This window comes from Salmo salar, chromosome ssa21 (assembly GCF_905237065.1).
Source record: "Salmo salar chromosome ssa21, Ssal_v3.1, whole genome shotgun sequence".
Lineage (NCBI taxonomy): Eukaryota > Metazoa > Chordata > Actinopteri > Salmoniformes > Salmonidae > Salmo > Salmo salar.
In genome coordinates, this window is record NC_059462.1 from 57,777,041 (window position 1) to 57,921,219 (window position 144,179).

Genomic DNA, 144,179 nt, shown 5'->3' on the forward strand with positions numbered 1-144,179 from the left:
GTCTCCACCTTTGTGTATTGGGGTGATCAGTCCTTGGTTCCAAATATTGGGGAAGATGCCAGAGCTAAGGATGATGTTAAAGAGTTTTAGTTTAGCCAATTGGAATTTGTTGTCTGTATATTTGATCATTTCATTGAGGATACCATCAACCCCACAGGCCTTTTTGGGTTGGAGGGTTTGTATTTTGTCCTGTAGTTAATTCAATGTAATTGGAGAATCCAGTGGGTTCTGGTGGTCTTTAATAGTTGATTCTAAGATTTGTATTTGATCGTGTATACAGTACCAGTCAAAAGTTTGGACACACCTACTCATTCCAGGGTTTTTCTTTATTTTTACTATTTTATACATTGTAGAAAAGTAGTGAAGACATCAACACTATGAAATAACACATATGGAATCATGTAGTAACCAAAAAAAGTGTTAAACAAATTAAAATATATTTTATATTTGAGATTCTTCCAAGTAGCCACCCTTTGCCTTGTTGACAGCTTTCTTCACTCTTGGCATTCTCTCAACCAGCTTCACCTGGAATGCTTTTCACACAGTCTTGAAGGAGTTCCCACATATGCTGAGCACTTGTTGGCTGCAATTCCTTCACTCTATGGTCCAACTCATCCCAAACCATCTCAATTGGGTTGAGGTCGGGTGATTGTGGAGGCCAGGTCATCTGATGCAGCACTCCATCACTCTCCTTCTTGGTCAAATAGCCCTTACACTGCCTGGAGGTGTGTTGGGTTATTGTCCTGTTGAAAAACAAATGATAGTCCCACTAAGCGCAAACCAGATGGGATGGCGTATCTGCAGAATGCTGTGGGAGCCATGCTGGTTTATTGTGCCTTGAATTCAAAATAAATCACTGGCAGTGTCACCAGCAAAGCACCCCCACACCATCACACCTCCTCCTCCATGCTTCACGGTGGGAACCTCACATGCGGAGATCATCTGTTCACCTACTCCGCGTCTCACAAAGACACGGTGGTTGGAACCAAAAATCTCAAATTTGGACTCATCAGACAAAGGACATATTTCCACCGGTCTAATGTCCATTGCTTGTGTTTCTTGGTCCAATCAAGTCTCTTCTTATTATTGGTGTCCTTTAATAGTGGTTTCTTTGCAGCAATTTGACCATGAAGGTCTGATTCACACAGTCTCCTCTGAACAGTTGATGTTGAGATGCGTCTGTTACTTGAACTCTGTGAAGCATTTATTTAAACTGCAATCTGAGGTGCAGTTAACTCTAATGAACTTATCCTCTGCTCCAGAGGTAACTCTGGGTCTTCCTTTCCTGTGGCGGTCCTCATGAGAGCCAGTTTCATCATAGCGCTTGAAGAAACTTTCAAAGAAATGTCAAAGTTCTTGAAATGTTCCGTATTGACTGACCTTCATGTCTTAAAGTAATGATGGACTGTCATTTCTTTTTGCTTATTTGAGCTGTTCTTGCCATAATATGGACTTAGTCTTTTACCAAATAGGACTATCTTCTGTATACCACCCCTACCTTGTCACAACACAACTGATTGGCTCAGAAATTCCACAAATTAACTTTTCACAAGGCACACCTGTTAATTGAAATGCATTCCAGGTGATTACCTCATGAAGCTGGTTGAGAGAATGCCAAGAGTGTGCAAAGCTGTCATCAAGGCAAAGGGCGACTACTTTGAAGAATCTCAAATCTAAAATATATTTTGATTTGTTTAACACTTCTTTGGTTACTACATGATTCCATATGTGTTATTTCAAAGCTTTGATGTCTTCACTCATATTCTACAATGTAGAAAATAGTAAAAATAATAAAGAAAAACCCTGGAATGAGTAGGTGTGTCCAAACTTTTGACTGGTACTGTACCTCTTAGGTCGCAGGATGGGGCTTGGGCAGGTGTAATAGTGGGGGTTGGGCCGGTTGCTCTGCTCACAGCCTGGGCATATGTCCTGCTGTCATGTTGAGGTCCTTGCTGCAGGGACGGGGGGGCATGGGGTGGGCAGAAGGGGGATATGTCTGATATGGGGGGGGGGGGGGGGGGGGCTATATAGGGTGTGGCCAGGGTTTTCTTGGGGTGGTCTTAGCTGGCTGGTGATCAAATTCAAATCCAATTTATTTATAAAGCCCTTCTTACATCAGCTGATGTCACAAAGTGCCCCCCAAACAGCAAGCAATGCAGGTGTAGAAGCACGGTGGCTAGGAAAAACTCCCTAGAAAGGCAGGAACCTAGGAAGAAACATAGAGAGGAACCAGGCTCTGAGGGGTGGCCAGTCCTCTTCTGGCTGTGCCGGGTGGAGATTATAACAGAACATGGCCAAGATGTTCAAATGGTCATAGAGACCAGCAGGGCCAGATAATCAATTGTCAAGTCAATTGCTCTCTTGCTCCTGTGTGAGGTGCTGGGGCTGTGGTTGAGGGTGATGTCCTTCAGGGTCCAGGCAAAAGTTGGGATTGCTGCCTTGAAGAGGTGGACCTGTTTGTAAAGGCTGTTCAAGTCCAGGGCGTAGTGGTGGGCCAGGTAGACATTAGGTTTTGAGGCACAGTCTCGCAAAATGCTTGCATTCACCCCCGCTGTATGGTGGTGGCAGCGTGAAAGTCTTTGACTGGTGGCTCTCTGACTGCTTGGAGAGTTCTTTATAGTTCAGTGTTAAAGCGCCACCTATTGTTCAATAGGACAAAATACAGTTGTAATTCTTCTGGGGAAGTTCACGTCCGGTCCTGGAGGGTAGAAACACATCTGTTTTTTTTGTTTCTACCTGGTGTCCCGTCTGCTCTCCCTAGGTTTGAGTCCCTGATTAGATTGAGAGGATGGAAACCCGAAAGTGTTTTGACCCCCCCCCCTCCAGGACGGACATTGAACAGCCCTGTTCCGGGGTCTCCACAGGGTTACACAAGTCTGGGAACGTGCAATACATTTCCTGGTTTTCCTAGAAATCCTTATTCCCTCCTTATTCCAGAAAACCGCCAACCAGGATTTCAGAAGGAAAAAAAAACTGGGAATTTATGGAAGAAACCCAGAATTTTGCAACCCTAGGTCTACAACACTCATGTGGATATTATGCAGATGTAACCGATGTGAAATGGCTAGTTAGTTAGTGGTGGTGCGCGCTAATAGCGTTTCAATCGGTGACGTCACTCGCTCTGAGACCTTGAAGTAGTTGTTCTCCTTTGCTCTGCAAAGGGCCGCGGCTTTTCTAGCGCGATGGGTAACGATGCTTCGTGGGGTGTCAGTTGTTGATGTGTGCAGAGGGTCCCTGGTTTGAGCCCAGGTTGGGGCGAAGAGAGGGACAGAAGCTATACTGTTACACAGAAAGTAGTAGGCCTAATTGTGAAGTGAGACCTTCGTGGTGTGACTGCCATCTCCATCCAGATGGGAGGGCTGAGTATGAGGGAGAGGCTGTATGAATGTTTCTGTTTATCTTTTATTATACTGGAAAGTGTCATTTAACCATATTTCATATATTTACAGTTTTATTCTTTCATCACTACGCCCTGATCCGTTATTCTTCAGTATTTTCAAATCAAATGTATTTATATAGCTCTTCTTACATCAGCTGATATCTCAAAGTGCTGTACAGAAACCCAGCCTAAAACCCCCAAACAGCAAGCAATGCAGGTGTAGAAGCACGGTGGCTAGGAAGAACTCCCTAGAAAGGCCAAAACCTAGGAAGAAACCTAGAGAGGAACCAGGCTATGAGGGTTGGCCAGTCCTCTTCTGGCTGTGACGGGTGTCGATTATAACAGAACATGGCCAAGATGTTCAAATGTTCATAAATGACCAGCATGGTCAAATAATAATAATAGTTGTCGAGGGTGCAACAAGTCAGCACCTCAGGAGTAAATGTCAGTTGGCTTTTCATAGGTGATCATTCAGAGTATCTCTACCGCTCCTGCTGTCTCTAGAGAGTTGAAGACAGCAGGTCTGGGACAGGTAGCACGTCCGGTGAACAGGTCAGGGTTCCATAGCCGCAGGAAGAACAGTTGAAGCTGGAGCAGCAGCACGGCCAGGTGGACTGGGGTGGACTGTGGCAAGGTTCAGCATGAAGGAGAGTAATTGATATCATTTTGTTGTACTATCATTTTGTTCCCTCGATCTCTGATCACAGGTGATGAGCTGTACCTGTAACTGAGGGGTGGAGCTCCAGGTATCCTGGGTTTCACAGGTGATGAGCTGTACCGGTACCTGAGGGGTGGAGCTCCAGGTATCCTGGGTTTCACAGGTGATGAGCTGTACCTGTACCTGAGGGTTGGAGCTCCAGGTATCCTGGGTTTCACAGGTGATGAGCTGTACCTGTACCTGAGGGGTGGAGCTCCAGGTATCCTGGGTTTCACAGGTGATGAGCTGTACCTGTACCTGAGGGGTGGAGCTCCAGGTATCCTGGGTTTCACAGGTGATGAGCTGTACCTGAGGGGTGGAGCTCCAGGTCTCCTGGGTTTCTGGGAGAAGGTCTTCTTATTACCATCTGTTCTATTTCCAGCCCGAGGGCCATGTAAAAACCAATATTAAATATCATTTTACTTTAGCCATGATACAATGCGGTTGTGAGTTTCATGCAATGCAGCCCAGGCAACGGTCTGCCTGTGGCACTAAATCGATCAATTGACTTCTTATTTCATGAAAACTAGAGATCTATCTATCTAAAAGATGCAATATGTCACTTTTTGGGCGACCTCCACCAAATTCACATAGAAATGTGTGTTGTAGATCTGTCCTTCTCATTGAAAGCAAGTCTAAGAAGCGGTAGATCTGTTCTATGTTTGCAATTTCTATGCTCCCCGTTCTTCGTTTTTGGTCTTTTGTACACCAGCTTCAAACTGTTGAAGAAAAAAAAAATATGTATGGTTATGGGAAAATATATTTCACAGAGGTTTAGATGGTACAATGATTCTCTACACTATACATGTTTGTTTTGTCACAAACTGAAATTAGGTGAATGATTACAATTTTAGCAACCAGGAAATTGTGGAGAGGTTTTCTGCATGGTGCATCTTTAACTACATTTTACATTTACGTCATTTAGCAGACGCTCTTATCCAGAGCGACTTACAAATTGGTGCATTCACCTTATGATATCCAGTGGAACAACCACTTTACAATAGTACATCTATAGCAAATAACTAATTCACATCTTTAAAACAGATATGTAATATAATCAGGATGGAGCCTCATATCTGGATTAAAAAAAAAAATCAGGCCTTGTACATGTGTCCTCAAGCCTAAGGAAAGTCCTTTCATACCCAGAACATAAAGCATGTTGATTTGATGCAGGGCCATAGTCTCTCTGGGCCATAATACTGTTCCTGAACAGGCTGTTTTGTTCACAGGCCATGTTAACCACAATAGTGATTGTTACCTTTACCCTGATTCTCACTTTACACAAGAGTCTCTGTCCTGTTAGCCTTGACAACAGCATCAGATGGGATGTGAGGTAGAGTCACTGTGTTAGAGTTAGGGAGAATAGGAGCAATCTCTCAAATGTAATAAAGTGAGACTATAGAGCTTAAACAATAGTGTATAACAAACGTAGGGCATTATTATTATATAAGTTACTGTTAAATCAATGTATGAAAAATATCTGTGAAATGTAATTATATACAAAACATTTTTTTTTTAAAATCCTAATCCATCTGAATTTGAATGAATATTTTCATCGTAAAGTGAGTAGGAAGAATGATTTATAACGTGGTAAAGCATGTAACCGGGGCAGGAGACGGGTCGGACTTTAGGACCCAGCAGAGAGGTAAAGCAGTGTGAACATCACATGACAGTGATTTTGGGAGCGGGGACGACTCATGTTGTCTGCTTCTCTGCTGATAAAGCAAGTAGGCTAAACCAGGCAAATGGCAAGTTTAGATTGGATTTAAATCCACACAGGAAACCATGGATACGAAGACTGTTTTCTCTCTAATCTACTTTGCCTGTTTAGCCGTGAATAGAACTGTGGTAAGTTTGATTCTGTATCTATTATTTCCTATTAAATACGACTTCCCCTGTCTGTCTACCAGGTGAATTTACCAGCTGACTCTGGATCAGACCGATCGCCGCTCATATTTGCAACTTGTTTATTTTCCTTTACGGTATAATATAGTAAATACATACATTATATTGACATGATATTGTTATTATCAAGTATAAAGTTACATGGATAAAATCGGACCTCTGAAATGAAAATGGATAGCTCTCCGTTCAGAAAATTATATTTAAACTAAACCCTCTAACGCTTGAAAAGAAAAAGTGACGCTCCACTAAACCCGTAATAATAATAATAATAATAATTTAAACAAAGTGGATAACTTCCTACCATTTACCATCACTTCTTCGGATAGACCTGAGACTTAAATATGCAGTTGTAGAAAGTGTTCTTCGTCCTGTATGCATTATGTCAATGCAGATGGTTTTGGGTTCACAGACCACCGTGGACAAGAGTAAGGGGTGGAAAGATCTCATTTATAGTAAAAACATTGCATGAATAGATCATCTTATTTGCATGTCAGAGAAAAAAAAATGCCTTTTAGAAATATTTCATGCAATTCTACGTTATTTTACATTTTACATAAAGCACCATTCTGCACTAACTGTCATTTTTATTCAGACAATTGGAACAACACAAATAAATAGGGATAATATTTTTATTTATTTATTTTATTTCACCTTTATTTAACCAGGTAGGCAAGTTGAGAACAAGTTCTCATTTACAATTGCGACCTGACCAAGATTTTAAAACTATTTAAAAATATATACAAAAATAAGACTCATAAATATCAAAAAGAAGTAACAGACTAATGGAAACAAATGTGTGTTGATTTGGCACTCGAGCATCAATACATTACCCATCACCCCCAACACTGTCAACCAAGAGTCCAGACTGGTTTTAGATTATTCTGAACCATTTCACACAAACCAGAAACTATATATTCAAAGTATTATGAATGAATGAATGAATTAATTAATTTATATTTCACCTTTATTTAACCAGGTAGGCTAGTTGAGAACAGGTTCTCATTTACAACTGAGACCTGGCCAAGATAAAGCAAAGCAGTGCGACACAAACAACAACACAGAGTTACACATGGAGTAAAACAAACATACAGTCAATAACACAATAGAAAAATGTATATACAGTGTGTGTAAGTGGAGTAAGATTAGGGAGGTAAGGCAATAAATAGGTCATAGAGGAGAAATAATTACAATTTAGCATTAACACTGGAGTGATAGATGTGCAGATGATGATGTGCAAGTAGAGATACTGGAGTGAAAAAAAAGTAAATAAAAACAATATGGGGATGAGGTTGGTAGATTGGATGGGCTGTTTACAGGTGCAGCGATCAGTGAGCTGCTCTGACAGCTGGTGCTTAAAGTTAGAGAGGGAGATATGAGTCTCCAGCTTCAGTGATTTTTGCAATTCATTCCAGTCATTGGCAGCAGAGAACTGGAAGGAAAGGCGGCCAAAGGAGGAATTGGCTTTGGGGGTGACCAGTGAGATATACCTGCTGGAGCGCGTGCTACGGGTGGGTGTTGTTATGGTGACCAGTGAGCTGAGATAAGGGGGGACTCGCTGACGCTCCCAGCGGGTAAAACACTGGTGTCTGGGCTTGATGTTCCCAGCAGGTAATAATACACTGGTGTCTGGGCTTGATGCTCCCAGCGGGTAATAATACACTGGTGTCTGGGCTTGATGCTCCCAGCAGGTAATAATACACTGGTGTCTGGGCTTGATGTTCCCGGCAGGTAATACACTGGTGTCTGGGCTTGATGCTCCCAGCAGGTAATAATACACTGGTGTCTGGGCTTGATGTTCCCAGCAGGTAATAATACACTGGTGTCTGGGCTTGATGTTCCCAGCAGGTAATAATACACTGGTGTCTGGGCTTGATGCTCCCAGCAGGTAATAATACACTGGTGTCTGGGCTTGATGTTCCCAGCAGGTAATACACTGGTGTCTGGGCTTGATGCTCCCAGCAGGTAATAATACACTGGTGTCTGGGCTTGATGTTCCCAGCAGGTAATAATACACTGGTGTCTGGGCTTGATGTTCCCAGCAGGTAATAATACACTGGTGTCTGGGCTTGATGTTCCCAGCGGGTAATAATACACTGGTGTCTGGGCTTGATGCTCCCAGCAGGTAATAATACACTGGTGTCTGGGCTTGATGTTCCCAGCAGGTAATAATACACTGGTGTCTGGGCTTGATGCTCCCAGCAGGTAATAATACACTGGTGTCTGGGCTTGATGCTCCCAGCAGGTAATAATACACTGGTGTCTGGGCTTGATGTTCCCGGCAGGTAATAATACACTGGTGTCTGGGCTTGATGTTCCCAGCAGGTAATAATACACTGGTGTCTGGGCTTGATGTTCCCAGCAGGTAATAATACACTGGTGTCTGGGCTTGATGTTCCCGGCAGGTAATAATACACTGGTGTCTGGGCTTGATGTTCCCAGCAGGTAATACACTGGTGTCTGGGCTTGAGCGGGTAATAATACACTGGTGTCTGGGCTTGATGTTCCCAGCGGGTAATACACTGGTGTCTGGGCTTGATGTTCCCAGCAGGTAATACACTGGTGTCTGGGATTGATGTTCCCAGCAGGTAATAATACACTGGTGTCTGGGCTTGATGTTCCCGGCAGGTAATACACTGGTGTCTGGGCTTGATGCTCCCAGCAGGTAATAATACACTGGTGTCTGGGCTTGATGTTCCCAGCAGGTAATAATACACTGGTGTCTGGGCTTGATGTTCCCGGCAGGTAATAATACACTGGTGTCTGGGCTTGATGTTCCCAGCAGGTAATACACTGGTGTCTGGGCTTGAGCGGGTAATAATACACTGGTGTCTGGGCTTGATGTTCCCAGCGGGTAATAATACACTGGTGTCTGGGATTGATGTTCCCGGCAGGTAATAATACACTGGTGTCTGGGCTTGATGTTCCCAGCAGGTAATAATACACTGGTGTCTGGGCTTGATGCTCCCAGCAGGTAATAATACACTGGTGTCTGGGCTTGATGTTCCCAGCAGGTAATAATACACTGGTGTCTGGGCTTGACGCTCCCAGCAGGTAATACACTGGTGTCTGGGCTTGATGTTCCCAGCAGGTAATAATACACTGGTGTCTGGGCTTGATGTTCCCAGCGGGTAATACACTGGTGTCTGGGCTTGATGTTCCCAGCAGGTAATAATACACTGGTGTCTGGGCTTGATGCTCCCAGCAGGTAATAATACACTGGTGTCTGGGCTTGATGCTCCCGGCAGGTAATAATACACTGGTGTCTGGGCTTGATGCTCCCAGCGGGTAAAACACTGGTGTCCCTCTAAATAAAACATTCTCCATTCAGGCTGCAAAGGCTTCAATTTCCTCCTTAACTCGATTTAATGACGGAAAAGGAGGGGAAAAAAAACCCTGGGGAAAATATGCGACACCATTTTCAGCCATAATGACTAGGAATGTAACTTCTTGATGTTGTGCTCTGTGTTCAGCCAGGGGTACACAACAGACTGCTGCAAGCTGATTGGCTGAACCCGATACGCAACTTCCTGGACTACCATTCCGAGGCATTAGCAACTCTAACATGTTGGTGGAAAATGAAGCTGAGCTTGACCAATATGTTTTTTTTTTATGAAAGTGTAACGTCTTGTCTGTAGTGTGGCGGAAAGAAGCGCAGGAAGCAGCGAACACTGTGTGGTAATTTTAATGGAACCACCCGTACAAAATAAAAGGTCTCCCAACAACAGGGAAAAATACAATGGACAAACACAGTCGAACAAACGCAGTCGACACACAGAAAAACAATCCCGCACAATAGGGTGCGGGCCAGCTGAACTAAATAGTCCTCTTAATTGCCTAACTCAGGGCAGGTGAGAAAACATAAAAAAAAAGGGAAAAAACAAAAAGGGAATCGGTGGCAGCTAATAGGCCGGTGACGACGACCGCCGAGCGCCACCCGAGCAGGAGGGGGCGCCACCGTCGGTAGGAATCGTGACAGAAAGTCAAAATGTAATTCTCCCCCCCAAAAAAAAGTTCCGAGATCCAAAAGACACTGCAAAGTAGGAATGATCCGGATACCCAGGCTTTGATAGGAACATATTATTGTCATGACAAATCAGTAGACATGCAGGTCTAACAGCTTTCTGACAGAGGTCCTGGCTTTCTCACAGCTTTCCATATATTATTACTGATATCAAATATAACTTGAAATGTTCTAATGCCAGAACCTTGATAAGACGAGCATATTGTTCATAAAACTATATATATATTATATATATATTATATATATATATATATATATATATATATAATGACTTCTGTCTGTCTTTTTTCTTACAGGTTTCCGGGGCCCGTTCCTTCTCCGTAGACTACAAGAACGACTGTTTCCAGAAAGACGGGAAACCTTTCCAGTATGTCTCTGGTAGTATTCACTACTCGCGTATCCCTCATTACTACTGGAAAGACAGACTGCTCAAGATGTACATGGCTGGACTCAACGCCGTACAGATGTAAGTTCAACAGGAGACGTGATGGGGGGGGGGGAGAGAGAGAGAGGAGATTATTGTTATATAATTAAATGTATCGCTTGATGATTTCCCCAATACAACAGTAGTAGTAGTAGTAGTGTTGTACCTGTATCCATGGTTACCCAATACAACAGTAGTAGTAGTGTTGTAGCTGTATCCATGGTTACCCAATACAACAGTAGTAGTAGTGTTGTACCTGTATCCATGGTTACCCAATACAACAGTAGTAGTAGTAGTGTTGTACCTGATGAGGTCAGTGGTCTGAGCGTCTTGACGAGGTCACTGGTCTGAGCGTCTTGACGAGGTCACTGGTCTGAGCGTCTTGACGAGGTCAGTGGTCTGCGCGTCTTGACGAGGTCAGTGGTCTGAGCGTCTTGACGAGGTCAGTGGTCTGAGCGTCTTGACGAGGTCACTGGTCTGAGCGTCTTGACGAGGTCAGTGGTCTGCGCGTCTTGACGAGGTCAGTGGTCTGAGCGTCTTGACAAGGTCAGTGGTCTGAGCGTCTTGACGAGGTCAGAAGAAGCACATTAAGGTCCTGGAGTGGCCTAGCCAGTCTCCAGACCTTAATCCCATAGAAAATCTGTGGAGGGAGCTGAAGGTTCGAGTTGCCAAACGTCAGCCTCGAAACCTTAATGACTTGGAGAAGATCTGCAAAGAGGAGTGGGACAAAATCACTCCTGAGATGTGTGCAAACCTGGTGGCCAACTACAAGAAACGTCTGACCTCTGTGATTGCCAACAAGGGTTTTGCCACCAAGTACTAAGTCATGTTTTGCAGAGGGGTCAAATACTTATTTCCCTCATTAAAATGCAAATCAATTTATAACATTTTTGACATGCGTTTTTCTGGATTTTTTGTTGTTGTTATTCTGTCTCACTGTTCAAATAAACCTACCATTAAAATTATAGACTGATCATACCTTTGTCAGTGGGCAAACATACAAAATCAGCAGGGGATCAAATACTTTTTTCCCTCACTGTACCAGTATTCTTAACCTACCAGTAGTCTTCACCTACCAGTAGTCTTCACCTACCAGTAACCTCAGTAGTCTTCACCTACCAGTAGTCTTCCCCTACCAGTAGTCTCAGTAGTCTTCCCCTACCAGTAGTCTCAGTAGTCTTCACCTACCAGTATCAAATCAAATCAAATTTATTTTTATATAGCCCTTCGTACATCAGCTGATATTCTCAAAGTGCTGTACAGAAACCCAGCCTAAAACCCCAAACAGCAAGCAAAGCATGTGAAAGAAGCACGGTGGCTAGGAAAAACTCCCTAGGAAAAACTCCCTAGAAAGGCCAAAAACCTAGGAAGAAACCTAGAGAGGAACCAGGCTATGAGGGGTGGCCAGTCCTCTTCTGGCTGTGCAGGGTGGATATTATAACAGAACATGGTCAAAATGTTAAAATGTTAAAATGTTCATAAATGACCAGCATGGTCAAATAATAATAATCATAGTAGTTGTCGAGGGTGCAACAAGCACGTCCGGTGAACAGGTCAGGGTTCCATAGCCGCAGGCAGAACAGTTGAAACTGGAGCAGCAGCACGGCCAGGTGGACTGGGGACAGCAAGGAGGCGTCATACCAGGTAGTCCTGAGGCATGGTCCTAGGGCTCAGGTCCTCCGAGAGAAAGACAGAAAGAGAGAAAGAGAGAATTAGAGAGAGCATATTTAAATACACACAGGACACCGGATAAGACAAGAGAAATACTCCAGATGTAACAGACTGACCCTAGCCCCCGACACATAAACTACTGCAGCATAAATACTGGAGGCTGAGACAGGAGGGATCAGAAGACACTGTGGCCCCATCCGATGATACCCCAGACAGGGCCAAACAGGCAGGATATAACCCCACCCACTTTGCCAAAGCACAGCCCCCACACCACTAGAGGGATGTCTCCAACCACCAACTTACCGTCCTAAGACAAGGCCGAGTATAGCCCACAACGATCTCCGCCATGGCACAACCCAAGGGGGGGGGGCCAACCCAGACAGGAAGACCACGTCAGTGACTCAACCCACTCAAGTGACGCACCCCTCCCATGGACGGCATGGAAGAACACCAGTAGGCCAGTGACTCAGCCTCTGTAAAAGGGTTAGAGGCAGAGAATCCCAGTGGAAAGAGGGGAACCGGCAAGGCAGAGACAGCAAGGGCGGTTCGTTGCTCCAGCCTTTCCGTTCACCTTCACACTCCTGGGCCAGACTATACTTAATCATAGGACCTACTGAAGAGATAAGTCTTCAGTAAAGACTTAAAGGTTGAGACTGAGTCTGCGTCTCTCACATTGGTAGGCAGACCATTCCATAAAAATGGAGCTCTATAGGAGAAAGCCCTACCTCCAGCCGTTTGCTTAGAAATTCTAGGGACAATTAGGAGGCCTGCGTCTTGTGACCGTAGCGTACGTGTAGGTATGTACGGCAGGACCAAATCGGAAAGATAGGTAGGAGCAAGCCCATGTAATGCTTTGTAGGTTAGCAGTAAAACCTTGAAATCAGCCCTTGCCTTAACAGGAAGCCAGTGTAGGGAGGCTAACACTGGAGTAATATGATCAAATTTTTTGGTTCTAGTCAGGATTCTAGCAGCCGTATTTAGCACTAACTGAAGTTTATTTAGTGCTTTATCCGGGTAGCCGGAAAGTAGAGCATTGCAGTAGTCCAGCCTAGAAGTAACAAAAGCATGGATTAATTTTTCTGCGTCATTTTTGGACAGAAAATTTCTGATTTTTGCAATGTTACGTAGATGGAAAAAAAGCTGTCCTTGAAACAGTCTTGATATGTTCTTCAAAAGAGAGATCAGGGTCCAGAGTAACGCCGAGGTCCTTCACAGTTTTATTTGAGACGACTGTACAACCATCCAGATTAATTGTCAGATTCAACAGAAGATCTCTTTGTTTCTTGGGACCTAGAACAAGCATCTCTGTTTTGTCCGAGTTTAAAAGTAGAAAGTTTGCAGCCATCCACTTCTTTATGTCTGAAACACAGGCTTCTAGCGAGGGCAATTTTGGGGCTTCACCATGTTTCATTGAAATGTACAGCTGTGTGTCGTCTGCATAGCAGTGAAATTTAACATTATGTTTTCGAATGACATCCCCAAGAGGTAAAATATATAGTGAAAACAATAGTAGGCCTTAGCCCCATTCAGAGACAAACTAAGTAACCTGAAATGGGTTTCCAATCTCTCCAAAAGAATGTGGTGATCGATGGTATCAAAAGCGGCACTAAGATCTAGGAGCACGAGGACAGATGCAGAGCCTCGGTCTGACGTCATTAAAAGGTCATTTACCACCTTCACAAGTGCAGTCTCAGTGCTATGATGGGGTCTAAAACCAGACTGAAGCGTTTCGTATACATTGTTTGTCTTCAGGAAGGCAGTCAGTTGCTGTGCAACAGCTTTTTCTAAAATTTTGGAGAGGAATGGAAGATTCGATATAGGCCGATAGTTTTTTATAATTTCTGGATCAAGATTCGGCTTTTTCAAGAGAGGCTTTATTACTGCCACTTTTAGTGAGCTTGGTACACATCCGGTGGATAGAGAGCCGTTTATTATGTTCAACATAGGAGGGCCAAGCACAGGAAGCAGCTCTTTCAGTAGTTTAGTTGGAATAGGGTCCAGTATGCAGCTTGAGGGTTTGGAGGCCATGATTATTTTCATCATTGCGTCAAGAGATATAGTACTAAAACACTTTAGTATCTCCCTTGATCCTAGGTCCTGGCAGAGTTGTGCAGACTCAGGACAATGGAGCTTTGGAGGAATACCCAGATTTAAAGAGGAGTCTGTAATTTGCTTTCTAATGATCATGATCTTTTCCTCAAAGAAGTTCATAAATTTATTACTGCTGAAGTGAAAGCCATCCTCCATTTGCGAAGGCTGCTTTTTAGTTAGCTTTGCGACAGTATCAAAAAGAAATTTCGGATTGTTCTTATTTTCCTCAGTTAAGTTGGAAAAATAGGATGATCGAGCAGCAGTAAGGGCTCTTCGATACTGCACGGTACTGTCTTTCCAAGCTAGTCGGAAGACTTCCAGTTTGGTGTGGCGCCATTTCCGTTCCAATTTTCTGGAAGCTTGCTTCAGAGCTCGTGTATTTTCTGTATACCAGGGAGCTAGTTTCTTATGACAGATGTTTTTAGTTTTTAGGGGTGCAACTGCATCTAGGGTATTGCGCAAGGTTAAATTGAGTTCCTCGGTTAGGTGGTTAACTGATTTTTGTCCTCTGACGTCCTTGGGTAGGCAGAGGCAGTCTGGAAGGGCATCAAGGAATCTTTGGGTTGTCTGAGAATTTATAGCACGACTTTTAATGCTCCTTGGTTGGGGTCTGAGCAGATTATTTGTTGCAATTGCAAACGTAATAAAATGGTGGTCCGATAGTCCAGGATTATGAGGAAAAACATTTAGATCCACAACATTTATTCCATGGGACAAAACTAGGTCCAGAGTATGACTGTGGCAGTGAGTAGGTCCAGAGACATGTTGGACAAAACCCACTGAGTCGATGATGGCTCCGAAAGCCTTTTGGAGTGGGTCTGTGGACTTTTCCATGTGAATGTTAAAGTCACCAAAAATTAGAATATTATCTGCTATGACTACAAGATCCGATAGGAATTCAGGGAACTCAGTGAGGAACACTGCATATGGCCCAGGAGGCCTATAAACAGTAGCTATAAAAAGTGAGTGAGTAGGCTGCATAGATTTCATGACTAGAAGCTCAAAAGACGAAAACGTCATTGTTGTTTTTTTTTTGTAAATTGAAATTTGCTATCGTAAATGTTAGCAACACCTCCGCCTTTGCCGGATGCACGGGGGTATGGTCACTAATGTAACCTGGGGGTGAGGCCTCATTTAACACAGTAAATTCATCAGGCTTAAGCCATGTTTCAGTCAGGCCAATCACATCAAGATTATTATCAGTGATTAGTTCATTGACTATAACTGCCTTGGAAGTGAGGGATCTAACATTAAGTAACCCAATTTTGAGATGTGAGGTATCACAATCTCTTTCAATAATGGCAGGAATGGAGGAGGTCTTTATACTAGTGAGATTGCTAAAGCGAACACCGCCATTTTTAATTTTGCCCAACCTAGATCGAGGCACAGACACGGTCTCAATGGGGAAAGCTGAGCTGACTACACTGACTGTGCTAGTGGCAGACTCCACTAAGCTGGCAGGCTGGCTAACAGCCTGCTGCCTGGCCTGCACCCTATTTCATTGTGGAGCTAGAGGAGTTAGAGCCCTGTCTATGTTCGTAGATAAGATGAGAGCACCCCTCCAGCTAGGATGGAGTCCGTCACTCCTCAACAGGCCAGGCTTGGTCCTGTTTGTGGGTGAGTCCCAGAAAGAGGGCCAATTATCTACAAATTCTATCTTTTGGGAGGGGCAGAAAACAGTTTTCAACCAGCGATTGAGTTGTGAGACTCTGCTGTAGAGCTCATCACTCCCCCTAACTGGGAGGGGGCCAGAGACAATTAATCGATGCCGACACATCTTTCTAGCTGATTTACACGCTGAAGCTATGTTGCGCTTGGTGACCTCTGACTGTTTCATCCTAACATCGTTGGTGCCGACGTGGATAACAATATCTCTATACTCTCTACACTCGCCAGTTTTAGCTTTAGCCAGCACCGTCTTTAGATTAGCCTTAACGTCGGTAGCCCTGCCCCCTGGTAAACAGTGTATGATCGCTGGATGATTAGTTTTAAGTCTAATACTGCGGGTAATGGAGTCGCCAATGACTAGGGTTTTCAATTTGTCAGAGCTAATGGTGGGAGCCGTCGGCGTCTCAGACCCCGCAACGGGAGGAGTAGAGACCAGAGAAGTCTCGGCCTCCGACTCCGACTCGCTTAATGGGGAGAACCGGTTGAAAGTTTCTGTCGGCTGAATAAGCGACACCGGTTGAGCATTCCTACAGCGTTTCCCTCCAGAAGCCATGAGAAAGATGTCCGGCTGCGGGGACCGTGCGAGGGGGTTTATACTAACGTTACTATCTGTACTTACTGGTGGCACAGACGCTGTTTCATCCTTTCCTACACTGAAATTACCCTTGCCTAACGATCGCGTCTGAAGCTGGGCTTGCAGCACAGCTATCCTTGCCGTAAGGCGATCGTTCTCCTGTATATTATAAGTACAACGACTGCAATTAGAAGGCATCATGTTAATGTTACTTAGCTTCGGCTGTTTGAAGTCCTGACGAACCATGTCCAGATAAAACCTCCGGGGTGAAAAAGTTGAATGAAAAAAAGTTGAGTGAGGGAAAAAGTAAAAATATACGGTAATGAAAAAGTAAAAAACCGTCAGGTATCAAAGTAAGATCGGCAACAAAAACGCACAGCAGCGTAAACAAGTCTGCAAGTTGTGACCGGAAACAGGAAACAGTACACACACAGTAGTCTCAGTAGTCTGCCCCTACCAGTAGTCTTCACCTACCAGTACTCTCAGTAGTCTTCATCTACCAGTAGTCTTCACCTACCAGTAACCTTCACCTACCAGTAGTCTCCACCTACCAGTAGTCTTCACCTACCAATAGTCACAGTAGTCTTCACCTACCAGTAGTCTCCACCTACCAGTAGTCTTCACCTACCAATAGTCACAGTAGTCTCCACCTACCAGTAGCCTTCACCTACCAATAGTCACAGTACTCTTCACCTACCAGTAGTCTTCACCTACCAATAGTCACAGTAGTCTTCACCTACCAGTAGTCTTCACCTACCAGTAGTCTTCACCTACCAGTAGTCTTCACCTACCAGTAGTCTTCACCTACCAGTAGTCTTCACCTACCAGTAGTCTCAGTAATCTTTACCTACCAGTACTTTTTCGCACATTTATTAAAAATAAACTGAAATCACATTTACATTACATAAGTATTCAGACCCTTTACTCAATCAAATCAAATGTATTTATAAAGCCCTTTTTACATCAGCCGATGTCACAAAGTGCTGTACAGAAACCCAGCCTAAAACCCCCAAACAGCAAGCAATGCAGACGTAGAAGCACGGTGGCTAGGAAAAACTCCCTAGAAAGGCCAGCACCTAGGAAGAAACCTAGAGAGGAACCAGGCTCTGAGGGTTGGCCAGTCCTCTTCTGGCTGTGCCGGGTGGAGATTATAACAGAACATGGCCAAGATGTTCAAATGTTCATAAATGACCAGCAGGGTCAAATAATAATAATCACAGTAGTTGTAGAGGGTGCAACAGGTCAGCACCTCAGGAGTAAATGTCAGTTGGCTTTTCATAGCCGATCATTCAGAGTTTAGAGACAGCAGGTGCGGTAGAGAGAGAGTCGAAAACAGCAGGTCTGGGACAGGTAGAACGTCCGGTGAACAGGTCAGGGTTCCATAGCCGCAGGCAGAACAGTTGAAACTGGAGCAGAAGCACGGCCAGGTGGACTGGGGTGGACTGGGGACAGCAAGGAGTCATCAGGCCAGGTAGTCCTGAGGCATGGTCAAAGCACAGCCCCCAAACCACTAGAGGGATATCTTCAAACCACCAACTTACTATCCTGAGACAAGGCCGAGTATAGCCCACGAAGATCTCACCCATGGCACGAACCCGAGGGGGACGCCAACCCGGACAAGAAGATCACATCAGTGACTCAACCCACTCAAGTGACTCTCACCTTCTAGGGACGGCACTACTTTGTTGAAGCATCTTTGGCAGTGATTACAGCCTCAAGTCTTCTTGGGTATGACGCTTCAAGCTTGGCACACCTGTATTTGGGGAGTTTCTCCCATTCTTCTCTGCAGATCCTTTCAAGCTCTGTCAGGTTGGATGGGGAGTGTCGCTGCACAGCTATTTTCAGGTCTCTCCAGAGATGTTAGATTGGATTCAAGTCCGGGCTCTGGCTGGGCCTCTCAAGGACATTCAGAGACTTGTCCTGAAGCCACTCCTGCGTTGTCTTGGCTGTGTGCTTAGGGTCGTTGTCCTGTTGGAAGGTGAACCTTTGCCTCAGTCCGAGGTCCTGAGCGCTCTGGCGCAGGTTTTCATCAAGGATCTCAATGTACTTTGCTCCGTTCATCTTTGCCTCGATCCTGACTAGTCTCCCAGTCCCTGCCGCTGAAAAACATCCCCACAGCATGATGCTGCCACCAGCATGCTTCACCGTAGGGATGGTGCCAGGTTTCCTCCAGATGTGACGATTGGTATTCAGGCCAAAGAGTTCAATCTTGGTTTCATCAGACCAGAGAATCTTGTTTCTCATGGTCTGAGAGTCTTTAGGTGGCTTTCGGCAAACTCCAAGCACGCTGTCATGTGCCTTTTACTGAGGAGGGGCTTCCGTCTGGCCACTCTACCATAAAGGCCTGATTGGTGGTGTGCTGCAGAGATGGTTGTCCTTCTGGAAGGTTCTCCCATCTCCACAGTGGAACTTTGGAGCTCTGTCAGAGTGACCATCAGGTTCTTGGTCACCTCCCTGACCAAGGCCCTTCTCCTCCGATTGCTCAGTTTGGCCGGGCGGCCAGCTCTATGAAGAGTCTTGGTGGTTCCAAACAACTTCCATTTAAGAATGATGGAGGCCACTGTGTTCTTGGGGACCTTCAATGCTGCAAAAATGTTTTGGTACCCTTCCCCAGATCTGTTCCTCGACACAATTCTGTCTTGGAGCTCTACGGACAATTCCTTCGACCTCATGGCTTGGTTTTTGCTCTGACATGTACTGTCAACTGTGGGACCTTGTATAGACAGGTGTGTGCCTTTCCAAATAATGTCCAATCAATTGAATTTACCACAGGTGGACTCCAATCAAATTGTAGAAACATCTCAAGGATCATCAATGGAAACAGGAAGCACCTGAGCTCAATTTAGAGTCTCATAGCAAAGGGTCTGAATACTTATGTAAATAAGGTATTTCTGATTTTTTATTCATTAGCAAAACATCTCTAGAAGCCTGTTTTCACTTAGTCACTATGGGGTTTTGTTGAGGAAAAAAGTCTAACGAAACAAAATGTGGAAAAAGTGGTCTGAATACTTTCCAATTGCGCTGTTATCCTCTATGGGCTAGGTGGGTCAACATCCACCGTGAGTTATTACTGCTTTAACACAACTACCTATTTTAATCCTCCAAGGACTTCTACTACAACCTCTTTAACCTCTATGGGCTAGGTGGGACGCTTGCGTCCCACCTACGTAACAGCCACTTGCAGCCTGTGGCGCGATTTTCAAAACCTTAAAAATCCTATTACTTCAATTTCTCAAACATATGACTATTTTACAGCTATTTAAAGACAAGACTCTCGTTAATCTAACCACACTGTCCGATTTCAAAAAGGCTTTACAACGAAAGCAAAACATTAGATTATGTCAGCAGAGTATCAAGCCAGAAATAATCAGACACCCATTTTTCAAGCCAGCATATAATGTCACCAAAACCCAGAAGACAGCTAAATGCAGCACTCACCTTTGATGATCTTCATCAGATGACAACCCTAGGACATTATGTTATACAATACATGCATGTTTTGTTCAATCAAGTTCATATTTATATCAAAAACCAGCTTTTTACATTAGCATGTGACGTTCAGAACTAGCATATCCCCCGCAAACTTCCGGGGAATTCGCTAACATTTTACTAAATTACTCACGATAAATGTTCACAAAAAGCATAACAATTATTTTAAGAATTATAGATACAGACCTCCTCTATGCACTCGATATGTCCGATTTTAAAATAGCTTTTTGGTGAAAGCACATTTTGCAATATTCTAAGTACATAGCCCAGGCATCACGGGCTCGCTATTTAGACACCCGGCAAGTTTAGCACTCACCATAATCATATTTACTATTATAAAAGTTTGATTACCTTTTGTTGTCTTCGTCAGAATGCACACCCAGGACTGCTACTTCAATAACAAATGTTGGTTTGGTCCAAAATAATCCATCGTTATATCCGAATAGCGGCGTTTTGTTCGTGCGTTCCAGACACTATCCGAAATTGCATGGCGCAATTCGTGACAATAAAATTCTAAATATTCCATTACCGTACTTCGAAGCATGTCAACCGCTGTTTAAAATCAATTTTTACGACATTTTTCTCGTAGAAAAGCGATAATATTCCGACAGGGAATCTCCTTTTCGGCAAACAGAGGAAAAAATCCCAAAGGCGGGGGCGGTCGGGTCACGAGCATAAGCCCAGTGTCCCTTGATCGGCCACTTGAGAAAGGCGATAATGTGTTTCAGCCTGGGGCTGGAATGACGACATTCTGTTTTTTCCCGGGCTCTGAGCGCCTATGGACGACGTGGGAAGTGTCACGTTAGAGCAGAGATCCTTAGTAAATGATAGAGATGGAAAAGAAGTTCAAGAAATGGTCAGACAGGCCACTTCCTGTAAAGGAATCTCTCAGGTTTTGACCTGCCATTTGAGTTCTGTTATACTCACAGACACCATTCAAACAGTTTTAGAAAATTTAGGGTGTTTTCTATCCATATGTAATAAGTATATGCATATTCTAGTTACTGGGTAGGAGTGGTAACCAGATTAAATCGGGTATGTTTTTTATCCAGCCGTGTCAATACTGCCCCCTAGCCCTAACAGGTTCACCAGTACTCTAGTCAGTTATGTCACCAGTACTCTTCTCCCTCTTGCCAGTTATGTCACCAGTACTCTTGCCAGTTATGTCACCAGTACTCTAGTCAGTTATGTCACCAGTACTCTAGTCAGTTATGTCACCAGTACTCTTCTCCCTGTTGTCAGTTATGTCACCAGTTCCCTAGCCAGTTATGTCACCAGTACTCTAGTCAGTTATGTCACCAGTACTCTTGTCAGTTATGTCACCAGTACTCTTGCCAGTTATGTCACCAGTACTCTTGCCAGTTATGTCACCAGTACTCTTGCCAGTTATGTCACCAGTACTCTAGTCAGTTATGTCGTCAGTTATGTCACCAGTACTCTTCTCCCTCTTGCCAGTTATGTCACCAGTACTCTTGTCAGTTATGTCACCAGTACTCTAGTCAGTTATGTCACCAGTACTCTAGTCAGTTATGTCACCAGTTATGTCACCAGTACTCTAGTCAGTTATGTCACCAGTACTCTTCTCCCTCTTGCCAGTTATGTCACCAGTACTCTAGTCAGTTATGTCACCAGTACTCTAGTCAGTTATGTCACCAGTACTCTTGTCAGTTATGTCACCAGTACTCTTGTCAGTTATGTCACCAGTACTCTTCTCCCTCTTGCCAGTTATGTCACCAGTACTCTTGCCAGTTATGTCACCAGTACTCTAGTCAGTTATGTCACCAGTACTCCAGTCAGTTATGTCACCAGTACTCTAGTCAGTTATGTCACCAGTACTCTTGTCAGTTATGTCACCAGTACTCTTGTCAGTTATGTCACCAGTACTCCAGTCAGTTATGTCACCAGTACTCTAGTCAGTTATGTCACCAGTACTCTTGCCAGTTATGTCACCAGTACTCTTCTCCCTCTTGCCAGTTATGTCACCAGTACTCTTCTCCCTCTAGTCAGTTATGTCACCAGTACTCTAGTCAGTTATGTCACCAGTACTCTTGTCAGTTATGTCACCAGTACTCTTGTCAGTTATGTCACCAGTACTCCAGTCAGTTATGTCACCAGTACTCTTCTCCCTCTTGCCAGTTATGTTCCCTGGAACTTCCATGAGGAAAAGCGGGGTGTTTACAACTTCTCTGGGGATCGAGACCTGGAGAACTTCCTGGATCTGGCCAATCAGACTGGCCTCCTGGTGATCCTCCGCCCTGGACCCTACATCTGTGCAGAGTGGGAGATGGTAAGCACTACAATACATAGAGGTATAAGACAGGTCATAGTAATGAATGGAATCAAAGTGCTGAATTCATTCCGTTCCAGCCTTTACTATGAGCCTAAGTGCTGAATTCATTCCGTTCCAGCCTTTACTACAGCCTTTATTTAACTAGGCAAGTCAGTTAAGAGCAAATTCTTATTTTCAATGACGGCCTAGGAACAGTGGGGTTAACTGCCTTGTTCAGAGGCAGAACGACAGATTTTGTACCTTGTCAGCTCGGGGATTCGATCTTGCAACCTTTCGGTTGCTAGTCCAACGCTCTAACCACTAGGCTCTACCTGCCGCCCCACATTTAACCTCTCTGGGCCCAGCCAGAAATAATCAGACACCCATTTTTCAAGCTAGCATATAATGTCACATAAACCCAAACCACAGCTAAATGCAGCACTAACCTTTGATGATCTTCATCAGATGACAATCCTAGGACATTATGTTATACAATACATGCATGTTTTGTTCAATCAAGTTCATATTTATATCAAAAAACAGCTTTTTACATTAGCATGTGACGTTCAGAACTAGCATACCCCCCGCAAACTTCCGGTGAATTTACTAAATTACTCACGATAAACGTTCACAAAAAACATAACAATTATTTTAAGAATTATAGATACAGAACTCCTTTATGCACTCGCTATGTCCGATTTTAAAATAGCTTTTCGGTGAAAGCACATTTTGCAATATTCTGAGTAGATAGCCCGGCATCACAGGGCTAGCTATTTAGACACCCACCAAGTTTGGCCCTCACCAAAGTCAGATTTACTATAAGAAAAATGTTATTACCTTTGCTGTTCTTCGTCAGAATGCACTCCCAGGACTTCTACTTCAATAACAAATGTTGGTTTGGTTCAAAATAATCCATAGTTATGTTCAAATATCCTCTGTTTTGTTCGTGCGTTCAAGACACTATCCGAAAGGGTAAATAAGGGTGACGCGCCCGACGCGTTTCGTGACAAATTGTTTTTTAAATATTCCATTACCGTACTTCGAAGCATGTCAACCGCTGTTTAAAATCAATTTTTATGCCATTTTTCTCGTAAAAAAGCGATAATATTCCGACAGGGAAACCGTGTTTTAGTTCAAAGACAGAGAAAATAAAAACATGGGGTCGCCTCGTGCACGCGCCTCAGTCTCATTGTCCTCTGATAGACCACTTACCAAAGGCGCTAATGTTTTTCAGCCAGGGGCTGCAAAGACATCATTCAGCTTTTTCCCGGGTTCTGAGAGCCTATGGGAGCCGTAGGAAGTGTCACGTTACAGCAAAGATCCTAAGTTTTCAATAAAGAGAGTCAAGAAGCCCAAGGAATGGTCAGACAGGCCACTTCCTGCATGGAATCTTCTCAGGTTTTGGCCTGCCATATGAGTTCTGTTATACTCACAGACACCATTCAAACAGTTTTAGAAACTTTAGGGTATTTTCTATCCAAAGCCAATAATTATATGCATATTCTAGTTTCTGGGCAGTAGTAATAACCAGATTAAATCGGGTACGTTTTTTATCCGGCCGTGTAAATACTGCCCCCTATCCCTAACAGGCTTTAAAGGGTCACCATTACATTTTACATTTGGTCATTTAAGGAGAAGCTCCTGTCCAGAGACAGTCCCCCACTGCTTCCTTCACTATTGAGCTATGTTTCCTTGACCTGCACTTTGTTATAAGACTGTCTCTGGTCAAAGTCAGGCCGTTCAGCTGACAGCAACACATTGGAAACTCACTACATCACATGGTGTGAGGCTGTAGTCCACTGGAAGTCCTATTCTCACCTGGAGGACCGTAGAAAGAGAGGGATGGTAGTTCTATTCTCACCTGGAGGAATGTAGAAAGAGAGGGATGGTAGTTCTATTCTCACCTGGAGGAACGTAGAAAGAGAGGGATGGTAGTTCTATTCTCACCTGGAGGAACGTAGAAAGAGAGGGATGGTAGTTCTATTCTCACCTGGAGGAATGTAGAAAGAGAGGGATGGTAGTTCTATTCTCACCTGGAGGAACGTAGAAAGAGAGGGATGGTAGTTCTATTCTCACCTGGAGGAACGTAGAAAGAGAGGGATGGTAGTTCTATTCTCACCTGGAGGAACGTAGAAAGAGAGGGATGGTAGTTCTAGACGAGAGAGAGAGGATGGTAGTTCTCACCTGGAGGAACGTAGAAAGAGAGGGATGGTAGTTCTATTCTCACCTGGAGGAACGTAGAAAGAGAGGGATGGTAGTTCTCACCTGGAGGAACGTAGAAAGAGAGGGATGGTAGTTCTCACCTGGAGGAACGTAGAAAGAGAGGGATGGTAGTTCTATTCTCACCTGGAGGAACGTAGAAAGAGAGGGATGGTAGTTCTCACCTGGAGGAACGTAGAAAGAGAGGGATGGTAGTTCTCACCGGGAGGAATGTAGAAAGAGAGGGATGGTAGTTCTCACCTGGAGGAACGTAGAAAGAGAGGGATGGTAGTTCTCACCTGGGGGACCGTAGAAAGAGAGGGATGGTAGTTCTATTCTCACCGGGAGGAACGTAGAAAGAGAGGGATGGTAGTTCTCACCTGGAGGAACGTAGAAAGAGAGGGATGGTAGTTCTCACCTGGGGGAACGTAGAAAGAGAGGGATGGTAGTCATTCTCACCGGGAGGAACGTAGAAAGAGAGGGATGGTAGTTCTCACCTGGAGGAACGTAGAAAGAGAGGGATGGTAGTTCTCACCTGGAGGAACGTAGAAAGAGAGGGATGGTAGTTCTCACCTGGGGGAATGTAGAAAGAGAGGGATGGTAGTTCTCACCGGGAGGAATGTAGAAAGAGAGGGATGGTAGTTCTCACCTGGAGGAACGTAGAAAGAGAGGGATGGTAGTTCTCACCTGGGGGAATGTAGAAAGAGAGGGATGGTAGTTCTCACCGGGAGGAACGTAGAAAGAGAGGGATGGTAGATTCTCACCTGGAGGAACGTGGAAAGAGAGGGATGGTAGTTCTCACCGGGGGGAATGTAGAAAGAGAGGGATGGTAGTTCTCACCGGGAGGAACGTAGAAAGAGAGGGATGGTAGTTCTATTCTCACCTGGAGGAACGTAGAAAGAGAGGGATGGTAGTTCTATTCTCACCTGGAGGAACGTGGAAAGAGAGGGATGGTAGTTCTATTCTCACCGGGAGGAACGTAGAAAGAGAGGGATGGTAGTTCTCACCGGGAGGAACGTAGAAAGAGAGGGATGGTAGTTCTATTCTCACCGGGAGGAACGTAGAAAGAGAGGGATGGTAGTTCTCACCGGGAGGAATGTAGAAAGAGAGGGATGGTAGTTCTATTCTCACCGGGAGGAACGTAGAAAGAGAGGGATGGTAGTTCTCACCTGGAGGAACGTAGAAAGAGAGGGATGGTAGTTCTATTCTCACCTGGAGGAACGTAGAAAGAGAGGGATGGTAGTTTATTCTCACCGGGAGGAATGTAGAAAGAGAGGGATGGTAGTTCTCACCTGGAGGAACGTAGAAAGAGAGGGATGGTAGTTCTCACCGGGAGGAATGTAGAAAGAGAGGGATGGTAGTTCTCACCTGGAGGAACGTAGAAAGAGAGGGATGGTAGTTCTCACCTGGAGGAACGTAGAAAGAGAGGGATGGTAGTTCTCACCTGGAGGAACGTAGAAAGAGAGGGATGGTAGTTCTCACCTGGAGGAATGTAGAAAGAGAGGGATGGTAGTTCTCACCTGGAGGAACGTAGAAAGAGAGGGATGGTAGTTCTCACCGGGAGGAATGTAGAAAGAGAGGGATGGTAGTTCTCACCTGGAGGAACGTAGAAAGAGAGGGATGGTAGTTCTCACCGGGAGGAACGTAGAAAGAGAGGGATGGTAGTTCTCACCTGGAGGAACGTAGAAAGAGAGGGATGGTAGTTCTCACCTGGAGGAATGTAGAAAGAGAGGGAAAGGAGTCAGAAAGGGGAGGGGTGTTTTGGTGTCATGCACCACCGAGTAACAGATGTTGTTTTGACTCTCCTCTTCCGCTCTCTCTCTCTCTCTCTCTCTCTCTCTCACAATGTGTCAGCTGACAGAAATATCTGAGTCGTGCTTACAGAAGTTCATGGCGTTTCTCTCTCTTTCAGGGCGGTTTACCAGCTTGGTTGCTCCAGAAACCAAACATTGTACTTCGCTCAGCAGATACAGGTATCATAAACCGTACTGCCTGTACCATCCCTGTACACATATCAGTAATTCAGTGTTTCTGGCTTGGTTGGCTCCTTGTGTTTAATCAGTGACTAGTGTCTTGCTTTTGTTCCAGACTACTTGGAGGCAGTGAGCACCTGGATGGCGGTGCTGCTACCAAAGATGAGGAGATGGCTGTATCCAAATGGAGGCAACATTATCACTGTGCAGGTACAGTTGAAGTCGGGAAGTTTACATACACCTCAGCCAAATACATTTAAAAACTCTGTTTTTTCCACAATTCATGACATTTGATCCTAGTAACAATTTCCTGTTTTAGGTCAGTTAGGATCACCACTTTATTTTAAGAATGTGAAGTGTCAGAATAACAGTAGAGAGAATGATTTATTTCAGCTTTTATTTCTTTCATCACATTCCCAGTGGGTCAGAAGTTTACATACACTCAATTAGTATTTGGTAGCATTGCCATTAAAATTGTTTAACTTGGGTCAAACGTTTCAGGTAGCCTTCCACAAGCTTCCCACAATAAGTTGGGTGAATTTTGGCCCATTCCTCCTGACAGAGCTGGTGTAACTGAGTCAGGTTTGTAGGCCTCCTTGCTCGTACACTTTTTCCAGTTCTGCCCCCAAATTTTCTATGGGATTGAGGTCAGGGCTTTGTGATGGCCACTCCAATACCTTGACTTTGTTGTCCTTAAGTCATTTTGCCACAACTTTGGAAGTATGCTTGGGGTCATTGTCCATTTGGAAGACCCATTTGCAACCAAGCTTTAACTTCCTGACTGATGTCTTGAGATGTTGCTTCAATATATACACATAATTTTCCTGCCTCATGATGCCATCTATTTTGTGAAGTGCACCAGTCCCTCCTGCAGCAAAACACCCCCAAAACATGATGCTGCCACCCCCGTGCTTCACGGTTGGGATGGTGTTCTTCGGCTTGCAAGCCTCCCCCTTTTTCCTCTAAACATAACGATTGTCATTATGGCCAAACAGTTCTATTTTTGTTTCATCAGACCAGAGGACATTTCTCCAAAAAGTACGATCTTTGTCCCCATGTGCAGTTGAAAAACGTAGTCTGGCTTTTTTATGGCGGTTTTGGAGCAGTGGCTTCTTCCTTGCTGAGCGGCCTTTCAGGTTATGTCGATTTTGGACTCGTTTTTACTGTGGATGTACAGTGGGGGGGAAAAGTATTTGATCCCCTGCTGATTTTGTACGTTTGCCCACTGACAAAGAAATGACCAGTCTATAATTTTAATGGTAGGTTTATTTGAACAGTGAGAGACAGAATAACAACAAAAAAATCCAGAAAAATGCATGTCAAAAATGTTATAAAATGATTTGCATTTTAATGAGGGAAATAAGTATTTGACCCCCTCTGCAAAACATGACTTAGTACTTGGTGGCAAAACCCTTGTTGGCAATCAGAGGTCAGACGTTTCTTGTAGTTGGCCACCAGGTTTGCACACATCTCAGGAGAGATTTTGTCCCACTCCTCTTTGCAGATCTTCTCCAAGTCATTATGGTTTCGAGGCTGACGTTTGGCAACTCGAACCTTCAGCTCCCTCCACAGATTTTCTATGGGATTAAGGTCTGGAGACTGGCTAGGCCACTCCAGGACCTTAATGTGCTTCTTCTTGAGCCACTCCTTTGTTGCCTTGGCCGTGTGTTTTGGGTCATTGTCATGCTGGAATACCCATCCACGACCCATTTTCAATGCCCTGGCTGAGGGAAGGAGGTTCTCACCCAAGATTTGACGGTACATGGCCCCGTCAAATGATGCGGTGAAGTTGTCCTGTCCCCTTAGCAGAAAAACACCCCCAAAGCATAATGTTTCCACCTCCATGTTTGACGGTGGAGATGGTGTTCTTGGGGTCATAGGCAGCATTCCTCCTCCTCCAAACACGGCGAGTTGAGTTGATGCCAAAGAGCTCCATTTTGGTCTCATCTGACCACAACACTTTCACCAGTTGTCCTCTGAATCATTCAGATGTTCATTGGCAAACTTCAGACAGGCATGTATATGTATTCTTGAGCAGGGGGACCTTGCGGGCGCTGCAGGATTTCAGTCCTTCACGGCGTAGTGTGTTACCAATTGTTTTCTTGGTGACTATGGTCCCAGCTGCCTTGAGATCATTGACAAGATCCTCCCGTGTCGTTCTGGGCTGATTCCTCACCGTTCTCATGATCATTGCAGCTCCACGAGGTGAGACCTTGCATGGAGCCCCAGGCCGAGGGAGATTGACAGTTCTTTTGTGTTTCTTCCATTTGCGAATAATCGCACCAAATGTTGTCACCTTCTCACCAAGCTGCTTGGCGATGGTCTTGTAGCCCATTCCAGCCTTGTGTAGGTCTACAATCTTGTCCCTGACATCCTTGGAGAGCTCTTTGGTCTTGGCCATGGTGGAGAGTTTGGAATCTGATTGATTGATTGCTTCTGTGGACAGGTGTCTTTTTAACAGGTAACAAGCTGCGGTTAGGAGCACTCCCTTTAAGAGTGTGCTCCTAATCTCAGCTCGTTACCTGTATAGAAGACACCTGGGAGCCAGAAATCTTTCTGATTGAGAGGGGGTCAAATACTTATTTCCCTCATTAAAATGCAAATCATTTTATAACATTTTTGACATGCGTTTTTCTGGATATTTTTGTTGTTCAAATAAACCTACCATTAAAATTATAGACTGATCATTTCTTTGTCAGTGGGCAAACGTACAAAATCAGCAGGGGATCAAATACTTTTTTCCCCCACTGTAGATACTTTTGTACCTGTTTCCTCCAGCATCTCCACAAGGTCCTTTGTCCTTTGCTGTTGTTCTGGGATTGATTTGCACTTTTCGCACCAAAGAACGTTCATCTCTAGGAGACAGAACGCGTCTCCTTCCTGAGCGGTATGACGGCTGCGTGGTCCCATGGTGTTTATACTTGCACACTATTGTTTGTACAGATGAACGTGGTACCTTCAGGTGTTTGGAAATTGCTCCCAAGGATGAACCAGACTTGTGGAGGTCTACATTTTTTTCCTGAGGTCTTGGCTGATTTCTTTTGATTCTCCCATGATGTCAAGCAAAGAGGCACTGAGTTTGGAGGTAGGCCTTGAAATACATCCACAGGTACACCTCCAATTGACCCAAATTATGTTCATTAGCCTATCAGAAGCTTCTAAAGCCATGACATCATTTTCTGGATTTTTCCAAGCTGTTTAAAGGCACAGTCAACTTAGTGTATGTAAACTTTTGACCCACTGGAATTGTGATACAGTGAATTAATCTGTCTGTAAACAATTGTTGGAAAAATTGACTTGTGTCATGCACAAAGTAGATGTCCTAATCGACTTGCCAAAACTATAGTTTGTTAACAAGACATTTGTGGAGTGGTTGAAAAACCGAGGTTCAATCTCAAACGGAAGTGTATGTAAACTTCTGACTTCAACTGTCGAGTCCTTATGCTGAGGAATGACTCGTTGACTTCCTTCCTGTGACTCCGCCAGGTAGAGAATGAGTATGGGAGCTACTATACCTGTGACTATAACTACATGCGGCACCTGCGGACCCTCTTCCAGTTCTTCCTGGGGGACAACACTGTTCTCTTCACGACCGACGGGAACACGGACCGGGAAATGACCTGTGGGACCCTGGAGGGAATGTACGCCACTATAGACTTTGGGACAGGTAGGGAGTCGAAGAAATGGAGCAGAGAGGTTTTGGAACATAGTTGCCAGAATATCGTTTTTTTTTAAAAGCCACCTTCTTCTTTTGTTCTCCACTCAGACGTCAACATATCCCAAGCTTTTAGTCGGCAGAGGAGATTTGAACCAAGAGGCCCTCTGGTGAGAAGTCGCTTCTTACAACAACTTCATATATTAGATGATGATGTAGTACCATGACCAGACTAAACTATTAGATGATGATGATGATGATGATGATGATGTAGTACCGTGACCAGACTAAACTATTAGATGATGATGATGATGATGATGTAGTACCGTGACCAGACTAAACTATTAGATGATGATGATGGAGGGAAGATGATGATGATGTAGTACCGTGACCAGACTAAACTATTAGATGATGATGATGATGATGTAGTACCATGACCAGACTAAACTATTAGAGTGATGATGATGATGTAGTACCGTGACCAGACTAGACTATTAGATGATGATGATGTAGTACCATGACCAGACTAAACTATTAGATGATGATGATGATGATGATGATGATGTAGTACCGTGACCAGACTAAACTATTAGATGATGATGATGATGATGTAGTACCGTGACCAGACTAAACTATTAGATGATGATGATGATGATGTAGTACCATGACCAGACTAAACTATTAGATGATGATCATGATGTAGTACCATGACCAGACTAAACTATTAGATGATGATGATGATGATGATGTAGTACCATGACCAGACTAAACTATTAGATGATGATGATGATGTAGTACCATGACCAGACTAAACTATTAGATGATGATGATGATGTAGTACCGTGACCAGACTAAACTATTAGATGATGATGATGATGATGATGTAGTACCATGACCAGACTAAACTATTAGGATGATGATGATGATGATGATGATGTAGTACCATGACCAGACTAAACTATTAGATGATGATGATGATGATGTAGTACCATGACCAGACTAAACTATTAGATGATGATGATGATGATGATGTAGTACCATGACCAGACTAAACTATTAGATGATGATGATGATGATGTAGTACCGTGACCAGACTAAACTATTAGATGATGATGATGTAGTACCATGACCAGACTAAACTATTAGATGATGATGATGATGATGTAGTACCATGACCAGACTAAACTATTAGATGATGATGATGTAGTACTGTGACCAGACTAAACTATTAGATGATGATGATGATGTAGTACCATGACCAGACTAAACTATTAGATGATGATGATGATGATGATGATGTAGTACTGTGACCAGACTAAACTATTAGATGATGATGATGATGTAGTACCATGACCAGACTAAACTATTAGATGATGATGATGATGATGATGATGATGATGTAGTACCATGACCAGACTAAACTATTAGATGATGATGATGATGATGTAGTATCATGACCAGACTAAACTATTAGATGATGATCATGATGTAGTACCATGACCAGACTAAACTATTAGATGATGATGATGATGATGATGATGATGTAGTACCATGACCAGACTAAACTATTAGATGATGATCATGATGTAGTATCATGACCAGACTAAACTATTAGATGATGATGATGATGATGATGATGATGTAGTACCGTGACCAGACTAAACTATTAGATGATGATGATGTAGTACCATGACCAGACTAAACTATTAGATGATGATGATGATGATGTAGTACCATGACCAGACTAAACTATTAGATGATGATGATGATGATGATGATGATGTAGTACCATGACCAGACTAAACTATTAGATGATGATGATGATGATGTAGTACCATGACCAGACTAAACTATTAGATGATGATGATGATGATGTAGTACCGTGACCAGACTAAACTATTAGATGATGATGATGTAGTACCATGACCAGACTAAACTATTAGATGATGATGATGATGATGATGTAGTACCGTGACCAGACTAAACTATTAGATGATGATGATGATGATGTAGTACCATGACCAGACTAAACTATTAGATGATGATGATGATGATGATGATGTAGTACCATGACCAGACTAAACTATTAGATGATGATCATGATGTAGTACCATGACCAGACTAAACTATTAGATGATGATGATGATGATGATGTAGTACCATGACCAGACTAAACTATTAGATGATGATGATGATGTAGTACCATGACCAGACTAAACTATTAGATGATGATGATGATGATGTAGTACCGTGACCAGACTAAACTATTAGATGATGATGATGATGATGATGTAGTACCATGACCAGACTAAACTATTAGATGATGATAATGATGATGATGTAGTACCATGACCAGACTAAACTATTAGATGATGATGATGATGTAGTACCATGACCAGACTAAACTATTAGATGATGATGATGATGATGATGATGATGTAGTACCGTGACCAGACTAAACTATTAGATGATGATGATGATGATGTAGTACCATGACCAGACTAAACTATTAGATGATGATGATGATGTAGTACCGTGACCAGACTAAACTATTAGATGATGATGATGATGATGATGATGATGATGTAGTACCATGACCAGACTAAACTATTAGATGATGATGATGATGATGATGTAGTACCGTGACCAGACTAAACTATTAGATGATGATGATGATGATGATGTAGTACCATGACCAGACTAAACTATTAGATGATGATGATGATGATGATGTAGTACCATGACCAGACTAAACTATTAGATGATGATGATGATGATGTAGTACCATGACCAGACTAAACTATTAGATGATGATGATGATGATGTAGTACCATGACCAGACTAAACTATTAGATGATGATGATGATGATGTAGTACCGTGACCAGACTAAACTATTATGATGATGATGATGATGATGATGTAGTACCATGACCAGACTAAACTATTAGATGATGATGATGATGTAGTACCGTGACCAGACTAAACTATTAGATGATGATGATGATGATGTAGTACCGTGACCAGACTAAACTATTAGATGATGATGATGATGTAGTACCATGACCAGACTAAACTATTAGATGATGATGATGATGATGATGATGTAGTACCATGACCAGACTAAACTATTAGATGATGATGATGTAGTACCGTGACCAGACTAAACTATTAGATGATGATGATGATGATGATGTAGTACCGTGACCAGACTAAACTATTAGATGATGATGATGATGATGATGTAGTACCATGACCAGACTAAACTATTAGATGATGATGATGATGATGTAGTACCGTGACCAGACTAAACTATTAGATGATGATGATGTAGTACCATGACCAGACTAAACTATTAGATGATGATGATGATGATGTAGTACCATGACCAGACTAAACTATTAGATGATGATGATGTAGTACTGTGACCAGACTAAACTATTAGATGATGATGATGATGTAGTACCATGACCAGACTAAACTATTAGATGATGATGATGATGATGATGATGATGATGATGTAGTACCATGACCAGACTAAACTATTAGATGATGATGATGTAGTACTGTGACCAGACTAAACTATTAGATGATGATGATGATGTAGTACCATGACCAGACTAAACTATTAGATGATGATGATGATGATGATGATGTAGTACCATGACCAGACTAAACTATTAGATGATGATGATGATGATGTAGTACCATGACCAGACTAAACTATTAGATGATGATCATGATGTAGTACCATGACCAGACTAAACTATTAGATGATGATGATGATGATGATGATGATGTAGTACCATGACCAGACTAAACTATTAGATGATGATGATGATGATGATGATGTAGTACTGTGACCAGACTAAACTATTAGATGATGATGATGTAGTACCATGACCAGACTAAACTATTAGATGATGATGATGATGATGTAGTACCGTGACCAGACTAAACTATTAGATGATGATGATGTAGTACCATGACCAGACTAAACTATTAGATGATGATGATGATGATGATGTAGTACCGTGACCAGACTAAACTATTAGATGATGATGATGATGATGTAGTACCGTGACCAGACTAAACTATTAGATGATGATGATGATGTAGTACCATGACCAGACTAAACTATTAGATGATGATGATGATGATGTAGTACCATGACCAGACTAAACTATTAGATGATGATGATGATGATGATGATGTAGTACCGTGACCAGACTAAACTATTAGATGATGATGATGATGATGATGATGATGATGTAGTACCGTGACCAGACTAAACTATTAGATGATGATGATGATGATGATGTAGTACCATGACCAGACTAAACTATTAGATGATGATGATGATGATGTAGTACCATGACCAGACTAAACTATTAGATGATGAAGATGATGATGATGTAGTACCATGACCAGACTAAACTATTAGATGATGATGATGATGATGATGTAGTACCATGACCAGACTAAACTATTAGATGATGATGATGATGATGATGATGATGATGTAGTACCGTGACCAGACTAAACTATTAGATGATGATGATGATGTAGTACCATGACCAGACTAAACTATTAGATGATGATCATGATGTAGTACCATGACCAGACTAAACTATTAGATGATGATGATGATGATGATGATGATGTAGTACCATGACCAGACTAAACTATTAGATGATGATCATGATGTAGTATCATGACCAGACTAAACTATTAGATGATGATGATGATGATGATGATGTAGTACCGTGACCAGACTAAACTATTAGATGATGATGATGTAGTACCATGACCAGACTAAACTATTAGATGATGATGATGATGATGTAGTACCATGACCAGACTAAACTATTAGATGATGATGATGATGATGATGATGATGTAGTACCATGACCAGACTAAACTATTAGATGATGATGATGATGATGATGTAGTACCATGACCAGACTAAACTATTAGATGATGATGATGATGATGTAGTACCGTGACCAGACTAAACTATTAGATGATGATGATGTAGTACCATGACCAGACTAAACTATTAGATGATGATGATGATGATGTAGTACCGTGACCAGACTAAACTATTAGATGATGATGATGATGATGTAGTACCATGACCAGACTAAACTATTAGATGATGATGATGATGATGATGATGTAGTACCATGACCAGACTAAACTATTAGATGATGATGATGATGTAGTACCATGACCAGACTAAACTATTAGATGATGATGATGATGATGATGTAGTACCATGACCAGACTAAACTATTAGATGATGATGATGATGTAGTACCATGACCAGACTAAACTATTAGATGATGATGATGATGATGTAGTACCGTGACCAGACTAAACTATTAGATGATGATGATGATGATGATGTAGTACCATGACCAGACTAAACTATTAGATGATGATGATGATGATGATGTAGTACCATGACCAGACTAAACTATTAGATGATGATGATGATGATGTAGTACCATGACCAGACTAAACTATTAGATGATGATGATGATGATGATGATGATGTAGTACCGTGACCAGACTAAACTATTAGATGATGATGATGATGTAGTACCATGACCAGACTAAACTATTAGATGATGATGATGATGTAGTACCGTGACCAGACTAAACTATTAGATGATGATGATGATGATGATGTAGTACCATGACCAGACTAAACTATTAGATGATGATGATGATGATGATGTAGTACCATGACCAGACTAAACTATTAGATGATGATGATGATGATGTAGTACCATGACCAGACTAAACTATTAGATGATGATGATGATGATGTAGTACCATGACCAGACTAAACTATTAGATGATGATGATGATGATGTAGTACCGTGACCAGACTAAACTATTAGATGATGATGATGATGATGATGATGTAGTACCATGACCAGACTAAACTATTAGATGATGATGATGATGTAGTACCGTGACCAGACTAAACTATTAGATGATGATGATGATGATGTAGTACCGTGACCAGACTAAACTATTAGATGATGATGATGATGTAGTACCATGACCAGACTAAACTATTAGATGATGATGATGATGATGATGATGATGATGATGATGATGTAGTACCATGACCAGACTAAACTATTAGATGATGATGATGTAGTACCGTGACCAGACTAAACTATTAGATGATGATGATGATGATGTAGTACCGTGACCAGACTAAACTATTAGATGATGATGATGATGATGATGATGATGTAGTACCGTGACCAGACTAAACTATTAGATGATGATGATGATGATGATGTAGTACCGTGACCAGACTAAACTATTAGATGATGATGATGATGATGTAGTATCATGACCAGACTAAACTATTAGATGATGATGATGATGATGATGTAGTACCATGACCAGACTAAACTATTAGATGATGATGATGATGTAGTACCATGACCAGACTAAACTATTAGTGATGATGATGATGATGATGATGATGTAGTACCGTGACCAGACTAAACTATTAGAGATGATGATGATGATGATGTAGTACCATGACCAGACTAAACTATTAGATGATGATGATGATGATGTAGTACCATGACCAGACTAAACTATTAGATGATGATGATGATGATGTAGTACCGTGACCAGACTAAACTATTAGATGATGATGATGATGATGATGTAGTACCGTGACCAGACTAAACTATTAGATGATGATGATGATGATGTAGTACCGTGACCAGGCTAAACTGTTAGATGATGGTGATGATGTAGTACCATGACCAGACTAAACTATTAGATGATGATGATGATGATGTAGTACCATGACCAGACTAAACTATTAGATGATGATGATGATGTAGTACCATGACCAGACTAAACTATTAGATGATGATGATGATGTAGTACCGTGACCAGACTAAACTATTAGATGATGATGATGATGATGTAGTACCGTGACCAGACTAAACTATTAGCTGATGATGATGATGTAGTACCATGACCAGACTAAACTATTAGATGATGATGATGATGATGTAGTACCATGACCAGACTAAACTATTAGATGATGATGATGATGATGATGTAGTACCGTGACCAGACTAAACTATTAGGATGATGATGATGATGATGATGTAGTACCGTGACCAGACTAAACTATTAGATGATGATGATGATGATGATGTAGTACCGTGACCAGACTAAACTATTAGATGATGATGATGATGATGTAGTACCGTGACCAGACTAAACTATTAGATGATGATGATGATGATGTAGTACCGTGACCAGACTAAACTATTAGATGATGATGATGATGATGTAGTACCATGACCAGACTAAACTATTAGATGATGATGATGATGATGTAGTACCATGACCAGACTAAACTATTAGATGATGATGATGATGATGTAGTACCATGACCAGACTAAACTATTAGATGATGATGATGATGATGATGATGTAGTACCATGACCAGACTAAACTATTAGATGATGATGATGATGATGTAGTACCATGACCAGACTAAACTATTAGATGATGATGATGATGATGATGTAGTACCATGACCAGACTAAACTATTAGATGATGATGATGATGATGTAGTACCATGACCAGACTAAACTATTAGATGATGATGATGATGATGTAGTACCATGACCAGACTAAACTATTAGATGATGATGATGATGATGATGATGTAGTACCATGACCAGACTAAACTATTAGATGATGATGATGATGATGATGATGATGATGTAGTACCGTGACCAGACTAAACTATTAGATGATGATGATGATGTAGTACCATGACCAGACTAAACTATTAGATGATGATCATGATGTAGTACCATGACCAGACTAAACTATTAGATGATGATGATGATGATGATGATGATGTAGTACCATGACCAGACTAAACTATTAGATGATGATGATGATGTAGTACCGTGACCAGACTAAACTATTAGATGATGATGATGTAGTACCATGACCAGACTAAACTATTAGATGATGATGATGATGTAGTACCATGACCAGACTAAACTATTAGATGATGATGATGATGATGTAGTACCATGACCAGACTAAACTATTAGATGATGATGATGATGATGTAGTACCGTGACCAGACTAAACTATTAGATGATGATGATGATGATGTAGTACCATGACCAGACTAAACTATTAGAGATGATGATGATGATGTAGTACCGTGACCAGACTAAACTATTAGATGATGATGATGATGATGATGATGTAGTACCGTGACCAGACTAAACTATTATGATGATGATGATGATGATGTAGTACCATGACCAGACTAAACTATTAGATGATGATGATGATGATGATGATGTAGTACCGTGACCAGACTAAACTATTAGAGATGATGATGATGATGATGTAGTACCGTGACCAGACTAAACTATTAGATGATGATGATGATGATGTAGTACCATGACCAGACTAAACTATTAGATGATGATGATGATGATGTAGTACCATGACCAGACTAAACTATTAGGTGATGATGATGATGATGTAGTACCATGACCAGACTAAACTATTAGATATGATGATGATGATGATGATGTAGTACCGTGACCAGACTAAACTATTAGATGATGATGATGATGATGTAGTACCATGACCAGACTAAACTATTAAGATGATGATGATGTAGTACCATGACCAGACTAAACTATTAGATGATGATGATGATGATGATGATGATGATGATGATGATGTAGTACCGTGACCAGACTAAACTATTAGATGATGATGATGTAGTACCGTGACCAGACTAGACTATTAGATGATGATGATGATGATGATGATGTAGTACCGTGACCAGACTAAACTATTAGATGATGATGATGATGATGTAGTACCGTGACCAGACTAAACTATTAGATGATGATGATGATGATGATGTAGTACCGTGACCAGACTAAACTTGTAGCTGTGTATTCCAGGTGAACTCTGAGTTCTACACGGGCTGGCTGGACCACTGGGGGGACCAGCACGCTCAGGTCGACACCCAGAAGGTCAGCAGGATGCTGGGGGAAATGCTCAGCATGGGGGCCAGCGTCAACATGTAGGTTCCCGTAAACCTCTCTCTGAAGTGCCAAAAGGTTTCATGTTTTAGCAATTCACTGATAAGGCGCCGAAGTAAGGAACAAGCTAAATGAATGAGCTGATAATCCTACACAACATAACCAAAGCGGTTGTCCTATTCTCTCACTACAGGTATATGTTTGAAGGAGGGACCAACTTCGGCTACTGGAATGGTTGGTTCAATAGACTGTATCAATATTTCCTTCGTTAAGTCTCGTATACCAATCATTTAATACTGTCGAAGTACAACTCGTCGTTCCCTCGTGTTAACACTGTAGGATCAGCTGTATAACTGTAGCCGTGTTAACCCTGTAGGATCAGCTGTATAACTGTAGTCGTGTTAACCCTGTAGGATCAGCTGTATAACTGTAGCCGTGTTAACCCTGTAGGATCAGCTGTATAACTGTAGCCGTGTTAACCCTGTAGGATCAGCTGTATAACTGTAGTCGTGTTAACCCTGTAGGATCAGCTGTAGTCATGTTAACCCTGATAAGATCAGCTGTATAACTGTAGTCGTGTTAACCCTGTAGGATCAGCTGTAGTCGTGTTAACCCTGTAGGATCAGCTGTATAACTGTAGTCGTGTTAACCCTGTAGGATCAGCTGTAGTCGTGTTAACCCTGTAGGATCAGCTGTATAACTGTTTGTCGTGTTAACCCTGTAGGATCAGCTGTAGTCGTGTTAACCCTGTAGGATCAGCTGTAGTCGTGTAACCCTGTAGGATCAGCTGTATAACTGTAGTCGTGTTAACCCTGTGGGATCAGCTGTATAACTGTAGTCGTGTTAACCCTGTAGGATCAGCTGTATAACTGTTTGTCGTGTTAACCCTGTAGGATCAGCTGTAGTCGTGTTAACCCTGTAGGATCAGCTGTATAACTGTTTGTCGTGTTAACCCTGTAGGATCAGCTGTATAACTGTTTGTCGTGTTAACCCTGTAGGATCAGCTGTAGTCGTGTTAACCCTGTAGGACCAGCTGTATAACTGTTTGTCGTGTTAACCCTGTAGGATCAGCTGTATAACTGTTGTCGTGTTAACCCTGTAGGATCAGCTGTATAACTGTTTGTCGTGTTAACCCTGTAGGATCAGCTGTAGTCGTGTTAACCCTGTAGGACCAGCTGTATAACTGTTTGTCGTGTTAACCCTGTAGGATCAGCTGTATAACTGTAGTCGTGTTAACCCTGTGGGATCAGCTGTATAACTGTAGTCGTGTTAACCCTGTAGGATCAGCTATATAACTGTTTGTCGTGTTAACCCTGTAGGATCAGCTGTATAACTGTAGTCGTGTTAACCCTGTAGGATCAGCTGTATAACTGTTTGTCGTGTTAACCCTGTAGGATCAGCTGTAGTCGTTAACCCTGTAGGATTAGCTGTATAACTGTAGTCGTGTTAACCCTGTAGGATCAGCTGTAGTCGTGTTAACCCTGTAGGATCAGCTGTATAACTGTAGTCGTGTTAACCCTGTAGGATCAGCTGTATAACTGTAGTCGTGTTAACCCTGTAGGATCAGCTGTAGTCGTGTTAACCCTGTAGGATCAGCTGTATAACTGTAGTCGTGTTAACCCTGTAGGATCAGCTGTATAACTGTAGTCGTGTTAACCCTGTAGGATCAGCTGTATAACTGTAGTCGTGTTAACCCTGTAGGATCAGCTGTAGTCGTGTTAACCCTGTAGGATCAGCTGTATAACTGTAGTCGTGTTAACCCTGTAGGATCAGCTGTATAACTGTAGTCGTGTTAACCCTGTAGGATCAGCTGTATAACTGTTTGTCGTGTTAACCCTGTAGGAGCGGACCATGATAACAGGTTTAGGTCGGTAGTGACCAGTTATGACTACAACGCCCCTCTGTCTGAGGCAGGAGACCCTACAGAGAAACTACTGGCCATACGGGACACCATCAGCAAGGTAACAAGCCTAACCCTTAACCTGCCCATACGGGACACCACACCATGGTAACAAGAGTAACCCTTAACCTGCCCATACGGGACACCATTACCATGGTAACAAGACTAACCCTTAACCTGCCCATACGGGACACCATTACCATGGTAACAAGACTAACCCTTAACCTGCCCATACAGGACACCATTACCATGGTAACAAGACTAACCCTTAACCTGCCCATACGGGACACCATGGTAACAAGACTAACCCTTAACCTGCCCATACGGGACACCATCACCATGGTAACAAGACTAACCCTTAACCTGCCCATACGGGACACCATTACCATGGTAACAAGCCTAACCCTTAACCTGCCCATACGGGACACCATGGTAACAAGCCTAACCCTTAACCTGCCCATACGGGACACCATCACCATGGTAACAAGCCTAACCCTTAACCTGCCCATACGGGACACCATCAGCAAGGTAACAAGCCTAACCCTTAACCTGCCCATACGGGACACCATCACCATGGTAACAAGCCTAACCCTTAACCTGCCCATACAGGACACCATGGTAACAAGCCTAACCCTTAACCTGCCCATACGGGACACTATGGTAACAAGCCTAACCCTTAACCTGCCCATACGGGACACCATCACCATGGTAACAAGCCTAACCCTTAACCTGCCCATACGGGACACCATCACCATGGTAACAAGCCTAACCCTTAACCTGCCCATACGGGACACCATGGTAACAAGCCTAACCCTTAACCTGCCCATACGGGACACCATTACCATGGTAACAAGCCTAACCCTTAACCTGCCCATACGGGACACCATCACCATGGTAACAAGCCTAACCCTTAACCTGCCCATACGGGACACCATCACCATGGTAACAAGCCTAACCCTTAACCTGCCCATACGGGACACACCATGGTAACAAGCATAACCCTTAACCTGCCCTTACGGGACACCATCACCATGGTAACAAGCCTAACCCTTAACCTGCCCATACGGGACACCATCACCATGGTAACAAGCCTAACCCTTAACCTGCCCATACGGGACACCACACCATGGTAACAAGAATAACCCTTAACCTGCCCATACGGGACACCACACCATGGTAACAAGCCTAACCCTTAACCTGCCCATACGGGACACCATCACCATGGTAACAAGCCTAACCCTTAACCTGCCCATACGGGACACCATGGTAACAAGCCTAACCCTTAACCTGCCCTTACGGGACACCATTACCATGGTAACAAGCCTAACCCTTAACCTGCCCATACGGGACACCATCACCATGGTAACAAGCCTAACCCTTAACCTGCCCATACGGGACACCATCACCATGGTAACAAGACAAACCCTTAACCTGCCCTAACCCAGTAGAGAATATACTGGCTATACGGGACATCGTCGCCATGGTAACATGACCGGGACAAACCCACAGGACTCAGTTCATCTTAGCCATTGTCCCAAATAGCACCCTATGCCCTATATATAGTGCGCTACTTTTGACCAAGACCCATAGTGCCCTAGTGTATTCGGGCTCTGGTCAAAAGTATCACACTATATAGGGAGGCATTTCAGATGCATCCCCTTTTGAAATATATGATATTGATGTGTATGTGATATTGATGTATATTTTCCCCTTTCCATCTAGTTCAGAGACATCCCTGTGGGTCCCATGCCCCCAGCCACTCCCAAGATGGCCTATGGCTTCGTGACTCTGACAATGGTATGGGCTTATTTACAGCATACTTTACTACCAGGACCCAGCCTTATTTACAGCATACTTTACTACTAGGACCCAGCCTTATTTACAGCATACTTTACTACCAGGACCCAGCCTTATTATAGCATACTTTACTACCAGGACCCAGCCTTATTTACAGCATACTTTACTACCAGGACCCAGCCTTATTACAGCATACTTTACTACCAGGACCCAGCCTTATTTACAGCATACTTTACTACTAGGACCCAGCCTTATTTACAGCATACTTTACTACCAGGACCCAGCCTTATTACAGCATACTTTACTACCAGGACCCAGCCTTATTATAGCATACTTTACTACCAGGACCCAGCCTTATTACAGCATACTTTATTACCAGGACCCAGCCTTATTATAGCATACTTTACTACCAGGACCCAGCCTTATTACAGCATACTTTATTACCAGGACCCAGCCTTATTACAGCATACTTTACTACTAGGACCCAGCCTTATTATAGCATACTTTACTACCAGGACCCAGCCATATTATAGCATACTTTACTACCAGGACCCAGCCTTATTATAGCATACTTTACTACCAGGACCCAGCCTTATTACAGCATACTTTACTACTAGGACCCAGCCTTATTACAGCATACTTTACTACTAGGACCCAGCCTTATTACAGCATACTTTACTACCAGGACCCAGCCTTATTACAGCATACTTTACTACCAGGACCCAGCCTTATTATAGCATACTTTACTACCAGGACCCAGCCTTATTTACAGCATACTTTACTACCAGGACCCAGCCTTATTTACAGCATACTTTACTACCAGGACCCAGCCTTATTACAGCATACTTTACTACCAGGACCCAGCCTTATTACAGCATACTTTACTACTAGGACCCAGCCTTATTTACAGCATACTTTACTACCAGGACCCAGCCTTATTACAGCATACTTTACTACCAGGACCCAGCCTTATTATAGCATACTTTACTACCAGGACCCAGCCTTATTACAGCATACTTTACTACCAGGACCCAGCCTTATTATAGCATACTTTACTACCAGGACCCAGCCTTATTACAGCATACTTTATTACCAGGACCCAGCCTTATTACAGCATACTTTACTACTAGGACCCAGCCTTATTATAGCATACTTTACTACCAGGACCCACCACATTGCCTTATTACAGCATACTTTACTACCAGGACCCAGCCATATTCTAGCATACTTTACTACCAGGACCCAGCCTTATTTACAGCATACTTTACTACTAGGACCCAGCCTTATTTACAGCATACTTTACTACCAGGACCCAGCCTTATTACAGCATACTTTACTACCAGGACCCAGCCTTATTATAGCATACTTTACTACCAGGACCCAGCCTTATTACAGCATACTTTATTACCAGGACCCAGCCTTATTACAGACACTAGTTCTCTCACTAGGACCCCCAGTCTTGAGAGGTGTACCTCACTTACAGACCACCATGTTATCGCACTAACCACCAGTCCTGGAGCCGTATCCACACTTACTACCGACCCAGCCTTATCGCAACTTACACACCCAGTCTTGTTACAGATATAACTAGGATGGCCCAGCTTATAGACACCATACTCTTACTACCACCCAGTCTTTAGAGGTGTCCACACTTTACTAAGACCCAGCTTATTATACATACTTACTACCAGTCTGGAGAGGTCCCCACCATTACAGCAAGTACTTTACTAACCCCAGGATGCCCCAGCCTTATTACAGCATACTTTACTACTAGACCCCAGTCTTGTTAGAGGTGTCACACTTACAGGACACCAGTTTCCTCTCACTAACCCCCAGTCTGGAGAGGTGTCCCCACTTACAGACACCAGTTCTCTCACTAACCCCCAGTCTGGAGAGGTGTCCCCACTTACAGACACCAGTTCTCTCACTAACCCCCAGTCTGGAGAGGTGTCCCCACTTACAGACACCAGTTCTCTCACTAACCCCCAGTCTGGAGAGGTGTCCCCACTTAGACACACCAGTTATTCCTCTCACTCAAAGCCTTGTCATTGTTTTTTCTTATGTTGTACTTACCCCACATATTCTGGTCATGTTACTGAATGTATCCAGAGTATTTTCAGATTCCGTTAATCAACAAATGCGATGAAAAGTACAGTAAATGTAAAATGTACATAAAATCAACAGTGTAATGTTTGAATGCAAGTCTTGTCCTCACCTTAAAGTGTATTCCGCCATAAGCGAACAAGAAAATGCTCACCCAGAGGCGGCGCTCCTAGTGGCCGGGGACTTTAATGCAGGGAAACTTAAATCCCTTTTACCACATTTCTATCAACATGTTAAATGTGCATCCAGAGGGAAAAAAAATTCTAGATCAACTGTACTCCACACACAGAGACGCATACAAAGCTCTCCCTCACCCTCCATTTGGTAAATCCGACCACAACTCTATCCTTCTGATTCCTGCTTACAAGCAAAAACTAAAGCAGGAAGCACCAGTGACTAGATCAATAAAAAAGTGGTCAGATGAAGCAGATGCTAAGCTACAGGACTGTTTTGCTAGCATAGACTGGAATATGTTCTGGGATTCATCCGATGACATTGAGGAGTACACCTCATCAGTCACTGGCTTCATCAATACGTTTTATGACGACGTCGTCCCCACAGTGACCGTACATTCATACCCCAACCAGAAGCCATGGTTTACAGGCTACATTCGCACTGAGCTAAAAGGGCAGAGCTGCCGCTTTCAAGGTGTGGGACTCTAACCCGGAAGCTTATAATAAATCTCGCTATGCCCTCAGACGAACCATCAAACAGGCAAAGCATCAATACAGGACTAAGATCGAATTGTACTACATCGGCTCTGATGCTCGTCGGATGTTTTTATTTAAAAATGGTATTTTACCTTTATTTAACTAGGCAAGTCAGTTAAGAACAAATCCTTATTTACAATGACGGCCTACCGGGGAACAGTGGGTTAAACTGCCTTGTTCAGGGGCAGAATGACAGATTTTTACCTGGTCAGCTCAGGGATTCGATTTAGCAACCTTTCGGTTACTGGCCCAACGCTCTAACTGCTAGGCTACCTGCCGCTCCAAATGTGGCAGGGCTTGCAAACCATTAAACTACAAAAGGGAAGCACAGACGAGAGCTGCCCAGTGACACGAGCATACCAGACGAGCTAAACTATTTCTATGCTTCGAGGCAAATGGTACCGAAACATGCATGAGAGCACCAGATGTTCCGGACGACTGTGTGATCACGCTCTCCGCAGCCAATGAGAGTAAGACCTTTAAACAGGTCAACATTCACAAGGCCGCAGGGCCAGACAGATTACCAGGATGTGTACTCCGAGCATACGCTGACCAACTGGCAAGTGTCTTCACTGACATTTCCAACCTCTCCCTGTCCGAGTCTGTAATACCAACATGTTTTAAGCAGACCACCATAGTCCCTGTGCCCAAGAACAGTAAGGTAACCTGCCTAAATGACTACCGACCCGTAGCACTCACGTCTGTAGCCATGAAGTGCTTTGAAAGTCTGGTCATGGCTCACATCAACACCATTATCCCAGAAACCCTAGACCCACTCCAATTTGCATACCGCCCCAACAGATCCACAGATAATGCAATCTCTATTGCACTCCACACTGCCCTTTCCCACCTGGACAACAGGAACACTTATGTTGAGAATGCTATTCATTGACTACAGTTCAGCGTTCAACACCATAGTGCCCTCAAAGCTCATCACTAAGCTAAGGACCCTGGGACTAAACACCTCCCTCTGCAACTGGATCCTGGACTTCCTGACGGGCCGCCCCCCAGGTGGTAAGGGTAGGTAACAACACATCTGCCACGCTGATCCTCAACACAGGAGCTCCCCAGGGGTGCGTGCTCAGTCCCCTCCTGTACTCCCTGTTCACCCATGACTGCATGGCCAGGCACGACTCCAACACCATCATTAAGTTTGCCGACAACACAACAGTGGTAGGCCTGATCACCGACAACGATGAGACAGCCTATAGGGAGGTCCGAGACCTGGCAGTGTGGTGCCAGGACAAAAACCTCTCCCTCAACGTGAGCAAGATGAAGGAGATGATTGTGGACTACAGGAAAAAGAGGACAGAGCACGCCCCCATGCTCATCGACGGGGCTGTAGATGGAGCAGGATGAGAGCTTCAAGTTCCTTGGTGTCCACATCACCAACAAACTTGAATGGTCCAAACACACCAAGACAGTCGTGAAGAGGGCACGACAAAACCTATTCTCCCTCAGGAGACTGAAAAGATTTGGCATGGGTCCCCAGATCCTCAAAAGGTTCTACAGCTGCACCATCGAGAGCATCCTGACTGCCTGGTATGGCAACTGCTCGGCCTCCGAACGCAAGGCACTAGAGGGTAGTGCGTATGGCCCAGTACATCACTGGGGCCAAGCTCCCTGCCATCCAGGACCTCTATACCAGGCGGTGTCAGAGGAAGGCCCTAAAAATTGTCAAAGACTCCAGTCACCCCCAGTCATAGACTGTTCTCTCTACTACCACACGGCAAGCGGTACCGGAGCACCAAGTCTAGGTCCAAGAGGCTTCTAAACAGCTTCTACCCCACAAAACCATAAGACTCCTGAACATCTAATCAAATGGCTACCCAGACTATTTGCATTGCCCCCTCCCTCCCCCTCTTTTACACCACTGCTACTTTGTTGTTATCATCTATGCATAGTCACTTTAATAAAACTCTACCCACATGTACATATTACCTCAACTAACCGGTGCCCCCTGTATATGGACTCTGTACCGGTACCCCCCCCCCCCCCTGTATATAGCCTCGCTATTGTTATTTTACCGCTGCTCTTTAATTACTTGTTACTTTTATTTTTTAAACTGCATTGTTGGTCAGGGGCTCGTAAGTAAGTATTTCACTGTAAGGTCAAGACCTGTTGTGTTCGGCGCATGTGACTAATACAATTTGATTTGATTTCCCCATATATATATATATATATATATATATTTTTTTATCTACTAAAGAAATGTGTGGACGACCTGCAGGTTGTAAACCAATGCCCTAGTTAAAGGAGATGCCCTAGTTAAAGGAGATGCCCTAGTTAAAGGAGAAATAAACCACAGTACAACATACTGTATGACTTCAACCTCTGCTCTGATTGGTAGGTAGGAAACCTCAGCAGCCTGTTGGGGACGCTGTCACCTCAGGGTCCTGTTCGCTCACAGTACCCTCTGTCTTTTGAAGAGATGAACCAGGTAGGTGTCCAACCTCTATCCTGGGAAACCATCTGGTATAGTTATGGAGGGTAGGTCTCTATCCTGGGGGAAACCATCTGGTATAGTTATGGAGGGTAGGTCTCTATCCTGGGGGAAACCATCTGGTATAGTTATGGAGGGTAGGTCTCTATCCTGGGGAAACCATCTGGTATAGTTATGGAGGGTAGGTCTCTATCCTGGGGGAAACCATCTGGTATAGTTATGGAGGGTAGGTCTCTATCCTGGGGGAAACCATCTGGTATAGTTATGGAGGGTAGGTCTCTATCCTGGGGAAACCATCTGGTATAGTTATGGAGGGTAGGTCTCTATCCTGGGGAAACCATCTGGTATAGTTATGGAGGGTAGGTCTCTATCCTGGGGGAAACCATCTGGTATAGTTATGGAGGGTAGGTCTCTATCCTGGGGAAACCATCTGGTATAGTTATGGAGGGTAGGTCTCTATCCTGGGGAAACCATCTGGTATAGTTATGGAGGGTAGGTCTCTATCCTGGGGAAACCATCTGGTATAGTTATGGAGGGTAGGTCTCTATCCTGGGGGAAACCATCTGGTATAGTTATGGAGGGTAGGTCTCTATCCTGGGGGAAACCATCTGGTATAGTTATGGAGGGTAGGTCTCTATCCTGGGGAAACCATCTGGTATAGTTATGGAGGGTAGGTCTCTATCCTGGGGAAACCATCTGGTATAGTTATGGAGGGTAGGTCTCTATCCTGGGGAAACCATCTGGTATAGTTATGGAGGGTGGGTCTCTATCCTGGGGAAACCATCTGGTATAGTTATGGAGGGTAGGTCTCTATCCTGGGGAAACCATCTGGTATAGTTATGGAGGGTAGGTCTCTATCCTGGGGGAAACCATCTGGTATAGTTATGGAGGGTAGGTCTCTATCCTGGGGAAACCATCTGGTATAGTTATGGAGGGTAGGTCTCTATCCTGGGGGAAACCATCTGGTATAGTTATGGAGGGTAGGTCTCTATCCTGGGGGAAACCATCTGGTATAGTTATGGAGGGTAGGTCTCTATCCTGGGGAAACCATCTGGTATAGTTATGGAGGGTAGGTCTCTATCCTGGGGAAACCATCTGGTATAGTTATGGAGGGTAGGTCTCTATCCTGGGGAAACCATCTGGTATAGTTATGGAGGGTAGGTCTCTATCCTGGGGAAACCATCTGGTATAGTTATGGAGGGTAGGTCTCTATCCTGGGGAAACCATCTGGTATAGTTATGGAGGGTAGGTCTCTATCCTGGGGAAACCATCTGGTATAGTTATGGAGGGTAGGTCTCTATCCTGGGGAAACCATCTGGTATAGTTATGGAGGGTAGGTCTCTATCCTGGGGGAAACCATCTGGTATAGTTATGGAGGGTAGGTCTCTATCCTGGGGAAACCATCTGGTATAGTTATGGAGGGTAGGTCTCTATCCTGGGGAAACCATCTGGTATAGTTATGGAGGGTAGGTCTCTATCCTGGGGAAACCATCTGGTATAGTTATGGAGGGTAGGTCTCTATCCTGGGGAAACCATCTGGTATAGTTATGGAGGGTAGGTCTCTATCCTGGGGAAACCATCTGGTATAGTTATGGAGGGTAGGTCTCTATCCTGGGGAAACCATCTGGTATAGTTATGGAGGGTAGGTCTCTATCCTGGGGGAAACCATCTGGTATAGTTATGGAGGGTAGGTCTCTATCCTGGGGAAACCATCTGGTATAGTTATGGAGGGTAGGTCTCTATCCTGGGGAAACCATCTGGTATAGTTATGGAGGGTAGGTCTCTATCCTGGGGAAACCATCTGGTATAGTTATGGAGGGTAGGTCTCTATCCTGGGGAAACCATCTGGTATAGTTATGGAGGGTAGGTCTCTATCCTGGGGAAACCATCTGGTATAGTTATGGAGGGTAGGTCTCTATCCTGGGGAAACCATCTGGTATAGTTATGGAGGGTAGGTCTCTATCCTGGGGAAACCATCTGGTATAGTTATGGAGGGTAGGTCTCTATCCTGGGGAAACCATCTGGTATAGTTATGGAGGGTAGGTCTCTATCCTGGGGAAACCATCTGGTATAGTTATGGAGGGTAGGTCTCTATCCTGGGGAAACCATCTGGTATAGTTATGGAGGGTAGGTCTCTATCCTGGGGAAACCATCTGGTATAGTTATGGAGGGTAGGTCTCTATCCTGGGGAAACCATCTGGTATAGTTATGGAGGGTAGGTCTCTATCCTGGGGGAAACCATCTGGTATAGTTATGGAGGGTAGGTCTCTATCCTGGGGAAACCATCTGGTATAGTTATGGAGGGTAGGTCTCTATCCTGGGGAAACCATCTGGTATAGTTATGGAGGGTAGGTCTCTATCCTGGGGGAAACCATCTGGTATAGTTATGGAGGGTAGGTCTCTATCCTGGGGGAAACCATCTGGTATAGTTATGGAGGGTAGGTCTCTATCCTGGGGAAACCATCTGGTATAGTTATGGAGGGTAGGTCTCTATCCTGGGGAAACCATCTGGTATAGTTATGGAGGGTAGGTCTCTATCCTGGGGAAACCATCTGGTATAGTTATGGAGGGTAGGTCTCTATCCTGGGGAAACCATCTGGTATAGTTATGGAGGGTAGGTCTCTATCCTGGGGAAACCATCTGGTATAGTTATGGAGGGTAGGTCTCTATCCTGGGGAAACCATCTGGTATAGTTATGGAGGGTAGGTCTCTATCCTGGGGAAACCATCTGGTATAGTTATGGAGGGTAGGTCTCTATCCTGGGGAAACCATCTGGTATAGTTATGGAGGGTAGGTCTCTATCCTGGGGGAAACCATCTGGTATAGTTATGGAGGGTAGGTCTCTATCCTGGGGAAACCATCTGGTATAGTTATGGAGGGTAGGTCTCTATCCTGGGGAAACCATCTGGTATAGTTATGGAGGGTAGGTCTCTATCCTGGGGAAACCATCTGGTATAGTTATGGAGGGTAGGTCTCTATCCTGGGGAAACCATCTGGTATAGTTATGGAGGGTAGGTCTCTATCCTGGGGAAACCATCTGGTATAGTTATGGAGGGTAGGTCTCTATCCTGGGGAAACCATCTGGTATAGTTATGGAGGGTAGGTCTCTATCCTGGGGAAACCATCTGGTATAGTTATGGAGGGTAGGTCTCTATCCTGGGGAAACCATCTGGTATAGTTATGGAGGGTAGGTCTCTATCCTGGGGAAACCATCTGGTATAGTTATGGAGGGTAGGTCTCTATCCTGGGGAAACCATCTGGTATAGTTATGGAGGGTAGGTCTCTATCCTGGGGAAACCATCTGGTATAGTTATGGAGGGTAGGTCTCTATCCTGGGGAAACCATCTGGTATAGTTATGGAGGGTAGGTCTCTATCCTGGGGAAACCATCTGGTATAGTTATGGAGGGTAGGTCTCTATCCTGGGGAAACCATCTGGTATAGTTATGGAGGGTAGGTCTCTATCCTGGGGAAACCATCTGGTATAGTTATGGAGGGTAGGTCTCTATCCTGGGGGAAACCATCTGGTATAGTTATGGAGGGTAGGTCTCTATCCTGGGGAAACCATCTGGTATAGTTATGGAGGGTAGGTCTCTATCCTGGGGAAACCATCTGGTATAGTTATGGAGGGTAGGTCTCTATCCTGGGGAAACCATCTGGTATAGTTATGGAGGGTAGGTCTCTATCCTGGGGAAACCATCTGGTATAGTTATGGAGGGTAGGTCTCTATCCTGGGGAAACCATCTGGTATAGTTATGGAGGGTAGGTCTCTATCCTGGGGAAACCATCTGGTATAGTTATGGAGGGTAGGTCTCTATCCTGGGGAAACCATCTGGTATAGTTATGGAGGGTAGGTCTCTATCCTGGGGAAACCATCTGGTATAGTTATGGAGGGTAGGTCTCTATCCTGGGGAAACCATCTGGTATAGTTATGGAGGGTAGGTCTCTATCCTGGGGAAACCATCTGGTATAGTTATGGAGGGTAGGTCTCTATCCTGGGGAAACCATCTGGTATAGTTATGGAGGGTAGGTCTCTATCCTGGGGAAACCATCTGGTATAGTTATGGAGGGTAGGTCTCTATCCTGGGGAAACCATCTGGTATAGTTATGGAGGGTAGGTCTCTATCCTGGGGAAACCATCTGGTATAGTTATGGAGGGTAGGTCTCTATCCTGGGGAAACCATCTGGTATAGTTATGGAGGGTAGGTCTCTATCCTGGGGAAACCATCTGGTATAGTTATGGAGGGTAGGTCTCTATCCTGGGGAAACCATCTGGTATAGTTATGGAGGGTAGGTCTCTATCCTGGGGAAACCATCTGGTATAGTTATGGAGGGTAGGTCTCTATCCTGGGGAAACCATCTGGTATAGTTATGGAGGGTAGGTCTCTATCCTGGGGAAACCATCTGGTATAGTTATGGAGGGTAGGTCTCTATCCTGGGGAAACCATCTGGTATAGTTATGGAGGGTAGGTCTCTATCCTGGGGAAACCATCTGGTATAGTTATGGAGGGTAGGTCTCTATCCTGGGGAAACCATCTGGTATAGTTATGGAGGGTAGGTCTCTATCCTGGGGAAACCATCTGGTATAGTTATGGAGGGTAGGTCTCTATCCTGGGGAAACCATCTGGTATAGTTATGGAGGGTAGGTCTCTATCCTGGGGGAAACCATCTGGTATAGTTATGGAGGGTAGGTCTCTATCCTGGGGAAACCATCTGGTATAGTTATGGAGGGTAGGTCTCTATCCTGGGGAAACCATCTGGTATAGTTATGGAGGGTAGGTCTCTATCCTGGGGAAACCATCTGGTATAGTTATGGAGGGTAGGTCTCTATCCTGGGGAAACCATCTGGTATAGTTATGGAGGGTAGGTCTCTATCCTGGGGAAACCATCTGGTATAGTTATGGAGGGTAGGTCTCTATCCTGGGGAAACCATCTGGTATAGTTATGGAGGGTAGGTCTCTATCCTGGGGGAAACCATCTGGTATAGTTATGGAGGGTAGGTCTCTATCCTGGGGAAACCATCTGGTATAGTTATGGAGGGTAGGTCTCTATCCTGGGGGAAACCATCTGGTATAGTTATGGAGGGTAGGTCTCTATCCTGGGGGAAACCATCTGGTATAGTTATGGAGGGTAGGTCTCTATCCTGGGGAAACCATCTGGTATAGTTATGGAGGGTAGGTCTCTATCCTGGGGGAAACCATCTGGTATAGTTATGGAGGGTAGGTCTCTATCCTGGGGGAAACCATCTGGTATAGTTATGGAGGGTAGGTCTCTATCCTGGGGGAACCATCTGGTATAGTTATGGAGGGTAGGTCTCTATCCTGGGGAAACCATGGCTTCATGCTGTATCTACTCTGTTTAGTACTATGGCTTCATGCTGTATCTACTCTGTTTAGTACTATGGCTTCATGCTGTATCTACTCTGTTTAGTACTATGGCTTCATGCTGTACCTACTCTGTTTAGTACTATGGTTTCATGCTGTACCTACTCTGTTTAGTACTATGGCTTCATGCTGTACCTACTCTGTTTAGTACTATGGCTTCATGCTGTACCTACTCTGTTTAGTACTATGGCTTCATGCTGTATCTACTCTGTTTAGTACTATGGCTTCATGCTGTATCTACTCTGTTTAGTACTATGGCTTCATGCTGTATCTACTCTGTTTAGTACTATGGCTTCATGCTGTATCTACTCTGTTTAGTACTATGGCTTCATGCTGTATCTACTCTGTTTAGTACTATGGCTTCATGCTGTATCTACTCTGTTTAGTACTATGGTTTCATGCTGTATCTACTCTGTTTAGTACTATGGCTTCATGCTGTATCTACTCTGTTTAGTACTATGGCTTCATGCTGTATCTACTCTGTTTAGTACTATGGCTTCATGCTGTTTAGTACTATGGCTTCATGCTGTATCTACTCTGTTTAGTACTACGGCTTCATGCTGTATCTACTCTGTTTAGTACTATGGCTTCATGCTGTATCTACTCTGTTTAGTACTATGGCTTCATGCTGTACCTACTCTGTTTAGTACTATGGCTTCATGCTGTATCTACTCTGTTTAGTACTATGGCTTCATGCTGTATCTACTCTGTTTAGTACTATGGCTTCATGCTGCATCTACTCTGTTTAGTACTATGGCTTCATGCTGTACCTACTCTGTTTAGTACTATGGCTTCATGCTGTTTAGTACTATGGCTTCATGCTGTATCTACTCTGTTTAGTACTATGGCTTCATGCTGTACCTACTCTGTTTAGTACTATGGCTTCATGCTGTATCTACTCTGTTTAGTACTATGGCTTCATGCTGTATCTACTCTGTTTAGTACTATGGCTTCATGCTGTACCTACTCTGTTTAGTACTATGGCTTCATGCTGTACCTACTCTGTTTAGTACTATGGCTTCATGCTGTATCTACTCTGTTTAGTACTATGGCTTCATGCTGTATCTACTCTGTTTAGTACTATGGCTTCATGCTGTATCTACTCTGTTTAGTACTATGGCTTCATGCTGTATCTACTCTGTTTAGTACTATGGCTTCATGCTGTATCTACTCTGTTTAGTACTATGGCTTCATGCTGTACCTACTCTGTTTAGTACTATGGCTTCATGCTGTATCTACTCTGTTTAGTACTATGGCTTCATGCTGTACCTACTCTGTTTAGTACTATGGCTTCATGCTGTATCTACTCTGTTTAGTACTATGGCTTCATGCTGTACCTACTCTGTTTAGTACTATGGCTTCATGCTGTATCTACTCTGTTTAGTACTATGGCTTCATGCTGTATCTACTCTGTTTAGTACTATGGCTTCATGCTGTACCTACTCTGTTTAGTACTATGGCTTCATGCTGTATCTACTCTGTTTAGTACTATGGTTTCATGCTGTACCTACTCTGTTTAGTACTATGGCTTCATGCTGTACCTACTCTGTTTAGTACTATGGCTTCATGCTGTATCTACTCTGTTTAGTACTATGGCTTCATGCTGTATCTACTCTGTTTAGTACTATGGCTTCATGCTGTATCTACTCTGTTTAGTACTATGGCTTCATGCTGTACCTACTCTGTTTAGTACTATGGCTTCATGCTGTACCTACTCTGTTTAGTACTATGGCTTCATGCTGTATGTACTCTGTTTAGTACTATGGCTTCATGCTGTACCTACTCTGTTTAGTACTATGGCTTCATGCTGTATCTACTCTGTTTAGTACTATGGCTTCATGCTGTATCTACTCTGTTTAGTACTATGGCTTCATGCTGTACCGGACCAAACTGCCCAGGGACCTGCCAGAAGACACACCCCTAATCTCTCCTCTGAATGGGGTTCATGACCGGGCATATGTCTCTGTCTGTGGGGTAGGTGCCTCTCTGTCTGTCTTAATGGGGTAGGTGTCTGTCTGTCTTAATGGGGTAGGTGTCTGTCTGTCTTAATGGGGTAGGTGTCTGTCTGTCTTAAAGGGGGTAGGCGTCCGTCCGTCCGTGGGGTAGGCGTCTGTCCGTCTGTGGGGTAGGTCTGTCTGTCCTGGTTCATGTCTCTGTCCGTGGGGTAGGCGTCTGTCCGTCCGTGGGGTAGAGGTCCGTCCGTCCGTCCGTGGGGTAGGTCTGTCTGTCCTGGTTCATGTCTCTGTCCGTGGGGTAGGCGTCTGTCCGTCCGTGGGGTAGAGGTCCGTCCGTCCGTCCGTGGGGTAGGCGTCTGTCCGTCTGTGGGGTAGGTCTGTCTGTCCTGGTTCATTACCGGGCATATGTCTCTGTCCGTGGGGTAGGCGTGTCTCTCAGTCTGTCCTGAATGGAGTTCATGAATGGGCATAGGTCTGTCTGGAGTAGATGTTTGTCCATGGAGTAGGTGTCTGTCTATCTGTCTGTCTGTCTTAATGGGGTAGGTGTCTCTGTCTGTCTTAATGGGGTAGGTGTCTGTCTGTCTTAATGGGGTAGGTGCCTCTCTGTCTGTCTGTCTGTCTTAAAGGGGTAGCTGTCTGTCTGTCTTAATGGGGTAGGTGTCTGTCTGTCTTAATGGGGTAGGTGCCTCTCTGTCTGTCTGTCTGTCTTAAAGGGGTAGGTGTCTGTCTGTCTTAAAGGGGTAGGTGTCTGTCTGTCACACCTCCAGTGTTGTCCTCTTGTCTGGTCAGTCAGACGGTGCCCTTACTGGTTGTGGAAAACGCTGCTGACTATACCGAGCACATGCGTGTTGATTTTGTCCATCCACACCAGGTGGGAATCAAGACAGGCAGGTTGAAATATCAAAACGAACTCTGAACAAACGATATTCATTTCGGGGGACAGGATCTTTGGTAGAATTTTGAGTCACACAAAAATCATGTGATCTCTATTCCCGACATTTAATCTAATCCACAGATATATAAAAATAAAATAAAGGGGGAAGCTTCTTGAGTCGTTGTCTTCTGTGGATTTTAATCTGGAGGTTGGTAACCAACTTTAAGGTACATTACCACCACCAACTGGACTGGAGCGCGGACCTCCGGTCCTCTTTCAATCACCCACGTGGGTATATGCTCCAAAACAACCAATGAGGAGATGCCACGTGGGTATATGCTCCAAAACAACCAATGAGGAGATGGGAGAGGCGGGACTTGCAGACGCCCGTCAGCAGTTTGGATGAAATTATTAACGTGTACATTTTAATTTTGCAACGTGAACAGAATGTCAGGCGACGCTCCAGAATCCTACATAAGTATTCGATTGGGAGGTTGTCCTGTCAGCATGTTGTACAGAGGTTGTGTGAAGGTCAGAATGTTGAACAGAGGTTGTGTGATGGTCGGCATGTTGTACAGAGCTTGTGTGATGGTTGTGTGATGGTCAGCATGTTGAACAGAGGTTGTGTGATGGTCGGCATGTTGTACAGAGCTTGTGTGATGGTCAGCATGTTGAACAGAGGTTGTGTGATGGTCGGCATGTTGTACAGAGCTTGTGTGATGGTCAGCATGTTGAACAGAGGTTGTGTGCTCTTCCTGTACAGGTGTTTCAGGGGCTGCTGGAGAGAGACACGACTCTGGTGATGAACGTAACAGGGAAGCAGGGGGACCAGGTTGACGTTCTAGTAGAGAACATGGGACGAGTCAACTTTGGCAGCAAGATCAACGACTTCAAGGCAAGTCTACTTCAGTAGACAGACGTATGTTTATATCTTGATCTGAATAAAATAGAAGTTTTAGCAGTTCAGGATTTATGGAAGTGAAGTGCGCTGGACCAATAAAGGATCCAGACTCCAATATCCAAGAGGAAAAACTATCCAGTTATTTGAGTCTATCACAGGAATGTTCACAGGAGTATTTGCCAAACTTCTCATGACAATGAGTAGGCATAATAGCACAAATAGACTGGCACTCAGGCTAAGGAATGGACACACCTTCAAGCCTCTGTAGGCAAGCCCAGGGTTTTGAAATGGATGAGTCGCAAGTGGGAGCCAGCGGAGAGTTCAGAGGAGCGGAGTGATAAACCCTTAACGACAATGACTTACGAGGTGTTGACAAAAGCACCAACAAACAGTCTGGCACTCGGGCTAAGGAATTGACTTAACAGTTGGATTTCTTGGTCATGTCTGTATTTTTTCGCAGGGCCTGTTGAGTAACCTGATCATTGGTAAAGATGTGCTGACAGATTGGCAGATCTATCCTCTGGACATCGACGGAGCCATCGCCTCCGGATGGCCCCAGTCGGGCCAGCGACGTTCCCCACTCGACCCAGTCAGAGGGGCTTCAGATGGGCCAGTCTTCTACCAGGGCACCCTGACTACCAACGGTCTGGCCTGGGACACCTTTCTCCGACTCAATGAATGGACCAAGGTGAGGACATAATCAATACTGAGTTAATGCTACTAGTACAGAAAATACTAGTTTAGTACTTTACCAATACGGAGATCTATGAACACAATGGCTCTCAGAAGAACAAGAGATGTGTGTGTCCTCGTGTTCACTATATAAGTTCCTTCTTGGGGCTCAAATCCTCTACTGAGACTGACTGTCTCCCCTCTTGCCTTTCCACTGTTCCCAGGGACAAGTGTGGATCAACGGGGTGAACCTGGGCAGGTACTGGCCTAAGAGAGGTCCCCAGCAGACCCTGTACGTCCCGGGCCCCTTGCTCAGCCCCACCCAGCCCAACAATATCACAGTTCTGGAGCTAGAGAGGGCCCCTCCTCACACCAGGGTCCTCTTTATGGACCGGCCCCAGCTCAACAGCACTTCCGGCAAGACATCACAGACCACAGACAGACAGACATGACACCGCAGCTACATTACCTCAGAGAATCAGTTTCTTCATAGTTGACACACACACAGAGAGAGACACACGACAGACAGCCAATCAATCAATCAATCCCTCCGAATAAGTCTCTGTCCAACTACTTCTTATCTGCAGCATGAGCTAATACACTCCAATCGTCTATCAAATCGATGTATGTGTAAACATATCCTGTATCAAGTAATTTCAGCACTCTGTGTGGCTCAGTTGGTAGAGCATGGTGTTTGCAACGCCAGGGTTGTGGGTTCGATTCCCACGGGGGACCAGTACGGAGAGAAAAAGAAAAAAAAATGTATGAAATGTATGCATTCACTACTGTAAGTCGCTCTGGATAAGAGCGTCTGCTAAATTACTAAAATGTAAAAAATGTAAAAATGTTTTGTATAACAACCGCTGAGCCAGACTTCCAGTTTCTGTCTCCGCTGCATTTCGATGATCTGTTTAAAAAAGGAAACTTAAAGGTTTCTGTGTTTAACTCACGCAGGTATGAATAAATCGATGATAGTATTATGGTAATCATTGTTTTGACATTATTTTTAAAAATAACACGAGTTGCTGTGGTACTTTATACCTTTTAATAAATCAATTTCCCCCCCCCAAAAAAAAAACAGTGTACATTAATAAACAGTATTTCATCATCACACATACAGTTGAATTAATATTGTTTATTATTATTATTATTATTCCATTTGACACCAACAGAATGATTTCATCTGATACCAGTTGACCCGGGTTCAGACCTGGAGGAACCAACAGAATGATACCAGTTGACCCGGGTTCAGACCTGGAGGAACCAACAGAATGATTTAATTGACACCAGTTGACCCGGGTTCAGACCTGGAGGAACCAGCAGAATGATACCAGTTGACCCGGTTCAGACCTGGAGGAACCAGCAGAATGATTTAATCTGACACCAGTTGACCCGGGTTCAGACCTGGAGGAGCCATCAGAATGATTTAATCTGACACCAGTTGACCCGGGTTCAGACCTGGAGGAGCCAACAGAATGATTTAATCTGACACCAGTTGACCCGGGTTCAGACCTGGAGGAACCAACAGAATGATACCAGTTGACCCGGGTTCAGACCTGGAGGAGCCAGCAGAATGATTTAATCTGACACCAGTTGACCCGGGTTCAGACCTGGAGGAACCAACAGAATGATACCAGTTGACCCGGGTTCAGACCTGGAGGAACCAACAGAATGATACCAGTTGACCCGGGTTCAGACCTGGAGGAACCATCAGAATGATACCAGTTGACCCGGGTTCAGACCTGGAGGAGCCAACAGAATGATTTAATCTGACACCAGTTGACCCGGGTTCAGACCTGGAGGAGCCAGCAGAATGATATCTGACACCAGTTGACCCGGGTTCAGACCTGGAGGAGCCATCAGAATGATATCTGACACCAGTTGACCCGGGTTCAGACCTGGAGGAGCCAACAGAATGATACCAGTTGACCCGGGTTCAGACCTGGAGGAACCAACAGAATGATTTAATCTGACACCAGTTGACCCGGGTTCAGACCTGGAGGAGCCAACAGAATGATGTTGAGGTCGACGAGGAACCATCGTGATACCAGTTGACCCGGGTTCAGACCTGGAGGAACCATCAGAATGATACCAGTTGACCCGGGTTCAGACCTGGAGGAGCCAACAGAATGATTTAATCTGACACCAGTTGACCCGGGTTCAGACCTGGAGGAGCCATCAGAATGATTTAATCTGACACCAGTTGACCCGGGTTCAGACCTGGAGGAGCCAACAGAATGATTTAATCTGACACCAGTTAACCCGGGATCAGACCTGGACAGCTTCCACGGTAAACGCTGCATGTCGGCTCAATGACCTTTAGATTTCCAACGGCGCTACAACTCAGATCGTCCCGAGTTAAACTGGATCCAGCCGTAACAAGCCCGCTCATCTTGAGACACCGGGTCCTATTTGATTAGGATTAAATGCATAGAAATATAACGATTAGAACCGGAGTCCCCATTCAAGTCAATCATTTGTCTGTTCTATTCATTCTATTTCTATGCATTTTTGTTCCTATCAGACGGGCAAGATCACTGGGCCCTGCAGATTGACTTAGGTATCTCTGGGTCTGCGTGCTCTGGGCCCTGTGGCTTGGTTCAGTTGGGTCTGCGGGCTCTGGGCCCTGTGGCTTGGTTCAGTTCGGGCTCTGGGCCCTGTGGCTTGGTTCAGTTGGGTCTGCGGGCTCTGGGCCCTGTGGCTTGGTTCAGTTAGGGCTCTGGGCCCACCAACTAACAGATTAGTAGGCCTGAGGCTTCTATAGTGAAGTGGCAACAGTATGGTAGGGTGGTGGCGGTAGCAACATGACAGTCAGTTCGCTGCTTTGCTCCTGTTAGCCACATTAGCCTTTCGGTGCTCCTGGACACAGCGAGGGGTGCAGAAGCTGAAGTCTAGGTATTGAAACGGGACCTTTCCCACCAGGGACTCCCCACACTGCCAACACCGCCTGGTAGAGAGGAGAGAACATGGAGTTAGAAACACACTAGACCCCTAGACGATACTGTATACGACAGGAGAGACCACTAGACTCCTAGACGATACTGTATACGACAGGAGAGACTCCTAGACGATACTGTATACGACAGGAGAGACCCCTAGACGATACTGTATAGGACAGGAGAGACTCCTAGACGATACTGTATACGACAGGAGAGACCACTAGACCCCTAGACGATACTGTATACGACAGGAGAGACCACTAGACCCCTAGACGATACTGTATATGACAGGAGAGACCACTAGACTCCTAGACGATACTGTATACGACAGGAGAGACCACTAGACGATACTGTATACGACAGGAGAGACTCCTAGACTCCTAGACGATACTGTATACGACAGGAGAGACCACTAGACGATACTGTATACGACAGGGGAGACCACTAGACTCCTAGACGATACTGTATACGACAGGAGAGACCACTAGACGATACTGTATACGACAGGGGAGACCACTAGACCCCTAGACGATACTGTATACGACAGGAGAGACCCCTAGACGATACTGTATACGACAGGGGAGACCACTAGACCCCTAGACGATACTGTATACGACAGGAGAGACCACTAGACGATACTGTATACGACAGGAGAGACCCCTAGACGATACTGTATACGACAGGAGAGACCCCTAGACGATACTGTATACGACAGGAGAGACCACTAGACTCCTAGACGATACTGTATACGACAGGAGAGACCACTAGACCCCTAGACGATACTGTATACGACAGGAGAGACCACTAGACCCCTAGACGATACTGTATACGACAGGAGAGACCACTAGACTCCTAGACGATACTGTATACGACAGGAGAGACCCCTAGACGATACTGTATACAACAGGAGAGACCCCTAGACTCCTAGACGATACTGTATACGACAGGAGAGACCACTAGACCCCTAGACGATACTGTATACGACAGGAGAGACCACTAGATCCCTAGACGATACTGTATACGACAGGAGAGACCCCTAGACTCCTAGACGATACTGTATACGACAGGAGAGACCACTAGACCCCTAGACGATACTGTATACGACAGGAGAGACCACTAGACCCCTAGACGATACTGTATACGACAGGAGAGACCACTAGACCCCTAGACGATACTGTATACGACAGGAGAGACCACTAGACCCCTAGACGATACTGTATACGACAGGAGAGACCACTAGACGATACTGTATACGACAGGAGAGACCACTAGACCACTAGACGATACTGTATACGACAGGGGAGACCACTAGACCCCTAGACGATACTGTATACGACAGGAGAGACCACTAGACGATACTGTATACGACAGGAGAGACCACTAGACCCCTAGACGATACTGTATACGACAGGGGAGACCACTAGACCCCTAGACGATACTGTATACGACAGGAGAGACCACTAGACGATACTGTATACGACAGGGGAGACCACTAGACCCCTAGACGATACTGTATACGACAGGAGAGACCACTAGACCCCTAGACGATACTGTATACGACAGGGGAGACCACTAGACCCCTAGACGATACTGTATACGACAGGAGAGACCACTAGACGATACTGTATACGACAGGAGAGACCCCTAGACGATACTGTATACGACAGGAGAGACCCCTAGACGATACTGTATACGACAGGAGAGACCACTAGACTCCTAGACGATACTGTATACGACAGGAGAGACCACTAGACGATACTGTATACGACAGGAGAGACCACTAGACCCCTAGACGATACTGTATACGACAGGAGAGACCACTAGACTCCTAGACGATACTGTATACGACAGGAGAGACCACTAGACCCCTAGACGATACTGTATACGACAGGAGAGACCACTAGACTCCTAGACGATACTGTATACGACAGGAGAGACCACTAGACGATACTGTATACGACAGGAGAGACTCCTAGACTCCTAGACGATACTGTATACGACAGGAGAGACCACTAGACGATACTGTATACGACAGGGGAGACCACTAGACTCCTAGACGATACTGTATACGACAGGAGAGACCACTAGACGATACTGTATACGACAGGGGAGACCACTAGACCCCTAGACGATACTGTATACGACAGGAGAGACCACTAGACCCCTAGACGATACTGTATACGACAGGGGAGACCACTAGACCCCTAGACGATACTGTATACGACAGGAGAGACCACTAGACGATACTGTATACGACAGGAGAGACCCCTAGACGATACTGTATACGACAGGAGAGACCCCTAGACGATACTGTATACGACAGGAGAGACCACTAGACTCCTAGACGATACTGTATACGACAGGAGAGACCACTAGACCCCTAGACGATACTGTATACGACAGGAGAGACCACTAGACCCCTAGACGATACTGTATACGACAGGAGAGACCACTAGACCCCTAGACGATACTGTATACGACAGGAGAGACCCCTAGACGATACTGTATACGACAGGAGAGACCCCTAGACTCCTAGACGATACTGTATACGACAGGAGAGACCACTAGACCCCTAGACGATACTGTATACGACAGGAGAGACCACTAGACCCCTAGACGATACTGTATACGACAGGAGAGACCACTAGACCCCTAGACGATACTGTATACGACAGGAGAGACCACTAGACCCCTAGACGATACTGTATACGACAGGAGAGACCACTAGACCCACTAGACGATACTGTATACGACAGGGGAGACCACTAGACCCCTAGACGATACTGTATACGACAGGAGAGACCACTAGACGATACTGTATACGACAGGAGAGACCACTAGACCCCTAGACGATACTGTATACGACAGGGGAGACCACTAGACCCCTAGACGATACTGTATACGACAGGAGAGACCACTAGACGATACTGTATACGACAGGGGAGACCACTAGACCCCTAGACGATACTGTATACGACAGGAGAGACCACTAGACCCCTAGACGATACTGTATACGACAGGGGAGACCACTAGACGATACTGTATACGACAGGAGAGACCCCTAGACGATACTGTATACGACAGGAGAGACCCCTAGACGATACTGTATACGACAGGAGAGACCACTAGACCCCTAGACGATACTGTATACGACAGGAGAGACCCCTAGACTCCTAGACGATACTGTATACGACAGGAGAGACCACTAGACCCCTAGACGATACTGTATACGACAGGAGAGACCACTAGACCCCTAGACGATACTGTATACGACAGGAGAGACCACTAGACCCCCTAGACGATACTGTATACGACAGGAGAGACCACTAGACCCCTAGACGATACTGTATACGACAGGAGAGACCACTAGACCCCTAGACGATACTGTATACGACAGGAGAGACCACTAGACGATACTGTATACGACAGGAGAGACCACTAGACCACTAGACGATACTGTATACGACAGGGGAGACCACTAGACCCCTAGACGATACTGTATACGACAGGAGAGACCACTAGACGATACTGTATACGACAGGAGAGACCACTAGACCCCTAGACGATACTGTATACGACAGGGGAGACCACTAGACCCCTAGACGATACTGTATACGACAGGAGAGACCACTAGACGATACTGTATACGACAGGGGAGACCACTAGACCCCTAGACGATACTGTATACGACAGGAGAGACCACTAGACCCCTAGACGATACTGTATACGACAGGGGAGACCACTAGACCCCTAGACGATACTGTATACGACAGGAGAGACCACTAGACGATACTGTATACGACAGGAGAGACCCCTAGACGATACTGTATACGACAGGAGAGACCCCTAGACGATACTGTATACGACAGGAGAGACCACTAGACTCCTAGACGATACTGTATACGACAGGAGAGACCACTAGACGATACTGTATACGACAGGAGAGACCACTAGACCCCTAGACGATACTGTATACGACAGGAGAGACCACTAGACTCCTAGACGATACTGTATACGACAGGAGAGACCACTAGACTCCTAGACGATACTGTATACGACAGGAGAGACCACTAGACTCCTAGACGATACTGTATACGACAGGAGAGACCACTAGACGATACTGTATACGACAGGAGAGACCACTAGACGATACTGTATACGACAGGATAGACCACTAGACCCCTAGACGATACTGTATACGACAGGAGAGACCACTAGACTCCTAGACGATACTGTATACGACAGGAGAGACCACTAGACCCCTAGACGATACTGTATACGACAGGAGAGACCACTAGACCCCTAGACGATACTGTATACGACAGGAGAGACCCCTAGACGATACTGTATACGACAGGAGAGACCACTAGACTCCTAGACGATACTGTATACGACAGGAGAGACCACTAGACGATACTGTATACGACAGGAGAGACCCCTAGACGATACTGTATACGACAGGAGAGACCCCTAGACTCCTAGACGATACTGTATACGACAGGAGAGACCACTAGACTCCTAGACGATACTGTATACGACAGGAGAGACCCCTAGACGATACTGTATACGACAGGAGAGACCACTAGACTCCTAGACGATACTGTATACGACAGGAGAGACTCCTAGACGATACTGTATACGACAGGAGAGACCACTAGACCCCTAGACGATACTGTATACGACAGGAGAGACCACTAGACCCCTAGACGATACTGTATACGACAGGAGAGACCACTAGACGATACTGTATACGACAGGAGAGACCACTAGACCCCTAGACGATACTGTATACGACAGGAGAGACCACTAGACGATACTGTATACGACAGGAGAGACCACTAGACCCCTAGACGATACTGTATACGACAGGAGAGACCACTAGACCACTAGACGATACTGTATACGACAGGAGAGACCACTAGACCACTAGACGATACTGTATACGACAGGAGAGACCACTAGACGATACTGTATACGACAGGGGAGACCACTAGACGATACTGTATACGACAGGAGAGACCACTAGACGATACTGTATACGACAGGAGAGACCACTAGACTCCTAGACGATACTGTATACGACAGGGGAGACCACTAGACCCCTAGACGATACTGTATACGACAGGAGAGACCCCTAGACGATACTGTATACGACAGGAGAGACCCCTAGACGATACTGTATACGACAGGAGAGACCACTAGACCCCTAGACGATACTGTATACGACAGGAGAGACCACTAGACCCCTAGACGATACTGTATACGACAGGAGAGACCACTAGACTCCTAGACGATACTGTATACGACAGGAGAGACCACTAGACTCCTAGACGATACTGTATACGACAGGAGAGACCACTAGACGATACTGTATACGACAGGGGAGACCACTAGACCCCTAGACGATACTGTATACGACAGGAGAGACCACTAGACCCCTAGACGATACTGTATACGACAGGGGAGACCACTAGACCCCTAGACGATACTGTATACGACAGGAGAGACCACTAGACGATACTGTATACGACAGGAGAGACCCCTAGACTCCTAGACGATACTGTATACGACAGGAGAGACCACTAGACCCCTAGACGATACTGTATACGACAGGAGAGACCCCTAGACGATACTGTATACGACAGGAGAGACCCCTAGACGATACTGTATACGACAGGAGAGACCACTAGACTCCTAGACGATACTGTATACGACAGGAGAGACCACTAGACCCCTAGACGATACTGTATACGACAGGATAGACCACTAGACGATACTGTATACGACAGGAGAGACCACTAGACTCCTAGACGATACTGTATACGACAGGAGAGACCACTAGACCCCTAGACGATACTGTATACGACAGGAGAGACCACTAGACTCCTAGACGATACTGTATACGACAGGAGAGACCCCTAGACGATACTGTATACGACAGGAGAGACTCCTAGACTCCTAGACGATACTGTATACGACAGGAGAGACCACTAGACCCCTAGACGATACTGTATACGACAGGAGAGACCACTAGACCCCTAGACGATACTGTATACGACAGGAGAGACCACTAGACCCCTAGACGATACTGTATACGACAGGAGAGACCACTAGACCCCTAGACGATACTGTATACGACAGGAGAGACCACTAGACGATACTGTATACGACAGGAGAGACCACTAGACCACTAGACGATACTGTATACGACAGGGGAGACCACTAGACCCCTAGACGATACTGTATACGACAGGAGAGACCACTAGACGATACTGTATACGACAGGAGAGACCACTAGACCCCTAGACGATACTGTATACGACAGGGGAGACCACTAGACCCCTAGACGATACTGTATACGACAGGAGAGACCACTAGACGATACTGTATACGACAGGGGAGACCACTAGACCCCTAGACGATACTGTATACGACAGGAGAGACCACTAGACCCCTAGACGATACTGTATACGACAGGGGAGACCACTAGACCCCTAGACGATACTGTATACGACAGGAGAGACCACTAGACGATACTGTACGACAGGAGAGACCCTAGACGATACTGTATACGACAGGAGAGACCCCTAGACGATACTGTATACGACAGGAGAGACCACTAGACTCCTAGACGATACTGTATACGACAGGAGAGACCACTAGACGATACTGTATACGACAGGAGAGACCACTAGACCCCTAGACGATACTGTATACGACAGGAGAGACCACTAGACCCCTAGACGATACTGTATACGACAGGAGAGACCACTAGACTCCTAGACGATACTGTATACGACAGGAGAGACCACTAGACCCCTAGACGATACTGTATACGACAGGAGAGACCACTAGACCCCTAGACGATACTGTATACGACAGGAGAGACCACTAGACTCCTAGACGATACTGTATACGACAGGAGAGACCACTAGACGATACTGTATACGACAGGAGAGACCCCTAGACGATACTGTATACGACAGGAGAGACCCCTAGACGATACTGTATACGACAGGAGAGACCACTAGACCCCTAGACGATACTGTATACGACAGGAGAGACCACTAGACCCCTAGACGATACTGTATACGACAGGAGAGACCCCTAGACGATACTGTATACGACAGGAGAGACCACTAGACCCCTAGACGATACTGTATACGACAGGAGAGACCACTAGACTCCTAGACGATACTGTATACGACAGGAGAGACCACTAGACGATACTGTATACGACAGGAGAGACCCCTAGACGATACTGTATACGACAGGAGAGACCCCTAGACTCCTAGACGATACTGTATACGACAGGAGAGACCCCTAGACTCCTAGACGATACTGTATACGACAGGAGAGACCCCTAGACGATACTGTATACGACAGGAGAGACTAGACCCCTAGACGATACTGTATACGACAGGAGAGACCACTAGACTCCTAGACGATACTGTATACGACAGGAGAGACCACTAGACGATACTGTATACGACAGGAGAGACCACTAGACCCCTAGACGATACTGTATACGACAGGGGAGACCACTAGACCCCTAGACGATACTGTATACGACAGGAGAGACCACTAGACGATACTGTATACGACAGGAGAGACCACTAGACGATACTGTATACGACAGGAGAGACCACTAGACCCCTAGACGATACTGTATACGACAGGAGAGACCACTAGACGATACTGTATACGACAGGGGAGACCACTAGACGATACTGTATACGACAGGGGAGACCACTAGACGATACTGTATACGACAGGAGAGACCACTAGACGATACTGTATACGACAGGAGAGACCACTAGACTCCTAGACGATACTGTATACGACAGGGGAGACCACTAGACCCCTAGACGATACTGTATACGACAGGAGAGACCACTAGACCCCTAGACGATACTGTATACGACAGGAGAGACCACTAGACGATACTGTATACGACAGGAGAGACCACTAGACGATACTGTATACGACAGGAGAGACCACTAGACTCCTAGACGATACTGTATACGACAGGAGAGACTCCTAGACGATACTGTATACGACAGGAGAGACCACTAGACTCCTAGACGAATGAAAGAAAATGTGTTGACTCAATACAGAACAACGTTTGCCTTCGGTACAGAACCAGACTGTTCTGCTATTTATTGAGCAACGCGACGTATTCATTAGTCTAACATGGTTTTGTGTTCGGTGAGTCAAAAGAGAAAGAGAGGTTGTTTGACTAAGTGACCCAGATCTTTGTAATGTTACCTGGTGTTTGAAAGATCTCCCCCTGCTGATGCCTTATGCTCTGCCAACCTCTTCTCTGCAGCCTGTGCTCTCTGCGGGAGGAAATTTGACAGTCAAGCCGCTCGTTTTGAAACAAATTCATGTACCGCATCAAAAAAAAATATATATATTACAAAAAGATCTGTTTTCATACCTTCTCTCGGTCGCTTAAGGAGGCAAATCTTTTCTTCTCCTCAGCTTCCATCTCTAGTTGCTTCCTCTGTTCTTTCTGCGCTTTCTCCCTCGTTTTCTGAGCTGCTTTCTGAGCCTTTTTCTTCTCCGTTTTCTTGGACTCCAACTCCGCCGTCAGCGGCCCAGGAACCTTAAAAGGAAGAGGTTCGACGTTAGACTGCTGTATCACGAAGAGCTCAAAAAAATAAAAAAAAATAAAAAAAAAATACTGTACATCTTTGGAAAATAAAAATATGTTTTATTAAATGGTATTTCGTGTGCTAGGAAATGTGTCATCATGTGAAATGGCCCACGTTACTTCTCTGTCTAGCTAACTCCTAGACAACAGAATCCACATTTCATTTATTCCATTTGATTGACAGAAAGTGGACTCTTAACTGGCTGATTACACTTCACAGCTTCATCACAAAGTCCTTAAAGTGTCCAAGTCCTGTACATCTTTGGACACTTGATTGCTGGTTTGTTGTTGTTCCACAGCTCTACTCAAGTTTAAAATGTGACCTGTAACTAGACAACTGGAACGACAGCTCACCAGAGCCCTGCTGTAGTTGTATCTGTCAGGGTGATCAGCCATGTACTTCCTAAACACGTTTCTAGTATCCTTGTCTGGAGCAACAATGTAGGGAGTCTGGCCTGTTTGATCTCTGTGGACACAAAGCAACACGTTTCCTCTCTTTTTAATAACATATAAACAGCTTGTTATAATAATAATACATACAATTTGTAACGTGCTTTTCATTTAAAGACAATTACTCCCCTACTCATTCAAGTGTTTCTTTATTTTGACCATTTTCTACGTTGTAGAATAGTAGTGAAGACATCAACACATGTGGAATCATGTAGTAACCAAAAGTGGCAAAATCTAAATGTATTTTTTCTTTGAGATTCTTCAAAGTAGCCACCCTTTGCCTTCATGACAGCTTTGCATTCTCTCAACCAGCTTCATGAAGTAGTCACCTGGAATGCATTTCAATTAACAGTTGTGCCTTGTTAAAAGTTAATGTGTTTGAGCCAACCAGTTGTGTTGTGACAAGGTAGGGGTGGTATACAGACCAAGTCCATATTATGGCAAGAACAGCTCAAATAAGCAAAGAGAAACGACAGTCCATCATTACTTTAAGACATGAAGGTCAGGCAATCCGGAAAATGTCAAGAACTTTGAAAGTTTCTTCAAGTGCAGTCACAAAAACCATCAAGCGCTATGATGAAACTGGCTCTCATGAGGATCACCACAGGAATGGAAGACCCAGAGTTACCTCTGCTGCAGAGGATAAGTTCATTAGAGTTACCAGCCTCAGAAATTGCAGCCCAAATAAATGCTTCACAGAGTTCAAGTAACAGACACATCTCAACATCAACTGTTCAGAGGAGACTGTGTGAATCAGGGCTTCATGGTTGAATTGCTGCAAAGAAACCACTACTAAAGGACACCAATAATAAGAAGAGACTTGCTTGGGCCAAGAAACACGAGCAATGGACATTAGACTGGTGGCAATCTGTCCTTTGGTCTGATGAGTCCAAATATGAGATTTCTGGTTCCAACCGCCGTGTCTTTGTGAGATGCAGAGTAGGTGAACGGATGATCTCCGCACGTGAGGTTCCCACCGTGAAGCATGGAGGAAGAGGTGTGATGGTGCTATGCTGGTGACACTGTCTGTGATTTATTTAGAATTCAAGGCACACTTAACCAGCATGGCTAACACAGCATTCTGCAGCAATACGCCATCCCATCTGGTTTGGGCTTAGTGGGACTATCATCTCACCCAATTGAGATGGTTCGGATGAGTTGGACCGCAGAGTGAAGGAAACTCCTTCAAGACTGTTGGAAAATAATTCCAGGTGAAGCTGGTTGAGAGAATGCCAAGAGTTTGCAAAGCTGTAATCAAGGCAAAGGGTGGCTACTTTGAAGAATCTCAAATATAAAATATATTTTGATTTATTTAACACTTTTTTGGTTACTACATGATTCCATGTGTGTTATTTCTTAGTTTTGATGTCTTCACTATTATTATACAATGTAAAATATAGTCAAATAAAGAAAAACCCTAGAATGAGTAGGTGTTCTAAAACTTTTGACTGGTACTGTGTGATTATATATCTCACACACACAGAGAGAGAGTATAAATGCAACATAGTTACAGTTCATAAGGAAATCAGTCAATTGAAATTAATTAATTAGTCCCTAATCTATGAATTTAACATGACTGGGAATACAGATCTGTTGGTCACAGATACCTAAATAAAAAAATAAAAAGTTGGGGCTTGTATCAGAAAACCAGTCAGTATCTGGTGTGACCACCATTTGCCTCATGCAGCACGCGACATCTCTCCTTCACATAGAGTTGATCAGGCTGTGGAATGTTGTCCCACTCCTCTTCAATGGCTGTGTGAAGTTTCTGTATATTGGCGGGAACTGGAACACGCTGTCGTACATGTCGATCCAGAGCATCCCAAACATGCTCAATGGGTGACGTGTCTGGTGAGTATGCAGGCCATGGAAGAACTGGGACCTTTTCAGCTTCCAGGAATTGTGTACAGGTCCTTGCGACATGGGGCCGTGTATTATCATGCTGAAACATGAGGTGATGGTGGCGGATGAATGGCACGACAATGGGCCTCAGGATCTCGTCACGGTATCTCTGTGCATTCAAATTGCCATCAACAAAATGCAATTGTGTTTGTTGTCCGTAGTTTATGCCTGCCCCACACCATAACCCCACCTCCACCACGGGGCCCATACCATAACCCCACCTCCACCACGGGGCCCATACCATAACCCCACCTCCACCACGGGGCCCATACCATAACCCCACCTCCACCATGGGGCCCATACCATAACCCCACCTCCACCATGGGGCCCATACCATAACCCCACCTCCACCATGGGGCCCATACCATAACCCCACCGCCACCATGGGGCACTCTGTTCACAACAATGACATCAGCAAACCGCTCGCCCACACACGTGGTCTGCGGTTGTGAGGCCGGTTGGATGTACTGCCAAATTCTCTAAAACGATGTTGGAGGCGGCTTATGATAGAGAAATGAACATTAAATGATCTGGCAACAGCTCTGGCGGACATTCCTGCAATCAGCATGCCAATTGCACGCTCCCTCAAAACTTGAGACGTCTGTGGCATTGTGTTCGGTGACAAAACTTCACATTTTAGAGCGGCCTTTTATTGTCCCCAGCACAAGGTGCACCTGTGTAATGATCATGCTGTTTAATCAGCTTCTTGATATGCCACACCTGTCAGGTGGATGGATTATCTTGGTAAAGGAGAAATGCTCACTAACAGGGATGTAAATACATTTGTGCACAAACTTTGAGAGAAATAAGCTTTTTGTGAGTATGGAACATTTCTGGGATCTTTTATTTCAGCTCATGGAACATGGGACCGACACTTTACATGTTGCGTTTATGTACATGGAATGTCATTTTTTGGTGACTTTGGACATTTACAAGCGAATGTGACGCATCCTTGTCTGAAGGAAGAACAGAACTGGCTCTGAACCAGCATATCTACATGCTGTGTGTCTGGAGTCGCTAGGGCAACGGGCCCGTCTGCTCTGAGAAGAGGGGGAAGAGCAGACGGGTGGAGAACGGAGAGGAGGAGAAGAAAAACAAGGAAATGAAGATAGTGGCAGGCTGTACAGATAACTCATCCACTGCTTTGACATCTCAAACACAAAACTAAGCCAATATGATGCCCCCGTCACCTTATTAAATTCAGCCACTTACTTAGATTAACGAGCAAGATGAATTTAGGAGGTCGGGTTAACACAGAATTATACTTTTTTCACGCCAAAAAAAATAATAAAACGCATAAGAAATATCTGGCTTCTTTTGGTAATTTCTACTGGGTATCGGACAGATTGTGTGGTGCGTTTACACTCCACTCAGATGAGAGATCAGAAACTGGCATTCAATCATCAGACAGCTCTCTGACTGATGTGGAGCTACTGTTCTCCATCATTCTATCAGCAGACAGCTCTCTGACTGATGTGGAGCTACTGTTCTCCACCATTCTATCAGCAGACAGCTCTCTGACTGATGTGGAGCTACTGTTCTCCACCATTCTATCAGCAGACAGCACTCTGACTGATGTGGAGCTACTGTTCTCCACCATTCTATCAGCAGACAGCACTCTGACTGATGTGGAGCTACTGTTCTCTACCATTCTATCAGCAGACAGCACTCTGACTGATGTGGAGCTACTGTTCTCCACCATTCTATCAGCAGACAGCTCTCTGACTGATGTGGAGCTACTGTTCTCCACCATTCTATCAGCAGAGACAGCCCTCTGACTGATGTGGAGCTACTGTTCTCCACCATTCTATCAGCAGACAGCCCTCTGTTGTGGAGCTACTGTTCTCCACCATTCTATCAGCAGACAGCACTCTGACTGATGTGGAGCTACTGTTCTCCACCATTCTATCAGCAGACAGCACTCTGACTGATGTGGAGCTACTGTTCTCCACCATTCTATCAGCAGACAGCTCTCTGATGTGGAGCTACTGTTCTCCACCATTCTATCAGCAGAGACAGCTCTCTGACTGATGTGGAGCTACTGTTCTCCATCATTCTATCAGCAGACAGCTCTCTGACTGATGTGGAGCTACTGTTCTCCACCATTCTATCAGCAGACAGCACTCTGACTGATGTGGAGCTACTGTTCTCCACCATTCTATCAGCAGACAGCTCTCTGACTGATGTGGAGCTACTGTTCTCCACCATTCTATCAGCAGACAGCTCTCTGATGTGGAGCTACTGTTCTCCACCATTCTATCAGCAGACAGCTCTCTGACTGATGTGGAGCTACTGTTCTCCACCATTCTATCAGCAGACAGCTCTCTGACTGATGTGGAGCTACTGTTCTCCATCATTCTATCAGCAGACAGCCCTCTGACTGATGTGGAGCTACTTTTCTCTGTTAAAATGAAAGATTCATGTTTTGCTTAAAGTTATAAAAGACCGTAACCAGCTTCTATTTACAAAAAAAATACCTTGCTTTTTTTTTCCATTGTCAGATCATTTAACTAAGCTGTTTTCTGCCGACTGTGGTGCAGTGATGTATTTCCTGTGAAGGAAAACTCTAGCTGCACATCCCTGATCACCATATTGAAGAAAAAAATGATAAAATATGACCCCCCCCCCCCTGTCAATACAAAGCTTTTTTCTCCCTGTTGTGCTACTTACAAACACACCTGCCTGTCTCTGTTCTGGCGAACTACGGTAAAACTTCATCATGTAAAATAATGTGAAAGGTGAAATGAAGAACGTGATCTCCTAACGTATTGCACAAGTTGATCGCAGGTATTAACTAAAAAAAAACAGATACAAATATTCAAAATGTATTGAAAAACCATCTCATGGCTGGTATACGACATATTACGGTATAGCGCCTAAGCCTAATATAGACATATATATATATATGGTTCATACTTGCAGGCCGGGTCACTGCCTTTGTCCATCAGCAGCTTGACCACTGCTTTCTGTCCTGCTGCTGAGGCCACATGAAGCAGAGTGAAGCCTGAGGAGTCGATGGGCTGGTTGAGTAGAGCTAGTGGACTCAGGGCTGCAGGGTCCTGGGCTGCAGGGGCCTGGGCTGCAGGGGCCTGGGCTGCAGGGGCCTGGGCTAGTGGACTCAGGGCTGCAGGGGCCTGGGCTGCAGGGGCCTGGGCTAGTGGACTCAGGGCTGCAGGGGCCTGGGCTGCAGGGGCCTGGGCTAGTGGACTCAGGGCTGCAGGGGCCTGGGCTGCAGGGGCCTGGGCTGCAGGGGCCTGGGCTGCAGGGGCCTGGGCTGCAGGGGCCTGGGCTGCAGGGGCCTGGGCTGCAGGGGCCTGGGCTAGTGGACTCAGGGCTGCAGGGGCCTGGGCTGCAGGGGCCTGGGCTGCAGGGGCCTGGGCTGCAGGGGCCTGGGCTAGTGGACTCAGGGCTGCAGGGGCCTGGGCTGCAGGGGCCTGGGAAGAGCAGCTCTCCTCCACCTCTCCCCGATTCTTCTCTCCCTCTGGCTTTGCACCCTGCTCCTCCCTCTGTCCACCCTCCTCTCCCCGGTCCTCCTCCTCTCCCCTCCTCCCTGGTAACAGTCTGATGAGGGTGTCCAGGTCTCCAGTTTTACAGGCGGTGTAGAGAGCATCCCTCAGGCCGTAGTCCCAGGACTCATCAGGCTCCTCTGAGAAGATGTAGAGAAGATGTTGTTGTATACAACAGACACAGACAGACGGGCAGACAAAAAGGACAGACAGACAGACAGGCAGACAAAAAGGACAGACAGACAGACAGACAGACAGACAGACAGACAGACAGACAGACAGACAGACAGACAGACAGAGACAGACAGACAGACAGACAGAGAGACAGACAGACAGACAGACAGAGTTAGGTTATGACCTCACCCTCTTCATGTTGTATTGTCTTCTTCCCCTTGGGTTTCCTCCTTCCCCGGTTTCTCTCTCCTCCTCCTCTCTCTCCTCCTCCCTCTCCTCCTCTCTCTCCTCCTCTCTCTCCTCCTCTCTCTCCTCCTCCCTCTCCTCCTCCCTCTCCTCCTCTCTCTCCTCCTCTCTCTCCTCCTCTCTCTCCTCCTCTCTCTCCTCCTCTCTCTCCTCCTCTCTCTCCTCCTCCCTCTCCTCCTCCCTCTCCTCCTCTCTCCTGGTTAGTGTCTTCAGGAGCAGCAGGAGTCTGCACAGCTTCCCTGTTACTTACACCTGAACACAGAAATAACTGTTTGTAGCTTTTCAAAGATTATCAAGTGATAGAATTTCTACAACAGGACTTTCTATGAATTAAACTGAGATATCCTAAACATCCCCCTATTCCCCATAGGCCCTGGTCAGAATTAAACAGGCATCCTAAACATCACCCTATTCCCTATAGGCCCTGGTCAGAATTAAACAGGCATCCTAAACATCACCCTATTCCCCATAGGCCCTGGTCAGAAGTAGGGCACAATACAGTACACAGGGCGTAATTTGATAAGCAGCTTAACTCTACAGACCCCCAGCCCGTCTCCCTCACCTCTGTCCTCTGTTCTGCGTCTCTCCTTCTTCTTCTTCCTCCTGGCAGGGTAGATCTCATGCTCCCGGAGGTCCAGGGTTCCCAGGGTCACCTCCACCGTCTCTAGCTCCAGCTCCTCTCCTGAACTCTGCTCCTCCTCCTCCTCCACTAGGGGTGCTGTCGTCTCCTGGTAAGGTTCTGGCTGAGCCCCAGGTGTTCGTACCTTCTTCCATACTTTGTTAGAGGGACTCAGGATGTTGGAGATGTCAGTGTCTTTACCTGTGGTTTTAGAAAAGATTAGTAAATGAACAACATATTGTCAGCCTTTTCTCAGAATTGAAGCTCAGGAAGGTCCGGATGTACAGTGCATTTGGACAGTATTTCAGACCCTTTCACTTTTTACACATTTTGTTACAGCCTTATTCTAAAATGGATTAAATTATTTTTTTCCCCCTCATCAATCTACACACAAAACCCTGTAACGATAAAGCAAAAACAGGTTTTTAGAATTTGTTGCAAATGTATTAAAAATAAAAACTGAAATATCCCATTTACAGTGATAAAGTTCAGACCCTTTACTCAGTACTTTGTTGAAGCACCTTTGGCAGCGATTACAGCCTCGAGTCTTCTTGGGTATGACGCTACAAGCTTGGCACACCTGTATTTGGGGAGTTTCTCCCATTCTTCTCTGCAGATCCTCTCAAGCTCTGTCAGGTTGGATGGGGAGTGTCGCTGCAGAGCTATTTTCAGGTCTCTCCAGAGATGTTCGATCGGGTTCAATGTACTTTGCTCCGTTCATCTTTCCCTCGATCCTGACTAGTCTCCCAGTCCCTGCCGCTGAAAAACATCCCCACAGCATGATGCTGCCACCACCATGCTTCACTGTAGGGATGGTGCCAGGTTTCCTCCAGACGTGACACTTGGCATTCAGGCCAAAGAGTTCAATCTTGGTTTCATCAGACCAGACAATCTTGTTTCTCATGGTCTGGGAGGCCTTTAGGTGCCTTTTGGCAAACTCCAAGCGGGCTGTCATGTGCCTTTTACTGAGAAATAGCTTCCGTCTGGCCACTCTACCATAAAGGCCTGATTGATGGAGTACTGCAGAGATGGTTGTCCTTCTGGAAGGTTCTCCCATCTCCACAGAGGAACTCTGGAGCTCTTTATATAGACAGGTGTGACGCCTTTCCAAATCATGTCCAATCAATTGAATTTACCGCAGGTGGACTCCAATAATCAAGTTGTAGAAACATCTCAAGGATGATCAATGGAAACAGGATGCAACCCGAGTTTCATAGCAAAGGGGCTCTGAATACTTATTTAAAAACCTGTTTTCACTTCTGTCATTATTGAGTATTGTGTGTAGATTGAGGGGGGGGAAAAAAGTGTTTTAGAATAAGGTTGTAATGTAACAAAACGTGGGAGAAGGGGTCTGAATACTTTACGAAAGCAACGTACATGTAGGGCAGATAGATTAAGCCTCGCCTTAGACTGAAAACTGCTTTTCAATGGAGGATCTCGATTTTAATACTAGGCTTAGTAAGTGTCCCCGTAGATTAAACATGACTCGTACCATATACATTTAGAGTGGAGAGGACATCGTGGACTCTCTTTATCTCGCTGAAGGTGGCTCTGCGTGTGGGGAAGGGCAGCGTTCTGATCCGAGGGTCCTTCTTGTCCAGCGGAGCTGCCTTACCCCACAAGAACATGGTTTTATTATGACTGGGTGCACGCAGGAAGATGGCACTGGCTTCAGTCAGGTGGTCAGACCAGCTCTCCAGTAAGTCTTGGATCTCCTGTAAGCAGCAGAGGACAGGAACTATTGATTAGATCAATTATAACCAACAACGATAAAAAAAATTTTTTTAAAGGTGCAAGCAGCCATTAAAAACACTGCAGGGTAGAAATACACTTTTCTTGAAGCTGTTAGACGACAGCGAGAGTTTACCCACGATGTTGCACAATGATATAAGTCATCGTTTTAATCCCCCCAAAAAATATTTGGGCTTGAAAGTGGCAAATCCGAACCGCCTACTTCATGGAAATCATTGTGAATGCGTTTCCTAAGTTATGTAGAAATTATTTTTCAGGGAAGGGTTTTATTTGACTGTTTACCACCCACCAGCATGTTTATTAATAACAAAACAGCTGTATTCCTCTTCATGACTGAGACGACCAAACAGTCTTGTGTCCGCCTGGGTCACGGAGTTAATTAAAAACAGGAGGTGCAAACTTATCCATTGGATAATTTGTCAATTATTGAGCTAGTCTGTATTAAAAAATATATATATATATAATTAAAAAATAATATAAAATATATATATATCTGACCAATCCTTTTTAATAGTCCAAGTTTTAGAATGTTAGGACCCTTCTAGGTATAAAAATATATATATATATAATTTTCGGGGATTAAACATTGAATTTGGCCTTATTGCTATTCGAGTATATTAACGCATTGAATAACAAATTCATACATGGAAAAACAGATAGTAAAAAAAAACGAATAAAGTTTTAAAATGTCTGTCTTATATCTGAGTGATACAAGAAAGATCAGGAATTTATAAAAAAAAAAATGTTTTGTACCTAAACACAACCCTTTATTGTGGGAACTAAACTACTAAACATTTCAAATACAAATTCAGAAAGTATTCACACCCCTCGACTTCTTCCACATTTTGTTGTGTTACAGAATGCTGAATACTTTCCGAAGGCGCCGTAAGTAGTAGAGTTGTGACCATATGATCCCAGGCCAAGTATCACCATACCAACGTTTTACTAACGATACCAGGCCAGGAATCACCATACCAACGTTTTACTAACGCTACCAGGCCAAGTATCTAATGTACAGAGTAGTATCATGATACCACGGGGGGAATTCAGAGGCCTGGCATCCTGTTCCCGCCGTCCCCCGGAAGTTGTTCCCATTTTCTAAACGTTCATGTCCCAAGAAAAAACCTGTCACTGATATTCACACTATTACTGAATACAACACATATTGAATTAACTAGCCACTATTACTGAATACAACACACATTGAATTAACTAGCCACTATTACTGAATACAACACACATTGAATTAACTAGCCACTATTACTGAATACAACACACATTGAATTAACTAGCCACTATTACTGAATACAAACACATTGAATTAACTAGCCACTATTACTGAATACAACACATATTGAATTAACTAGCCACTATTACTGAATACAACACACATTGAATTAACTAGCCACTATTACTGAATACAACACACATTGAATTAACTAGCCACTATTACTGAATACAACACACATTGAATTAACTAGCCACTATTACTGAATACAACACATATTGAATTAACTAGCCACTATTACTGAATACAACACATATTGAATTAACTAGCCACTATTACTGAATACAACACACATTGAATTAACTAGCCACTATTACTGAATACAACACACATTGAATTAACTAGCCACTATTACTGAATACAACACACATTGAATTAACTAGCCACTATTACTGAATACAACACACATTGAATTAACTAGCCACTATTACTGAATACAACACATATTGAATTAACTAGCCACTATTACTGAATACAACACACATTGAATTAACTAGCCACTATTACTGAATACAACACACATTGAATTAACTAGCCACTATTACTGAATACAACACATATTGAATTAACTAGCCACTATTACTGAATACAACACATATTGAATTAACTAGCCACTATTACTGAATACAACACACATTGAATTAACTAGCCACTATTACTGAATACAACACATATTGAATTAACTAGCCACTATTACTGAATACAACACACATTGAATTAACTAGCCACTATTACTGAATACAACACACATTGAATTAACTAGCCACTATTACTGAATACAACACATATTGAATTAACTAGCCACTATTACTGAATACAACACATATTGAATTAACTAGCCACTATTACTGAATACAACACACATTGAATTAACTAGCCACTATTACTGAATACAACACACATTGAATTAACTAGCCACTATTACTGAATACAACACATATTGAATTAACTAGCCACTATTACTGAATACAACACATATTGAATTAACTAGCCACTATTACTGAATACAACACATATTGAATTAACTAGCCACTATTACTGAATACAACACACATTGAATTAACTAGCCACTATTACTGAATACAACACACATTGAATTAACTAGCCACTATTACTGAATACAACACACATTGAATTAACTAGCCACTATTACTGAATACAACACACATTGAATTAACTAGCCACTATTACTGAATACAACACACATTGAATTAACTAGCCACTATTACTGAATACAACACATATTGAATTAACTAGCCACTATTACTGAATACAACACACATTGAATTAACTAGCCACTATTACTGAATACAACACACATTGAATTAACTAGCCACTATTACTGAATACAACACACATTGAATTAACTAGCCACTATTACTGAATACAACACACATTGAATTAACTAGCCACTATTACTGAATACAACACACATTGAATTAACTAGCCACTATTACTGAATACAACACACATTGAATTAACTAGCCACTATTACTGAATACAACACACATTGAATTAACTAGCCACTATTACTGAATACAACACACATTGAATTAACTAGCCACTATTACTGAATACAACACACATTGAATTAACTAGCCACTATTACTGAATACAACACACATTGAATTAACTAGCCACTATTACTGAATACAACACACATTGAATTAACTAGCCACTATTACTGAATACAACACACATTGAATTAACTAGCCACTATTACTGAATACAACACACATTGAATTAACTAGCCACTATTACTGAATACAACACACATTGAATTAACTAGCCACTATTACTGAATACAACACATATTGAATTAACTAGCCAATATTACTGCATACAACACATATTGAATTAACTAGCCACTATTACTGAATACAACACACATTGAATTAACTAGCCACTATTACTGAATACAACACACATTGAATTAACTAGCCACTATTACTGAATACAACACACATTGAATTAACTAGCCACTATTACTGAATACAACACACATTGAATTAACTAGCCACTATTACTGAATACAACACACATTGAATTAACTAGCCACTATTACTGAATACAACACACATTGAATTAACTAGCCACTATTACTGAATACAACACACATTGAATTAACTAGCCACTATTACTGAATACAACACACATTGAATTAACTAGCCACTATTACTGAATACAACACACATTGAATTAACTAGCCACTATTACTGAATACAACACACATTGAATTAACTAGCCACTATTACTGAATACAACACACATTGAATTAACTAGCCACTATTACTGAATACAACACACATTGAATTAACTAGCCACTATTACTGAATACAACACACATTGAATTAACTAGCCACTATTACTGAATACAACACACATTGAATTAACTAGCCACTATTACTGAATACAACACACATTGAATTAACTAGCCACTATTACTGAATACAACACATATTGAATTAACTAGCCACTATTACTGAATACAACACATATTGAATTAACTAGCCACTATTACTGAATACAACACATATTGAATTAACTAGCCACTATTACTGAATACAACACATATTGAATTAACTAGCCACTATTACTGAATACAACACACATTGAATTAACTAGCCACTATTACTGAATACAACACACATTGAATTAACTAGCCACTATTACTGAATACAACACACATTGAATTAACTAGCCACTATTACTGAATACAACACACATTGAATTAACTAGCCACTATTACTGAATACAACACACATTGAATTAACTAGCCACTATTACTGAATACAACACACATTGAATTAACTAGCCACTATTACTGAATACAACACACATTGAATTAACTAGCCACTATTACTGAATACAACACACATTGAATTAACTAGCCACTATTACTGAATACAACACACATTGAATTAACTAGCCACTATTACTGAATACAACACACATTGAATTAACTAGCCACTATTACTGAATACAACACATATTGAATTAACTAGCCACTATTACTGAATACAACACATATTGAATTAACTAGCCACTATTACTGAATACAACACATATTGAATTAACTAGCCACTATTACTGAATACAACACATATTGAATTAACTAGCCACTATTACTGAATACAACACACATTGAATTAACTAGCCACTATTACTGAATACAACACACATTGAATTAACTAGCCACTATTACTGAATACAACACATATTGAATTAACTAGCCACTATTACTGAATACAACACATATTGAATTAACTAGCCACTATTACTGAATACAACACATATTGAATTAACTAGCCACTATTACTGAATACAACACATATTGAATTAACTAGCCACTATTACTGAATACAACACATATTGAATTAACTAGCCACTATTACTGAATACAACACACATTGAATTAACTAGCCACTATTACTGAATACAACACACATTGAATTAACTAGCCACTATTACTGAATACAACACACATTGAATTAACTAGCCACTATTACTGAATACAACACATATTGAATTAACTAGCCACTATTACTGAATACAACACACATTGAATTAACTAGCCACTATTACTGAATACAACACACATTGAATTAACTAGCCACTATTACTGAATACAACACACATTGAATTAACTAGCCACTATTACTGAATACAACACACATTGAATTAACTAGCCACTATTACTGAATACAACACACATTGAATTAACTAGCCACTATTACTGAATACAACAGATATTGAATTAACTAGCCACTATTACTGAATACAACACACATTGAATTAACTAGCCACTATTACTGAATACGACACACATTGAATTAACTAGCCGCTATTACTGAATACAACACACATTGAATTAACTAGCCACTATTACTGAATACAACACATATTGAATTAACTATCCACTATTACTGAATACAACACACATTGAATTAACTAGCCACTATTACTGAATACAACACACATTGAATTAACTAGCCACTATTACTGAATACAACACATATTGAATTAACTAGCCACTATTACTGAATACAACACACATTGAATTAACTAGCCACTATTACTGAATACAACACATATTGAATTAACTAGCCACTATTACTGAATACAACACATATTGAATTAACTAGCCACTATTACTGAATACAACACATATTGAATTAACTAGCCACTATTACTGAATACAACACATATTGAATTAACTAGCCACTATTACTGAATACAACACACATTGAATTAACTAGCCACTATTACTGAATACAACACACATTGAATTAACTAGCCACTATTACTGAATACAACACATATTGAATTAACTAGCCACTATTACTGAATACAACACATATTGAATTAACTAGCCACTATTACTGAATACAACACATATTGAATTAACTAGCCACTATTACTGAATACAACACATATTGAATTAACTAGCCACTATTACTGAATATTACCTCCAGCTACAGAGAGTGCTGTTTAGGCTACTGTAGACCTTCACCGCAAAACAGTTATTTGGTGACATTGAAAAGCGTGCCCAGAGTAAACTGCCTGCTACTCCGGCCCAGAGTCAAATATTTACATATTATTAGTAGATTTGGATAGAAAACACTGAAGTTTCTAAAACTGTTTGAATGATGTCTGTGAGTATAACAGAACTCATATGGCAGGCAAAAACCTGAGAAAAATCCAACCAGGAAGTGGGAAATCTGAGGCTTGTAGTTTTTCAAGTGATTTCCTAGCCAAACTACAGTGTCTGTGGGGTCATTTTGCACTTCCTAAGGCTTCCACTAGATGTCAACAGTCTTTAGAACCTTGTTTCATGCTTCTACTGTTACTGGGGAGAGAATAAGAGATCATTCAATCAGTGGACTGCCTGAGGACAATGAGTTGTTTACTGCGCGGTCACGCAGGCACGCCGTTCCTTCTTTGTCCTCTGTAATGAATACGCTATTGTCCGGTTGGAATATTATCAAATATTTATGTTAAAAAGACCCTAAGGATTGATTGTAAACATCGTTTGACATGTTTCTACGAACGGTAATGGAACATTTGGACTTTTCGTCTCTGGTTTTGCGCACGCGCATTTTGCCTTTGAATAGTGATCTGAACGCGCGAACAAAACTAGGTATTTGGACATAAATATGGAGTTTATCGAACAAAACGAACATTTCTTGTGGGAGTCCTGGGAGTGCATTCCGATGAAGATCAGCAAAGGTAAGTGAAGATTTATAATACTATTTCTGAGTTTTGTTGACTCCAGAACTTGGTGGGTAACTGTATAGCTTGCTTTGATGGCTGAGCTCTGTACTCAGAATATTGAACAATGTGCTTTCGCTGTAAAGCTGTTTTGAAATCTGACACAGCGGTTGCATTAAGGAGAAGTGTATCTATAATTCTTTCAATAACTGTAAATTGATGTGCTCATTCACCGGATGTTTTGGGAGGCAATACATTTTCTGAACATCACGCGCCAATGTAAAATGAGGTTTTTGGATATAAATATGAACTTTATCGAACAAAACAATGTATTGTGTAACATTGAGTCCTGGGAGTGTCATCTGATGAAGATCGTCAAAGGTTAGTGATTCATTTTAGCTGTATATCTGGTTTTTGTGATGCCTCTCCTTGCTTGGAAAATGGCTGTGTGGTTTTTCTTGTCTCGGCGCTGTCCTAACATAATCTAATGTTATGCTTTCGCCGTAAAGCCTTTTTGAAATCGGACAATGTGGTTGGATTAACGAGAAGTTCATCTTTAAAATGGTGTAAAATAGTTGATTGTTTGAGAAATTTGAATTATGGAGATTTTTGTAGTTTTTTATTTCGCGCCCTGCGATCCCATTGGCTGTTGGCTAGGGGGTCCCGCTGGAGGAACGTCTGTCCTCAACAGGTTTAATAATTAAGTTCTGGCTAATCAGAGGAAAGAAAACCAAAATGTGCTTTCCCGGTTAGTCCAGACACATCAAAAGAAGAGTAGTTGTGTTGCCTTGACTAGTGCAGCCTCGTTGTATCGCCTCAGGGCAGCTCCCGCTGATTTAGGAGCATGACTGCTGTTCTTAGCATCTCTCAGGCCCTGGGCTGTCCCCCGCTTGGCTCTCACAGTGTACCGATGGAACGTCTTGTGCTGCAACACCTCTCTCCTGGAACAGTAGAGATGGGGGGGGGGAGACGAATCATCTTTTAGTACTGAGAGGAAGAGACTTACAGTGCATTCAGAAAGACCACTTGACCTTTTTTCCCACATTTTGTTACGTTACAGCCTTATTCTAAAATGGATTAACCCTTGACCAATCTACACACAATATGCTGCAGAAATGTTTTGGTACCCTTCCCCAGATCTGTGCCTCGACACAATCCCGTCTCTGAGCTTTACAGACAATTCCTTCGACCTCATGGCTTGGTTTTTGCTCTGACGTGCACTGTCAACTGTGGGACCTTGTATAGACAGGTGTGTGCCTTTCCAAATCATGTCCAATACATTGAATTTACCACAGGTGGACTCCAATCAAGTTGTAGAAACATCTCAAGGATGATCAATGGAAACAGGAAGCACCTGAGCTCAACTTAGAGTCTCATAGTAAAGGGTCTGAATACTGATGTAAATGTGATGTTTTTTTTTATACATTTGCAATGTAGTGCCCTACCCACCCAGGGCACTACCCCCCTACCTACCCACCCACCCAGGGCACTACCCCCCCTACCTACCTACCCACCCAGGGCACTACCCCCCCTACCTACCTACCCACCCAGGGCTCTACCCCCCTACCTACCTACCCACCCAGGGCTCTACCCCACCTACCTACCCACCCAGGGTACTACCCCCCACCTACCTACCCACCCAGGGCACTACCCCCCCACCTACCTACCCACCCAGGGCACTACCCCCCTACCTACCTACCCACCCAGGGCACTACCCCCCTACCTACCCACCCAGGGCACTACCCCCTACCCACCCACCCAGGGCACTACCCCCCTACCCACCCACCCAGGGCACTACCCCCCACCTACCCAGGGCACTACCCCCCCACCTACCTACCCACCCAGGGCACTACCCCCCACCTACCTACCCACCCAGGGCACTACCCACCTACCTACCCACCCAGGGCACTACCCCCTACCTACCCACCCAGGGCACTACCCCCACCTACCTACCCACCCAGGGCTCTACCCCCCACCTACCTACCCACCCAGGGCACTACCCCCTACCTACCTACCCACCCAGGGCACTACCCCCTACCTACCCACCCAGGGCACTACCCCCACCTACCTACCCACCCAGGGCACTACCCCCACCTACCTACCCACCCAGGGCACTACCCCCTACCTACCCACCCACCCAGGGCACTACCCCCCTACCTACCCACCCACCCAGGGCACTACCCCCCTACCTACCTACCCACCCAGGGCACTACCCCCACCTACCTACCCACCCAGGGCACTACCCCCCTACCTACCCACCCAGGGCACTACCCCCCTACCTACCTACCCAGGGCACTACCCCACCACCTACCTACCCACCCAGCCACCCAGGGCACTACCCCACTACCCACCCAGCCACCCAGGGCACTACCCCCGCCACCTACCTACCCACCCACCCACCCAGGGCACTACCCCCACCACCTACCCACCCACCCAGGGCACTACCTCCCCTACCTACCTACCCACCCAGGGCACTACCCCCCTACCTACCTACCCACCCAGGGCACTACCCCCCCTACCTACCTACCCACCCAGGGCACTACCCCCCTACCTACCCACCCAGGGCACTACCCCCCTACCTACCCACCCAGGGCACTACCCCCTACCTACCTACCCACCCAGGGCACTACCCCCTACCTACCACCCACCCAGGGCACTACCCCCCCCTAGCTGACCCAGGGCACTACCCCCCTACCTACCCAGGGCACTACCCCGCCCTACCTACCCAGGGCACTACCCCCTACCCACCCAGGGAACTACCCCCCCCTACCCAGGAACTACCCCCCACCTACCCAGGGCACTACCCCCCTACCTACCCAGGGCACTACCCCCTACCTACCCAGGGCACTACCCCCTACCTACCCAGGGCACTACCCCCCACCTACCCAGGGCACTACCCCCCACCTACCCAGGGAACTACCCCTACCTACCCAGGGCACTACCCCCCTACCTACCCACCCAGGGCACTACCCCCTACCCACCCACCCAGGGCACTACCCCCTACCCACCCACCCAGGGCACTACCCCCCTACCTACCCAGGGCACTACCCCCCCACCTACCTACCCACCCAGGGCACTACCCCCACCTACCTACCCACCCAGGGCACTACCCACCTACCTACCCACCCAGGGCACTACGCCCCTACCTACACCCAGGGCACTACCCCCTACCTACCCACCCAGGGCACTACCCCCCTACCTACCCACCCAGGGCACTACCCCCCCTACCTACCCACCCAGGGCACTACCCCCTACCTACCCACCCAGGGCACTACCCCCTACCTACCCACCCAGGGCACTACCCCCCTACCTACCCACCCAGGGCACTACCCCCTACCTACCTACCCACCCAGGGCACTACCCCCCCTACCCACCCACCCAGGGCACTACCCCCTACCTACCCACCCACCCAGGGCACTACCCCCCACCTACCTACCCACCCAGGGCACTACCCCACCACCTACCTACCCACCCAGGGCACTACCCCCTACCTACCCACCCAGGGCACTACCCCCCACCCAGCCACCCAGGGCACTACCCCCACCACCTACCTACCCACCCAGCCACCCAGGGCACTACCCCCACCACCTACCTACCCACCCAGCCACCCAGGGCACTACCCCACCACCTACCTACCCACCCAGCCACCCAGGGCACTACCCCCGCCACCTACCTACCCACCCAGCCACCCAGGGCACTACCCCACCACCTACCTACCCACCCACCCACCCAGGGCACTACCCCCACCACCTACCCACCTACCCAGGGCACTACCTCCCCTACCTACCTACCCACCCAGGGCACTACCCCCTACCTACCTACCCACCCAGGGAACTACCCCCTACCTACCTACCTACCCACCCAGGGCACTACCCCCCTACCTACCTACCCAGGGCACTACCCCCCCACCTACCTACCTACCCAGGGCACTACCCCCCTACCTACCTACCTACCCAGGGCACTACCCCCCTACCTACCCCCCAGGGCACTACCTCCCCCTAGCTACCCAGGGCACTACCCCCCTAGCTACCCAGGGCACTACCCCGCCCTAGCTACCCAGGGCACTACCCCCCTACCTACCCAGGGAACTACCCCCCTACCCACCCAGGGGACTACCCCCCCTACCCACCCAGGGCACTACCCCCCCTACCCACCCAGGGCACTACCCCCCTACCCACCCAGGGCACTACCCCCCTACCTACCCAGGGCACTACCCCCCTACCTACCCAGGGCACTACCCCCCTACCTACCCAGGGAACTACCCCCCTACCTACCCAGGGCACTACCCCCCTACCTACCCAGGGCACTACCCCCTACCTAAACCCAGGGCACTACCCCCCTACCTAAACCCAGGGCACTACCCCCTACCTAAACCCAGGGCACTACCCCCCCTAGCTACCCAGGGCACTACCCACCCTACCTACCCAGGGCACTACCCACCCAAGGCACTACCCCCCTACCTACCCAGGGCACTACCCACCCTACCTACCCAGGGCACTACCTACCCAGGGAACTACCCCCCTACACAGGACACTACTTTATACCTGAGCCCTACAGAGCACCATTTAGAGAATATGGTACCATTTGAGACCGCTACAGCAATAGAGAATATGAAGCCAGGCTTCTCATCACTGACCCTTGAAACACAGCTCCAGCGAAGTGTCCGCCACCTGCCATCAGAATGACCCACATAGTCTTGTTACTGAGACTTTGTAGAGAGGTCACCAGGTCTTCCTCTATGGCAGACTGAAATGCATATAGTCTTGTTACTGAGACTGTAGAGATTCCACCATGTCAAATCAAATCATATTGGTCACATACACATATTTAGCAGATGATGTTATTGCGGGTGTAGTGAAATGATTGTGTTCCCAGCTCCAACAGTGGAGTAGCATCTAACAAAGAAATAACACAAAAAAGTGATACTGCAAAGTTGCTTAGGAGCTACAAGCAGAGCCGCCATGTCTGAGGAGCTACAAGCAGAGCCGCCATGTCTGAGGAGCTACAAGCAGAGCCGCCATGTCTGAGGAGCTACAAGCAGAGCCGCCATGTCTGAGGAGCTGCAAGCAGAGCCGCCATGTCTGAGGAGCTGCAAGCAGAGCCGCCATGTCTGAGGAGCTACAAGCAGAGCCGCCATGTCTGAGGAGCTGCAAGCAGAGCCGCCATGTCTGAGGAGCTACAAGCAGAGCCGCCATGTCTGAGGAGCTACAAGCAGAGCCGCCATGTCTGAGGAGCTACAAGCAGAGCCGCCATGTCTGAGGAGCTACAAGCAGAGCTGCCATGTCTGAGGAGCTACAAGCAGAGCCGCCATGTCTGAGGAGCTACAAGCAGAGCCGCCATGTCTGAGGAGCTACAAGCAGAGCCGCCATGTCTGAGGAGCTACAAGCAGAGCCGCCATGTCTGAGGAGCTACAAGCAGAGCCGCCATGTCTGAGGAGCTACAAGCAGAGCCGCCATGTCTGAGGAGCTACAAGCAGAGCCGCCATGTCTGAGGAGCTACAAGCAGAGCCGCCATGTCTGAGGAGCTACAAAATAAGTACATAACTGTCCACTAAGGTTCACCTGATATATTACTAGGTTTTGGATGAAGATTTGATAATTCAGTATCAAAAAAATATGTAAAAGTAGATAAAAATTTGAAAAAAAAATGGGGGACAAATACTTTTTTCACAGCACTGTAACTCAATCATATAACATAGAAGTCATTCTTCATTCATTCATTCATTCATTCATTGTCAAGGGAGGTTGATTATTTCGTGTTAAAAGAGTCCCCCACAAGTCCGTCCCGACTCTCACCTTGCTCCGCAGAACACAGCGGTAGACAGCCAGGTACTGGCCCTGAGAGTTCTGGAACACGACCCGGTTACCGAGGCGACCGAAGGATTCCGCTTCCAGAACACCGTCATCCTTCTGTAGAGGAGCGACCTCAGTGTTGTCCACAACCCAGTCGCTGTCTGGTTCCTCGTCCTCCGAGTCAGAACCTGAGATGCTTGACATGTCTCCTGTGGACAGACCAAATTACTTTGTACAAATAAGAGTAGAATGAAGAAGAAAAAACCAAAACAAAAGGGTTGCGCCTTAAAATACAGTGCACTGCTTTTTTGACCAGCACTTATGGTTGAAAGTAGTGCACTATATAGGGAATAGGGTACCATTAGACACAGCCCTCGTCTGTCTTCATTCTATTCCATTGTAGATACTGATTTGCTCTGTCTAGCAAAATCTAAGTTAAGATTTTTATTTGAAAGTCAATTTATTTTCAGTAATAATGCATAAGGTGATGGGTCAGGTAACAAAAGGTAGACTCATCGAGAGAACGTAGATGCACCGAGGAAACAGTAGTGGGTTAATTCCCGTAGCTATCGCCAGCGTTGTAGGGAGTCCGGTCTCCAGACCACAGCGTCTCGGTGGTTGCCTTGGTGTCACGCGTCAGATACATTTTCATACTTGTTCTTGACTCTTTTCTCGGACAGCATTTCTTCCCCAGACCAGCGGAGTAAAAACTCCATTCGGTAAGTGCATAAAACCACGTCGCCAGGCCAAATATATACACTCCATCAACGAAGCACTAATAGCCGCAGCCTTTATATCTAGCATAGACATGTTCGACCCTTCGGAGGCAACCCCTTTTGGGCCGTCGGAGGCAACCCCTTTTGGGCCGTCGGAGGCAACCCATTGGAGTAGCCAACACAATCGTAACGCACCTGAAATATATTCACATGGGTACCACACAGCCTAGTTTCAGCAGAATATCATCTGCAGGGAACAAGAGAGTGTGCAGCTCTCATCTGGTTCTGGCATGGAGCAGCTCACAGATGAATGACATCGGTAGCCGGTAGGGTAGGAAAGACTTTTCAACTTCCAGTAAATGCAACTTAAGTTTTGGTCCGAAGTCTTGGTTAGTAGGCTATTTGTGATGGGCAATTCAGTCATCATGCCCTGTTTGCATGAGGGGCATAGGCATGGGTGGGCCTGGGTGGGTACCCACACCAATCAAAAATTATACAATATTATTACAAAACTACTTCCCAGCACTTCACAAAAATATAGAGTACCAGTCATAAGTTTGGACACACCTACTCATTTAAGGGTTTTTCTTTATTTTTTACATTGTAGAATAATAGTGAAGACATCAAAACTATGAAATAACACATATGGAATCATGTAGTAACCAAAACATTTTTTGAAAAGTGTTAAACAAATCAAAATATATTTTATGTTTGAGATTCTTCAAAGTAGCCACGCCTTTGCCTTGATGACAGCTTCGCACACTCTTGGCATTCTCTCAACCACGACATCCTTAAACATTAAAATAGAGTATCTGATTTGTTTCTGAGTGCCCAGACTCACCTACACCGGTCTTCCTCTCAAACTCCTCCACTGTGGCAGGTGTTTGACCAGATCGTCTCTGCCTCAGGTTGAAACGGTGCCAGTCAAGCTTGTAGTGCTCCATCTGAAAGTAAAAACTAAACTTCACATCTAAAATAACTGACTAGTACCATACCGCTAGAATATTTTCTCAATTCTGAGATTTTAAAATGTTATTTCCTAGACTGGATCCCTAAAAAAAATGTTTTGTTTCATATTTGGATCCATATTTCAGTTTGGATCCATATTTCAGTTTGGATCCATATTTCAGTTTGGATCCATGCTTCAGTTTGGATCCATGCTTCAGTTTGGATCCATGCTTCAGTTTGGATCCATGCTTCCGTTTGGATCCATGCTTCCGTTTGGATCCATGCTTCCGTTTGGATCCATGCTTCCGTTTGGATCCATGCTTCAGTTTGGATCCATATTTCAGTTTGGATCCATATTTCAGTTTGGATCCATATTTCAGTTTGTCCCACTGGATATTAAAGGATACTTCAGGATTGTCATGAAGGGGTCCTTTATCTAATTCCCCCAAGAGACAGATGAATTCATGGATAACATTTTTAGGTCTCTCGTGTTCCCAGTATGAAGGAAGTTGGAGGTAGTTTCGCGAGCCGATGCTAACTAGCGTTAGCGCGATGACTTGAAGTCTACGGTATTCACTAGAATATATATATATATATATATAATATACTTCCAAGTCATTGCGCTAACGCTAGTTAGCAACTTCCTTTTAACTGGACGCAGAGACATAAAAATTGTATCCTGGAGTTCATCTGACTCTGGGTCGGTGGATAAAGGGCCCCGCCTGACTCGGTAGATAAAGGGCCCCGCCTGACTCGGTAGATAAAGGGCCCCGCCTGACTCGGTAGATAAAGGGCCCCGCCTGACTCGGTAGATAAAGGGCCCCGCCTGACTCGGTGGATAAAGGGCCCCGCCTGACTCGGTAGATAAAGGGCCCCGCCTGACTCGGTAGATAAAGGGCCCCGCCTGACTCGGTAGATAAAGGGCCCCGCCTGACTCGGTAGATAAAGGGCCCCGCCTGACTCGGTAGATAAAGGGCCCCGCCTGACTCTGGGTCGGTGGATAAAGGGCCTCGTCGCCAAAATTCTGCTGTATCCCTTTAAAAAAAAGGTTAAGATTCACCCATTTTTAACGTTATATCATTTTGGGAACCCCAAGCAATGTTCTATCGATTCCCGGTGTCATTTCATGTTTTTCACGTGTCTGTTGCACTATTACTGTTCACATTGTTCAGAAATACAGCTGGTATTACGTGGCATATGATGCCAATACACATCCTACCGCCATTTATTTATGACCAACGTGAACAGCAATAGCACAAGATACACATGAAATGACACCAGGAATTAGTGTTACAAGATATTTACACAGAAAACATAAAGAGAAAGAGAAGGAAAACATTTTCGAACACCGTAGTACCGTTTCATATGAAAGAACCTGCTGGAGTCTGTTGTCAATTGGGGTTTATAAATTCATAAAATGTGTATTATTGACTGTATGTTTTGTTTTACTCCATGTGTAACTCTGTGTTGTTGTATGTTGTCGAACTGCTTTGCTTTATCTTGGCCAGGTCGCAGTTGTAAATGAGAACTTGTTTTCAACTAGCCTACCCTGGTTAAATAAAGGTGGAATAAATAAAACATAAAAAAAATTCTGTTGAATTTAACCGCAGTCTCTTGTATGCGTCGGTCCAATGACATCCACTTCACTTTCATGCTCACATCACGTGTACCAGCTGTAAAATCAGCCAGCCGCATCCTCTTCCAACCCTCCTTCACATTACCCATAAGCCATTACCCATAAGCCATTACCCATAAGCCATTACCCATACACACTCCGTTACGTTGCACCGGAAGTCATGCATTTAAAATGGGGACGTCCACAACGGAGAGGAAACGCAGCGCCCCCCCCTTGCGGGTGAACGGAGCGGAAACGCAGTGCCCCCCCCTTGCGGGTGAACGGAGAGGAACCGCAGTGCCCCCCCCTTGCGGGTGAACGGAGAGGAAACGCAGTCCCCCCCCTTGCGGGTGAACGGAGAGGAAACGCAGTGCCCCCCCCTTGCGGGTGAACGGAGCGGAAACGCAGCCCCCCCCTTGCGGGTGAACGGAGAGGAAACGCAGTGCCCCCCCCCTTGCGGGTGAACAGAGTGGAAACGCAGTGCCCCCCCCCTTGCGGGTGAACGGAGTGGAAACGCCTCATGGACTCTACAAGGTGTCGAAAGCGTTTCCACAGGGATGCTGACCCATGTTGACTCCAATGCTTCCCCTCAGTTGTGTCCAGTTGGCTGGATGTCCTTTGGGTTGGTGGACCATTCTTGATTCACACTGGAAACTGTTGAGTGTGAAAAACAGTTCTTGACACAAACCGATGATGAGCCTGGCACCTACTACCATTACCCCGTTCAAAGACACTTAAATCTCGTCTTGTCCGTTCACCCTCTGAACGGCACACATACACAATCCATGTCTCAAGGCTTAAAAATCCTTCTTTAACCCGTCTCCTCCCCTTCATCTACACTGATTGAAGTGGATTTAACAAGTGACATCGATAAGGGATCATATCTTTCACCTGGATTCACCTGGTCAGTCTATGTCATGGAAAGTTGCTTCTTTCCTCCAGCCAAATCACAGGTAGGTTTTTACAAATATGAGCAAATTAGCCATTCTATGCAGATGTGTAAGGAGGGACTCGGCATAGGAGAAATGCTTAAATACCAGCGATTGTGTGAATGTTATTTTTTTTTTGTTGGTCTTATGCAGCTGTATGACCCAATAGGTGAATAAACTTGGGTTTAAGCTTTACTAATCGCCCGTGAGTTTTACTAAGTTCATTTAGAACCAAGGACTATTATACAGTGAACAGCGGATAGTTAATTCAATGTGTGTTGTATTCAGTAATAGTGGCTAGTTAATTCAATATGTGTTGTATTCAGTAATAGTGGCTAGTTAATTCAATGTGTGTTGTATTCAGTAATAGTGGCTAGTTAATTCAATATGTGTTGTATTCAGTAATAGTGGCTAGTTAATTCAATATGTGTTGTATTCAGTAATAGTGGCTAGTTAATTCAATGTGTGTTGTATTCAGTAATAGTGGCTAGTTAATTCAATATGTGTTGTATTCAGTAATAGTGGCTAGTTAATTCAGTAATAGTGGCTAGTTAATTCAGTAATAGTGGCTAGTTAATTCAATGTGTGTTGTATTCAGTAATAGTGGCTAGTTAATTCAGTAATAGTGGCTAGTTAATTCAATGTGTGTTGTATTCAGTAATAGTGGCTAGTTAATTCAATATGTGTTGTATTCAGTAATAGTGGCTAGTTAATTCAATATGTGTTGTATTCAGTAATAGTGGCTAGTTAATTCAATATGTGTTGTATTCAGTAATAGTGGCTAGTTAATTCAGTAATAGTGGCTAGTTAATTCAATGTGTGTTGTATTCAGTAATAGTGGCTAGTTAATTCAGTAATAGTGGCTAGTTAATTCAATATGTGTTGTATTCAGTAATAGTGGCTAGTTAATTCAATGTGTGTTGTATTCAGTAATAGCGGCTAGTTAATTCAATATGTGTTGTATTCAGTAATAGTGGCTAGTTAATTCAGTAATAGTGGCTAGTTAATTCAATGTGTGTTGTATTCAGTAATAGTGGCTAGTTAATTCAGTAATAGTGGCTAGTTAATTCAATATGTGTTGTATTCAGTAATAGTGGCTAGTTAATTCAATGTGTGTTGTATTCAGTAATAGTGGCTAGTTAATTCAATATGTGTTGTATTCAGTAATAGTGGCTAGTTATATGGATTCAGTAATAGTGGCTAGTTAATTCAATGTGTGTTGTATTCAGTAATAGTGGCTAGTTATGGGGTATTCAGTAATAGTGGCTAGTTAATTCAATATGTGTTGTATTCAGTAATAGTGGCTAGTTAATTCAATGTGTGTTGTATTCAGTAATAGTGGCTAGTTAATTCAATGTGTGTTGTATTCAGTAATAGTGGCTAGTTAATTCAATGTGTGTTGTATTCAGTAATAGTGGCTAGTTAATTCAATGTGTGTTGTGTTCAGTAATAGTGGCTAGTTAATTCAATGTGTGTTGTATTCAGTAATAGTGGCTAGTTAATTCAATATGTGTTGTATTCAGTAATAGTGGCTAGTTAATTCAATGTGTGTTGTATTCAGTAATAGTGGCTAGTTAATTCAATATGTGTTGTATTCAGTAATAGTGGCTAGTTAATTCAATGTGTGTTGTATTCAGTAATAGTGGCTAGTTAATTCAATGTGTGTCGTATTCAGTAATAGTGGCTAGTTAATTCAATATGTGTCGTATTCAGTAATAGTGGCTAGTTAATTCAATATGTGTCGTATTCAGTAATAGTGGCTTGTTAATTCAATGTGTGTCGTATTCAGTAATAGTGGCTAGTTAATTCAATGTGTGTCGTATTCAGTAATAGTGGCTAGTTAATTCAATATGTGTTGTATTCAGTAATAGTGGCTAGTTAATTCAATATGTGTTGTATTCAGTAATAGTGGCTAGTTAATTCAATGTGTGTTGTATTCAGTAATAGTGGCTAGTTAATTCAATATGTGTTGTATTCAGTAATAGTGGCTAGTTAATTCAATGTGTGTTGTATTCAGTAATAGTGGCTAGTTAATTCAATGTGTGTTGTATTCAGTAATAGTGGCTAGTTAATTCAATATGTGTTGTATTCAGTAATAGTGGCTAGTTAATTCAATATGTGTTGTATTCAGTAATAGTGGCTAGTTAATTCAATATGTGTTGTATTCAGTAATAGTGGCTAGTTAATTCAATGTGTGTTGTATTCAGTAATAGTGGCTAGTTAATTCAATATGTGTTGTATTCAGTAATAGTGGCTAGTTAATTCAATATGTGTTGTATTCAGTAATAGTGGCTAGTTAATTCAATGTGTGTTGTATTCAGTAATAGTGGCTAGTTAATTCAATGTGTGTTGTATTCAGTAATAGTGGCTAGTTAATTCAATATGTGTTGTATTCAGTAATAGTGGCTAGTTAATTCAATATGTGTTGTATTCAGTAATAGTGGCTAGTTAATTCAATATGTGTTGTATTCAGTAATAGTGGCTAGTTAATTCAATATGTGTTGTATTCAGTAATAGTGGCTAGTTAATTCAATGTGTGTTGTATTCAGTAATAGTGGCTAGTTAATTCAATATGTGTTGTATTCAGTAATAGTGGCTAGTTAATTCAATATGTGTTGTATTCAGTAATAGTGGCTAGTTAATTCAATATGTGTTGTATTCAGTAATAGTGGCTAGTTAATTCAATATGTGTTGTATTCAGTAATAGTGGCTAGTTAATTCAATGTGTGTTGTATTCAGTAATAGTGGCTAGTTAATTCAATGTGTGTTGTATTCAGTAATAGTGGCTAGTTAATTCAATATGTGTTGTATTCAGTAATAGTGGCTAGTTAATTCAATGTGTGTTGTATTCAGTAATAGTGGCTAGTTAATTCAATGTGTGTTGTATTCAGTAATAGTGGCTAGTTAATTCAATATGTGTTGTATTCAGTAATAGTGGCTAGTTAATTCAATATGTGTTGTATTCAGTAATAGTGGCTAGTTAATTCAATATGTGTTGTATTCAGTAATAGTGGCTAGTTAATTCAATATGTGTTGTATTCAGTAATAGTGGCTAGTTAATTCAATATGTGTTGTATTCAGTAATAGTGGCTAGTTAATTCAATGTGTGTTGTATTCAGTAATAGTGGCTAGTTAATTCAATGTGTGTTGTATTCAGTAATAGTGGCTAGTTAATTCAATGTGTGTTGTATTCAGTAATAGTGTGAATATCAGTGACAGGTTTTTTCTTGGGACATGAACGTTTAGAAAATGGGAACAACTTCAACTAGAATAGTAGTATAATGTTAGTATGGTGATACTTGGCCTTGTATCGTTAGTAAACGTTGGTATGGTGATTCTTGGCCTGGTATCGTTAGTAAAACGTTGGTATGGTGATTCTTGGCCTGGTATCGTTAGTAAAACGTTGGTATGGTGATTCTTGGCCTGGTATCGTTAGTAAACGTTGGTATGGTGATTCCTGGCCTGGTATCGTTAGTAAAACGTTGGTATGGTGATACTTGGCCTGGTATCGTTAGTAAAACGTTGGTATGGTGATTCTTGGCCTGGTAGCGTTAGTAAAACGTTGGTATGGTGATTCTTGGCCTGGTATCGTTAGTAAACGTTGGTATGGTGATTCTTGGCCTGGTAGCGTTAGTAAAACGTTAGTATGGTGATTCTTGGCCTGGTATCGTTAGTAAACGTTGGTATGGTGATACTTGGCCTGGTATCGTTAGTAAACGTTGGTATGGTGATTCCTGGCCTGGTAGCGTTAGTAAAACGTTAGTATGGTGATACTTGGCCTGGTATCGTTAGTAAACGTTGGTATGGTGATTCTTGGCCTGGTATCGTTAGTAAACGTTGGTATGGTGATTCCTGGCCTGGTATCGTTAGTAAACGTTGGTATGGTGATTCTTGGCCTGGTATCGTTAGTAAACGTTGGTATGGTGATTCCTGGCCTGGTATCGTTAGTAAACGTTGGTATGGTGATTCCTGGCCTGGTATCGTTAGTAAACGTTGGTATGGTGATACTTGGCCTGGTATCGTTAGTAAAACGTTGGTATGGTGATTCTTGGCCTGGTATCGTTAGTAAACGTTGGTATGGTGATTCCTGGCCTGGTATCGTTAGTAAACGTTGGTATGGTGATTCCTGGCCTGGTATCGTTAGTAAAACGTTAGTATGGTGATACTTGGCCTGGTATCGTTAGTAAACGTTGGTATGGTGATTCTTGGCCTGGTATCGTTAGTAAACGTTGGTATGGTGATTCCTGGCCTGGTATCGTTAGTAAACGTTGGTATGGTGATTCTTGGCCTGGTATCGTTAGTAAACGTTGGTATGGTGATTCCTGGCCTGGTATCGTTAGTAAACGTTGGTATGGTGATTCCTGGCCTGGTATCGTTAGTAAATGTTGGTATGGTGATACTTGGCCTGGTATCGTTAGTAAAACGTTGGTATGGTGATTCTTGGCCTGGTATCGTTAGTAAACGTTGGTATGGTGATTCCTGGCCTGGTATCGTTAGTAAACGTTGGTATGGTGATTCCTGGCCTGGTATCGTTAGTAAACGTTGGTATGGTGATTCCTGGCCTGGTATCGTTAGTAAAACGTTGGTATGGTGATACTTGGCCTGGTATCGTTAGTAAACGTTGGTATGGTGATTCTTGGCCTGGTATCGTTAGTAAACGTTGGTATGGTGATACTTGGCCTGGTATCGTTAGTAAAACGTTGGTATGGTGATTCTTGGCCTGGTATCGTTAGTAAACGTTGGTATGGTGATTCCTGGCCTGGTATCGTTAGTAAACGTTGGTATGGTGATTCTTGGCCTGGTATCGTTAGTAAACGTTGGTATGGTGATTCTTGGCCTGGTATCGTTAGTAAACGTTGGTATGGTGATACTTGGCCTGGTATCGTTAGTAAACGTTGGTATGGTGATACTTGGCCTGGTATCGTTAGTATAATGTTGGTATGGTGATTCCTGGCCTGGTATCGTTAGTAAACGTTGGTATGGTGATTCTTGGCCTGGTATCGTTAGCAAACGTTGGTATGGTGATACTTGGCCTGGTATCGTTAGTAAAACGTTGGTATGGTGATTCCTGGCCTGGTATCGTTAGTAAACGTTGGTATGGTGATTCCTGGCCTGGTAGCGTTAGTAAACGTTGGTATGGTGATTCTTGGCCTGGTAGCGTTAGTAAAACGTTAGTATGGTGATTCCTGGCCTGGGATCGTTAGTAAAACGTTGGTATGGTGATACTTGGCCTGGTATCGTTAGTAAAACGTTGGTATGGTGATTCTTGGCCTGGTAGCGTTAGTAAAACGTTGGTATGGTGATTCTTGGCCTATGGTCTCTGGTCAGTCCATCCCAACCCTCAGTCAGTTTATTCACCTGCTCCTCCCGGGTGTGGAAGGGACAGTGGCAGGCCGAGCACACCATCCTGTCAGACACATCTCTACCCAGGCTGCTCTCCCGCTCTGGCTGTTCATCATCGTCCCTGGGGCACACGACCACTCCTGTTAGGATGACATACACACAGTATTTGAGTAACATGGGAGATAAACTATACCGAACTAAAAAAAAAAAATAATAATGCAACAATTTCAACGAATTTACTGAGTTAATGTTCATATAAGGAAATCAGTCAATTGAAATAAATTCATTAGACCGTAATCTATGGATTTCATATGACTGGGCAGGGGCACAGCCATGGGTGGGCCTGGGAGGACAAAGTGCCCACCCAATGGGGAGAAAGGCCCACCCAATGGGGAGAAAGGCCCAGTTAATCAGAATGAGTTTCTCTCAACAAAAGGGCTTCATTACAGACAGAAATAATCTGTTTCATCAGCTGTCCAGGTGGCTGGTCTCAGACGATCCCGCAGGCGAAAAAGCAGAATGTGGAGGTCCTGGGCGTGGTTAGCAGTTGTGAGGCCAGTTGGACATACTGCCAAATTCTCAAAAACGACATTGGAGGCGGCTTATGGTAGAGAAATTAACATTAAATTCTCTGGCAACAGCTCTGGTGGACATTCTTGCACTCAGGATGCCAATTACACTCCCCCTCAAAACTTGAGACATCTGTGGCCTTTTGTCTCCAGCACAAGGTGCACCTGTGTAATGATCATGCCGTTTAATCAGCTTCTTGATATGCCACACCTGTCAGGTGGATGGATTATCTTGTCAAATGAGAAATACTCACTAACAGGGATGTAAACAAATTTGTGCACAAAATTTGAGAGAAATAACTTTTTTTTGTGTGTGTATGTTAAATTTCTGGGATCTTTTATTTCAGCTCGTGAAACATGGGACCAACACTTTACATGTTGCGTTTTATATTTTTGTTAAGTATATTAATGACTATTTACATGACAAATAAACAACCGGGGCGGCAGAGCCACAAATAACTGCTTCCAGGATGTACAACAGCCATAGACATAGTTTACAGCTAGCTACCCACCATGACTGTGTGATGGATTCTTGGTGTGTACAGGAGGCTCATGAACGCTGGTAACTTCTCGGACCTCCTGTAGAGCAGAGTCTTGAAAACAGTACTCGAACACGGAGCGGTATTCTGGACCTGCTGTCATTGTGGACTCCGGAACATCTGAAACAAATCGATATGAGAGTGAAAGTCTGTACCTAGCACAGCTATCTAGCTAGCTATCTAGATCAATATTTGTTACTAGTACAGTAGCTAGCTATCTACCGTAAGTCAACGTTTGTAAGTACAGTAGCTAGATCAACGTTTGTAACTAGTACAGTAGCTAGATCAACGTTTGTAACAAGTACAGTAGCTAGTTAGATCAACGTTTGTAACAAGTACAGTAGCTAGCTAGATCAACGTTTGTAACAAGTACAGTAGCTAGCTAGATCAACGTTTGTAACTAGTAGAGTAGCTAGCTAGCTAGATCAACGTTTGTAACTAGTAGAGTAGCTAGCTCAACGTTTGTAACTAGTAGAGTAGCTAGCTCAACGTTTATTACTAGTACAGTAGCTAGAACAACGTTTGTTACTAGTAGAGTTGCTAGATCAACATTTGTTACTACTACAGTAGGTAGATCAACATTTGTTACTACTACAGTAGGTAGATCAACGTTTGTTACTAGTAGAGTAGCTAGCTCAACGTTTATTACTAGTACAGTAGCTAGATCAACGTTTGTTACTAGTAGAGTAGCTAGATCGACGTTTGTTACTAGTAGAGTAGCTAGATCAACGTTTGTTACTAGTAGAGTAGCTAAATCAACGTTCGTTATTAGTACAGTAGCTAGATCAACGTTTGTTACTAGTAGAGTAGCTAGATCAACGTTTGTTACTAGTACAGTAGCTAGATCAACGTTCGTTACTAGTACAGTAGCTAGATCAACGTTCGTTATTAGTACAGTAGCTAGATCAACGTTTGTTACTAGTAGAGTAGCTAGATCAACGTTTGTTACTAGTACAGTAGCTAGATCAACGTTTGTTACTAGTAGAGTAGCTAGATCAACGTTTGTTACTAGTACAGTAGCTAGCTAGATCAACGTTTGTTACTAGTAGAGTAGCTAGATCAACATTTGTTACTACTACAGTAGCTAGATCAACGTTTGTTATTGGTACAGTAGCTAGCTAGATCAACATTTGTTATTGGTACAGTAGCTAGCTAGATCAACATTTGTTACTAGTACAGTAGCTAGATCAACGTTTGTAACTAGTACAGTAGCTAGATCAACGTTCGTTATTAGTACAGTAGCTAGATCAACGTTTGTTACTAGTAGAGTAGCTAGATCAACGTTTGTTACTAGTACAGTAGCTAGATCAACGTTTGTTACTAGTAGAGTAGCTAGATCAACGTTTGTTACTAGTACAGTAGCTAGCTAGATCAACGTTTGTAACAAGTACAGTAGCTAGCTAGAACAACGTTTGTTACTAGTAGAGTAGCTAGATCAACATTTGTTACTACTACAGTAGCTAGATCAACGTTTGTTATTGGTACAGTAGCTAGCTAGATCAACATTTGTTATTGGTACAGTAGCTAGCTAGATCAACATTTGTTACTAGTACAGTAGCTAGATCAACGTTTGTAACTAGTACAGTAGCTAGATCAACGTTTGTAACTAGTACAGTAGCTAGAACAACGTTTGTTACTAGTACAGTAGCTAGATCAACGTTTGTTACTAGTACAGTAGCTAGATCAACGTTTGTTACTAGTACAGTAGCTAGAACAATGTTTGTTATTAGTACAGTAGCTAGCTAGATCAACATTTGTTACTAGTAGAGTAGCTAGATCAACGTTTGTTACTAGTACAGTAGCTAGATCAACGTTTGTTACTAGTAGAGTAGCTAGATCAACGTTTGTTACTAGTACAGTAGCTAGCTAGATCAACGTTCGTAACAAGTACAGTAGCTAGCTAGAACAACGTTTGTTACTAGTAGAGTAGCTAGATCAACATTTGTTACTACTACAGTAGCTAGATCAACGTTTGTTACTAGTACAGTAGCTAGATCAACATTTGTTATTGGTACAGTAGCTAGCTAGATCAACATTTGTTACTAGTACAGTAGCTAGATCAACGTTTGTAACTAGTACAGTAGCTAGAACAACGTTTGTAACTAGTACAGTAGCTAGAACAACGTTTGTTACTAGTACAGTAGCTAGATCAACGTTTGTTACTAGTACAGTAGCTAGATCAACGTTTGTTACTAGTACAGTAGCTAGAACAATGTTTGTTATTAGTACAGTAGCTAGCTAGATCAACATTTGTTACCAGTAGAGTAGCTAGATCAACGTTTGTAACTAGTACAGTAGCTAGAACAACGTTTGTTACTAGTACAGTAGCTAGCTATCTAATGTAAGTCAACGTTTGTAACTAGTAGAGTAGCTAGCTAGAACAACGTTTGTTACTAGTAGAGTAGCTAGATCAACGTTTGTTACTAGTAGAGTAGCTAGATCAACGTTTGTAACTAGTACAGTAGCTAGATCAACGTTTGTAACTAGTACAGTAGCTAGATCAACGTTTGTAACTAGTACAGTAGCTAGATCAACGTTTGTAACTAGTACAGTAGCTAGATCAACGTTTGTTACTAGTAGAGTAGCTAGATCAACATTTGTTACTAGTACAGTAGCTAGATCAACGTTTGTTACTAGTAGAGTAGCTAGATCAACGTTTGTTACTAGTAGAGTAGCTAGATCAACGTTTGTTACTAGTACAGTAGCTAGATCAACGTTTGTTACTAGTACAGTAGCTAGATCAACGTTTGTTACTAGTAGAGTAGCTAGATCAACGTTTGTTACTAGTACAGTAGCTAGCTAGAACATAGCGGACTAAACTCCACGGTGAATGAAGTGTCTGACTCCATCACCAGAGAGGAGCAGAGACCAGGCCTAGTGGAATCTAGCTCCGACTACATCGATTTGCCCAGGTTCAACACGTAAAAACATTTTTTAATGATGAAACACATACCTTGTACCTATGTTTGTTGTCTGTAGCTGCGTGCCTTTGTTTGTTTGCTGAAATCCATACTTTGTCAGTAAAACGTTAATCAAATACATTCACCAACTGTTTGTTCATAGCTGTAGTTCTCAGACGGCAACTCAGCAGAAATGCGCACGTGCCAATTGAATCTCAACAAGGAAACAGTAGTTGTATCTGATTAACTTTAAATTGAAAAACTATGGATTTCAGCTAAAAAAATAAAGGCATTTAACTACAGAGGACAAACATAGGTACCGAAAAAAATAATTGACCTTGGGCGAATGGATGTAGTCGGCCATGCGTGGGATCGTTCCCACACAAAGTGAGATTTATCATTCTGAACGTTTGTCATGACCATTGCGTACGCACAGTGTCAAGTGACCAGGGAACTGCTTGTCAAGCATCGAGCAGGGAAAGTATGAGGGAGAAAATGAGCAGGCCTAATAATTCAATAATTTGTTTTCGATTGAATTGTATTTCCATTGTGAATTCATGCAACATCTCTCTACAGGCTATATATAAATTTACCACATCAGTGCATCTTGTGATAATTATTCATATGACGTAGTCATCTTGCTAAATTAAAGTCTCTAATCTGTTGTAAGATTTTGCCAAACACTGCATTTCAAAGTGAGTGTGTTTTTAGAGACAGGTGTGACTTTTTTAGGAGAAAGTAAATATTGGCTCATAAGAAATCGTTCCCCACTGCCATTAATGGGTTCCCAAATACGAACAGCGCAATAGACGGCCCCCCACATCGCCATAAAAGCACCATCCTAAAACAAGTTAAACTACTGGAGCAGAAAAGGCTTCCACTCAATCAATGTCCCTCCCTACGGTGAAGCACGGTGGTGGCAGCATCCCTCCCTACGGTGAAGCACGGTGGTGGCACCATCCCTCCCTACGGTGAAGCACGGTGGTGGCAGCATCCCTCCCTGCGGTGAAGCACGGTGGTGGCAGCATCCCTCCCTGCGGTGAAGCACGGTGGTGGCAGCATCCCTCCCTGCGGTGAAGCACGGTGGTGGCAGCATCCCTCCCTGCGGTGAAGCACGGTGGTGGCAGCATCCCTCCCTGCGGTGAAGCACGGTGGTGGCAGCATCCCTCCCTGCGGTGAAGCATAGTGGTGGCACCATCCTTCCCTACGGTGAAGCATGGTGGCAGCATCATGCTGTGGGGATGTTTTTCAACGGCAGGGACTGGGAGACTAGTCAGGATCGAGGTAAAGATGAACGGAGCAAAGTACAGAGATCCTTGATGAAAACCTGCTCCAGAGCACTCAGGACCTCAGACTGGGGCGAAGGTTAACCTTCCAACAGGACAACGACCCTCAGCACACAGCCAAGACAACGCTGGAGTGGCTTCGGGACAAGTCTCTGAATGTCCTTGAGTGTCTATGCCAGAGCCCGGACTTGAACCCGATCGAACATCTCTGGAGAGACCTGAAAATAGCTGTGCAGCGATGCTCCCCATCCAACCTGACAGAGCTTGAGAGGATCTGAAGAGAAGAATGGGAGAAACTCCCCAAATACAGGTGAGCCAAGCTTGTAGCATCATACCCAAGAAGACTCAAGGCTGGAATCGCTGTCGAAGGTGCTTCAACAAAGTACTGAGTAAAGGGTCTGAATACTTATGTAAATGTGATATTTCATTTGCAAACGTTTCTTAAAACCTGTTTTTGCTTTGTCATTATAGGGTATTGTGTGTAGATTGATGAGGGGGAAAAAAACAATTTAATCCATTTCAGAATAAGGCTGTAACGTAACAAAATGTGGAAAAATTCAAGGGGTCTGAATACTTTCCAAATGCACTGTAGGTTATGTTATGCACAAAAGACGCACGACTCGTTCATTCATTCATTCATTCATTCATTCATTGGACTCCCGAGTGGCGCAGCGGTCTAAGGAACTGTATCTCAGTGCTAGAGGCGTCACTACAGACACCCTGGTTCGATTCCAGGCTGTATCACAACCGGCCGTGATTGGGAGTCCCATAGGGCGGCGCACAATTGGCCCAGCGTCATCCGGGTTTGGCCGGTGTAGACCGTCATTGTAATATAAGAATTTGTTCTTAACTGACATGTTTAGTTAAATAAAAAAGGTTAAAAAAAAAAAAATGTTGAGGTATATTTGCTATTGCTAAAGCAACTTGTATTGTCCTAATGATCCTCTCTTTGTAACTGTGTTTTTATTTTTACAGGTCAAACCACATCTTGGATGTAGTCAATTCTGACACGAGCACCTTTTTTCAGTCTTGGAAAAGTTTCATTTGCATAGTTTTTTTTGGTTGCGCCGTTGTAGGATATATCATGGTATGGCGTATGTTCCCTACAGACTTTAAAAAAAGGTAGACTTTTGACCATATGGTTAATTGGGAGAGTTTCGAAATGCAAATAGCCAAGATTGTACATGAGCACCGAGGTTGAGAACAATTGGCATTTATCAACGGTTATCTCCTACCAGTGTGTGTATGAAGCTCGTAGGGATTGTTTGATTAAATCACTATTTTTTTTTATGCGTACGAACATTATTAAATTCCGTTCGTTAAATTAAATAGTATTTTAGAATAGTTTCTACGCAACGTGAATAAATTAGGCAATAGCGAGTAACGGCAGCACGCAATTCAGGGGCGTTCCAGCATGTGGACATTCCCATTGGTTCCTGCATGAACGCCCCTACCCTCAAGCTCCCCATTGGTTCCTACATGAACGCCCCTCCCCTACCCTCAAGCTCCCCATTGGTTCCTGCATGAACGCCCCTCAAGCTCCCCATTGGTTCCTGCATGAACGCCCCTCCCCTCAAGCTCCCCATTGGTTCCTGCATGAACGCCCCTCCCCTCAAGCTCCCCATTGGTTCCTGCATGAACGCCCCTCCCCTCAAACTCCCCATTGGTTCCTGCATGAACGCCCCTCCCCTCAAGCTCCCCATTGGTTCCTGCATCAACAATATGTTTGGTTATGGAATATATATTTCACAGCGGTTTAGATGGTATAATGATTCTCTACACTAGACTCTTATTTTAACACAAACTCACATTGTTTTGTATATTTTTCTATTGTGTTGACACTATGTTTTGTTTATTCCATGTGTAACTGTGTTGTTGTATGTTGTTGAACTGCTTTGCTTTATCTTGGCCAGGTCGCAGTTGCAAATGAGAACTTGTTCTCAACTGGACTACCTGGTTAAATAAAGGACTTGTTCTCAACCAGCCTACCAGTTGCTGTTGCTTGCTACCATGCTTCGTATTCAGAATGACAGCCTCCCCCTGTAGTGTTGTCTCTCTCTCATCATGATGTGTGTTTTATGTGAATGCACCAATTTGTAAGTCGCTCTGGATAAGAGCGTCTGCTAAATGACGTAAATGTAAATGTAAATGTTTAACCCGGCCTCCGTCCCCATCAGGAGGCCGGCACTGTAAATAACAATTAGTTCTAAACTGACTTGCCTAGTTAAATGGAAAATAGAGACCTAAAGACAACACAGCATGGTAGCAACACAGCATGGTAGAGGCACAGCATGGTAGAGGCACAGCATGGTAGCGGCACAGCATGGTAGAAGCACAGCATGGTAGAGGCACAGCATGGTAGAGACACAGCATGGTAGAAGCACAGCATGGTAGCAGCACAGCATGGTAGAGGCACAGCATGGTAGAGACACAGCATGGTAGAAGCACAGCATGGTAGCAGCACAGCATGGTGTCAAACTATTAAAATAGGCTAACTATTAGAGTTTCAGCAACCAGGAAATGGTGGAGAGATTGTCTATAATCTAGCAAACTATGTCATATTTACATTTGATGTTGGAACAGCCATTTTATTTAATCTTATCTAACGTTAGGTGTAAACCAGTTAACTATCTACCCCCTGTGATGGTTGCTACTAGTTAGTTAGCTAGCTAGCTAACGTTAGGTGTAAACCAGTTAACTATCTACCCCCTGTGCTAGCTGTGATGGTTGCTACTAGTTAGTTAGTTAGTTAGCTAACGTTAGGTGTAAACCAGTTAACTATCTAACCCCTGTGCTAGCTGTGATGGTTGCTACTAGTTAGTTAGTTAGTTAGCTAACGTTAGCCAAATCAATCAATGACAAAGTGACCATAGTAGCTAGCTAATTTCCAGATGTGTTGGGTTATATATATATTTTTTTAAAACGTACCAAAATGATGCCACGTCTTGTCGATGTTGAATAAAGACAAAGTCTAGTTACCAGTTTGATTGCTATCTACCTAAAACTGTTTAGCTGACAGACTGAATAACTTGTTCTTCTGTGATATAATGGCGGTCCGTAAACCAACGTTAAAGGTGCATGGCGCCACCTACCGTGCTGGAGTGTGAGGTCAGTCACGGTTATTAATTAAACAACATGTCTTTATCCTCCTACGTCCTACTCAGTACTTCTGAGAAAATAAAATAAAGCCCAAGTAACTTCTAATAGGGCCTTCCTCATCCCCCCCCAAAAAAAAAACCATCCAACCCTGTCCAACATCCAACATACACTTCAATCTTTCCCTCTATTCAACATACCTACAACAATATATATATATTTTTATATATATTTTTTTTCACCTTTATTTAACCAGGTTAGGCTAGTTGAGAACAAGTTTCATTCATATGCTTGCCAACCAGATGTAATGATGAGTTAAATGTACAATGTCCTAAGCGCAATTGAGCAAACACCACCCTCTTCCTTCCTAATCTGACCTTTGAACCTTGGTCCATCGACCTTTCTTTGGAGGACATATAAATGCCGTCCCTTGTGTTCAGAGTCCCGTCTCTTCTGCCACACATCTATCAAAATGTCTCTGATCTTACATTTGGCTTCACCTCTACCCAGTGGAACATTAATATCAATTATATCTTGTTTCAAAGCTCTTTTAGTTAACTGGTCTACAATTTCATTCCCTTCCACAGCCGAATGTGCTGGGACCCAGCAAAATCTCGCTACCAACACCCAGTCTCTAAATTCTCCATAATAACATGAATACCCCTAAATTTGACGAATAAAATGTGATTTGATTTAGTAGGTCACTCCTAATAGATTTACCAGATGATAAACTATTCAATACAGACGGAGAATCCGAGGATACTATAATTCTAACAGGTTGTACGTCCTCCACCCACTAGAGGGCGACTATTATGGCCAACAGTTTAACTGAGTACACTGACAGTTCATCTGTCCGCCCACTATCTGGGACCTTGGATTCATCTGTGAAAAGCGATTAGAAAAAAAAAATCATAAAAACTTCTACTAATGGAATTGTCAACCAGTTTCCCTTTATCACTGACTTCTGACCAATCATTCCTTTTGTCACGACTTCCTCCGAAGTCGGTCCCTCTCCTTGTTTCGGGCGGCGTTCGGCGGTCGACGTCACCGGTCTTCTAGCCATCTCCGATCCACCTTTCATTTTCCATTTGTTTTGTCTTGTTTTCCCCACACACCTGGTCACCGTTCCCTCATTACATGTCGTGTATTTAACCCTCTGTTCCCCCCCCCCATGTCTGTGTGTGTAATTGTTTATTGTTGAAGTTGGCACGCTTCCGGCTGGTTTGCCCCGGGTTTATTTGATTACCCCGTGACTTTGTGGCAGCCTGTACTTTGTGCTTGTGTTTTTGTACTTTGTGCTGCATCACTGGTTTGTTGGGCGTTTGTTTTGTGACGCGGTTGCGTTCTGTGCAAATGATTGCCTTAGTAAAGTGCTTTGTCCACTCGTCTATGCTCTCCTGCGCCTGACTTCGATGCACCAGCTACATTCACATCTTGACACCAAGGTTATATCAACAGGATCTGGGAGTAACCATGGAGGAGCATCCCCGATCACCACAGAAGGGCCAACCTCCAACTCCCTCAAACCACTCTCATCAGCAAGCTTTACAACTGTCCAACCTAAACCACTGCCTTGCCTATTTTCCTCTAAAGGACTTAATGTCACGATTTCCATGGACCACTTATGGAACCATTTCATTATCTCAAATCCTGTAAAACATTTGTAATGTTGAGCTTCTTGTTCACGTAATTCGTGCTCATGTTGTACTGTATTGATATCTGTCTCATGTTGTGTTGATATCTGTCTCGTGTTGTATTGATATCTGTCTCATGTTGTATTGATATATGTCTCGTGTTGTATTGTATTGATATCTGTCTCATGTTGTACTGTATGGATATCTGTCTCATGTTGTATTGATATGTCTTGTGTTGTATTGATATGTCTTGTGTTGTATTGATATCTGTCTCATGTTGTATTGATATCTGTCTCATGTTGTATTGATATCTGTCTCATGTTGTATTGATATCTGTCTCGTGTTGTATTGATATCTGTCTCGTGTTGTATTGATATCTGTCTCATGTTGTACTGTATTGATATCTGTCTCATGTTGTATTGATATCTGTCTCATGTTGTATTGATATCTGTCTCATGTTGTATTGATATCTGTCTCATGTTGTATTGATATCTGTCTCATGTTGTATTGATATCTGTCATGTTGTGTTGTATTGATATCTGTCTCGTGTTGTATTGATATCTGTCTCGTGTTGTATTGATATCTGTCTCATGTTGTATTGATATCTGTCTCGTGTTGTATTGATATCTGTCTCATGTTGTACTGTATTGATATCTGTCTCATGTTGTATTGATATCTGTCTCATGTTGTATTGATGTCTGTCTCATGTTGTACTGTATTGATATCTGTCTCATGTTGTATTGATATCTGTCTCATGTTGTATTGATATCTGTCTCATGTTGTATTGATATCTGTCTCATGTTGTATTGATATCTGTCTCGTGTTGTATTGATATCTGTCTCATGTTGTATTGATATCTGTCTCGTGTTGTATTGATATCTGTCATGTTGTATTGTATTGATATCTGTCTCGTGTTGTATTGATATCTGTCTCATGTTGTGTTGTATTGATATCTGTCTCATGTTGTATTGATATCTGTCTCATGTTGTATTGATATCTGTCTCGTGTTGTATTGATATCTGTCTCATGTTGTATTGATATCTGTCTCATGTTGTACTGTATTGATATCTGTCTTGTGTTGTATTGATATCTGTCATGTTGTGTTGTATTGATATCTGTCTCGTGTTGTATTGATATCTGTCTCGTGTTGTATTGATATCTGTCTCATGTTGTATTGATATCTGTCTCATGTTGTATTGATATCTGTCTCATGTTGTATTGATATCTGTCTCATGTTGTATTGTATTGATATCTGTCATGTTGTGTTGTATTGATATCTGTCTCATGTTGTGTTGTATTGATATCTGTCTCATGTTGTATTGATATCTGTCTCATGTTGTATTGATATCTGTCTCATGTTGTGTTGTATTGATATCTGTCTCATGTTGTATTGATATCTGTCTCATGTTGTATTGATATCTGTCTCATGTTGTGTTGTATTGATATCTGTCTCATGTTGTATTGATATCTGTCTCGTGTTGTATTGATATCTGTCATGTAGTGTTGTATTGATATCTGTCTCATGTTGTACTGTATTGATATCTGTCTCGTGTTGTATTGATATCTGTCATGTTGTACTGTATTGATATCTGTCTCATGTTGTATTGATATCTGTCTCGTGTTGTATTGATATCTGTCTCGTGTTGTATTGATATCTGTCTCATGTTGTATTGATATCTGTCTCGTGTTGTATTGATATCTGTCTCATGTTGTATTGATATCTGTCTCATGTTGTATTGATATCTGTCTCGTGTTGTATTGATATCTGTCTCGTGTTGTATTGATATCTGTCTCATGTTGTGTTGATATCTGTCTCATGTTGTGTTGTATTGATATCTGTCTCATGTTGTATTGATATCTGTCTCATGTTGTATTGATATCTGTCTCATGTTGTATTGATATCTGTCTCATGTTGTATTGATATCTGTCTCATGTTGTATTGATATGTCTTGTGTTGTATTGATATGTCTCATGTTGTATTGATATCTGTCTCATGTTGTATTGATATCTGTCTCATGTTGTATTGATATCTGTCTCATGTTGTATTGATATCTGTCTTGTGTTGTATTGATATCTGTCTCATGTTGTACTGTATTGATATCTGTCTCATGTTGTACTGTATTGATATCTGTCTCAAGTTGTATTGATATCTGTCTCATGTTGTACTGTATTGATATCTGTGTCATGTTGTATTGATATCTGTCTCATGTTGTATTGATATCTGTCTCATGTTGTATTGATATCTGTCTCATGTTGTATTGATATCTGTCTCATGTTGTATTGATATCTGTCTCGTGTTGTATTGATATCTGTCTCATGTTGTATTGATATCTGTCTCATGTTGTACTGTATTGATATCTGTCTCGTGTTGTATTGATATCTGTCATGTTGTGTTGTATTGATATCTGTCTCGTGTTGTATTGATATCTGTCTCATGTTGTATTGATATCTGTCTCGTGTTGTATTGATATCTGTCTCATGTTGTATTGATATCTGTCTCATGTTGTATTGATATCTGTCTCATGTTGTATTGTATTGATATCTGTCATGTTGTGTTGTATTGATATCTGTCTCATGTTGTGTTGTATTGATATCTGTCTCATGTTGTGTTGTATTGATATCTGTCTCATGTTGTTTTGATATCTGTCTCATGTTGTATTGATATCTGTCTCATGTTGTATTGATATCTGTCTCATGTTGTGTTGTATTGATATCTGTCTCATGTTGTATTGATATCTGTCTCATGTTGTATTGATATCTGTTTCATGTTGTATTGATATCTGTCTCATGTTGTGTTGTATTGATATCTGTCTCATGTTGTATTGATATCTGTCTCATGTTGTACTGTATTGATATCTCTCTCGTGTTGTATTGATATCTGTCATGTTGTACTGTATTGATATCTGTCTCATGTTGTATTGATATCTGTCTCGTGTTGTATTGATATCTGTCTCGTGTTGTATTGATATCTGTCTCATGTTGTATTGATATCTGTCTCGTGTTGTATTGATATCTGTGTCATGTTGTATTGATATCTGTCTCATGTTGTGTTGTATTGATATCTGTCTCATGTTGTATTGATATCTGTCTCATGTTGTATTGATATCTGTCTCATGTTGTATTGATATCTGTCTCATGTTGTATTGATATCTGTCTCGTGTTGTATTGATATGTCTTGTGTTGTATTGATATGTCTCATGTTGTATTGATATCTGTCTCATGTTGTATTGATATCTGTCTCATGTTGTATTGATATCTGTCTTGTGTTGTATTGATATCTGTCTCATGTTGTACTGTATTGATATCTGTCTCATGTTGTATTGATATCTGTCTCATGTTGTACTGTATTGATATCTGTCTCATGTTGTATTGATATCTGTCTCATGTTGTATTGATATCTGTCTCATGTTGTATTGATATCAGTCTCATGTTGTATTGATATGTCTTGTGTTGTATTGATATGTCTCATGTTGTATTGATATGTCTCATGTTGTATTGATATCTGTCTCATGTTGTATTGATATCTGTCTCATGTTGTATTGATATCTGTCTCGTGTTGTATTGATATCTGTCTCATGTTGTACTGTATTGATATCTGTCTCATGTTGTATTGATATCTGTCTCATGTTGTATTGATATCTGTCTCATGTTGTACTGTATTGATATCTGTCTCGTGTTGTATTGATATCTGTCTCATGTTGTATTGATATCTGTCTCATGTTGTGTTGTATTGATATCTGTCTCATGTTGTATTGATATCTTTCTCATGTTATATTGATATCTGTCTCATGTTGTATTGATATCTGTCTCATGTTGTATTGATATGTCTTGTGTTGTATTGATATGTCTCATGTTGTATTGATATCTGTCTCATGTTGTATTGATATCTGTCTCATGTTGTATTGATATCTGTCTCATGTTGTATTGATATCTGTCTTGTGTTGTATTGATATCTGTCTCATGTTGTACTGTATTGATATCTGTCTCATGTTGTATTGATATCTGTCTCATGTTGTATTGATATCTGTCTCATGTTGTATTGATATCTGTCTCATGTTGTATTGATATCTGTCTCATGTTGTATTGATATCATTCTCATGTTGTATTGATATGTCTTGTGTTGTATTGATATGTCTCATGTTGTATTGATATGTCTCATGTTGTATTGATATCTGTCTCATGTTGTATTGATATCTGTCTCGTGTTGTATTGATATCTGTCTCATGTTGTACTGTATTGATATCTGTCTCATGTTGTATTGATACCTGTCTCATGTTGTATTGATATCTGTCTCATGTTGTACTGTATTGATATCTGTCTCATGTTGTATTGATATTTGTCTCATGTTGTATTGATATATGTCTCATGTTGTATTGATATCTGTCTCATGTTGTTTTGATATCTGTCTCGTGTTGTATTGATATCTGTCTCATGTTGTATTGATATCTGTCTCGTGTTGTATTGATATCTGTCATGTTGTGTTGTATTGATATCTGTCTCGTGTTGTATTGATATCTGTCTCGTGTTGTATTGATATCTGTCTCATGTTGTATTGATATCTGTCTCATGTTGTATTGATATCTGTCTCATGTTGTATTGATATCTGTCTCATGTTGTATTGTATTGATATCTGTCATGTTGTGTTGTATTGATATCTGTCTCATGTTGTGTTGTATTGATATCTGTCATGTTGTGTTGTATTGATATCTGTCTCATGTTGTGTTGTATTGATATCTGTCATGTTGTGTTGTATTGATATCTGTCTCATGTTGTGTTGTATTGATATCTGTCTCATGTTGTATTGATATCTGTCTCATGTTGTATTGATATCTGTCTCATGTTGTATTGATATCTGTCTCATGTTGTGTTGTATTGATATCTGTCTCATGTTGTATTGATATCTGTCTCGTGTTGTATTGATATCTGTCATGTTGTGTTGTATTGATATCTGTCTCATGTTGTACTGTATTGATATCTGTCTCGTGTTGTATTGATATCTGTCATGTTGTACTGTATTGATATCTGTCTCATGTTGTATTGATATCTGTCTCATGTTGTATTGATATCTTTCTCGTGTTGTATTGATATCTGTCTCGTGTTGTATTGATATCTGTCTCATGTTGTATTGATATCTGTCATGATGTGTTGTATTGATATCTGTCTCGTGTTGTATTGATATCTGTCTTGTGTTGTATTGATATCTGTCTCATGTTGTATTGATATCTGTCTCATGTTGTATTGATATCTGTCTCATGTTGTATTGATATCTGTCTCATGTTGTATTGATATCTGTCTCATGTTGTATTGATATCATTCTCATGTTGTATTGATATGTCTTGTGTTGTATTGATATGTCTCATGTTGTATTGATATGTCTCATGTTGTATAGATATCTGTCTCATGTTGTATTGATATCTGTCTCATGTTGTACTGTATTGATATCTGTCTCATGTTGTATTGATATCTGTCTCATGTTGTATTGATATCTGTCTCATGTTGTACTGTATTGATATCTGTCTCATGTTGTATTGATATTTGTCTCATGTTGTATTGATATATGTCTCGTGTTGTATTGATATCTGTCTCATGTTGTATTGATATCTGTCTCGTGTTGTATTGATATCTGTCATGTTGTGTTGTATTTATATCTGTCTCGTGTTGTATTGATATCTGTCTCATGTTGTATTGATATCTGTCTCGTGTTGTATTGATATCTGTCATGTTGTGTTGTATTGATATCTGTCTCGTGTTGTATTGATATCTGTCTCGTGTTGTATTGATATCTGTCTCATGTTGTATTGATATCTGTCTCATGTTGTACTGTATTGATATCTGTCTCGTGTTGTATTGATATCTGTCATGTTGTACTGTATTGATATCTGTCTCATGTTGTATTGATATCTGTCTCGTGTTGTATTGATATCTGTCTTGTGTTGTATTGATATCTGTCTCATGTTGTACTGTATTGATATCTGTCTCATGTTGTATTGATATCTGTCTCATGTTGTATTGATATCATTCTCATGTTGTATTGATATGTCTTGTGTTGTATTGATATGTCTCATGTTGTATTGATATGTCTCATGTTGTATAGATATCTGTCTCATGTTGTATTGATATCTGTCTCGTGTTGTATTGATATCTGTCTCATGTTGTACTGTATTGATATCTGTCTCATGTTGTATTGATATCTGTCTCATGTTGTATTGATATCTGTCTCATGTTGTACTGTATTGATATCTGTCTCATGTTGTATTGATATTTGTCTCATGTTGTATTGATATATGTCTCATGTTGTATTGATATCTGTCTCATGTTGTTTTGATATCTGTCTCGTGTTGTATTGATATCTGTCTCATGTTGTATTGATATCTGTCTCGTGTTGTATTGATATCTGTCATGTTGTGTTGTATTTATATCTGTCTCGTGTTGTATTGATATCTGTCTCATGTTGTATTGATATCTGTCTCGTGTTGTATTGATATCTGTCATGTTGTGTTGTATTGATATCTGTCTCGTGTTGTATTGATATCTGTCTCGTGTTGTATTGATATCTGTCTCATGTTGTATTGATATCTGTCTCATGTTGTACTGTATTGATATCTGTCTCGTGTTGTATTGATATCTGTCATGTTGTACTGTATTGATATCTGTCTCATGTTGTATTGATATCTGTCTCGTGTTGTATTGATATCTGTCTCGTGTTGTATTGATATCTGTCTCATGTTGTATTGATATCTGTCTCGTGTTGTATTGATATCTGTCTCATGTTGTATTGATATCTGTCTCATGTTGTATTGATATCTGTCTCGTGTTGTATTGATATCTGTCTCGTGTTGTATTGATATCTGTCTCATGTTGTGTTGATATCTGTCTCATGTTGTGTTGTATTGATATCTGTCTCATGTTGTATTGATATCTGTCTCATGTTGTATTGATATCTGTCTCATGTTGTATTGATATCTGTCTCATGTTGTATTGATATCTGTCTCATGTTGTATTGATATGTCTTGTGTTGTATTGATATGTCTCATGTTGTATTGATATCTGTCTCATGTTGTATTGATATCTGTCTCATGTTGTATTGATATCTGTCTCATGTTGTATTGATATCTGTCTTGTGTTGTATTGATATCTGTCTCATGTTGTACTGTATTGATATCTGTCTCATGTTGTACTGTATTGATATCTGTCTCAAGTTGTATTGATATCTGTCTCATGTTGTACTGTATTGATATCTGTCTCATGTTGTATTGATATCTGTCTCATGTTGTATTGATATCTGTCTCATGTTGTATTGATATCTGTCTCATGTTGTATTGATATCTGTCTCATGTTGTATTGATATCTGTCTCGTGTTGTATTGATATCTGTCTCATGTTGTATTGATATCTGTCTCATGTTGTACTGTATTGATATCTGTCTCGTGTTGTATTGATATCTGTCATGTTGTGTTGTATTGATATCTGTCTCGTGTTGTATTGATATCTGTCTCATGTTGTATTGATATCTGTCTCGTGTTGTATTGATATCTGTCTCATGTTGTATTGATATCTGTCTCATGTTGTATTGATATCTGTCTCATGTTGTATTGTATTGATATCTGTCATGTTGTGTTGTATTGATATCTGTCTCATGTTGTGTTGTATTGATATCTGTCTCATGTTGTGTTGTATTGATATCTGTCTCATGTTGTTTTGATATCTGTCTCATGTTGTATTGATATCTGTCTCATGTTGTATTGATATCTGTCTCATGTTGTGTTGTATTGATATCTGTCTCATGTTGTATTGATATCTGTCTCATGTTGTATTGATATCTGTTTCATGTTGTATTGATATCTGTCTCATGTTGTGTTGTATTGATATCTGTCTCATGTTGTATTGATATCTGTCTCGTGTTGTATTGATATCTGTCATGTAGTGTTGTATTGATATCTGTCTCATGTTGTACTGTATTGATATCTCTCTCGTGTTGTATTGATATCTGTCATGTTGTACTGTATTGATATCTGTCTCATGTTGTATTGATATCTGTCTCGTGTTGTATTGATATCTGTCTCGTGTTGTATTGATATCTGTCTCATGTTGTATTGATATCTGTCTCATGTTGTATTGATATCTGTCTCATGTTGTATTGATATCTGTCTCGTGTTGTATTGATATGTCTTGTGTTGTATTGATATGTCTCATGTTGTATTGATATCTGTCTCATGTTGTATTGATATCTGTCTCATGTTGTATTGATATCTGTCTTGTGTTGTATTGATATCTGTCTCATGTTGTACTGTATTGATATCTGTCTCATGTTGTATTGATATCTGTCTCATGTTGTACTGTATTGATATCTGTCTCATGTTGTATTGATATCTGTCTCATGTTGTATTGATATCTGTCTCATGTTGTATTGATATCTGTCTCATGTTGTATTGATATCAGTCTCATGTTGTATTGATATGTCTTGTGTTGTATTGATATGTCTCATGTTGTATTGATATGTCTCATGTTGTATTGATATCTGTCTCATGTTGTATTGATATCTGTCTCATGTTGTATTGATATCTGTCTCGTGTTGTATTGATATCTGTCTCATGTTGTACTGTATTGATATCTGTCTCATGTTGTATTGATATCTGTCTCATGTTGTATTGATATCTGTCTCATGTTGTACTGTATTGATATCTGTCTCGTGTTGTATTGATATCTGTCTCATGTTGTATTGATATCTGTCTCATGTTGTGTTGTATTGATATCTGTCTCATGTTGTATTGATATCTTTCTCATGTTGTATTGATATCTGTCTCATGTTGTATTGATATCTGTCTCATGTTGTATTGATATGTCTTGTGTTGTATTGATATGTCTCATGTTGTATTGATATCTGTCTCATGTTGTATTGATATCTGTCTCATGTTGTATTGATATCTGTCTCATGTTGTATTGATATCTGTCTCATGTTGTACTGTATTGACATCTGTCTCATGTTGTATTGATATCTGTCTCATGTTGTATTGATATCTGTCTCATGTTGTATTGTATTGATATCTGTCATGTTGTGTTGTATTGATATCTGTCTCATGTTGTGTTGTATTGATATCTGTCTCATGTTGTATTGATATCTGTCTCATGTTGTATTGATATCTGTCTCATGTTGTATTGATATCTGTCTCATGTTGTATTGATATCTGTCTCATGTTGTATTGATATGTCTTGTGTTGTATTGATATGTCTCATGTTGTATTGATATCTGTCTCATGTTGTATTGATATCTGTCTCATGTTGTATTGATATCTGTCTCATGTTGTATTGATATCTGTCTTGTGTTGTATTGATATCTGTCTCATGTTGTACTGTATTGATATCTGTCTCATGTTGTACTGTATTGATATCTGTCTCAAGTTGTATTGATATCTGTCTCATGTTGTACTGTATTGATATCTGTCTCATGTTGTATTGATATCTGTCTGATGTTGTATTGATATCTGTCTCATGTTGTATTGATATCTGTCTCATGTTGTATTGATATCTGTCTCATGTTGTATTGATATCTGTCTCGTGTTGTATTGATATCTGTCTCATGTTGTATTGATATCTGTCTCATGTTGTACTGTATTGATATCTGTCTCGTGTTGTATTGATATCTGTCATGTTGTGTTGTATTGATATCTGTCTCGTGTTGTATTGATATCTGTCTCATGTTGTATTGATATCTGTTTCATGTTGTATTGATATCTGTCTCATGTTGTGTTGTATTGATATCTGTCTCATGTTGTATTGATATCTGTCTCGTGTTGTATTGATATCTGTCATGTAGTGTTGTATTGATATCTGTCTCATGTTGTACTGTATTGATATCTCTCTCGTGTTGTATTGATATCTGTCATGTTGTACTGTATTGATATCTGTCTCATGTTGTATTGATATCTGTCTCGTGTTGTATTGATATCTGTCTCGTGTTGTATTGATATCTGTCTCATGTTGTATTGATATCTGTCTCGTGTTGTATTGATATCTGTGTCATGTTGTATTGATATCTGTCTCATGTTGTGTTGTATTGATATCTGTCTCATGTTGTATTGATATCTGTCTCATGTTGTATTGATATCTGTCTCATGTTGTATTGATATCTGTCTCATGTTGTATTGATATCTGTCTCGTGTTGTATTGATATGTCTTGTGTTGTATTGATATGTCTCATGTTGTATTGATATCTGTCTCATGTTGTATTGATATCTGTCTCATGTTGTATTGATATCTGTCTTGTGTTGTATTGATATCTGTCTCATGTTGTACTGTATTGATATCTGTCTCATGTTGTATTGATATCTGTCTCATGTTGTACTGTATTGATATCTGTCTCATGTTGTATTGATATCTGTCTCATGTTGTATTGATATCTGTCTCATGTTGTATTGATATCTGTCTCATGTTGTATTGATATCAGTCTCATGTTGTATTGATATGTCTTGTGTTGTATTGATATGTCTCATGTTGTATTGATATGTCTCATGTTGTATTGATATCTGTCTCATGTTGTATTGATATCTGTCTCATGTTGTATTGATATCTGTCTCGTGTTGTATTGATATCTGTCTCATGTTGTACTGTATTGATATCTGTCTCATGTTGTATTGATATCTGTCTCATGTTGTATTGATATCTGTCTCATGTTGTACTGTATTGATATCTGTCTCGTGTTGTATTGATATCTGTCTCATGTTGTATTGATATCTGTCTCATGTTGTGTTGTATTGATATCTGTCTCATGTTGTATTGATATCTTTCTCATGTTGTATTGATATCTGTCTCATGTTGTATTGATATCTGTCTCATGTTGTATTGATATGTCTTGTGTTGTATTGATATGTCTCATGTTGTATTGATATCTGTCTCATGTTGTATTGATATCTGTCTCATGTTGTATTGATATCTGTCTCATGTTGTATTGATATCTGTCTTGTGTTGTATTGATATCTGTCTCATGTTGTACTGTATTGATATCTGTCTCATGTTGTATTGATATCTGTCTCATGTTGTATTGATATCTGTCTCATGTTGTATTGATATCTGTCTCATGTTGTATTGATATCTGTCTCATGTTGTATTGATATCATTCTCATGTTGTATTGATATGTCTTGTGTTGTATTGATATGTCTCATGTTGTATTGATATGTCTCATGTTGTATTGATATCTGTCTCATGTTGTATTGATATCTGTCTCATGTTGTATTGATATCTGTTTCATGTTGTATTGATATCTGTCTCATGTTGTGTTGTATTGATATCTGTCTCATGTTGTATTGATATCTGTCTCGTGTTGTATTGATATCTGTCATGTAGTGTTGTATTGATATCTGTCTCATGTTGTACTGTATTGATATCTCTCTCGTGTTGTATTGATATCTGTCATGTTGTACTGTATTGATATCTGTCTCATGTTGTATTGATATCTGTCTCGTGTTGTATTGATATCTGTCTCGTGTTGTATTGATATCTGTCTCATGTTGTATTGATATCTGTCTCGTGTTGTATTGATATCTGTGTCATGTTGTATTGATATCTGTCTCATGTTGTGTTGTATTGATATCTGTCTCATGTTGTATTGATATCTGTCTCATGTTGTATTGATATCTGTCTCATGTTGTATTGATATCTGTCTCATGTTGTATTGATATCTGTCTCGTGTTGTATTGATATGTCTTGTGTTGTATTGATATGTCTCATGTTGTATTGATATCTGTCTCATGTTGTATTGATATCTGTCTCATGTTGTATTGATATCTGTCTTGTGTTGTATTGATATCTGTCTCATGTTGTACTGTATTGATATCTGTCTCATGTTGTATTGATATCTGTCTCATGTTGTACTGTATTGATATCTGTCTCATGTTGTATTGATATCTGTCTCATGTTGTATTGATATCTGTCTCATGTTGTATTGATATCTGTCTCATGTTGTATTGATATCAGTCTCATGTTGTATTGATATGTCTTGTGTTGTATTGATATGTCTCATGTTGTATTGATATGTCTCATGTTGTATTGATATCTGTCTCATGTTGTATTGATATCTGTCTCATGTTGTATTGATATCTGTCTCGTGTTGTATTGATATCTGTCTCATGTTGTACTGTATTGATATCTGTCTCATGTTGTATTGATATCTGTCTCATGTTGTATTGATATCTGTCTCATGTTGTACTGTATTGATATCTGTCTCGTGTTGTATTGATATCTGTCTCATGTTGTATTGATATCTGTCTCATGTTGTGTTGTATTGATATCTGTCTCATGTTGTATTGATATCTTTCTCATGTTGTATTGATATCTGTCTCATGTTGTATTGATATCTGTCTCATGTTGTATTGATATCTGTCTCATGTTGTATTGATATCTGTCTCATGTTGTATTGATATCTGTCTCATGTTGTATTGATATCATTCTCATGTTGTATTGATATGTCTTGTGTTGTATTGATATGTCTCATGTTGTATTGATATGTCTCATGTTGTATTGATATCTGTCTCATGTTGTATTGATATCTGTCTCGTGTTGTATTGATATCTGTCTCATGTTGTACTGTATTGATATCTGTCTCATGTTGTATTGATACCTGTCTCATGTTGTATTGATATCTGTCTCATGTTGTACTGTATTGATATCTGTCTCATGTTGTATTGATATTTGTCTCATGTTGTATTGATATATGTCTCATGTTGTATTGATATCTGTCTCATGTTGTTTTGATATCTGTCATGTTGTGTTGTATTGATATCTGTCTCGTGTTGTATTGATATCTGTCTCATGTTGTATTGATATCTGTCTCGTGTTGTATTGATATCTGTCATGTTGTGTTGTATTGATATCTGTCTCGTGTTGTATTGATATCTGTCTCATGTTGTATTGATATCTGTCTCGTGTTGTATTGATATCTGTCATGTTGTGTTGTATTGATATCTGTCTCGTGTTGTATTGATATCTGTCTCGTGTTGTATTGATATCTGTCTCATGTTGTATAGATATCTGTCTCATGTTGTATTGATATCTGTCTCATGTTGTATTGATATCTGTCTCATGTTGTATTGTATTGATATCTGTCATGTTGTGTTGTATTGATATCTGTCTCATGTTGTGTTGTATTGATATCTGTCTCATGTTGTATTGATATCTGTCTCATGTTGTATTGATATCTGTCTCATGTTGTATTGATATCTGTCTCATGTTGTGTTGTATTGATATCTGTCTCATGTTGTATTGATATCTGTCTCGTGTTGTATTGATATCTGTCATGTTGTGTTGTATTGATATCTGTCTCATGTTGTACTGTATTGATATCTGTCTCGTGTTGTATTGATATCTGTCATGTTGTACTGTATTGATATCTGTCTCATGTTGTATTGATATCTGTCTCATGTTGTATTGATATCTTTCTCGTGTTGTATTGATATCTGTCTCGTGTTGTATTGATATCTGTCTCATGTTTTATTGATATCTGTCATGATGTGTTGTATTGATATCTGTCTCGTGTTGTATTGATATCTGTCTTGTGTTGTATTGATATCTGTCTCATGTTGTATTGATATCTGTCTCATGTTGTATTGATATCTGTCTCATGTTGTATTGATATCTGTCTCATGTTGTATTGATATCTGTCTCATGTTGTATTGATATCATTCTCATGTTGTATTGATATGTCTTGTGTTGTATTGATATGTCTCATGTTGTATTGATATGTCTCATGTTGTATAGATATCTGTCTCATGTTGTATTGATATCTGTCTCGTGTTGTATTGATATCTGTCTCATGTTGTACTGTATTGATATCTGTCTCATGTTGTATTGATATCTGTCTCATGTTGTATTGATATCTGTCTCATGTTGTACTGTATTGATATCTGTCTCATGTTGTATTGATATTTGTCTCATGTTGTATTGATATATGTCTCATGTTGTATTGATATCTGTCTCATGTTGTTTTGATATCTGTCTCGTGTTGTATTGATATCTGTCATGTTGTGTTGTATTTATATCTGTCTCGTGTTGTATTGATATCTGTCTCATGTTGTATTGATATCTGTCTCGTGTTGTATTGACATCTGTCATGTTGTGTTGTATTGATATCTGTCTCGTGTTGTATTGATATCTGTCTCGTGTTGTATTGATATCTGTCTCATGTTGTATTGATATCTGTCTCATGTTGTATTGATATCTGTCTCATGTTGTATTGATATCTGTCTCATGTTGTATTGATATCTGTCTCATGTTGTATTGTATTGATATCTGTCATGTTGTGTTGTATTGATATCTGTCTCATGTTGTGTTGTATTGATATCTGTCTCATGTTGTATTGATATCTGTCTCATGTTGTATTGATATCTGTCTCATGTTGTATTGATATCTGTCTCATGTTGTGTTGTATTGATATCTGTCTCATGTTGTATTGATATCTGTCTCGTGTTGTATTGATATCTGTCATGTTGTGTTGTATTGATATCTGTCTCATGTTGTACTGTATTGATATCTGTCTCGTGTTGTATTGATATCTGTCATGTTGTACTGTATTGATATCTGTCTCATGTTGTATTGATATCTGTCTCATGTTGTATTGATATCTTTCTCGTGTTGTATTGATATCTGTCTCGTGTTGTATTGATATCTGTCTCATGTTTTATTGATATCTGTCATGATGTGTTGTATTGATATCTGTCTCGTGTTGTATTGATATCTGTCTTGTGTTGTATTGATATCTGTCTCGTGTTGTATTGATATCTGTCTCATGTTGTATTGATATCTGTCTCATGTTGTATTGATATCTGTCTCATGTTGTATTGATATCTGTCTCGTGTTGTATTGATATCTGTCTCATGTTGTACTGTATTGATATCTGTCTCATGTTGTATTGATATCTGTCTCATGTTGTACTGTATTGATATCTGTCTCATGTTGTATTGATATCTGTCTCATGTTGTATTGATATCTGTCTCATGTTGTATTGATATCTGTCTCATGTTGTACTGTATTGACATCTGTCTCATGTTGTATTGATATCTGTCTCATGTTGTATTGATATCTGTCTCATGTTGTATTGTATTGATATCTGTCATGTTGTGTTGTATTGATATCTGTCTCATGTTGTGTTGTATTGATATCTGTCTCATGTTGTATTGATATCTGTCTCATGTTGTATTGATATCTGTCTCATGTTGTGTTGTATTGATATCTGTCTCATGTTGTATTGATATCTGTCTCGTGTTGTATTGATATCTGTCATGTTGTGTTGTATTGATATCTGTCTCATGTTGTACTGTATTGATATCTGTCTCGTGTTGTATTGATATCTGTCATGTTGTACTGTATTGATATCTGTCTCATGTTGTATTGATATCTGTCTCATGTTGTATTGATATCTTTCTCGTGTTGTATTGATATCTGTCTCGTGTTGTATTGATATCTGTCTCATGTTGTATTGATATCTGTCATGATGTGTTGTATTGATATCTTTCTCGTGTTGTATTGATATCTGTCTTGTGTTGTATTGATATCTGTCTCATGTTGTATTGATATCTGTCTCATGTTGTATTGATATCTGTCTCATGTTGTATTGATATCTGTCTCATGTTGTATTGATATCTGTCTCATGTTGTATTGATATCATTCTCATGTTGTATTGATATGTCTTGTGTTGTATTGATATGTCTCATGTTGTATTGATATGTCTCATGTTGTATAGATATCTGTCTCATGTTGTATTGATATCTGTCTCGTGTTGTATTGATATCTGTCTCATGTTGTACTGTATTGATATCTGTCTCATGTTGTATTGATATCTGTCTCATGTTGTATTGATATCTGTCTCATGTTGTACTGTATTGATATCTGTCTCATGTTGTATTGATATTTGTCTCATGTTGTATTGATATATGTCTCATGTTGTATTGATATCTGTCTCATGTTGTTTTGATATCTGTCTCGTGTTGTATTGATATCTGTCTCATGTTGTATTGATATCTGTCTCGTGTTGTATTGATATCTGTCATGTTGTGTTGTATTGATATCTGTCTCGTGTTGTATTGATATCTGTCTCATGTTGTATTGATATCTGTCTCGTGTTGTATTGATATCTGTCATGTTGTGTTGTATTGATATCTGTCTCGTGTTGTATTGATATCTGTCTCGTGTTGTATTGATATCTGTCTCGTGTTGTATTGATATCTGTCTCATGTTGTATTGATATCTGTCTCATGTTGTATTGATATCTGTCTCATGTTGTATTGATATCTGTCTCATTGTATTGTATTGATATCTGTCATGTTGTGTTGTATTGATATCTGTCTCATGTTGTGTTGTATTGATATCTGTCTCATGTTGTATTGATATCTGTCTCATGTTGTATTGATATCTGTCTCATGTTGTATTGATATCTGTCTCATGTTGTGTTGTATTGATATCTGTCTCATGTTGTATTGATATCTGTCTCGTGTTGTATTGATATCTGTCATGTTGTGTTGTATTGATATCTGTCTCATGTTGTACTGTATTGATATCTGTCTCGTGTTGTATTGATATCTGTCATGTTGTACTGTATTGATATCTGTCTCATGTTGTATTGATATCTGTCTCATGTTGTATTGATATCTTTCTCGTGTTGTATTGATATCTGTCTCGTGTTGTATTGATATCTGTCTCATGTTGTATTGATATCTGTCATGATGTGTTGTATTGATATCTGTCTCGTGTTGTATTGATATCTGTCTTGTGTTGTATTGATATCTGTCTCGTGTTGTATTGATATCTGTCTCATGTTGTATTGATATCTGTCTCATGTTGTATTGATATCTGTCTCATGTTGTATTGATATCTGTCTCGTGTTGTATTGATATCTGTCTCATGTTGTACTGTATTGATATCTGTCTCATGTTGTATTGATATCTGTCTCATGTTGTACTGTATTGATATCTGTCTCATGTTGTATTGATATCTGTCTCATGTTGTATTGATATCTGTCTCATGTTGTATTGATATCTGTCTCGTGTTGTATTGATATCTGTCTCATGTTGTACTGTATTGACATCTGTCTCATGTTGTATTGATATCTGTCTCATGTTGTATTGATATCTGTCTCATGTTGTATTGATATCTGTCTCATGTTGTATTGATATCTGTCTCATGTTGTATTGATATCTGTCTCGTGTTGTATTGATATCTGTCTCATGTTGTATTGATATCTGTCTCATGTTGTATTGATATCTGTCTCATGTTGTATTGATATCTGTCTCGTGTTGTATTGATATCTGTCTCATGTTGTACTGTATTGATATCTGTCTCATGTTGTATTGATATCTGTCTCATGTTGTACTGTATTGATATCTGTCTCATGTTGTATTGATATCTGTCTCATGTTGTATTGATATCTGTCTCATGTTGTATTGATATCTGTCTCATGTTGTACTGTATTGACATCTGTCTCATGTTGTATTGATATCTGTCTCATGTTGTATTGATATCTGTCTCATGTTGTATTGTATTGATATCTGTCATGTTGTGTTGTATTGATATCTGTCTCATGTTGTGTTGTATTGATATCTGTCTCATGTTGTATTGATATCTGTCTCATGTTGTATTGATATCTGTCTCATGTTGTATTGATATCTGTCTCATGTTGTGTTGTATTGATATCTGTCTCATGTTGTATTGATATCTGTCTCGTGTTGTATTGATATCTGTCATGTTGTGTTGTATTGATATCTGTCTCATGTTGTACTGTATTGATATCTGTCTCGTGTTGTATTGATATCTGTCATGTTGTACTGTATTGATATCTGTCTCATGTTGTATTGATATCTGTCTCATGTTGTATTGATATCTTTCTGTGTATTGATATCTGTCTCGTGTTGTATTGATATCTGTCTCATGTTTGTATTGATATCTGTCTCATGTTGTATTGATATTCTGTTGTATTGATATCTTTCTCGTGTTGTATTGATATCTGTCTTGTGTTGTATTGATATCTGTCTCATGTTGTATTGATATCTGTCTCATGTGTGTTGTATTGATATCCGTTCGTGTTGTATTGATATTGTCTTGTGTTGTATTGATATCTGTCTCGTGTTGTATTGATATCCGTCTCATGTTGTATTGATATCTGTCTCATGTTGTATTGATATCTGTCTCATGTTGTATTGATATCTGTCTCATGTTGTATTGATATCATTCTCATGTTGTATTGATATGTCTTGTGTTGTATTGATATGTCTCATGTTGTATTGATATGTCTCATGTTGTATAGATATCTGTCTCATGTTGTATTGATATCTGTCTCGTGTTGTATTGATATCTGTCTCATGTTGTACTGTATTGATATCTGTCTCATGTTGTATTGATATCTGTCTCATGTTGTATTGATATCTGTCTCATGTTGTACTGTATTGATATCTGTCTCATGTTGTATTGATATTTGTCTCATGTTGTATTGATATATGTCTCATGTTGTATTGATATCTGTCTCATGTTGTTTTGATATCTGTCTCGTGTTGTATTGATATCTGTCTCATGTTGTATTGATATCTGTCTCGTGTTGTATTGATATCTGTCATGTTGTGTTGTATTGATATCTGTCTCGTGTTGTATTGATATCTGTCTCATGTTGTATTGATATCTGTCTCGTGTTGTATTGATATCTGTCATGTTGTGTTGTATTGATATCTGTCTCGTGTTGTATTGATATCTGTCTCGTGTTGTATTGATATCTGTCTCGTGTTGTATTGATATCTGTCTCATGTTGTATTGATATCTGTCTCATGTTGTATTGATATCTGTCTCATGTTGTATTGATATCTGTCTCGTGTTGTATTGTGTGTTGTATTGATATCTGTCTCATGTTGTGTTGTATTGATATCTGTCTCATGTTGTATTGATATCTGTCTCATGTTGTATTGATATCTGTCTCGTGTTGTATTGATATCTGTCTCATGTTGTGTTGTATTGATATCTGTCTCATGTTGTATTGATATCTGTCTCGTGTTGTATTGATATCTGTCATGTTGTGTTGTATTGATATCTGTCTCATGTTGTACTGTATTGATATCTGTCTCGTGTTGTATTGATATCTGTTCATGTTGTATTGATATCTGTCTCAGTGTGTTGTATTGATATCTGTCTCGTGTTGTATTGATATCTGTCTCGTGTTGTATTGATATCTGTCTCGTGTTGTATTGATATCTGTCTCATGTGTGTATTGATATCTGTCTCGTGTTGTATTGATATCTGTCTCATGTTGTGCTGTATTGATATCTGTCTCGTGTTGTATTGATATCTGTCTCATTTGTTGTATTGATATCTGTCTCGTGTTGTATTGATATCTGTCTCATGTTGTATTGATATCTGTCTCGTGTTGTATTGATATCTGTCTCGTGTTGTATTGATATCTGTCTCGTGTTGTATTGATATCTGTCATGTTGTGTTGTATTGATATCTGTCTCGTGTTGTATTGATATCTGTCTTGTGTTGTATTGATATCTGTCTCATGTTGTATTGATATCTGTCTCATGTTGTATTGATATCTGTCTCGTGTTGTATTGATATCTGTCTCATGTTGTATTGATATCTGTCTCATGTTGTATTGATATCTGTCTCATGTTGTATTGATATCTGTCTCATGTTGTATGCTGTATTGATATCTGTCTCATGTTGTATTGATATCTGTCTCATGTTGTATTGATATCTGTCTCATGTTGTATTGATATCTGTCTCGTGTTGTATTGATATCTGTCTCATGTTGTACTGTATTGACATCTGTCTCATGTTGTATTGATATCTGTCTCATGTTTGTATTGATATCTGTCTCATGTTGTATTGATATCTGTCTCATGTTGTATTGATATCTGTCTCATGTTGTATTGATATCTGTCTCATGTTGTATTGATATCTGTCTCGTGTTGTATTGATATCTGTCTCATGTTGTATTGATATCTGTCTCGTGTTGTATTGATATCTGTCTTGTGTTGTATTGATATCTGTCTCGTGTTGTATTGATATCTGTCTCTGTGTTGTATTGATATCTGTCTCATGTTGTATTGATATCTGTCTCATGTTGTATTGATATCTGTCTCATGTTGTATTGATATCTGTCTCATGTTGTATTGATATCTGTCTCATGTTGTATTGACATCTGTCTCATGTTGTATTGATATCTGTCTCATGTTGTACTGTATTGATATCTGTCTCATGTTGTATTGATATCTGTCTCATGTTGTATTGATATCTGTCTCATGTTGTATTGATATCTGTCTCGTGTTGTATTGATATCTGTCTCATGTTGTACTGTATTGATATCTGTCTCATGTTGTATTGATATCTGTCTCATGTTGTACTGTATTGATATCTGTCTCATGTTGTATTGATATCTGTCTCATGTTGTATTGATATCTGTCTCATGTTGTATTGATATCTGTCTTGTGTTGTATTGATATCTGTCTCATGTTGTATTGCTGTCTGTATTGACATCTGTCTCATGTTGTATTGATATCTGTCTCATGTTGTATTGATATCTGTCTCGTGTTGTATTGATATCTGTCATGTTGTGTTGTATTGATATCTGTCTCATGTTGTATTGATATCTGTCTCATGTTGTATTGATATCTGTCTCATGTTGTATTGACATCTGTCTCATGTTGTATTGATATCTGTCTCATGTTGTACTGTATTGATATCTGTCTCATGTTGTATTGATATCTGTCTCATGTTGTATTGATATCTGTCTCATGTTGTATTGATATCTGTCTCGTGTTGTATTGATATCTGTCTCATGTTGTACTGTATTGATATCTGTCTCATGTTGTATTGATATCTGTCTCATGTTGTATTGATATCTGTCTCATGTTGTATTGATATCTGTCTCATGTTGTATTGATATCTGTCATGTTGTGTTGTATTGATATCTGTCTCGTGTTGTATTGATATCTGTCTCGTGTTGTATTGATATCTGTCTCGTGTTGTATTGATATCTGTCTTGTGTTGTATTGATATCTGTCATGTTGTGTTGTATTGATATCTGTTTCGTGTTGTATTGATATCTGTCTCTGTTGTATTGATATCTGTCTCATGTTGTATTGATATCTGTCTCGTGTTGTATTGATATCTGTCTCGTGTTGTATTGATATCTGTCTCATGTTGTATTGATATCTGTCTCGTGTTGTATTGATATCTGTCTCATGTTGTATTGATATCTGTCTCGTGTTGTATTGATATCTGTCTGTTGTGTTGTATTGATATCTGTCTCGTGTTGTATTGATATCTGTCTCGTGTTGTATTGATATCTGTCTCGTGTTGTATTGATATCTGTCTTGTGTTGTATTGATATCTGTCTCATGTTGTGCTGTATTGATATCTGTTTCGTGTTGTATTGATATCTGTCTCGTGTTGTATTGATATCTGTCTCATGTTGTGTTTGTCGTGTTGTATTGATATCTGTCTCATGTTGTATTGATATCTGTCTCATGTTGTATTGATATCTGTCTCGTGTTGTATTGATATCTGTCTCATGTTGTATTGATATCTGTCTCGTGTTGTACTGTATTGATATCTGTCTCTTGTTGTATTGATATCTGTCTCGTGTTGTATTGATATCTGTCATGTTGTGTTGTATTGATATCTGTCTCGTGTTGTATTGATATCTGTCTCGTGTTGTATTGATATCTGTCTCATGTTGTATTGATATCTGTCTCATGTGCTGTATTGATATCTGTCTCATGTTGTATTGATATCGTCTTGTGTTGTATTGATATGTCTCTGTGTTGTATTGATATCTGTCTCATGTTGTATTGATATCTGTCTCATGTTGTATTGATATCTGTCTCATGTTGTATTGATATCTGTCTCGTGTTGTATTGATATCTGTCTCATGTTGTACTGTATTGATATCTGTCTCATGTTGTATTGATATCTGTCTCATGTTGTATTGATGTCTGTCTCATGTTGTACTGTATTGATATCTGTCTCGTGTTGTATTGATATCTGTCTCATGTTGTATTGATATCTGTCTCGTGTTGTATTGATATCTGTCTCATGTTGTTTTGATATCTGTCTCGTGTTGTATTGATATCTGTCTCGTGTTGTATTGATATCTGTCTCGTGTTGTATTGATATCTGTCTCTGTTGTATTGATATCTGTCTCGTGTTGTATTGATATCTGTCTCATGTTGTATTGATATCTGTCTCGTGTTGTATTGATATCTGTCTCATGTTGTGTTGTATTGATATCTGTCTCATGTTGTATTGATATCTGTCTCGTGTTGTATTGATGTCTGTCTCATGTTGTACTGTATTGATATCTGTCTCGTGTTGTATTGATATCTGTCTCATGTGTTGTATTGATATCTGTCTCATGTTGTATTGATATCTGTCTCATGTTGTATTGATGTCTGTCTTGTTGTGTTGTATTGATATCTGTCTCATGTTGTATTGATATCTGTCTCATGTTGTATTGATATCTGTCTCATGTTGTATTGATATCTGTCTCGTGTTGTATTGATATCTGTCTCGTTGTGTTGTATTGATATCTGTCTCATGTTGTACTGTATTGATATCTGTCTCATGTTGTACGTGTATTGATATCTGTCTCATGTTGACTGTATTGATATCTGTCTCATGTTGTATTGATATCTGTCTCATGTTGTATTGATATCTGTCTCATGTTGTATTGATATCAGTCTCATGTTGTATTGATATGTCTTGTGTTGTATTGATATGTCTCATGTTGTATTGATATGTCTCATGTTGTATTGATATCTGTCTCATGTTGTATTGATATCTGTCTCATGTTGTATTGATATCTGTCTCGTGTTGTATTGATATCTGTCTCATGTTGTACTGTATTGATATCTGTCTCATGTTGTATTGATATCTGTCTCATGTTGTATTGATATCTGTCTCATGTTGTACTGTATTGATATCTGTCTCGTGTTGTATTGATATCTGTCTCATGTTGTATTGATATCTGTCTCATGTTGTGTTGTATTGATATCTGTCTCATGTTGTATTGATATCTTTCTCATGTTGTATTGATATCTGTCTCATGTTGTATTGATATCTGTCTCATGTTGTATTGATATGTCTTGTGTTGTATTGATATGTCTCATGTTGTATTGATATCTGTCTCATGTTGTATTGATATCTGTCTCATGTTGTATTGATATCTGTCTCATGTTGTATTGATATCTGTCTTGTGTTGTATTGATATCTGTCTCATGTTGTACTGTATTGATATCTGTCTCATGTTGTATTGATATCTGTCTCATGTTGTATTGATATCTGTCTCATGTTGTATTGATATCTGTCTCATGTTGTATTGATATCTGTCTCATGTTGTATTGATATCATTCTCATGTTGTATTGATATGTCTTGTGTTGTATTGATATGTCTCATGTTGTATTGATATGTCTCATGTTGTATTGATATCTGTCTCATGTTGTATTGATATCTGTCTCGTGTTGTATTGATATCTGTCTCATGTTGTACTGTATTGATATCTGTCTCATGTTGTATTGATACCTGTCTCATGTTGTATTGATATCTGTCTCATGTTGTACTGTATTGATATCTGTCTCATGTTGTATTGATATCTGTCTCATGTTGTTTTGATATCTGTCTCGTGTTGTATTGATATCTGTCTCATGTTGTATTGATATCTGTCTCGTGTTGTATTGATATCTGTCATGTTGTGTTGTATTGATATCTGTCTCGTGTTGTATTGATATCTGTCTCATGTTGTATTGATATCTGTCTCGTGTTGTATTGATATCTGTCATGTTGTGTTGTATTGATATCTGTCTCGTGTTGTATTGATATCTGTCTCGTGTTGTATTGATATCTGTCTCATGTTGTATTGATATCTGTCTCATGTTGTATTGATATCTGTCTCATGTTGTATTGATATCTGTCTCATGTTGTATTGTATTGATATCTGTCATGTTGTGTTGTATTGATATCTGTCTCATGTTGTGTTGTATTGATATCTGTCTCATGTTGTATTGATATCTGTCTCATGTTGTATTGATATCTGTCTCATGTTGTATTGATATCTGTCTCATGTTGTGTTGTATTGATATCTGTCTCATGTTGTATTGATATCTGTCTCGTGTTGTATTGATATCTGTCATGTTGTGTTGTATTGATATCTGTCTCATGTTGTACTGTATTGATATCTGTCTCGTGTTGTATTGATATCTGTCATGTTGTACTGTATTGATATCTGTCTCATGTTGTATTGATATCTGTCTCATGTTGTATTGATATCTTTCTCGTGTTGTATTGATATCTGTCTCGTGTTGTATTGATATCTGTCTCATGTTGTATTGATATCTGTCATGATGTGTTGTATTGATATCTGTCTCGTGTTGTATTGATATCTGTCTTGTGTTGTATTGATATCTGTCTCATGTTGTATTGATATCTGTCTCATGTTGTATTGATATCTGTCTCATGTTGTATTGATATCTGTCTCATGTTGTATTGATATCTGTCTCATGTTGTATTGATATCATTCTCATGTTGTATTGATATGTCTTGTGTTGTATTGATATGTCTCATGTTGTATTGATATGTCTCATGTTGTATAGATATCTGTCTCATGTTGTATTGATATCTGTCTCGTGTTGTATTGATATCTGTCTCATGTTGTACTGTATTGATATCTGTCTCATGTTGTATTGATATCTGTCTCATGTTGTATTGATATCTGTCTCATGTTGTACTGTATTGATATCTGTCTCATGTTGTATTGATATTTGTCTCATGTTGTATTGATATATGTCTCATGTTGTATTGATATCTGTCTCGTGTTGTATTGATATCTGTCATGTTGTGTTGTATTTATATCTGTCTCGTGTTGTATTGATATCTGTCTCATGTTGTATTGATATCTGTCTCGTGTTGTATTGATATCTGTCATGTTGTGTTGTATTGATATCTGTCTCGTGTTGTATTGATATCTGTCTCGTGTTGTATTGATATCTGTCATGTTGTGTTGTATTTATATCTGTCTCGTGTTGTATTGATATCTGTCTCATGTTGTATTGATATCTGTCTCGTGTTGTATTGATATCTGTCATGTTGTGTTGTATTGATATCTGTCTCGTGTTGTATTGATATCTGTCTCGTGTTGTATTGATATCTGTCTCATGTTGTATTGATATCTGTCTCATGTTGTATTGATATCTGTCTCATGTTGTATTGATATCTGTCTCATGTTGTATTGATATCTGTCTCATGTTGTATTGTATTGATATCTGTCATGTTGTGTTGTATTGATATCTGTCTCATGTTGTGTTGTATTGATATCTGTCTCATGTTGTATTGATATCTGTCTCATGTTGTATTGATATCTGTCTCATGTTGTATTGATATCTGTCTCATGTTGTGTTGTATTGATATCTGTCTCATGTTGTATTGATATCTGTCTCGTGTTGTATTGATATCTGTCATGTTGTGTTGTATTGATATCTGTCTCATGTTGTACTGTATTGATATCTGTCTCGTGTTGTATTGATATCTGTCATGTTGTACTGTATTGATATCTGTCTCATGTTGTATTGATATCTGTCTCATGTTGTATTGATATCTTTCTCGTGTTGTATTGATATCTGTCTCGTGTTGTATTGATATCTGTCTCATGTTTTATTGATATCTGTCATGATGTGTTGTATTGATATCTGTCTCGTGTTGTATTGATATCTGTCTTGTGTTGTATTGATATCTGTCTCGTGTTGTATTGATATCTGTCTCATGTTGTATTGATATCTGTCTCATGTTGTATTGATATCTGTCTCATGTTGTATTGATATCTGTCTCGTGTTGTATTGATATCTGTCTCATGTTGTACTGTATTGATATCTGTCTCATGTTGTATTGATATCTGTCTCATGTTGTACTGTATTGATATCTGTCTCATGTTGTATTGATATCTGTCTCATGTTGTATTGATATCTGTCTCATGTTGTATTGATATCTGTCTCATGTTGTACTGTATTGACATCTGTCTCATGTTGTATTGATATCTGTCTCATGTTGTATTGATATCTGTCTCATGTTGTATTGTATTGATATCTGTCATGTTGTGTTGTATTGATATCTGTCTCATGTTGTGTTGTATTGATATCTGTCTCATGTTGTATTGATATCTGTCTCATGTTGTATTGATATCTGTCTCATGTTGTGTTGTATTGATATCTGTCTCATGTTGTATTGATATCTGTCTCGTGTTGTATTGATATCTGTCATGTTGTGTTGTATTGATATCTGTCTCATGTTGTACTGTATTGATATCTGTCTCGTGTTGTATTGATATCTGTCATGTTGTACTGTATTGATATCTGTCTCATGTTGTATTGATATCTGTCTCATGTTGTATTGATATCTTTCTCGTGTTGTATTGATATCTGTCTCGTGTTGTATTGATATCTGTCTCATGTTGTATTGATATCTGTCATGATGTGTTGTATTGATATCTTTCTCGTGTTGTATTGATATCTGTCTTGTGTTGTATTGATATCTGTCTCATGTTGTATTGATATCTGTCTCATGTTGTATTGATATCTGTCTCATGTTGTATTGATATCTGTCTCATGTTGTATTGATATCTGTCTCATGTTGTATTGATATCATTCTCATGTTGTATTGATATGTCTTGTGTTGTATTGATATGTCTCATGTTGTATTGATATGTCTCATGTTGTATAGATATCTGTCTCATGTTGTATTGATATCTGTCTCGTGTTGTATTGATATCTGTCTCATGTTGTACTGTATTGATATCTGTCTCATGTTGTATTGATATCTGTCTCATGTTGTATTGATATCTGTCTCATGTTGTACTGTATTGATATCTGTCTCATGTTGTATTGATATTTGTCTCATGTTGTATTGATATATGTCTCATGTTGTATTGATATCTGTCTCATGTTGTTTTGATATCTGTCTCGTGTTGTATTGATATCTGTCTCATGTTGTATTGATATCTGTCTCGTGTTGTATTGATATCTGTCATGTTGTGTTGTATTGATATCTGTCTCGTGTTGTATTGATATCTGTCTCATGTTGTATTGATATCTGTCTCGTGTTGTATTGATATCTGTCATGTTGTGTTGTATTGATATCTGTCTCGTGTTGTATTGATATCTGTCTCGTGTTGTATTGATATCTGTCTCGTGTTGTATTGATATCTGTCTCATGTTGTATTGATATCTGTCTCATGTTGTATTGATATCTGTCTCATGTTGTATTGATATCTGTCTCATGTTGTATTGTATTGATATCTGTCATGTTGTGTTGTATTGATATCTGTCTCATGTTGTGTTGTATTGATATCTGTCTCATGTTGTATTGATATCTGTCTCATGTTGTATTGATATCTGTCTCATGTTGTATTGATATCTGTCTCATGTTGTGTTGTATTGATATCTGTCTCATGTTGTATTGATATCTGTCTCGTGTTGTATTGATATCTGTCATGTTGTGTTGTATTGATATCTGTCTCATGTTGTACTGTATTGATATCTGTCTCGTGTTGTATTGATATCTGTCATGTTGTACTGTATTGATATCTGTCTCATGTTGTATTGATATCTGTCTCATGTTGTATTGATATCTTTCTCGTGTTGTATTGATATCTGTCTCGTGTTGTATTGATATCTGTCTCATGTTGTATTGATATCTGTCATGATGTGTTGTATTGATATCTGTCTCGTGTTGTATTGATATCTGTCTTGTGTTGTATTGATATCTGTCTCGTGTTGTATTGATATCTGTCTCATGTTGTATTGATATCTGTCTCATGTTGTATTGATATCTGTCTCATGTTGTATTGATATCTGTCTCGTGTTGTATTGATATCTGTCTCATGTTGTACTGTATTGATATCTGTCTCATGTTGTATTGATATCTGTCTCATGTTGTACTGTATTGATATCTGTCTCATGTTGTATTGATATCTGTCTCATGTTGTATTGATATCTGTCTCATGTTGTATTGATATCTGTCTCGTGTTGTATTGATATCTGTCTCATGTTGTACTGTATTGACATCTGTCTCATGTTGTATTGATATCTGTCTCATGTTGTATTGATATCTGTCTCATGTTGTATTGATATCTGTCTCATGTTGTATTGATATCTGTCTCATGTTGTATTGATATCTGTCTCGTGTTGTATTGATATCTGTCTCATGTTGTATTGATATCTGTCTCATGTTGTATTGATATCTGTCTCATGTTGTATTGATATCTGTCTCGTGTTGTATTGATATCTGTCTCATGTTGTACTGTATTGATATCTGTCTCATGTTGTATTGATATCTGTCTCATGTTGTACTGTATTGATATCTGTCTCATGTTGTATTGATATCTGTCTCATGTTGTATTGATATCTGTCTCATGTTGTATTGATATCTGTCTCATGTTGTACTGTATTGACATCTGTCTCATGTTGTATTGATATCTGTCTCATGTTGTATTGATATCTGTCTCATGTTGTATTGATATCTGTCTCGTGTTGTATTGATATCTGTCTCATGTTGTACTGTATTGACATCTGTCTCATGTTGTATTGATATCTGTCTCATGTTGTATTGATATCTGTCTCATGTTGTATTGATATCTGTCTCATGTTGTATTGATATCTGTCTCATGTTGTATTGATATCTGTCTCGTGTTGTATTGATATCTGTCTCATGTTGTATTGATATCTGTCTCATGTTGTATTGATATCTGTCTCATGTTGTATTGATATCTGTCTCGTGTTGTATTGATATCTGTCTCATGTTGTACTGTATTGATATCTGTCTCATGTTGTATTGATATCTGTCTCATGTTGTACTGTATTGATATCTGTCTCATGTTGTATTGATATCTGTCTCATGTTGTATTGATATCTGTCTCATGTTGTATTGATATCTGTCTCATGTTGTACTGTATTGACATCTGTCTCATGTTGTATTGATATCTGTCTCATGTTGTATTGATATCTGTCTCATGTTGTATTGTATTGATATCTGTCATGTTGTGTTGTATTGATATCTGTCTAATGTTGTGTTGTATTGATATCTGTCTCATGTTGTATTGATATCTGTCTCATGTTGTATTGATATCTGTCTCATGTTGTATTGATATCTGTCTCATGTTGTGTTGTATTGATATCTGTCTCATGTTGTATTGATATCTGTCTCGTGTTGTATTGATATCTGTCATGTTGTGTTGTATTGATATCTGTCTCATGTTGTACTGTATTGATATCTGTCTCGTGTTGTATTGATATCTGTCATGTTGTACTGTATTGATATCTGTCTCATGTTGTATTGATATCTGTCTCATGTTGTATTGATATCTTTCTCGTGTTGTATTGATATCTGTCTCGTGTTGTATTGATATCTGTCTCATGTTGTATTGATATCTGTCATGATGTGTTGTATTGATATCTTTCTCGTGTTGTATTGATATCTGTCTTGTGTTGTATTGATATCTGTCTCATGTTGTATTGATATCTGTCTCATGTTGTATTGATATCTGTCTCATGTTGTATTGATATCTGTCTCATGTTGTATTGATATCTGTCTCATGTTGTATTGATATCATTCTCATGTTGTATTGATATGTCTTGTGTTGTATTGATATGTCTCATGTTGTATTGATATGTCTCATGTTGTATAGATATCTGTCTCATGTTGTATTGATATCTGTCTCGTGTTGTATTGATATCTGTCTCATGTTGTACTGTATTGATATCTGTCTCATGTTGTATTGATATCTGTCTCATGTTGTATTGATATCTGTCTCATGTTGTACTGTATTGATATCTGTCTCATGTTGTATTGATATTTGTCTCATGTTGTATTGATATATGTCTCATGTTGTATTGATATCTGTCTCATGTTGTTTTGATATCTGTCTCGTGTTGTATTGATATCTGTCTCATGTTGTATTGATATCTGTCTCGTGTTGTATTGATATCTGTCATGTTGTGTTGTATTGATATCTGTCTCGTGTTGTATTGATATCTGTCTCATGTTGTATTGATATCTGTCTCGTGTTGTATTGATATCTGTCATGTTGTGTTGTATTGATATCTGTCTCGTGTTGTATTGATATCTGTCTCGTGTTGTATTGATATCTGTCTCGTGTTGTATTGATATCTGTCTCATGTTGTATTGATATCTGTCTCATGTTGTATTGATATCTGTCTCATGTTGTATTGATATCTGTCTCATGTTGTATTGTATTGATATCTGTCATGTTGTGTTGTATTGATATCTGTCTCATGTTGTGTTGTATTGATATCTGTCTCATGTTGTATTGATATCTGTCTCATGTTGTATTGATATCTGTCTCATGTTGTATTGATATCTGTCTCATGTTGTGTTGTATTGATATCTGTCTCATGTTGTATTGATATCTGTCTCGTGTTGTATTGATATCTGTCATGTTGTGTTGTATTGATATCTGTCTCATGTTGTACTGTATTGATATCTGTCTCGTGTTGTATTGATATCTGTCATGTTGTACTGTATTGATATCTGTCTCATGTTGTATTGATATCTGTCTCATGTTGTATTGATATCTTTCTCGTGTTGTATTGATATCTGTCTCGTGTTGTATTGATATCTGTCTCATGTTGTATTGATATCTGTCATGATGTGTTGTATTGATATCTGTCTCGTGTTGTATTGATATCTGTCTTGTGTTGTATTGATATCTGTCTCGTGTTGTATTGATATCTGTCTCATGTTGTATTGATATCTGTCTCATGTTGTATTGATATCTGTCTCATGTTGTATTGATATCTGTCTCGTGTTGTATTGATATCTGTCTCATGTTGTACTGTATTGATATCTGTCTCATGTTGTATTGATATCTGTCTCATGTTGTACTGTATTGATATCTGTCTCATGTTGTATTGATATCTGTCTCATGTTGTATTGATATCTGTCTCATGTTGTATTGATATCTGTCTCGTGTTGTATTGATATCTGTCTCATGTTGTACTGTATTGACATCTGTCTCATGTTGTATTGATATCTGTCTCATGTTGTATTGATATCTGTCTCATGTTGTATTGATATCTGTCTCATGTTGTATTGATATCTGTCTCATGTTGTATTGATATCTGTCTCGTGTTGTATTGATATCTGTCTCATGTTGTATTGATATCTGTCTCATGTTGTATTGATATCTGTCTCATGTTGTATTGATATCTGTCTCGTGTTGTATTGATATCTGTCTCATGTTGTACTGTATTGATATCTGTCTCATGTTGTATTGATATCTGTCTCATGTTGTACTGTATTGATATCTGTCTCATGTTGTATTGATATCTGTCTCATGTTGTATTGATATCTGTCTCATGTTGTATTGATATCTGTCTCATGTTGTACTGTATTGACATCTGTCTCATGTTGTATTGATATCTGTCTCATGTTGTATTGATATCTGTCTCATGTTATTGTATTGATATCTGTCTCATGTTGTGTTGTATTGATATCTGTCTAATGTTGTTTGATTGTCTCATGTTGTATTGATATCTGTCTCATGTTGTATTGATATCTGTCTCATGTTGTATTGATATCTGTCTCATGTTGTATTGATATCTGTCTCGTGTTGTATTGATATCTGTCTCATGTTGTATTGATATCTGTCTCGTGTTGTATTGATATCTGTCTCATGTTGTATGTTTGTTGTATTGATATCTGTCTCATGTTGTACTGTATTGATATCTGTCTCGTGTTGTATTGATATCTGTCTCATGTTGTACTGTATTGATATCTGTCTCATGTTGTATTGATATCTGTCTCATGTTGTATTGATATCTGTCTCGTGTTGTATTGATATCTGTCTCATGTTGTTGTATTGATATCTGTCTCATGTTGTATTGATATCTGTCTCATGTTGTATTGATATCTGTCTCATGTTGTATTGTATTGATATCTGTCATGTTGTGTTGTATTGATATCTGTCTCATGTTGTGTTGTATTGATATCTGTCTCATGTTGTATTGATATCTGTCTCATGTTGTATTGATATCTGTCTCATGTTGTATTGATATCTGTCTCATGTTGTGTTGTATTGATATCTGTCTCATGTTGTATTGATATCTGTCTCGTGTTGTATTGATATCTGTCATGTTGTGTTGTATTGATATCTGTCTCATGTTGTACTGTATTGATATCTGTCTCGTGTTGTATTGATATCTGTCGTCATGTTGTACTGTATTGATATCTGTCTCATGTTGTATTGATATCTGTCTCATGTTGTATTGATATCTGTCTCGTGTTGTATTGATATCTGTCTCGTGTTGTATTGATATCTGTCTCATGTTGTATTGATATCTGTCATCATGTGTTGTATTGATATCTGTCTCGTGTTGTATTGATATCTGTCTGATGTGTTGTATTGATATCTGTCTCATGTTGTATTGATATCTGTCTCATGTTGTATTGATATCTGTCTCATGTTGTATTGATATCTGTCTCATGTTGTATTGATATCATTCTCATGTTGTATTGATATGTCTTGTGTTGTATTGATATGTCTCATGTTGTATTGATATGTCTCATGTTGTATAGATATCTGTCTCATGTTGTATTGATATCTGTCTCGTGTTGTATTGATATCTGTCTCATGTTGTACTGTATTGATATCTGTCTCATGTTGTATTGATATCTGTCTCATGTTGTATTGATATCTGTCTCATGTTGTACTGTATTGATATCTGTCTCATGTTGTATTGATATTTGTCTCATGTTGTATTGATATCTGTCTCATGTTGTATTGATATCTGTCTCATGTTGTTTTGATATCTGTCTCGTGTTGTATTGATATCTGTCTCATGTTGTATTGATATCTGTCTCGTGTTGTATTGATATCTGTCATGTTGTGTTGTATTGATATCTGTCTCGTGTTGTATTGATATCTGTCTCATGTTGTATTGATATCTGTCTCGTGTTGTATTGATATCTGGTCATGTTGTGTTGTATTGATATCTGTCTCGTGTTGTATTGATATCTGTCTCATGTTGTATTGATATCTGTCTCATGTTGATTGTATTGATATCTGTCGTCGTGTTGTATTGATATCTGTCTCATGTTGTGTTGTATTGATATCTGTCTCATGTTGTATTGATATCTGTCTCATGTTGTGTTGTATTGATATCTGTCTCATGTTGTATTGATATCTGTCTCATGTTGTGTTGTATTGATATCTGTCTCATGTTGTATTGATATCTGTCTCGTGTTGTATTGATATCTGTCATGTTGTGTTGTATTGATATCTGTCTCATGTTGTACTGTATTGATATCTGTCTCGTGTTGTATTGATATCTGTCATGTTGTACTGTATTGATATCTGTCTCATGTTGTATTGATATCTGTCTCATGTTGTATTGATATCTTTCTCGTGTTGTATTGATATCTGTCTCGTGTTGTATTGATATCTGTCTCATGTTGTATTGATATCTGTCATGATGTGTTGTATTGATATCTGTCTCGTGTTGTATTGATATCTGTCTTGTGTTGTATTGATATCTGTCTCGTGTTGTATTGATATCTGTCTCATGTTGTATTGATATCTGTCTCATGTTGTATTGATATCTGTCTCATGTTGTATTGATATCTGTCTCGTGTTGTATTGATATCTGTCTCATGTTGTACTGTATTGATATCTGTCTCATGTTGTATTGATATCTGTCTCATGTTGTACTGTATTGATATCTGTCTCATGTTGTATTGATATCTGTCTCATGTTGTATTGATATCTGTCTCATGTTGTATTGATATCTGTCTCGTGTTGTATTGATATCTGTCTCATGTTGTACTGTATTGACATCTGTCTCATGTTGTATTGATATCTGTCTCATGTTGTATTGATATCTGTCTCATGTTGTATTGATATCTGTCTCATGTTGTATTGATATCTGTCTCATGTTGTATTGATATCTGTCTCATGTTGTATTGATATCTGTCTCATGTTGTATTGACATCTGTCTCATGTTGTATTGATATCTGTCTCATGTTGTACTGTATTGATATCTGTCTCATGTTGTATTGATATCTGTCTCATGTTGTATTGATATCTGTCTCATGTTGTATTGATATCTGTCTCGTGTTGTATTGATATCTGTCTCATGTTGTACTGTATTGATATCTGTCTCATGTTGTATTGATATCTGTCTCATGTTGTATTGATATCTGTCTC

The 144,179-nt window shown here is 41.4% G+C and overlaps 2 protein-coding genes across 6 annotated transcripts; one reads left to right on the forward strand and one right to left on the reverse strand.

Moving 5' to 3' along the window:
- The first annotated feature begins 5,726 nt into the window (after positions 1-5,726).
- glb1l (galactosidase, beta 1-like) lies at positions 5,727-58,954 on the forward strand. The gene is made up of 16 exons (XM_045704937.1): positions 5,727-5,924; positions 10,299-10,468; positions 22,056-22,206; positions 26,300-26,360; positions 26,476-26,570; positions 29,847-30,027; positions 30,127-30,185; positions 39,020-39,141; positions 39,294-39,334; positions 40,943-41,061; positions 42,723-42,797; positions 47,961-48,050; positions 55,296-55,409; positions 57,028-57,159; positions 57,626-57,853; positions 58,062-58,954. The coding sequence occupies exons 1-16, from the start codon at positions 5,862-5,864 to the stop codon at positions 58,287-58,289; spliced, it is 1,929 nt and encodes a 642-aa protein (XP_045560893.1). The 5' UTR covers positions 5,727-5,861; the 3' UTR covers positions 58,290-58,954.
- ankzf1 (ankyrin repeat and zinc finger peptidyl tRNA hydrolase 1) lies at positions 58,860-108,294 on the reverse strand. Of its 5 annotated transcripts, none has more exons than XM_045704934.1 (18): positions 108,146-108,294; positions 101,005-101,151; positions 99,939-100,063; positions 91,930-92,032; positions 90,376-90,581; positions 89,217-89,326; positions 85,368-85,521; positions 77,822-78,044; positions 76,273-76,530; positions 75,654-75,962; positions 74,701-75,430; positions 69,787-69,898; positions 69,217-69,384; positions 69,045-69,115; positions 59,906-60,784; positions 59,492-59,579; positions 59,188-59,447; positions 58,860-59,091 (listed from the first exon to the last, which is right to left on the reverse strand). In XM_045704934.1, the coding sequence occupies exons 2-15, from the start codon at positions 101,132-101,134 to the stop codon at positions 60,649-60,651; spliced, it is 2,835 nt and encodes a 944-aa protein (XP_045560890.1). In that variant the 5' UTR covers positions 101,135-101,151; positions 108,146-108,294; the 3' UTR covers positions 58,860-59,091; positions 59,188-59,447; positions 59,492-59,579; positions 59,906-60,648. The 5 variants fall into 5 exon arrangements, with proteins under 5 accessions (XP_045560890.1, XP_045560889.1, XP_045560892.1 ...); XM_045704933.1 differs by adding an exon at positions 59,780-59,833 and having other exon boundaries at positions 59,188-59,535; XM_045704936.1 differs by lacking the exon at positions 75,654-75,962 and adding an exon at positions 59,736-59,833 and having other exon boundaries at positions 59,188-59,579.
- Positions 108,295-144,179: the final 35,885 nt, after the last annotated feature.

Bases quoted from the DNA above. Each gene is read 5' to 3' on its own strand.
- glb1l (XM_045704937.1), top strand. From the start codon at position 5,862: ATGGATACGAAGACTGTTTTCTCTCTAATCTACTTTGCCTGTTTAGCC. The intron at 41,062-42,722 runs GTAACAAGCCTA...CTTTCCATCTAG, and splicing joins TACGGGACACCATCAGCAAG to TTCAGAGACATCCCTGTGGG. The intron at 55,410-57,027 runs GTAGGTGCCTCT...CTTCCTGTACAG, and splicing joins CATATGTCTCTGTCTGTGGG to GTGTTTCAGGGGCTGCTGGA.
- ankzf1 (XM_045704935.1), bottom strand. From the start codon at position 101,134: ATGACAGCAGGTCCAGAATACCGCTCCGTGTTCGAGTACTGTTTTCAA. The intron at 92,033-99,938 runs GTGAATAAACTG...TTTTACTTTCAG, and splicing joins TCCACACCCGGGAGGAGCAG to ATGGAGCACTACAAGCTTGA. The intron at 75,431-75,653 runs GTGAGGTCATAA...ACATCTTCTCAG, and splicing joins GACAATACAACATGAAGAGG to AGGAGCCTGATGAGTCCTGG.